Source organism: Pseudophryne corroboree, chromosome 2, assembly GCF_028390025.1.
Source record: "Pseudophryne corroboree isolate aPseCor3 chromosome 2, aPseCor3.hap2, whole genome shotgun sequence".
In the NCBI taxonomy this organism is placed as follows: domain Eukaryota; kingdom Metazoa; phylum Chordata; class Amphibia; order Anura; family Myobatrachidae; genus Pseudophryne; species Pseudophryne corroboree.
In genome coordinates this window covers 944839812-944983990 of record NC_086445.1, presented here as the reverse complement: position 1 = coordinate 944983990, position 144179 = coordinate 944839812, and the positions used below count along the sequence as shown (strand labels likewise).

At 46.7% G+C, this 144179-nt stretch overlaps 1 protein-coding gene and 1 long non-coding RNA gene across 2 annotated transcripts; one reads left to right on the top strand and one right to left on the bottom strand.

Moving 5' to 3' along the window:
• Positions 1 to 35174: 35174 nt before the first annotated feature.
• LOC135026570 (uncharacterized protein C3orf38 homolog) lies at positions 35175 to 140056 on the top strand. The gene is made up of 5 exons (XM_063953635.1): positions 35175 to 35328; positions 36303 to 36475; positions 116643 to 116786; positions 139347 to 139664; positions 140024 to 140056. Exons 1-5 carry the CDS (start codon positions 35205 to 35207, stop codon positions 140054 to 140056), a joined length of 792 nt encoding a protein of 263 aa, XP_063809705.1. The 5' UTR covers positions 35175 to 35204.
• LOC135050121 (uncharacterized) lies at positions 73374 to 112050 on the bottom strand. Its single transcript, XR_010241543.1, has 4 exons — positions 111869 to 112050; positions 83235 to 83378; positions 82138 to 82452; positions 73374 to 74070 (listed from the first exon to the last, which is right to left on the bottom strand). It is a non-coding gene; the product is annotated as an uncharacterized LOC135050121 (long non-coding RNA).
• Positions 140057 to 144179: the final 4123 nt, after the last annotated feature.

Genomic DNA, 144179 nt, shown 5'->3' with positions numbered 1-144179 from the left:
TTTACACATTGCGGCAGCCAGTCCCCCTTTTTACACATTACGGCAGCCAGTCCCCCTTTTTACACATTGCGGCAGCCAGTCCCCCTTTTTACACATTGCGGCAGCCAGTCCCCCTTTTTACACATTGCGGCAGCCAGTCCCCCTTTTTACACATTGCGGCAGCCAATCCCCCTTTTTACACATTGCGGCAGCCAGTCCCCCTTTTTACACATTACGGCAGCCAGTCCCCCTTTTTACACATTGCGGCAGCCAGTCCCCCTTTTTACACATTGCGGCAGCCAGTCCCCCTTTTTACACATTGTGGCAGCCAGGCCCCCTTTTTACACATTGCGGCAGCCAGTCCCCCTTTTTACACATTGCGGCAGCCAGGCCCCCTTTTTACACATTATGGCAGACGGTGTCCCCCTGAGAGAAAGAGAGAGAGAGAGAGAGAGCGAGAGAGAGAGATACATACTTACCATCTCCCCACTGACAGGCTCCTCGTGCAGCTTCCTCGGTGCAGGCAGGTGAGAAGGAGGAGGAGGGAGGGGGACTGGTGCCGCAGCAGCGCTATTTCATTGGTAGTAAGCGACGCTGCAGCATCCCCCTCTCCTTCCGTATTGGCTGCCCGGCGCTGCTGTGGATGCTGGGATGGAGGAACCGCATCCCAGCATCGACAGCAGCGCCGGGCAGCCAATACGGAAGGAGAGGGGGATGCTGCAGCGGCGCTTACTACCAATGAAATAGCGCTGCTGCGGCTCCAGTCCCCCTCCCTCCTTCTCCTTCTCACCTGCCCGGCGCTGTAGCTCTCCTACACAGCGCGGTGGTGGCGCACGGCGCAGACTTCAGAGGCATGTATTGAGTCAATTTGACTCATTACATGCCGCTGGCCGTGCGCCCTCAGGGCAACTGCGCTGTGTGCCAAGCCCACTTGGCACACACGTAGTTACGGCCCTGACCATAACCACCATGATCTTGGTAATACTCTGGGGGCTGTGGCTAACCCAAAGGGTAAGGCCTGGAACTGAAAATGTTGCTGGAGGATGGCAAACCTGAGATAACACTGATGGGACAATGCTATAGGCACATGCAGGTAAGCATCATGTATATCCAGAGATACCATGTAATCCCCTGGTTCCATGGCCAAAACTACGGAGCGTAATGTCTCCATGTGGAACCTTGGGACCCAAATGTATTTGTTTAACATTTTGAGACTGAGAATTGACCGGAATGACCCATTTGGCTTCTGGACCCAAAAAAGATTGGAGTAAAAACCCTAACCCCATTGTGCCGGGGGTACTGAAATAATTACCCTGGACTGAAGCAATTTCTGAACTGCTTCTTGCAGTGCTCTGGCCTTCGCCTCTATATGAGACGGGCTGGTGCAAAAAAACCTTAGAGGAGGATGCTTCTTGAAAGGGAAAACATAACCCAGATATACCACTTCTTGCACCCAAGCATCTGTCGTCGACTGAAGAAACTGAAGAAGTTTGCCCCCTAACTTGGGGTCCCCCAGGTGGAGTCCCGCACCATCAGGCTGATGGTTTCTGTTCTGGTTTAGAAGCTGGCCCTCTAGTGGCCCATTGCTTCTTTGTTTTACCAGACTTATTGTACTGGGTCTGCTTAGATTCATTTTTGCCTTTTGTTTTACTTTGCCACCGAAACAGCCGAAACCCCGAACCCTTAGGCCTAGGGTTATAATTGGCAGGAAACCTGACCATCTTGGATTCGGCTTCTGACTCCAGAATATCTGTCAATTCCTTACCAAAGAGAATGTTCCCAACAAAAGGCAAAGCTTCCAGAACCTTCTTGGATTCTGAATCAGCTTTCCATGTACGCAGCCAAATTGCTCTACGAGCAGCTACCATTAATGCTGATGCTTTGGGAGCAATCGTACCCATATCTATTGCTGCTTCTTCTAAAAATAGTGCAGCCTGTTTCATATGAGCTATATGGGATTCCTGTTCCCTAGTAAGTGCTGAAACCCCGTTTTCCAGTTCATCAGCCCACTCAGCTACCGCCTTTGCCATCCAGGCCGAGGCCATAGCTGGCCATATGACTGCCCTTGACAGAGAATAAATATTTTTCAAAAACCCATCTACTCTTCTGTCTGTAACATCATTTAATGATGTTGATGGTAAAGGCAAAATAGGATTTTGGTACTTACCAGGTAAATCCTTTTCTTTGAATCCATAGGGGGCACTGGAGTACTCTTGGGATATGGACGGGCTTCCGTAGGAAACAGCACTGAATATTTAAATTAGTAACACTCCACCCCTCCATATCCCTGGTCACTACCCAGTGTTTTTTACTGAGCCGAACAGGAATTAAGAGAGGTTAATAATGGAGTATTACATATAACATAACTGACAATAACGAAGTTAACACATAACGTTAGTGACAACTAACAGTTGACACCCTAACCAGCACTTGTAACTTGAACCAGTCGGTGAAAGTGTGTTACCATAAGATCCTCAGAACTAACCACAAGTAGGTAAAACTGCTCTGGGTGGGCGTCCAGTGCCCCCTATGGATTCAAAGAAAAGGATTTACCTGGTAAGTACCAAAATCCTATTTTCTTTTTCATCCACTAGGGGTCACTGGAGTACTCTTGGGACGTACCAAAGCTTCCCCCGTGGGCGGGAGAGCTGTTTGGCACTTGTAACACTAGGCGGCCAAAGCTAGATGCTGATGCCGCAAAAGTATCAAACTTGTAAAAGCGCACAAACGTGTGCACTGAAGACCATGTAGCCGCCCGGCAAAGCTGTGTCGCAGAAGCCCCACGACCAGCTGCCCATGAAGTTCCCACAGAACGTGTGGAATGAGCGGTTACTGACGTAGGCGGTTGTAACCTAGCATGAAGGTACGCCTGGCGTATGGTCAGTTTTATCCATCTGGATAAAGTTTGTTTAGATGCTGGCCAACCCATCTTGGCAGCATCATAGAGAACAAATAACGTATCCGTCTTACGAACTGAAGACGTTCGGGATACATAAACGCGTAATGCGCGAACCACATCCAGAGTTCCGGAATGTGCTGTCAACACAGGAACTACTATTGGTTGATTGATGTGAAAAGATGACACTACCTTTGGTAAGAAGGTGGGATTCGTCCGAAGTTCCGCTCTGTCATCATGAAACACCAAATACGGTGGCTTGCATGACAAGGCACCCAAATCCGAAACACGCCTTGCCGAAGCTAAGGCTAAGAGAAAAATTGTTTTCCAAGTGAGAAACTTTATATCCACTTGTTGTAAGGGTTCAAAATATGAAGACTGTAAGAACTCCAAAACCAGATTCAAGTCCCATGGCGCTGTAGGTGGAATGAATGGAGGCTGTACCCTGAGTACACCTTGTAGAAAAGTGCGTATAGACGGCAATAGAGCCAATCGTCTTTGAAAGTAAATTGACAAAGCAGATACCTGCACCTTTAGTGTAGATAAACGCAATCCTCCATCTAACCCTGTTTGTAGAAACAACAAAAGGCGGCATAACTTGAAAGCTGATGTCGGAAATTTCCGAGCTTCACACCAACCTATATAGGCACGCCATATTCTGTAATAATGAGCTGCCGTAACCGGCTTCCTAGCTCGTAACATGGTTGGTATAACTGAATCTGGCATGCCCTCTCTTTTTAAGAGGGCGGTCTCAACAGCCACCCCGTCAAACGCAGCCGCGCTAAATCGGGGTAAAGAAACGGACCCTGTTGTAACAGGTCTGGACGTATCGGGAGCGGCCACGGATCGTCTGCGAGTAATCCTCGAAGATCCGAGAACCAAGCTCTCCGAGGCCAATGCGGCGCCACTAGTATGACTGTGAGCGACTCTCTTTTGATCCGTTTTAGCACCAGAGGGAGCAGCGGAAACGGTGGAAACAGATACACAAGACTGTACGGCCACGCGACAGTGAGAGCATCCACCGCGACTGCCTTTGGATCTCTTGTTCTGGACACATACTGGAGCGTTTGATGATTGTGTCGAGATGCCATCAGGTCCACCTGAGGATAACCCCATCGCTGAACCAACATGTGAAACACTTCTGGATTTAATGACCATTCGCCTGGGTGAAAATCCCGACGACTGAGATAATCCGCTTCCCAGTTGTCCACTCCCGGAATGAACACGGCCGACAATATCACCTGGTGGCATTCCGCCCAATTGAGGATTCGAGCTACTTCCCGCATTGCCATGCGGCTTCTCGTTCCTCCTTGTTTGTTGATGTATGCGACCGCCGTCGCATTGTCCGATTGCACTTGGACAGGCTGAGAGCGAATCATGTGCACTGCTTGTCGTAGCGCATTGAAAATTGCGCGGAGTTCTAGAACATTTATCGACAGCAATTTCTCGTGATCCGCCCAGAGACCCTGGAGCTGACAATTTTGAATGACCGCTCCCCAACCTCTGAGACTGGCGTCCGTAGTTAGAATTATCCAATTGCAAACTCCGAACCGTCTTCCTGCGGTTAAATTGTGTTCCTTGAGCCACCATAGCAGAGAAACTCTTGCTATTGGTGACAACCGCACTCTGTGGTGAATCTGCAGATGCGAGCCCGACCACTGGGCAAGCACGTTCAGCTGAAATGGACGAGAGTGAAATCTCCCGAACTGAAGCGCCTCGAAAGCTGCCACCATTGTGCCTAACAGGCGAATGCACAAGTGTACCGACACTGTGCGTGGTTTGAGTACTAATTGTACTAGATGGCGTAGCATTTGTACTTTTTGTTGTGGTAGGTAAATCCTTTGATTGACCGTATCGAGAATCATACCTAGGAACTGAAGGCGTTGAGACGGAATCAGATGTGATTTCTTGAAATTTACAATCCAACCGTGGTGAACCAGTACATTGTAAGTTAGCAGCGCATGTTGGGTAAGTATCTGTTGAGACGGAGCTTTGATGAGCAGATCGTCTAAATACGGAACTATTGTCACTCCCAGGGATCTGAGGTGAGCTATCATCACCGACATTACTTTGGTGAATACCCGAGGCGCTGATGACAGGCCAAACGGCAGAGCCTGAAACTGGTAATGGTTCTGGCGTATTGCAAATCGTAAGAATTTCTGATGAGGCTGCCAAATTGGAATGTGTAAGTACGCATCCTTGAGGTCTAGCGCAATCAGAAATTCCTTGGTCTCTAACCCCGCAATCACCGAACGTAGAGACTCCATTTTGAATCTGTAGTAAGTTACGTACTGATTGAGGCCCTTTAAGTTCAATATTGGTCTGACTGAGCCATCCGGCTTCGGGACCACAAATAGACTTGAATAATAACCCTGACCCTGTTGGTGTACAGGGACTGGAATCAACACTGCCGAATCCAGTAAGGACTGAATGGCAATTTGCAAAACTGTCCTCTTGTCGTCCGACAGAGGCAAGCCTGTCTTGAAAAACCGCAGAGGCGGCAGACAGTCGAACTCTATTTTGTAACCTTTTAACACTAAATTGCGAATCCAGCCCTCCGCGGATGTGCGGAACCACGCCCCCTGGAACGTCTGAAGGCGTGCTCCCACAATTGGAGAACCGAGATGGGCTGGTAACCCGTCATGCCACTGGCTTGTCGGTAACCTTAGCGTCTTGGCGAGTTGTGTTGGTTTGATGGAAACCACGTCCTCGACCACGTCTAGCAGGCGTGGCTGATCCTCTGCCACGTCCTCGAAAGGGCTGAGGTCTAAAGGATCTGAACGAAGGTCCAGCGTACCTTCTTCTTGGCGCAGGTGGAGGCAATGGTAAGAACACAGACTTACCTCCCGTAGCCTCCTTAATCCATGCGTCCAATTCTGGCCCAAACAACTTCTTGCCATCGTAAGGCAACGCCTCTATACTTCGTTTGACCTCTGCCTCCGCCTGATAAGTACGCAGGTAGAGTGCTCTTCGTGCCGTAACTAGCGAAGATGAAATACGAGAAGTGAGCTGACAGACGTCAGTGGACGCTGTACAGAGATACTCTACAGCCTCAATCATTTGATTTACCTGAATTATCTGGTTTTCGTCCTGTAAAACAGATTTGAGTTCTGTAAGCCATATTATGAGCGCCTTAGTTACCCAAATGCCAACCAATCCAGGTCTTAGCATCACACCTGCTGCTACATACATGCTTTTTAGCATAGTTTCTATCTTGCGATCTGAAGGATCTTTAAGCGTAGTAGCTGCTGGCACTGGTATGGTTAATTTCTTGGTAAGCTTTGACACTGAAGAATCAACTATTGGTGGATTCTCCCATGTACACGTTACCGAGTCTGGAAAAGGATAACTAGACTTAAATCTGCGAGGTATAGAAAACCGTTTATCTGGATTCTGTCTTGTTTCTACTAACATCTGATTTAGAGAATCCGACACAGGAAAACTTACTGGCGTCTTCCGTCGTTTAGTAAATACGACCTGATCATTGGTGAGAGGCTGTTCAGCTTCAGGAAACCTTAGCGACTGCCGTACCGCTCTGATGAGATCATCAATGCCGGAACTGTTAACATCCTCGCCATCTGACTCCACTTCGCCCTCCTCCCCCTCATCGTGTTCCGTGAGGTCTGGGATGGAATCGTCAGAATGCAACATAGCAGACACTGGAAAATCATAAGACATATGAAAATTATCCCGTTTGCCCAAAATGGATTTGGACCGTACGCAAGGTTGAGACGCCTCCGGTAGTTCTGGCGGTCTCACCCTAGACTCAGATCTTAACGTTTCTCGTTCCAGACGAGCCGCGGTCATTTCTGTCTGAAATCTCTCCAGTACATTTACTAACATACCCCACGGAGGGTCCGGTGAGGAAATTGGTTGTAAAACAGGAGGAGAAATGGTATTCTGAACGGAATCCACAAAACATACTTTACATGTGGCAGATCCTTTGCAAATATGCTTTTTAGTTTTTGCTGGTGCCTTACTCATTATGGCGACAGACAATACAATACACAAAAAACAGACACTTGCACGACTCAGTAAAATAGCAGTAAGGTGTCTCTGTATATAAATCTGGCCAAGTGCAGTACACGTGGCCAGTACTATGAAATTTGATCCCAAATTCCCACTAACACCCCTGTGCCTCCGGTGGTGTAGAGATGTAAGACAGGAATCTTCTGGAATCACAGAGGAAGACACAGGAAGCATGTTAAAAATGGCTGCCATGTTATACTTATACATATAATCACAGTGCTGTTACATTCACTGATTATACTGTAACATTCCTCTGCTGCTTATTATTATTGTCCCCCATGTAAAGGCTGCCTGCTCTTTTAGCTTATTACCGCAGCAGCGCAGCGTGTGGGCCCCCAGCGGGTATCGTAGAGCGCTATGTGCCTCGTGTTTCCCAGCGGTGGGCTCCTGTATAATAGCGTCAGCTAATCAAGTTAGCGCTGCGGCGGGCGGCGGCCTGTCGATCAGCGGTGCCTGCACGGAGCCTGAGCGGGGAGATCTGCGGTGCCTGCACGGAGGTCTGTGGCCGAACGTGCGGGCGCCTGAGCGGGGAGAGCCGCGGTGCCTGCACGGAGGTCTGTGGCCGAACGTGCGGGCGCCTGAGCCGCCTGAGAGGGGAGAGCTAGCGCGTCATCAAACACTATGTCCCCACACGTCGGGGCGGCAGCGGGAGCTGACCGCCCCGTTTCACATACCTTACTCCTGCAGACGTGCGGAGGCTCCGACGGGGCTTTTCAGTAAGCGCCGGCCAGCCAGTGCAGGAGGATGTGAGGGCTGTGAGGGAGCTCTTTCAGAGAGGCCCGACACGCCCGTGCTGCTATCAGCAGCTGCACTATCCCTGACCCTGCCTTTTGGAAGGGGGAAAGGGATGTGTACAAATAGTAGAAAAAATAAAAATAAAAGTTTCTTCAACAAAACCGTGACTTCAGGTATTAAGCTGCTACCACGTTCAGCACAGAAAAAACACTGGGTAGTGACCAGGGATATGGAGGGGTGGAGTGTTACTAATTTAAATATTCAGTGCTGTTTCCTACGGAAGCCCGTCCATATCCCAAGAGTACTCCAGTGACCCCTAGTGGATGAAAAAGAAAATAGATTTTCGCACTAATTGAATGACGTGCATATCTACTTTAGGAGGCACTTCTCTTTTTAAACAGTCCCCAGTTGGAAAAGGGTAATAGGAATTCTATATTTTTTGTTTGGTGTAGCCCAAGCTTCCTCCATAATTTCCATCAGTTCTTCTGACCCTGGAAACTAAACCCTAACTGTTTTGGGATGTTTAAACACAGGTGAGCTGAAACCTTCTACCTGTTCATATGGTGTAGTAGAGTAAATGGAGCTATCCTCATCTGATGTATCATCCTGTGTAGCCTGTGAATTTGATGATATATTTACCCTTGGTTTATCAGCTTGTGTAGAAGCTGTAGGGACTATACCATAAGATGGGAGCTGCATGTATGGGTTAATAGTGTACCCTATTCCTGAGGTTGAAGCTGTAGGGACTAACCTGTTAGCTATACTGGATAAGGTTTATGCAAACATAGCCCACGGTGGATCAATTTGTCGTTGAAGAGGGATCTGCCTTGCCGTCTGCTGAAATGCAAAACAATTTGCACATAACCCATCATGTGCCAGATGCTGAGCTGATAACCCCACCTTACAGGATAAACATGTTACAAGTGTTGGTGTTATTGTAACCTCGTCACTTTTGCCGCACTTAGACATGATAAATAATCAGCTTTTCAGAGTATACTACATAAACTGTGACTGTAATCACTTTACTGTATTAAAGTGATATCAATCTGACCCCAACCCAAACACCAGCATTGAGGCTCAGAAGAAACACTGACAAACATATATAAAGTCAGCAATCACTCTAGCAGTCAGTCACATGTTACTGACAAAGCCTAATATATATCCTATATAAAACACGCTAAAAGGTTAAGAGACTCAGTACGCTATTAGAGTAAGTGGTACCGTAAGGGTACGTACTCAGCGTAGCGGACGCTTAGCCGTGGACGAGACGCATAAGCGGCACGTTCGCTCACGGCTTAATGCGTAAAGGCAAGCACGCTATAGGCTGCCGACTAACGTAATGACACGCTATCAGTGTAGCGGACGCTCGAGACCACGAGGAGATCACGAGCGGCGCTGACGCTCACAGAGTTAAACCTTTGTAACAATATCCTAAACAATGTACTTATATTGTAAACCTTTGTGCAGTGATAAGGTGTAAATGCAACACAGTGTAACCTTGTTAGTTTAAAAGCTGTATGAGCGATTCTTACGCTCTGAGAACCGTTTAGCAATATAATAAACACTCAAATACCGGTCTAAGGGTCTAACACCTTTTAAGAGAATGAATGAACGTTCAATCGCAAAAGAATACACAATACAAGTTATACACTACCAAACTAACATAAAATACCTAACCGAGTTACTACACGTTAAAATACAACAAAGACACAATTACATTTAAGGGGGAAGGAGAGAGAGAATGGCTTACAACAAAATAGGAGATAAATATGGTTGCAGAGAACTTACGCACAAGGGGAACAATCGCAAGCGCCTTTCTGGATATCCAGCTCCCGATTATCAGTGATGAGAACCGTTGAGAAGAGTAGAGAGCTGGTCCAGATCGGCTTGTCTTTATATACACTTACACACAGTACAGTACAATGGTCCCTACACGTCTCTGCATTATAACAAAGGGTCATAGGTTGGTTCATACAGGTGGGCTGTGACTATTTCAAACTGCTCAGGTGGGAGGGAAACTGAGTTTCCCGCCGCATGGGTAATAAAGTGCAAATATAGTAAATGTCCATAAACTTCTTATGTCCATAACTATACGCACGAGCGAGTAATCCGCATCAAACCAACACCGGAATATTGCTAATTATATTCTCTTCCGATGGATACTAAACACCACTGTGTAACCCCTGTCTGACCCTTCGTATCAAACAAAGAGTAATCTCTCTGTCCCCGAACATGCTATATTAACTAAACTTTCAGATTCTATCAAAGGGACCATAATCTACAAAATACATTATATGACTAAATTATGTTATGATTGAGTCGCCCGCTAGACGCACACAAACTCTACCGTAAATGCGCATACCGCGCGCCCGCGAGTGCACGCGACCGCGAGTATACGCACGCACGGGAGAGCTCATGCTCGTGCAGCGGGCACACGCATGAGGTGCATATATGGCAATGTGCAGCGTGATATTTTTCTGACTTTGACAGTCCACCCTTTGGCAGTCACCAATAACTGCCATTTCCTAAAACAGTTCAAAAAGAGAAAAATATATGTCATGTATAATACATTTCTATGGTTGGGTAGTGGAGAAAAGAAGAAGGTGGGAAAATGGTATGACCTAGTGAGATAGTAGAAGCATGTGTGTAGGAATCCATGTTTGGGGGGTCATTTATCATCGTGCGTACGTGTTTTAAATCAAGCTTCGAGGTATTGCGAAGTATACATTTGAATTCCTTCTTATCCCGTATTAAGGGTCTGTGGATGGGCTGTCAAACTTTACCGAGCTCTTTTCGGCTTTTGGTTGCAACAAAATGGGGGAGCACATTTTAGTTGATGATACATGAATGGGGGGATATGTGAGTGCTGATATCTGTGCCTATATTCCCTATCGACTATGTGTGTTATTACCTGAAGGTTGTAGAAATGAAGATAAAGAGCAATTATGGTAAATGCAGTCGTAAACTATGTGAGTTTAATGTACATTTGCCGATTGAGGTCTTGTCTGTGTCTTGTCTTGTCTCGATGTACATGTTGACTGTAGTCTCCCGATGCTTTTGCTATAAACGGTGTGCAAAAAGCTTTTTCAATGTCCATAGACTTACAAAAAGTGTTGGGCTAGCGTAAGGTTAAAGTTACTAGGGATATGGGGGTCTATGGCATAGTCCATCAGTTGTCTGTGTAAAAGGTTGCCAAATTCTTCTTCCAAGCGGATGTCTTTGTACCTTGGAGGAAAACAAAGGAGAAATGGGTGAAAGAAACGGACCGTGGAATCACATTTTCATCACAACATTGTCTCAATGGTTGGGTCGTAAATCAAATCAGTCGTTGTTATTACAGTATCTTCACTTCTTAAACTCATCACTCGGGCACTACGTTTACACTTTGTTAAAACCTGAACGCATCTAAATATCAGGCCGACCAATATGATGACACCCAGAATACACAAAAGAAATTTCCCTACATCCATGATAATTCCTTGAGCCCATTCTCCTAAACCAGAGAACCAATTTCGCGGGTTCAACCATGACACCCAACCGGTCAGCTCATTACCCACAGCGGCAAGGGTGAGATTGTGTTTCCTTCGGAACTCCCATTTTAATTGCAAAATGTCATCCATCTTTTGGTCTATGACCTCGGCCGGGTCCTCGGTGCTGTTTGTAATATATGTGCAGCACTTTATTCCATACTGAGTCGCTAGGGTAACACAATACCCGCCTGTCACAGCTATGAGATAATTGAGAATCATCCTATGCTGAACCAGTTCTGTTTTATAAGCTTGGAGCTCCCTTCCGGTATACCTGAATGTGTCATCATACATTTCAGTGATATTGTCTAATAAATTTGCAAGCGCAGATATATATTTATAATTTATCACTCCTCTGGCGGTACGAGTGATATCTAACGCGATTAGGAATTGAATCCCGGTGGATTCATGGATCAGGTCAGAGGCCGGATGCTCTGTTCTTTCTATCAGGTGCCGTTTAACGATGTGCTCGTAATGAGTGTGAGTATAAGGAGCTTGGGCACTGCGGTGAATATCCTTCATTTTAGTGTGGGATACGGTCATTACCTCAGGCAGTACTTTTCCAATATAACATAACCCTTCTGAGTTTGGGGCAAGCCACTTATACGCCTTCCTCCCGCATATGAAGTATGCATCATCGGGGAGAACATATGGGACGGAATAGGACATTACCATATTACAAATTTTCCATATGAAATCTCCTAACCCTAATTCTCCCATCTGTTTAGTACACGTATCTGTTTGTACGATATGTGCACAGTATCCTGGTGATACTTCTCCAACTCTCATGATCCTACTTCCTAGGGTATACCTATATCGGAAATATTTTCCACTACCGGCTATGTGGCGTATAAGTTCTGTATCTGTAGGCATTCTATCGGCTCTGTATGAAAAGGTCATGGTTTGGTTGTTCCATGACACTTCCCAATTTCCCGGCTTTCGGGGATTGGAAATGTTAAAACATACTAGGGATCTATCCACATGATATTGGTGGAGCTTCAAACTAGGAGGACTGGAGATATTAAACCTCCTGTCCACCGGCCTCCCACCACTTAGCTCAAGTACCTCCCCTATAGTTAGAGGGAATGGTACTAACCCTGATTTGCTATGGCCTTGAGGTACTTGAGAGCATACCCAACAATCTGTCTGATTTAACACTTTACCCACTAAGGAGTGATAGTCACTCAATGGATGCCGGTCCATGTGGATATTAAAACTGGATTGGCATTTCTTGATACACCCATCCTCAACTACACTGTCACAGAGTCTACAGATACAGTTCTCTTCCGCTAACAATCCTTCACAATTCCTTCTATTGTCAATGCTACCAGATCGTTTTCTGATACTCGCCTTTACTCGGTGATTATGTTGTTCTTGGAAATCTACGCCTCCATTTTTGTCATCAGAACCCATTCCAGAACCTCTCTCGACCTCCATGGTACTCTCGCCGGAACAGACTGCTCTGGTCAACATCATGGTCAACAGGAAAATCCGGATCACAGTCTCTTGGGGCAAGTCCATCTTATAGGAGGAAATGGAGAAGAATGAGAAGGGGGAAAGAAATAATTGAGGGAGATGGGATGGGAAGTGGAGAAAAACAATAAAAGGGAACAGGGAATCGACAACTGCCTCCGATCTTATTATTCTCAATGCTCAGGTGCCGTCTCAGTCCTCCTGAAACAGACACTCCAGTGATACAACTTCCTCTACCGTCTGTTCTTTATCACGGGACCTCTCTGGATCAGCAACCTTCTTACAATGGGACGAATGAACCCAAGTCTCTCTCTCGGCAACCTTCAATGCTGTCGTGCTAATCAATAAGACTTGGTATGGTCCTTCCCATCTGTCAATAAGGCAACCTGAGCGTAGAAAATTCCGTATCATTACATAATCCCCAGGTTCAATGTCATGACAATTACTATCTGGCAGATCAGGAATCACCAACTTCAAATTGTCATTCTGATTCCTTAGCTGTTTACTCATCTTAACCAAATACTTTACAGTCACTTCATTATTACACTTCAAATCATCCTGAGGGTTAATCATAACATGCGGTTGTCGACCAAACAGAATTTCAAAAGGGGACAGATTAAGAGGGGACCTGGGAGTGGTTCTGATGCTGTATAATACAAGGGGCAAAGCTTCTGGCCATGTCAATCCTGTTTCCGCCATAACTTTGCTCAATTTATTTTTAATAGTGCTGTTCACTCTTTCTACTTTCGCACTCGCCTGGGGGCGGTACGGAGTGTGCAGCTTACTATCAATTCCCATCAACTTACACATTCCTTGAAAGACATCACCTGTAAAATGGGTACCCCTATCGCTTTCAATTATCCTAGGGATACCGTATCTACACACAAATTCCTGTACAATTTTCTTAGCAGTAAACATTGCGGTATTTGTGGCCGCAGGAAATGCTTCGACCCAATTTGAAAACACATCTATACAAACTAGTACATACTTCAAATTTCGACAAGGGGGTAATTGTATGAAATCAATTTGTATTACCTGAAAAGGGCCGCCTGTAGGTGGGATATGAGATGGTTCTGTTGGTATTGCCTTTCCGATATTCTTCCTCAAGCAGGTGAGGCATGTCATTGCCCTTTTTCCCGCATGGGAAGAAAATCCTGGGGCGCACCAATATGCTCTTACCAACTTGCACATCCCTTCCTTGCCTAGATGAGTCAGCCCATGTGCTGCTTCCGCTAAACTTGGAAGGTATGCTCTGGGTGCCACTGGTTTACCCTGTCCATCTGTCCAGAGTCCTGAGGACTCCTGGCCATATCCTTTTGCCCTCCAAACTGCCTTTTCCTGTGTGGAACACAAATTTTGCATTTCACACAATTTCTGTGTGTTGACGGTATTAAATACCATCAGTTGTGTGGTGTCTGTCTGTCTGGGGGTACCAGCTGCTAACTTAGCAGCTTCGTCTGCTCGGCTGTTACCAAGTGATACCGGGTCTTGGCTATATGTATGTGCTTTACACTTGATAACAGCCACTCTGTCAGGTTCCTGTATCGCTGTTAGAAGCCTTTTGATGTGAGCTGCATGCGCTACCGGTGTACCAGCTGCCGTCATGAAATTTCTGAGGCGCCATAGGGCTCCAAAATCATGGACTACCCCGAAGGCGTATCTAGAGTCGGTATAGATATTGGCTGTTTTGCCCTTAGCCAATTCACATGCTCTGGTTAGGGCAACCAGTTCAGCAACCTGGGCTGAGTGAGGTGGGCCTAGCGGTTCTGCTTCTATGGTGCCTTGGTCATCTACGACTGCGTATCCAGTACACAAGTCTCCCGAGTCCGTCTGTCTGTGACAACTACCGTCAGTGTAGAAAGTAAGATCTACATCTTCCAGTGGGTTGTCACTGATGTCAGGCCTTGCCGTGAAATTTTGGGTCAAATATTCCATACAATCATGTGAGTCAGTGTCTGTACTAAATCCTCCTTCACCATCACTCTCATCCCCCACCCTTTGTGCCTGTCCAGGCACACCTGGGAGATACGTTGCTGGATTTAGTGCACTGCATCTCTTTATGGTGATGTTTACAGGGGCCATTAGTGCTAATTCCCACCTTGTAAACCGTGCGGATGAGACATGTCTGGTTTGGGCAGAATTTAGTAAGGCTGACACTGCATGAGGTGTATGGACTGTGAGATTGTGTCCTAGCACTACATCTTCGCTTTTCGTTACTAGCAATGCTATCGCAGCGACACTTCGCAAGCATGTGGGGAGGGATCGCGCTACCGTATCTAGCTGAGCGCTGTAGTATGCTACCGGCCTGCTGGCATCACCGTGCTTTTGGGTTAGGACGCCTGCCGCGCAACCAGCACTTTCTGTTCCGTACAGCTCAAAGGGTTTCCCATAGTCTGGCATACCTAATGCTGGTGCCTGCGTTAGGCACTGTTTAAGTCTCTCAAATGTCATCTCGGATTCGTCTGTATGCGAAATCCGATCAGGTTTGTTTGATGAGACCATCTCCTGCAAAGGTAATGCTAGAATGGAAAAACCTGGGATCCAGTTACGGCAATACCCACACATTCCTAAAAATGTTCTGATCTGTTGCTGAGTTTGTGGCAGTGTCATGTCTCGAATTGCTTGAATTCTATCAGCGGTCAGGTGTCTCAGTCCTTGTGTCAGACAGTGTCCCAGATATTTTACTTTAGTCTGGCATAATTGCAACTTGTCTTTGGAAACCTTGTGTCCTGTGTCTGAAAGATGAAACAGGAGCTGTTTCGTATCTTTCAGGGATGCTTCCAGTGAATCTGAACATAGTAGTAAATCATCCACATATTGGATCAATACTGATCCACTCTCTGGTTGGAAAGACTGTAAACAATCATGCAAAGCCTGTGAAAATATACTTGGACTGTCTATGAAACCTTGCGGTAATCGAGTCCATGTGTATTGGACTCCTCTGTATGTGAATGCAAACAAATATTGGCTGTCAGGGTGCAGAGGTATCGAGAAGAAGGCGGAGCAAAGGTCAATAACAGTGAAAAATTTCGCAGTGGGAGGGATTTGCATAAGGATGACAGCTGGATTTGGCACTACGGGGAACTGACTCTCAACTATTTTGTTAATCCCCCTTAGATCCTGCACTAGCCTGTAACCCCTCCCCCCACTCTTTTTCACGGGGAAGATGGGACTATTGGCAGTGCTGGATGTTCTCACCAGAATGCCCTGTTGTAGCAAGCGCTCTATTACGAGGTATACTCCTAACTCCACCTCTGGCTTCAGAGGGTATTGTGGGATTTTTGGAGCTATCCTACCATCTTTTACTTGCACAACTACTGGAGCTACGTTTGCCATTAATCCAGTGTCTTGTCCATCTTTAGTCCAAAGTGACTCTGGTATTTGGGATGTCATTTCTTCTACCTGGGATGGACTCCTATTTATCATAAGGGTATGTGACATTAATTTTGATGGGGAGTCTAGCATATCTTGTACTTCCTGGGCGTGTTTCTCAGGTATGTCTAAGAATACACCTTCAGGAGTACAATAAATGACGCACCCCATTTTACACAATAAATCTCTTCCCAGGAGATTAGTCGGTGCCGATGCAGCCAGCAAAAAGGAATGCTTGGTATGCAAGGGCCCTATTGTAATCTCTGCTGGTTTGCTAACAGGGTAGTGTTGTACTACTCCCGTTACTCCCATGGCTGGAATTGTCTTACCAGTGGTTCTCATGCCCACTGTCGAATTTATCACTGATTTGGCCGCCCCCGTATCTACAAGGAAATTTAATGATTTACCAGCTACATCAATTGTGATCTCGGGTTCACTTCCAAGACTTGCAATCAATTTCACTGGCTGCAGATTACAGGTGTGGCCACACCCCTATTGGGTATGGTGACCTCCCTGAATAGCGCTGGCAGCAATTACTTGTGGTGGGGGTAGATGGGAACTATCAGAGATTTGCCAGTCTCTTCTTGGGGGATACCTTTTTGTTTCCCCTGCATGTGGCTCATAGCTCCGCCCTTTCGGTCCTTGATCCCAATGTCTCGTATCAGGTCGTTGTCTAGGGGATTGATATGAATTTTGTATTTGTCTTGCTTTACAATCACGTGACATGTGTCCCTCTCTGTGACAACTATAACATTTTATACCTCTTGACTTACCCACAGGGGTCACAGTTCTGGGCTGAGGTGGCCGGGTAGTGAGGGCCTGTATGCTTACAGCCATTAACTTATCACTCTGTGACTCCCTGTGTCTGATGATATTCCGATCATGCCCTGCAGCAGCCTCTCCCAATGCATCCACCGACATACCTCTCCAATCAGGCCTAGTGGTTTGTATTCTATTCCTTAAAACCTCCTTTAGACCGTCCATTAATACTGAAACAGCTACTTCCCTGTGGTGTACATTAGTTTTAATGTCATCTATACCAGTGTACCTAGCCATATCCTGCAGAGCCCGGTGAAAATACTCTGGTGTGGATTCACCTTCTTTTTGTTTTATCGTAAAGATTTTATTCCACTTTACAACTGCAGGAAAATATACCCCTAACTGTAAGTTGATTCTCTTTACATTATCCTGATTATACTCGTCTGTTAGTGGTACTTCCTCATCTAACTTGCAATCAGCAATAAACTTTAACGGATCAACACTGGGGGGTAAACATGCCCTCAAAACTGTCCTCCAATCTTTGTTATTTGGCTCTGCAGAATTTCCTAGCTCCCTAATATACTTTTGACATGCAACTAAGTCTTTCCTAGGATCAGGGAATTCAGACATCATTGATCTTAATTCTGCTCGGGAAAAGGGACAGTGCATGGCGATGTTTCTGACAGGAGTTGCTCCTGAAGCTTCAGTTTTCCCATTTGGCACTGCTATTACCCTAACGGGATTAAGTCCAATAACATCATTCTGAGTAGATTCTACAACATGTGGTGAAATGGTTTCAGCATAGTGTATGGTGCCGTACTTACCAGTCAATACGACCTCACCTGTCCCTCCGCTAGGGGCCTTTGCTACTAATCTTACGGGTTGGGTCGTGCCCACTGCTGTTTCTGATATGGTGGCTGCTAGGGAGAGTGCTGATATTGTTGTGGGCTCATCCTCTTGGTCACAATCCTGGGGAAAAATGGAAACAGGGTACAACTTGCACGGATTAGTGTTAGCATTAATTACTTTGGTTACATTATCCTTAACTTCTACACATTTAACATAACCCTGAGTGCCATTCTCTGCAACCAATTTCTCTCCAGGTATGTACGGTGGTGGGGGTGCAGTGGCTATCAGTTTCCTGATAGGGTTAGATCCAGTGGCTTGTGCCAAACCCCTTTGTATTTCACCTTCCTGTTGCCAAAATGTTAAATAATCATAATGTCTAATACGCCTTTTTGAAGATTTAATCAGGCAAACTCTTCTCTTAAATTCTGTAATACTTCTGGGTTAAAACTACCTACCCGGGGAAACTTTTCCCCACCATGCACAGTCATCCTTTCCCATTCATTGCACAACATTTCTGTGTGATGACCATATTTCTCACACATGATATACCTTGCCGACCCGATTGGTCGGTTTACCAAATCAACCTGAACCTGGGTTGATCGCCCCTTACCTGAACAACTGGCCCCCATCTCTGCAGGTGCTGCTTTCACTACCTCTGACTTCAAATCAGGGTCTTCGGCAACCCTTACAAAAACCAAGATGCTCGGGGTAAGGCTGCGGTGTGGGTTTTGCAACGAGGTCCGCCCACTTAACTCCGCCCACGCTGGCCAATACGGCGACCAAAGTTCCCAGAGGTTCCGTACCCAACCTAGGGCACCTAAGTACGTCTACTTGCTCGGGCGTGTGGGAGTGTCTTACCCTCCCCAGCAAGTATCAGTCGCTGGAATGTCCCTGAGTGATCAGGCTACTTCCCTTAAAATAAAAAAAATTACACAAATCACGTTAACAATGTGCAAGTAGCGTTCTTCTGAATTCAAGACACGCTAATGCACACAATCACATGCGGTACAATCGTATCTGCACACAAGCAACTAATCTTATGTGCGGAACGATCAGTGGAATCGAAAATTTCGGCTGCAAATTCCTTCAGCAATGAGCTTCTTTGGCCTATATGGGTCTCGCACCAACCCTCTTCGGTTGTGCTCTCTAATTTTAGTCTGCTGTACCTGAACCTCCTGGTCCTTGACCTCCTGGTCTGTTATGTACAGCAGACTCTACTGCTCATAAATATGTCGAGATTAACAAGGGACGCCTCCCAAGCCACCCCACGCTATCACTCTCGCTGGTGTACCTCTTTCTACTGGCCTATGGTTCCCACTTCCGTAATAAAAGAGAAATCTTATATATACACACTCTTACATTCGAACACTCTTATTTCTGTACAGAATCCTTTCATTCAGTAATAGTCTAACCCAGAAGAATTACAACAGAGAAAGTCTTTTTCTTTTAACTTTAAACTTTTGGATTTGAGATAGATTTGCGTTATTTTCGCGTTACTTCCTTATCGCCTACTAAAAACAATACTATCGTGCGGTTTGTATTATGTGGGCGTATCCGTACGCTCCGTTGCGTAATATACGCTCCGTGCGTCGACCCTTGCGTTGCGTACGCCCTGCCCTTGTAAAGACACGTGTACGCAGACCAATTACGTCCACAGTAACACACTACACGCTTATCAATGTGAATGATCTTTAACTGTAATCCTTCACTGAACACCACTCAAATCTCCCTTGTATTCTAGGCGAGATTGTGTGCGTGCCTTTTACAATTATTCCCTTAAATATTTATCTTCTAACTATTAATAACAACAAATGTCTCAACACGTTATCACTAGTGTGTGGCAATCAGGAGAATGAGGTACGGACAAATAATGCTAAACACGAAATACAGGTGTGTGTGCTTATGCGTACGTTCGCAAAACAGAAACTAAACAGGTTTTAAAAGACAATAATGTACTGTTCCTACCTTCCAGTTCCGGATTCCTTCAGCACTCCTTACTAAGCGAAGCAGACGCTTATCTGGTCAGCACTACGAGGAATATTACCTCCCGCCTTTTGCTGACCGATAATGTCTGCTGAAATTACCTAGTGCAGATATGTGAAGAGCGGGCGAGTCCCCAATTGACAAAGCCTAATATATATCCTATATAAAACACGCTAAAAGGTTAAGAGACTCAGTACGCTATTAGAGTAAGTGGTACCGTAAGGGTACGTACTCAGCGTAGCGGACGCTTAGCCGTGGACGAGACGCACGAGCGGCACGTTCGCTCACGGCTTAATGCGTAAAAGCAAGCACGCTATAGGCTGCCGACTAACGTAATGACACGCTATCAGTGTAGCGGACGCTCGAGACCACGAGGAGATCACGAGCGGTGCTGACGCTCACAGAGTTAAACCTTTGTAACAATATCCTAAACAATGTACTTATATTGTAAACCTTTGTGCAGTGATAAGGTGTAAATGCAACACAGTGTAACCTTGTTAGTTTAAAAGCTGTATGAGCGATTCTTACGCTCTGAGAACCGTTTAGCAATATAATAAACACTCAAATACCGGTCTAAGGGTCTAACACCTTTTAAGAGAATGAATGAACGTTCAATCGCAAAAGAATACACAATACAAGTTATACACTACCAAACTAACATAAAATACCTAACCGAGTTACTACACGTTAAAATACAACAAAGACACAATTACATTTAAGGGGGAAGGAGAGAGAGAATGGCTTACAACAAAATAGGAGATAAATATGGTTGCAGAGAACTTACGCACAAGGGGAACAATCGCAAGCGCCTTTCTGGATATCCAGCTCCCGATTATCAGTGATGAGAACCGTTGAGAAGAGTAGAGAGCTGGTCCAGATCGGCTTGTCTTTATATACACTTACACACAGTACAGTACAATGGTCCCTACATTCTTATTGTTCATTGGACACAGGAATTCGTCTCTGCATTATAACAAAGGGTCATAGGTTGGTTCATACAGGTGGGCTGTGACTATTTCAAACTGCTCAGGTGGGAGGGAAACTGAGTTTCCCGCCGCATGGGTAATAAAGTGCAAATATAGTAAATGTCCATAAACTTCTTATGTCCATAACTATACGCACGAGCGAGTAATCCGCATCAAACCAACACCGGAATATTGCTAATTATATTCTCTTCCGATGGATACTAAACACCACTGTGTAACCCCTGTCTGACCCTTCGTATCAAACAAAGAGGAATCTCTCTGTCCCCGAACATGCTATATTAACTAAACTTTCAGATTCTATCAAAGGGACCATAATCTACAAAATACATTATATGACTAAATTATGTTATGATTGAGTCGCCCGCTAGACGCACACAAACTCTACCGTAAATGCGCATACCGCGCGCCCGCGAGTGCACGCGACCGCAAGTATACGCACGCACGGGAGAGCTCATGCTCGTGCAGCGGGCACACGCATGAGGTGCATATATGGCAATGTGCAGCGTGATATTTTTCTGACTTTGACATTACATATTAGTCATATGAGCATATTATCAACTACAAACACATTTCAAGTATGTAGGAGTTCATGTTACTGCATTCTGTTCTATACAGTTATTTAACGTATTTAGATGCATTGCGAATAAAGCCACAGTAATGTACACTGACTCATATGCAATAGGCACTAAAGTTTACTATTCATACTAACAAAAGTAGATAGAATTTTAGTGCTGTATAATGCTTACTCCGTAGAGTGGGATAAAGGGAGACTCGCCCCACTTCAAGGATCGATCAATACTTTCACGGATGCTGAGTGGATCCAGACGCTACTAGTGTACACTGCCGCTCCGGTTACTTTTTAGTGGACACAGACGCTCAGTGAACGCTAGTGTGTGCAGACGCACCCAATCTCTCAGCGGTAAACTTAGTGTACAGATGCAGCGGCCCATGCTGCGACTGAGTCTCCTTGTGTTAGCGTCTGAGACGGAAGTGAGGCAATCAGTTCATGGCAGGAGACGCACGGTAACTGGTCATGAACTGGGGGGAGGGGTGACCAGGAGGGCATCTGACTCACCACCGCTGACATCAACCCTAGGGATCGCAGCCACATACTAATCCTGGTGCTTATGATCCCTAAGGCCTAGCGCTGGAGCACCCGTGTTGGCGATGCGCCAGCTACTGTTTGCTAGTCTCCCCCCAAACAGTGCGGCTGTGTCCGTATTCCCCTTCTAAGCGGAACCGATGCCTTACCTTCTCCCCGTGCTCCGGCCACAGCCTGGTAACATCTGCTGGACCTGCTAGTATATCCGACACAGACTCCCATTGAGACAGCACTTGTACCGTGGGTAAGCGTTGTTGCGATCCGGCGGAGAGTTGTTGGAGTGACTCTTTCCAATATGCGTGTAAGACGCTGTTAGGAAAGATCACTCAAAAAACATGTAGTAAGACTATAAAAATAAAATAAAAAAGCTTAGGGCTGCCAAACACAGCAGCCCTGTGACCATGGTCTGACTTCCTGCTGCACCAAACAAAAAAACTGATTTGACTGAGCCAGTGGGCGGGGATATATGGATGAGTCCGTTGCATCCTGGGAGGCCTGAAAGCTTGTGATCGATTGGTTCCAATCCGCTGTCGCTCCATCATATCCCATTGTTATCCTGTGGATAACCTGTGGACCCATCCAGAGAAAAGCATAGGTGACTTCAATAACATCATGGATGCCAGGTTGGACAGGTGGCGACAAAGCCAGGATACAGATATTGTAACATCATCTGGTACACCATTTTCCAGATTGATTGAAGAAATGGGTTGGAAGGATATATGGAGGTTGCGCAATCCTACCCATTTAGAATACTCATGCCAGTCTACATCATACCACACAATGTCATGGATAGATTTGGCTTTGGATTCAAACTGCTTGATTCCTTCAGTAGCTGGAATCGATTATTTGCCTAGGGGCATATTGGACCACTCTCCTGTGCTCCTAACTGTAAACTTGGGGAACGATAATGGTGCTACCTTTTGGAAACTGAACCCATACTGGGTATCTCAGATGGGCACAGGTTTGGATCTGGTGTCTGAATGGGAGAGCTTCAGGCCTGATAATATTTCATATATGAACCCGACTATTTGCCATGATGCCTTCAAGGCATGCATGAGAGGTACATTTATTAAGAAGATAGCAGAAATTAAGATGGAAAAAAGGAAAGAAGAAGTTAGCATTGAGAATAAATGTCAATACACGGAAGCCCAATATATAAGGTCTGCACTATCTAGTGATAGGGTAGCTTGGTTGGAGGTGCAGAGAGATTGGTCTGATTGCCTAGATGATAAAGCAAGATGAAGATTACTGTTTACTAGACATGCACAATATTTTCAAGCAGAGATAGGGAGAAGAAATCTGATTTTTCTAGCTAGAGAGGATCATAATAATAATATTATCCAATGTATTAGGAATCTTCATGGGCAGGATTGCTATTCAAGGTCAGAAATTGAAGATGTGTTTGGGAAATATTACTCAACAATATATGCCTCTAAGGCCTCATATAATGAAAGGCAGCTTCAAGATTATCTGGAACATATTGAACTCCCAACTCTGGGCCTAATTCTGAGTTGATCGCAGCAGCAATTTTGTTAGCAGTTGGGCAAAACCATGTGCACTGCAGGAGGGGCAGATATGACATGTGCAGAGACAGTTAGATTTGGGTGGGGTGTATTCAAACTGAAATCTAAATTGCAGTGTAAAAATAAAGCAGCCAGGATTTACCCTGCACAGAAACAAAATAACCCACCCAAATCTAACTCTCTCTGCACATGTTACATCTGCCCCCCCTGCAGTGCACATGGTTTTGCCCAATTGCTAACAAACTTGCTGCTGCGATCAACTCAGAATTACCCCCTCTGTCAGGGGAAGCTCCTTTTACACTGGAGGAGATTGAGGGGGCGATCTCTTCACTTTCAGTGTATAAGGCCCTAGGATTGGATGGAATACCTGTGGAAGTGTGTAAAAAATGTAGAGAATTCTCTCTCCCATATCTGCTGGAGTTGTTTAATTCACTATATGAGTGGGGGTCTATTTCTTCCTCCATGACAGAGGCAATTATTATTGTACTACCTAAAATTGGAAAGGACCCCAATTTCCCCAAGTAATATAGGCCCATTTCACTTTTGACAACGGATGTTAAGATAATCGCTAAGGTATTAGTGATGCGGTTAAATTCAGTAATACAGACAATTGTCCATCCTGATCAAACGGGCTTTATGCCAGGGAAATCTACAATGCAAAACCTGCGTAGATTGTTTTGCCATTTACAGGGATGTGATGTAGAAGTGTCAGGGGCAGTGGTGGTATCACTCGATGCGGCCAAGGCCTTTGACTCAGTAGAGTGGGGATACTTATGGGCAGTATTAGAAAAATTCTCATTTGGGCCCAGGTTTTTAAAATGGGTCCAAATGCTGTACGCCCTACCAACAGCATGGGTTTCCGTTACTGGATATATGTCAAAATCTTTTCCCATGTTTAGGGGCACACGTCAAGGGTGCCCACTGTCACCTGCATTATTTCCATTGGCAATTGAGCCCCTTGCTTGCTCTATAAGAGAAAACGCAGGAATTTGTGGTATCAGACTGGGACAGAGGGAGGGTGTGATAGCACTATGGTGGTCATTCCGAGTTGATCTCAGCCAGCAACTTTTTGCTGCTGCTGCGATCAACTAGTACGCGCCTATGGGGCAGTGTATTTTAGCTTAGCAGGGCTGCGAACGCTTGTGCAGCCCTGCTAAGCTAAAACATTTTCAAGTAAAACAAGACCAGCCCTGGACATACTTACCCTGTGCGACGATCTCAGCGATGCTGGGGCCGGCTTTGATGTCAGACATCCGCCCTCCGTTCTCCTGGAAACGCCTGTGTTTTCTTCTCCACTCGCCAAAAACGGCAGGCAATGGTCCGGTGACGCCCAGGTACGCCTTTTTTCTGTCAATCTTCTTGCAGTCGGCTCTGCGACCGCTTTCTTCGTTGTCCTGGACGTAACCCGGCGACCCCTGTTGCCGGGCAACATCACGCATGCGCAGTGCGGCCGCCGCGCATGCGCATTCCGGACCCGTTGGCACAGCAGCGACAAACCGCTGCGTGCGAACGGGTCGGAATGACCACCTATATGCGGATGACTTGTTGCTATTTTTGAAAGGTTTAGAGAGCTCGTTAGAAAATTTGCTAAAAACGTTAATACATTTGGGGCTTTTTCTGGCCTAGTAATAGATTGTGAAAAGTCATTTATTTTCCCTATCTCAGGCCTTATACCGGAAGAGCGGCAGGATCATTGCCTGCTGCGGTGGACAGTAAGATTTAAATATCTTGGTATATGGATTACACCACAGGCCGTAGAATATGTGCGGCAAAATATTGACCCAGTGACAGCGCATTTTAAAGCAAAGGCTCATGTGTGGGAAAAGCTACCGTTGTCGGTGACGGGGCGCATTAATTTGTTCAAAATGTGTATCCAGCCAAAGTATGTTTATGTACTACAGTACTCTCCAGTGTGTGTCCCAAAAAAGGTGTTTACAATAATTGAGAGCATAGTATCATCATTTATATGGGGGGAAAGATCGGCTATAGTATCTATAAAAACTAGTAATGAGCGGGTTCGGTTCCTCGGAATCCGAACCCGCCCGAACTTCACCTTTTTTTTACACGGGTCCGAGCGACTCGGATCCTCCCGCCTTGCTCGGTTAACCCGAGCGCGCCCGAACGTCATCATCCCGCTGTCGGATTCTCGCGAGACTCGGATTCTATATAAGGAGCCGCGCGTCGCCGCCATTTTCACACGTGCATTGAGATTGATAGGGAGAGGACGTGGCTGGCGTCCTCTCCGTAATAGAAAAGTCTAAGTCTAAGAGTAACATTGTTATAATTGTGGGGAGGATTGGGGACGGGGAGCAGCTGTTAGGGAGTACAGTGCAGGGTTTTGATTATACCACCAGTGATTTTAATCCTTTGTTTCTCTGCCTGAAAAAAACGCTCCACCATATCTGTGGCTGTGCTCACTCAGTGTGCTGCACTGCTGCATGATATATCTGTGCTGAGTGCACTGCTCTGCTCACACTGCCTAATTGTGGGGACTGGGGAGCAGTTATAGCAGGAGTACAGTGAACAGTTTGGCTGACAGTAACCACCAGTCCAGTATACGTTTATCTGCCTGAAAAACACTGTGGTGTTTTTTTTTTCTTTCTTCATGCTAGTTTGTTTAGCAGTCTGCTGACAGTGTCCACCAGGTCCGTTATACAGTATATTATATATATATAAGCAGCAGTACGGTAGGCCACGGCTGTGCCTACCTCTGTGTCGTCAGTGCACTCGTCGTCCATAAGTATAAGTAATACTATACTATCCATCCATCTACATTGTATACCTGTGGTGTTTTTTTTTTCTTTCTTTATACTAGTTTAGCAGTCTGCTGACAGTGTCCACCAGGTCCGTTATACAGTATATTATATATATATAAGCAGCAGTACGGTAGGCCACGGCTGTACCTACCTCTGTGTCGTCAGTGCACTCGTCGTCCATAAGTATAAGTAATACTATACTATCCATCCATCTACATTGTATACCTGTGGTGTTTTTTTTTTCTTTCTTCATACTAGTTTAGCAGTCTGCTGACAGTGTCCACCAGGTCCGTCATACAGTATATTATATATATATAAGCAGCAGTACGGTAGGCCACGGCTGTACCTACCTCTGTGTCATCACTCGTCGTCCATAAGTATAAGTAATACTATACTATCCATCCATCTACATTGTATACCTGTGGTGTTTTTTTTTTCTTTCTTCATACTAGTTTAGCAGTCTGCTGACAGTGTCCACCAGGTCCGTTATACAGTATATTATATATATATAAGCAGCAGTACGGTAGGCCACGGCTGTACCTACCTCTGTGTCATCACTCGTCGTCCATAAGTATAAGTAATAATAGTATACTATCCATCCATCTACATTGTATACCTGTGGTGGCTTTTAGTTGTGAGCAAAATATGGAGAACAAAAATGTGGAGGTTAAAAAAATAGGGAAAGATCAAGATCCACTTCCACCTCGTGCTGAAGCTGCTGCCACTAGTCATGGCCGAGACGATGAAATGCCATCAACGTCGTCTGCCAAGGCCGATGCCCAATGTCATAGTACAGAGCATGTAAAATCCAAAACACAAAAGATCAGTAAAAAAATGACCCAAAAATCAAAATTAAAAGCGTCTGAGGAGAAGCGTAAACTTGCCAATATGCCATTTACGACACGGAGTGGCAAGGAATGGCTGAGGCCCTGGCCTATGTTCATGGCTAGTGGTTCAGCTTCACATGAGGATGGAAGCACTCATCCTCTCGCTAGAAAAAAGAAAAGACTTGCGGCAAAAGCACAGCAAAGAACTGTGCGTTCTTCGAAATCACAAATCCCAAAGGAGAGTCCAATTGTGTCGGTTGCGATGCCTGACCTTCCCAACACTGGACGGGAAGAGCTTGCGCCTTCCACCATTTGCACGCCCCCTGCAAGTGTTGAAAGGAGCACCCGCAGTCCAGTTCCTGATAGTGAAATTGAAGATGTCAGTGTTGAAGTACACCAGGATGAGGATATGGGTGTTGCTGGCGCTGGGGAGGAAATTGACAAGGAGGATTCTGATGGTGAGGTGGTTTGTTTAAGTCAGGCACCCGGGGAGACACTTGTTGTCCGTGGGAGGAATATGGCCATTGACATGCCTGGTGAAAATACCAAAAAAATCAGCTCTTCAGTGTGGAAGTATTTCAACAGAAATGCGGACAACAGGTGTCAAGCCGTGTGTTGCCTTTGTCAAGCTGTAATAAGTAGGGGTAAGGACGTTAACCACCTCGGAACATCCTCCCTTATACGTCACCTGCAGCGCATTCATAATAAGTCAGTGACAAGTTCAAAAACTTTGGGCGACAGCGGAAGCAGTCCACTGACCAGTAAATCCCTTCCTCTTGTAACCAAGCTCGCGCAAACCACACCACCAACTCCCTCAGTGTCAATTTCCTCCTTACCCAGGAAAGCCAATAGTCCTGCAGGGCATGTCACTGGCAAGTCTGACGAGTCCTCTCCTGCCTGGGATTCCTCCGATGCATCCTTGAGTGTTACGCCTACTGCTGCTGGCGCTGCTGTTGTTGCTGCTGGGAGTCGATCGTCATCCCAGAGGGGAAGTCGGAAGACCACTTGTACTACTTCCAGTAAGCAATTGACTGTCCAACAGTCCTTTGCGAGGAAGATGAAATATCACAGCAGTCATACTGTTGCAAAGCGGATAACTGAGGCCTTGACAACTATGTTGGTGTTAGACGTGCGTCCGGTATCCGCCGTTAGTTCACAGGGAACTAGACAATTTCTTGAGGTAGTGTGCCCCCGTTACCAAATACCATCTAGGTTCCACTTCTCTAGGCAGGCGATACCGAGAATGTACACGGACGTCAGAAAAAGACTCACCAGTGTCCTAAAAAATGCAGTTGTACCCAATGTCCACTTAACCACGGACATGTGGACAAGTGGAGCAGGGCAGACTCAGGACTACATGACTGTGACAGCCCACTGGGTAGATGTATTGCCTCCCGCTGCAAGAACAGCAGCGGCGGCACCAGTAGCAGCATCTCGCAAACGCCAACTCATTCCTAGGCAGGCTACGCTTTGTATCACCGCTTTCCAGAATACGCACACAGCTGAAAACCTCTTACGGCAACTGAGGAAGATCATCGCAGAATGGCTTACCCCAATTGGACTCTCCTGGGGATTTGTGGCATCGGACAACGCCAGCAATATTGTGCGTGCATTACATCTGGGCAAATTCCGGCACGTCCCATGTTTTGCACATACCTTGAATTTGGTGGTGCAGAATTATTTAAAAAACGACAGGGGCGTGTAAGAGATGCTGTCGGTGGCCAGACGAATTGCGGGCCACTTTCGGCGTACAGGCACCGCGTACAGAAGACTGGAGCACCACCAAAAAAACCTGAACCTGCCCTGCCATCATCTGAAGCAAGAGGTGGTAACGAGGTGGAATTCAACCCTCTATATGCTTCAGAGGATGGAGGAGCAGCAAAAGGCCATTCAAGCCTATACATCTGGCCACGATATAGGCAAAGTAGGTGGAATGCACCTGTCTCAAGCGCAGTGGAGAATGATTTCAACGTTGTGCAAGGTTCTGCTGCCCTTTGAACTTGCCACACGTGAAGTCAGTTCAGACACTGCCAGCCTGAGTCAGGTCATTCCCCTCATCAGGCTTTTGCAGAAGAAGCTGGAGGCATTGAAGGAGGAGCTAAAACAGAGCGATTCCGCTAGGCATGTGGGACTTGTGGATGGAGCCCTTCATTCGCTTAACCAGGATTCACGTGTGGTCAATCTGTTGAAATCAGAGCACTACATTTTGGCCACCGTGCTCGATCCTAGATTTAAAACCTACGTTGGATCTCTCTTTCCGGCAGACACAAGTCTACAGGGGTTCAAAGAACTGCTGGTGAGAAAATTGTCAAGTCAAGCGGAACGCGACCTGTCAACATCTCCTCCTTCACATTCTCCCGCAACTGGGGGTGCGAGGAAAAGGCTACGAATTCCGAGCCCACCCGCTGGCGGTGATGCAGGGCAGTCTGGAGCGACTGCTGATGCTGACATCTGGTCCGGACTGAAGGACCTGCCAACGATTACTGACATGTCGTCTACTGTCACTGCATATGATTCTCTCACCATTGAAAGAATGGTGGAGGATTATATGAGTGACCGCATCCAAGTAGGCACGTCAGACAGTCCGTACGTATACTGGCAGGGAAAAGATGCAATTTGGAGGCCCTTGCACAAACTGGCTTTATTCTACCTAAGTTGCCCTCCCTCCAGTGTGTACTCCGAAAGAGTGTTTAGTGCCGCCGCTCACCTTGTCAGCAATCGGCGTACGAGGTTACTTCCAGAAAATGTGGAGAAGATGATGTTCATTAAAATGAATTATAATCAATTCCTCCATGGAGACATTCACCAGCAGCAATTGCCTCCAGAAAGTACACAGGGACCTGAGATGGTGGATTCCAGTGGGGACGAATTAATAATCTGTGAGGAGGGGGATGTACACAGTGAAAGGGGTGATGAATCGGACGATGATGATGAGGTGGACATCTTGCCTCTGTAGAGCCAGTTTGTGCAAGGAGAGATTGATTGCTTCTTTTTTGGTGGGGGCCCAAACCAACCAGTCATTTCAGTCACAGTCGTGTGGCAGACCCTGTCGCTGAAATGATGGGTTGGTTAAAGTGTGCATGTCCTGTTTATACAACATAAGGGTGGGTGGGAGGGCCCAAGGACAATTCCATCTTGCACCTCTTTATTCTTTCATTTTTCTTTGCGTCATGTGCTGTTTGGGGAGTATTTTTTGGAAGGGCCATCCTGCGTGACACTGCAGTGCCACTCCTAGATGGGCCAGGTGTTTGTGTCGGCCACTAGGGTCGCTTAGCTTACTCACACAGCTACCTCATTGCGCCTCTTTTTTTTCTTCTTTGCGTCATGTGCTGTTTGGGGAGTATTTTTTGGAAGGGCCATCCTGCGTGACACTGCAGTGCCACTCCTAGATGGGCCAGGTGTTTGTGTCGGCCACTAGGGTCGCTTAGCTTACTCACACAGCTACCTCATTGCGCCTCTTTTTTTTCTTCTTTGCGTCATGTGCTGTTTGGGGAGTATTTTTTGGAAGGGCCATCCTGCGTGACACTGCAGTGCCACTCCTAGATGGGCCAGGTGTTTGTGTCGGCCACTAGGGTCGCTTAGCTTACTCACACAGCTACCTCATTGCGCCTCTTTTTTTTCTTCTTTGCGTCATATGCTGTTTGGGGAGTATTTTTTGGAAGGGCCATCCTGCGTGACACTGCAGTGCCACTCCTAGGGCCAGGTGTTTGTGTCGGCCACTAGGGTCGCTTAGCTTACTAACACAGCTACCTCATTGCACCTCTTTTTTTTCTTCTTTGCGTCATGTGCTGTTTGGGGAGTATTTTTTGGAAGGGCCATCCTGCGTGACACTGCAGTGCCACTCCTAGATGGGCCAGGTGTTTGTGTCGGCCACTAGGGTCGCTTAGCTTACTCACACAGCTACCTCATTGCGCCTCTTTTTTTTCTTCTTTGCGTCATGTGCTGTTTGGGGAGTATTTTTTGGAAGGGCCATCCTGCCTGACACTGCAGTGCCACTCCTAGATGGGCCAGGTGTTTGTGTCGGCCACTAGGGTCGCATAGCTTACTCAAACAGCTACCTCATTGCGCCTCTTTTTTTTCTTCTTTGCGTCATGTGCTGTTTGGGGAGTATTTTTTGGAAGGGCCATCCTGCCTGACACTGCAGTGCCACTCCTAGATGGGCCAGGTGTTTGTGTCGGCCACTATGGTCGCTTAGCTTACTCACACAGCTACCTCATTGCGCCTCTTTTTTTTCTTCTTTGCGTCATGTGCTGTTTGGGGAGTGTTTTTTGGAAGGGCCATCCTGCGTGACACTGCAGTGCCACTCCTAGATGGGCTAGGTGTTTTTGTCGGCCACTAGGGTCGCTTAGCTTACTCACACAGCTACCTCATTGCGCCTCTTTTTTTTCTTCTTTGCGTCATGTGCTGTTTGGGGAGTATTTTTTGGAAGGGCCATCCTGCCTGACACTGCAGTGCCACTCCTAGATGGGCCAGGTGTTTGTGTCGGCCACTAGGGTCGCTTAGCTTACTCACACAGCTACCTCATTGCGCTTCTTTTTTTTCTTCTTTGCGTCATGTGCTGTTTGGGGAGTATTTTTTGGAAGGGCCATCCTGCCTGACACTGCAGTGCCACTCCTAGATGGGCCAGGTGTTTGTGTCGGCCACTAGGGTCGCTTAGCTTAGCCATCCAGCGACCTCGGAGCAAATTTTAGGACTAAAATAATATTGTGAGGTGTGAGGTGTTCAAAATAGACTGAAAATGAGTGTAAATTATGGTTATTGACGTTAATAATACTATGGGATCAAAATGACCCCCAAATTCAATGATTTAAGCTGTTTTTTAGTTTTTTTTAAAAAAACACCCGAATCCAAAACACACCCGAATCCGACAAAAAAAATTCGGTGAGGTTTTGGCAAAACGCGTTCGAACCCAAAACATGGCGGCGGAACCGAACCCAAAACCAAAACACAAAACCCGAAAAATGTCCGGTGCACATCACTAATAAAAACACTGTATAGGGACAAGACTATGGGAGGGCTGGGGTTATCCAACTTGAGGCTGTATTATGTGGCCACGCAGTTGGCTTAAATAGGGGAATGGATTGCTGATTCAACAGGATCAGCACTACATGGCCTACTGGTTGAACAAATGGGGACTGTTTTTGAGCCATTAGGGTTCCTATTGTCAGGGACAATGGATAAGAGTTTACTTCAATTACTTTGTCAAGCACTATTGGTCTGGCAATTTGCGCATAAGTTGTTTGACTGGTAAGATACAGATGCAGAGTCGCAGCTGTGGTTTAATAAGGCCTATCCTTAAATGCTCAAAACATCATACAACAATATATGGTCATTGAGGGGGTTATGCACAGTGGGACAATTGTATGAAGAAGGCATCTTCAAAACGTTTCAACAACTGCAGAATGAATTCAATGCATCATGGAATGCATTCTTTAGGTACTTACAGATGCGTCACGCAGTGCATGCCCAATTTCAAGAAACACCAGTAATAGCGGCCTCTCCAATTAAAATTTTATTGGTCAAATTGAAACTTAAGGGCCGGATGTCTGCTGTGTATGCTGCCCTAAATGACAGATTGTGGCATGGGTTAATGGGACAGCTAAAAATAAAGTGGGAGAAGGATGTAGGCTGGATTACAGATGAACAATAGGATCAGATTTTGGGATCAACTAAAATAGCTACAGCGTCTGTGAGGTACCAACAGGTGCATTTCTATGTGTTACATAGGGTTTATTATACTCCATTGACCATGCAAGGGGCAGGTATACGGAATAACTCCCTGTGCCCTAGATGTCAAGTGGATAATGCAGGATTCTGGCATTTATTATGGGAATGCCCACTGGTATATTCATTTTGGGAGCTAGTTTGGAGGGATATTCAGTACACGGCTCCATCATTGCCAGGGATAAACCCACAAATATGTCTATATAGAATGGGTGTGGTGGAAAAACATTCTTATGGAATCTATAGTTCCATAATGAGCCTCTCCACATTGGCGAAAGTAATTATAGCGCACGGATGGTTCTCATGCAACCCACCAGAAATAGTTAAGTGGAGGGCACTGGTCAATGAAACAATCAGGCATGAGAGGTTTATGTTTGGATCCAGGAATGCTTTGGATACATTTAATGATAAATGGGGTAGATGGAGATACTAAAGGCTTGGAAAACCAGATGAGTAAAATATGGAGAAACAACTGCATGATGCGTTCCCTATGCTAGAAAGGAGCAGGAGGAGAGAGGGGGGGGGTTTCAATTTTATTTTTCTTCTTTTTTTCTTCTCTGTGTTGTTGGGGTAGTGCTAGTGTGTATGTAAAATACACTGAAATGTTTATAAGAAGCATATTGGTAATGATTAAGTAAAGAAAAGCTCAATGGAAAATAGCGGCACAGATCAGAAGAGAATATACAATAATGATCACTCCTTTTTTACAAAGTAAAGATTGTATTTTAATTTATAACAATGAGTAAAAGGGAGTGGGAAAGGTAAGAAGGGAAAAAGAAAGGGAGAAAAAGGTAAGGGGAAAGGTTGGTTAAGATGGGGGGAAGGACTATGCAAAATAAAGGTGAAAATAAGGATATATAAATTAATTATCGGAAAACCGACACGGAATCACAATATATGTAATATTTGGATGGTATAGAACATAGGTTCTCAAACTCTGTCCTCAGGACCCCACACAGTGCATGTTTTGCAGGTAACCCAGCAGGTGCACAGGTGTATTAATTACTCACTGACACATTTTAAAAGGTCCACAGGTGGAGCTAATTATTTCACTTGCGATTTTATGAGGAGACCTGGAAAACATGCACTGTGTGGGGTCTTGAGGACCGAGTTTGAGAACCTGTGGTATAGAATAATAAACAAGTTCACAAGAGAGCGTAAAACTGTCTAGAATAGGCATGTATGCAAAAGAGCAGAAAAACTGGGAATGTCACATTTGTACACTGGTAGGTAGGGGGAAAAGGTAGCAAGTCAATGGTAGATGGCCCTCATTCCGAGTTGTTCGCTCGCAAGGCGAATGTAGCAGAGTTACACACGCTAAGCCGCCGCCTACTGGGAGTGAATCTTAGCTTCTTAAAATTGCGACCGACGTACGCGCAATATTGCGATTACAAACGAGTTAGCAGTTTCTGAGTAGCTTCAGACTTACTCTGCCTGTGCGATCAGTTCAGTGCTTTTCGTTCCTGGCTGACGTCATAAACACACCCAGCGTTCGCCCAGGCACTCCCACCGTTTCTCCGGCCACTCCTGCGTTTTTTCCGGAAACGGTAGCGTTTCCAGCCACACGCCCCTAAAACGCCGTGCATCCGCCCAGTAACACCCATTTCCTGTCAATCACAATGCGAACGTCGGAGCGATGAAAATGCCGTGAGTAAACTTACTTTCTTCATAGTAAAGTTACTTGGCGCAGTCGCAGTGCGAACATTGCGCATGCGCACTAAGAGAATTCACACTGCGATGCGATGAAAAACTCCGAGCGAACAACTCGGAATGAGGGCCGATGTTAGATCAGATGCACTGTTACTCTCTTCTATTAGTACATATGGTAACTGATCTGTGCAAAGCAGCAAGCAACTAATAGTATGTAAAGGAATTGAGCATAAAAGAGGGGAACAATCTGCCAGGATGCTATGAAATGAAGCATATATTCAGTGTATTGTATGAATGAATAAGTGTAATTATAAGGGTATTCTTTTTCTATTTCTGTCTGACATTGTATGTATTGTAAATTGAAAATCAATAAATAAAAATCAATAAAAAAAAATCACGTTGACCCTTTCCTGTGTCAATCTTTTCAGTGTCAACCATTTTACCATGTCGACCTGTTGTGTGTCAACTATTTGGGGTTGACCTAGTGACTGTCAACCTTTTCCAGGTTGACCCTATGATCCATCACAGTATGGTGATCAGTTGTAAGTAGATAGCATCGCATTATGGGGATCAGTGGGAAAGTGCATATCATCACATTATGGGGATCAGTGGGTAAGTGCATAGCATATCAGTATGGGAATCAGTGAGTAAGTGGACAGCATCACAGGATGAGAATCAGTTGGCAAGTGGACAGCATCACATTATGGGTAGACTAGCAATGGGTAAATGGATCGCATCATGGAATGGGGATCAGTGGGAAAGTACAAAGCATCACATTATGGGGATCAGTGGGTAAGTGCATAGCATTACAGTATGGGAATCAGTGAGTACAGTAATGCCTGGCATTACAGTGTGGAAATCAGCAGATGGCAGTACAATGATAGATATTTTGTACAGTAGAATAAAGTAGCATTTGCCTCTTCCTGGTTTGTATGATTATTATCAGTTCTAGTTTCGTTTCTCTCTGCAAATACTAGAGGACCTGTGTCTGCTATCTTCTTATCTCCTGACTGTGTTCTGTTATCTGGGCCATCATGGGTCTCAGTGGCTTGGAGAGAGAGGGCTGCAGCCGAGTGCTGATGTTGCTGAACTCCGAAGATTTATTTTCCTTGGCTGGAACTGTCACAAAGCATACTATGAGTGTGTGCACCAGGGCAGGTGAGACCATGGGTACTTCTACACTCTACAGTAAACAGGATAATGATAACATACACTGAGATACAGATAGATAGATAGATACATTTTTCCAAATAAGCATATTATTAGCCACATATACTGTATCTGTCTTAGGGAAAGTTAAGGAAATACCTTCTCTGCCATAATTGTACTGTGTTGTGCCTCTTCCTACTTAGAGGACAATTCAATTCCGCAGGCTAACTGATCCCATGGGGCTATCCAATTAGCACCAAACTCAACCTGATGGTTTTTTTTTCTGGATCTTATCAGCGATTTTTTTTTTCTGGATCTCATCAGGCACTGGGAAAACAAAATCCCAGATAATTATTCTGTTTTTGGGAAGCCAGCAGCTAAAACACATACGTCCATAAACTCATCCCGGATTCTATGTGTTTTTTTGCCAAAAAAACATAATTTTTTGGGAGCAAAAAAATGGGCTCTAATTGAATTGCCCAAAACAAAAAATTGTGAAAAAAACCCAATTATTTTCCGGTCGAAAAATTATTGAAGCAAATTGAATTCCCCCTTTGTTGTTTTATGGGAGACCCTTTCCTCCAGCATTCCCACTATGCCTGATGTACATTTTTTCACACCTGTCACTGTTTTAAAGTCCACATGGCAAGGATTCCGGGGGTAATGTAATAGAGTGCGTTGTTAGTACAATGGCACGATTCCAGCGTGTTTCTGGTGAGTTTCAGTACGCCATACTGTATGTAATAGAATGTGACTACAGCCAAATTCACAATAATCTTGCTCTAACTGTTCTCGCCACAACACAAAACGTCCTCCAGATGTTTTATAATTTTAAACATAAAAAATGCCGGAAGTAAAAGCGAGTTGTAAACTTGCCAGATACTCACCAGAATTACTGAAAAGGGTGGGCCTGAGGGCAGTGAGATAGGTGTTAATGCAGGGTGACATTAAATTATGTTTTATTGTGTTTATTTGATTTCCAGAAGCCATTAATGTAATTCTTCAGAACAGTCAGAGCGCCACAGAGCTCTTGAATAGGAGAAAAGTTTATCGTGACACCATTTTTCAGTACCTAAGCAGTGAGGGTGTCTTTTTGCAGGCAAAAAGCACAAAGACTGATGTTATGCTGAAAGCCATTGCGCACTGGAAAGAAAAGGTAAGTAGGAACAATCTCATTTGTGTACATGTGTATTTGTAGACTTATAATAACACAGTACAGCTGAGTACACACTAGACGATACGCTCCATGGTGGTAATTCCGAGTTGATCGTAGCCAGCAACTTTTTGCTGCTGGTGCGATCAACTAATCCACGCCTATGGAGGAGTGTATTTTAGCATAGCAGGGCTGCGAACACTTGTGCAGCCCTGCTTAGCTAAAATATGTATGTGTAAAAGAAGAGTAGCCCTATACCTACTTACCCTGTGCGACGATCTCAGCGATGTAGGTCCCGATTTTGACATCAGACATCCGCCCTCTGTTCTCCTGGACACGCCTGCGTTTTCCTTGCCACTCCCTGAAAACGGCTGGCAACGGACAGGTGATGCCCCGGAATGCCTTCCTTCTGTCAATCTTCTTGCGTTCGCCGCTGCGACCGCTTTCTTCATTGCTAGCATCGTTGCCCAGTGATGCCTGTGCGCATTGCGCACGCCGCGCATGCCGGACCCGTTCACACCGCAGTGAAGAACAGCTGCGTATGAACGGGTCGGAATGACCCCCTATAAGCGATATTGGGGGTCATTCCGAGTCGATCGCTCGCTAGCTAATTTTAGCAGCCATGCAAATGCTATGCTGCCGCCCACTGGGGAGTGTATTTTAGCTTAGCAGAAGTGCGAACGCATGTGCAGCCGAGCTCTGCAAAATCAGTTTGTGCAGTTTCAGAGTAGCTCTGAACCTACTCAGCGCTTGCGATCACTTCAGCCTATTATACCCCTTTTACACTCGCAGGAAAGTTCATTCCCGGGAATGTGTCCCGGTATATTTGCCGGGACACATTCCCGGGAATGACCCTTTCACATTAGCGGGCTGACCCGGCATATTGCCGGCTCAGTGACGTCACCGCTGAGCCTCCCAGAGGCGGTGCTTGGAGATAATCTTCTCCAAGCACCGCCTCCTCCTATGAAGAGAACGGGTGCCGGGTCGCCTTGACCCGGTATACCCGTTTACACTGCCAGCTTCCCGGGACGGTCCCGGGTTCAACCCTGGTCGAGACCTGGGATGAAATCCGGGATGCTCGTCCCGGGAAATGGTCCCTGTACGCATTCACACTGAGAAAAATCCCGGGATGATGTGCGTTCACGTGCAATATTCCGGGATTTTTCTGCGAGTGTAAAAGGGGTATTACTGTCAGGATTTGACATCATACACCCGTCTAGCGAACTCCCAGCCAAGCCTGCGTTTTTTCAGACATGCCTGCGTTTTTCCAAACACTCCCTGAAAATGGTCAGTTGACACCCAGTAACGCCCCCTTCCTGTCAATCTTCTTGCGGCCGCCAGTGCGAAGGAAAACTTCGCTAGAACCTGAGCACAAACACAAAGAGCATACGCATGCGCAGAAATGCAGTTTTTTCACCTGCCCGCTGCGCAGCGAAAATTGGCAGTGAGTGATCAACTCGGAATGACCCCCATTGTCAGTGTTTCCCCTTGAACTCCCGGCCAAACAAGGTAGTACGTACACACTGAACGATATTGCTAACTATATTGTTCATTGACGTCATCCTACCTCCGTGCTGTACATGCATCGTCAATGACATAGTCAAAATTGACCTGCATGTACAGACGACAGAGAACCTCGTTATAACGACCTGCGGGAGCGGGCATTATTAACGAGATTGTGCAAACATACTGGGCAATATTACAAAATTATATCACTCAAAAGGGTGAAAATTAATTATATTGTTTCAAATATCGCGTAGTGTACCCATCTTAAATCTGTAGCCGTATATCTGAGTGAGTGTAATGCTTAGGCATTAGGTGGATAAAGACAGTTTATAGATGTAACTACAGTAAGTAGCTAAACTTGTTGCATCTAAAGCAGCATCGAATTATGAGAAATAGTAATGTTGGGCTGCTGGCACGGTGGTGAGGGCGGCACTTCATATTGAGACCATAGAAAGATGGTTAGAAGACAAAATTGAGATTTAATAAGAATAGCACACACTGGAATAAGGAAACATTTGTACATGGGTGTGAAGAGAGGTTATGAGAAAGAACTTATATGTATATTGTAAATGTTAATAAAGTGGTCTAAAAATGCATATAAGAAATAGTTCCATTTTATTACTAAAATGAACAATACAGTAGGTACAAAAAAATCTATAAACAACTCTATAAAAATAATATAGAAAAAAGGTGCAATGTTGTTATCCATTCCTTAATCCATGGAGGTACATTGTATTAAGTTGGAATTTCCTGAATATATACCATTTGGGATAGCAATACATCAATTCTTCCAATGTTTACTGAACTGTGTGGTTTTCTAATTAATGTTTCATGTTTCTTTCATGCTCTTAAATTCTAAATGTTTATACTGTTTATGTTTTACCTGTATATTTGAGTCTGCAAAAGCATTCTAGCACTTATATGGCATAAGTTGTTTTGCAATGAATATAACTATTAAACCTAATTTTATGAAATGTTGTCATCTCATTCATAGAATATTTGCATATATTACATTGTCCTCATTTGTAAGACATTGTGATCTTATGCCTATCTTGTCTTTCCTGTCTCTATCCTCTTTCTAAAACATATTGGGAACAAGGATACATTTAAAGTTTCTAGCCTTCTTAAATTTTACATCATGCTGGGTGTATATCCTTCAGGATAGTAACATTTTTTAGAATGCTGTAATGTTTGTATACCTGTTTAATAAGTAAGTGTTACAAGCCACCTCTGGTGGGTCTGTGTAATTGCAGCCTGACTCCTATGTCTTCTGTGTGCAGTCCAGCTGCTACATAATTAGGCCATTAGCACTAGGGCTTGTGTGTTAGGCTGCTCACCTGCAGTGACTCTCCTCATTAAGGGGGCTTGTCATTTTTGGCTGTCCTGATTGGATATTGCATCTTTTATTAGCCAGCCTGCCTAGGACCTAGCTGCTGGTTATATTCAGTCCTTATCTGATCTACTCAGTCTCTCCTGATAAACCCTGATGAACCCTGAACAGTTTGTTTAATTCTGTCATACTCTGAGCCTGCTGTTTCCCTGCAAGTGCCTGATCCTAGGTGCTCCAGTCTACACTGTCTATGTTAAGAGCTTCTGTTTATGTACCTGATACTGTGCACAATCCAGTTTACTCCAGCCTGTATTTGCTCAACTGGAGCTTCTGTTTGTATCCTGTGTTATTATTACCCATGTCCTGTCAGTCTGGTCCCACAGTATGTCTTTCTGTGTCACTTGTAGCATCTATTTCACCATGTTATACATGTACCATCGGTGTCGCTATTAACGGTCACTTCAGTATTCCAGCCCTGCTTGTTTGTACATCTGTAGCCGGAGCCACTCCGTGGTCTGGTCCTGTATTTCTGTCTGTCTGTGCTGGCGCTGCTCAGCAGTCGGGTCCAGCAAGTCCATTTGTGTGGTCCTGTATTTCTGTCTGCCTGTATTATATTTAGACGCTACCAGGGACTGCACCGGTATCACCTCAGCCATTGCAGTTCAGTACCCAGTGCTTGGTTTAACATCTCCAGTACTGTGGCACTAGTGAGTACCATCTGCTGCAGTGATCCCGTGCCAATTGCACACGGTAGTGTGCTGAAGTTATTGTTTGTCCCGTGTGTCTGGTCCTTCCTTTTGTGTCTCAGTCTGACTCCAGTTCCGTACTTGCCTTGCCCAGCCTTCCCCAGCAGCATTGTCTGTCATAAAAACCTGGGGGCATCTGAGTACTGGGCGGACCTAATCCTCCCAGGAAAGGCAGCTGCTATAGGTGAAGTCTTTGGCTGCAGGAGGCTAAAGGACTGTTGGGTAAGAGCAACAGCGCCAGCTAGTACCACCCTAGTGGCACCCCTAACAGTAAGCAAGGAGAGTAGATTCCTTCTTTGTTATCTTGTTTTTTTATATTTCATTGGATCAACCCTTTTGGCTCCTGTTGATCTTATAATGGTTTCTTTTATTAATTCCACTGTATATCCTCTTTTGGTAAACAATTGCTTATCACACCTGGGACATTTGCTTTTCACATCTGTCTTCTACAGCAGTGTCAAATTGAAATATCGGTTTTCCATCTTTCTAAATGGTAACCTTTAAAACAAACATAACTTTGTATCGACATTTTGAATAAAATTGTATGTACAGTAATAGCACTACTTCCTTTTCATTACATACATTACATACTAATACTACAGTCAGAAACTCAACCCTATCATTTAGGTAAAACTAATAATACTCATAAAATTATCAACTACTTCAATAGGATGATGATGACGACGATGACGACGATGATGATGACGTAACTATACAACCTATATAGTTCATTGTGCTCCTTATATGACTTTAGTTATGTTAATTCCTTGTCACAAAGTCACGGATGGATCCTGGATGCAACCCACACCTTGGAATTGGCAGAGACCCTGAACAGAGGTGCAGAATCTAATATGCCAATGACATTCACTACCTCCGCAAGGAGGTTTGGACTTAGCTGCACCCAAGTCGCAGCCCTCTGTCTGGCTTCCCAGGTACGGAGGCTGGTATGCACTGGAGCAGACATTGGAATATGCTGAATGGCATGCAGATGCGGCAGACTGCAGTGGAGCCAGTCGTCGGGAACATGCAGTGAAGCCAGTGGCAGAACTACCGCCAGTGCAAGCGGTGCCTTGCACTGGGGCCCGCCACTGTCAAAGTGCCCAAAGCCAGTGCGGCATGTAATGAGTCAAACTGACTCATTACATGCCGCTGTGTGCTGTGGGCCACCGCCGCCCACCGAGGATAGAAGCAGCAGGGACTCAGCAGCCACAGGGAGGGGGGGGGGGAGGTGGAAGAGGGAGCCGCAGTAGCGCAGTGTAATTGGTGGAGGCGCTGCTGCAGCTGTCCCTCTCCTTCCACATAGACTGTCCTCTGCCAATGTGAATGCTGGGATGCGCTTTCCTCATCACAGCGGTGGCGGGCAGCCTATGTGAAAGGAGAGGGACAGCTGCAGCAGCACCTCTACCAATTGCATTGCGCTGCTGCGGCTCCTGAGTACCCCTCCCTCATCCTCCTTATCCCCTGCCCAAGATCTGCAGCTGCCTGACAGTGACTGCCTGCATTGAGGAGCCTGACTGCCAGCGGAGACAGTAAGTATAATCTATTCTTTCTTTATGTCTATCTATCTGTCTGTCTGTCTATCTATCTATCTATTCTGTCTGCCTTAATGTGTAAAAAGGGATGCTTTCTGCCGTAATGTGTAAAAAGGGGACGTTGTCTGCTGTAATGTGTAAAAAAGGGGACGCTGTCTGCCGTAATGTGGAAAAAGGGGACGCTGTCTGCCGTTATGTGTAAAAAGGGGACGCTGTCTGCCGTAATCTGTAAAATAGGGGACGCTGTCTGCCGTAATGTGTAAAAAAGGAGGACTGTCTGCTGTAATGTGTAAAAAGGGAACGCTGTCTGCCATAATGTGTAAAAAAGGGGACGCTGTCTGCCGTAATGTGTAAAAAAGGGGACGCTGTCTGCTGTAATGTGTAAAAAAGGGGGACACTGTCTGCCGTAATGTGGAAAAAGGGGGACGCTGTCTGGTGTAATGTGTAAAAAAGGGGACTCTGTCTGCCTTAATGTGTAAAAAGGGGACGCTGTCTGCCGTAATGTGTAAAAGGTGGACTCTGCCGTAATGTGTAAAAAGGGGAATCTCTCTGCCGTAATGTGTAAAAGGGGCTCTACCTGGTGTAGTGGTGCTACTGTGCTGCGTCATTTTAATAATGGAGACTACTGTGTACCGTTATATGACTTGGTATTATTTTGTGGCCACACCCATTCCCCATGAAGCCACACCCCTATATATTTTTTGCGCACCTACGGTGCACACTGCCCCTGTTTTACATAGAGGGGGGCTTCGATGCCATTTCTTGCACACATCACTAAAATGTCTAGCTATGGCACTGTTGCTAGGTACCCGTTTCCCTGGCCCTGAGCAGGTCCCCCCTCACCAGATCCTCTCCAGGGGTGAGGGGGTGAACTTGGACGGGATGAGGGGGGCCCCAAAGCATTTTGTCTCACCTGGGCCCACTGCTCGCTAGTTCCACCACTGAGTGAAGCACAGGGAGATGGGTACCAGGAACAGAACGAGAACAAGGTATTGGAAGACAGGAATCGAAATGGCACAGGGAACAGGAACTAGGAAAACTGTACTTTGCATGGAGACAAAACTAACACAAGGCTGACCCTGGAGTATGGTTTTGGAGCCTATAGACTGCCACAAAAGAACTTCCTTATATAGCTGGAGTTACAAATTTGGATGCCAGTGTAGCATCACCCTTTGGCACATCAGGCCCTTAAATTTAGTACTGAGCAGCGTGCACATCCCTATGGGAGTCACAGCCATATGAGGAAGCAGAATAAGAGGAAGTAGACTAAGAGGACTTCAGCAGCGGGTGCCGAAGTCTCCTAGCTCGCTACCCAGCTGCCGCCCCATGGATCAGTAGTAAGTGACCATTGGGTTTCCGGTACACTGTGAGATTCCTTTTTTTAGATACCTATCAGTAAATTAGCAAATCTTGGGGCAAAGTCTGTCCCCATAGCTGTGCCACAAATATGATGAAAGATGGAATATAAAAATGTAACATAGTTATTTAGTCATATAAATATATACGTTTGGTTAATGTGCATATCAACTATTTATGCACATTGAAGAGATATGTATCCATCTTTAAAATATGTATAGATTTTTTGCATTCAATCACTGTGGTTTATGGGTAAACTGGAAACTGTCCAGGTCTTACTAGATTTTCTCAGATGTTTGAGTCTATTGTCAACACAGGCAGAGCATATGAGAATAACACCAGACCTTATTACAATGTAGAAACCTCAATTTCTGAATAAATGGTTAGTTGTTATGCAGCAGTCAGTGTTCATTTGCAGGTAGGTCACTGTTAAGTGCAACTGACCTGCAAATATATATATAATACCAGTATACACCACTTATACTGTACATGAGTGTAGATATTGTATAGACATAGAATAAATCAAATCCAATAATACATGCCAATGTCAAGGCTTGATCAGCATTAGTGAACCTAAACGGCAAGCTATTTAAACTTGCCTCAACCAGTACAGTGAGCTGACTCAATGCCCACCACCACTATGCCTGAGGAGAGAAGGGCGGCACTGATAGGAGGAGGTCGGTTGAAAAAAAATTACATTAGTGTGAAAATTCATGGAGCCTATCATGAAACACCTGCCATTTTCAACATGTGCCCTTTTGTCATTTGTAATATCTTTTTTTGTCCCAAATGACAAAAATCATGACACTTACAACGTATTGAACTTAAAGGAGCAATTAGAACAAATTAATAAATGTTACATATTTATGCTTACAAAATGAGAACACATTGTTCCTGGATTGCGAGAAAGTCTCTGAATACTATGTACAGTGGTGCTTGAAAGTTTGTGAACCCTTCAGAATTTTCTTTATTTCTGCTGAAATTTGGCCTAAAACTACCTCAGATTTTCAAGTCCTAAAAGTAGATAAATAGAACCAAATCAAACAAATGAGACAAAAAAATTAGACATGCTCATTTTTTTATTTAGGAAAATTATCCAATATCACATATCTGTGAGTGGCAAAAGTATGTGAACCTTTAGGCTTAGCAGATATTTTTAAGGTGAAATCATAGTCAGGTATTTTCAATGTGTTGGATGACAATCAGATGTTAGTGGACAAACTATCTTTTTAAAAGAGCAGGATCTATCACAGGCTGATGTTCACAACACGTTTGTGGAAGTGGATCATGCCACGAACAAAGTATATTTCTGAGGACCTCAGAAGAAGAGTTGTTGATGCTCATCAGGCTGGAAAAGGTTACAAAACCATCTCTAAAGAGTTTGGACACCAACAATCAAACAGATTGTGTACAAATGGAGGAAATTCCAGACCATTATTACCCTTCCCAGGAGTGGTTGACCAACAAAGATCACACCAAGAGCAAAGTGTCTAGTAGTTCACAAGGTCACAAAGGAACCCAAGGTAATCTCTAAGCAACTGAAGGCTTTTCTCACATTAGCTAATGTTAATGTTCATGAGTCCACTATCCGGAGGACACTGAACAAGAATGGTGTGCATGGCAGGATTGCAAGGAAATAGCTGCTGCTCTCCAAAAAGAACATTGCTGTCCATCTGTAGTTTGCTAGAGATCAGCTGGACAAGCCAGAAGGCTATTGGAACAATGTTTTGTGGACAGATGAGTCTAAAATAGAGCTGTTTGGATTAAATGAGAAGCATTATGTTTGGAGAAGAGAGAACACTGCATTCCAGCATAAAAATCTCATACCATCTGTGAAACATGGTTATGGTGATATCATGGTTTGGGACTGTTTTCTGCATCTGACCCAGGGCAACTTGCCGTCATTGATGGGACAATGAATTCTAAATTAAACCAAAATATTCTAAAGGAAAATGTCAGTACATGTGTCCATGAGCTGCATATCAAGAGAGCGTGTGTCATTCGACGCAAAGCACACAAGTAATTTGACCAAAGAATAGTTAAAGAAGAATAAATGTAAAGTTTTGGAATGGCCAGGTTAAAGTCCTGACCTTAATCTAATCAAAATGTTGTGGAAGGACCTGAAGTGAGCAGTTCATGGGAGGACACCCACCAACATAACAGAGTTGAAGCTGTTTTGTACGGAGGAATGGGGTAAAATTCTTCCAAGCTGATGTTCTGGACTAATCAACAATTATGGAACTGTTTACAACTTTACATGTAGTTATTGCTGCACAAGGGGGTCATACCAAATACTGAAAGCAAAGGTTCACATACTTTTGACACACACAGATACTCTATGTGATATTGGATCATTTTCATCAATAAAAAAATTAGCATGTCTAATTGTTTTGTATTATTTGTTTGATTTTGTTCTCTTTATCTACTGTTATGACTTGTGTGAAAGGGTGTAGTATGTGATGCCGTCTGTCGGGGTTCCGATATGAATGGTCGACCATGTTATGGTCGACAGTCATTAGGTCGACCACTATTGGTCGATATTGACATGGTCGACATGGACACATGGTCGACACACGAATATAGTCGACACATGAAAAGGTCGACATGAGTTTTTTACTTTTTTGTGTCGTTTTTTGCGTAAAGTGACAGGGAACCCCAATTAGTGCACCGCGTCCCCTCGCATGACTCGCTTCGCTCGACATGCTTCGGGCAAGGTGCCTCGCTCCGCACAGATTACTGTTCCAATCGTAGTCCACGTGGATCGTAAAGTATGGAAAAGTTCCATTAAAAAAATAAAAAAAATAAAATTCATGTCGACCTTTTCATGTGTCGGCAATTTTCATGTGTCAACCATGTGTCAATGTCGACCATGGCAATGTCGACCAATAGTGGTCGACCTAATGACTGTCGACCATAACACGGTCGACCATCTGAACGGATACCGTCGGTCGGGCCCCCGGAGGCCAGCATACAGGCGCCGGAATCCCTACCGCCGGCATACCGACAGCTGGGCGAGCGCAAATGCACCACGCTATCTATTCTCCCTCCAGGGGGGTCGTGGACCCCCAAGAGGGAGAAAATCTGTCGGTATGCCGGCGGTCGGGATTCCGGCGCCGGTATTGTGGTCATCGGGAGCCCGGCCGCCGGCAACCTGAAGACCACCCGTGTGAAACCCTGAGGTAGTTTTAAGCCAAATTTCAGCAGAAATATAGAAAATTCTGAAGGGTTCACAAACTTTCAAGCACCAATGTATATAAAACAAATAGAATAGCACAAGTAAATGAATATGGATAGAATATCTTCTAATCCATAGTGGTCTGTTTCTGTCATGTAAACTGAAGGGAAGAATTTTCACATTCTGCCAAGACTGTAGTTAAAAGTTGCTGGGCCTCTTTGTGACATTCAGCTGAAGCATATGCACTGTCCTCTATAACACTGTCACACCCTAATTAGATTGTTAGCAATCCGATCCAAGACTGCTGTATATTTGTTTTACTCGTACACAGCATAATGACAGTCATTCATTCCTCTCAGAGCGCTGTTTGTCCTTCCAGTGTTGTTTGTTTCAAGTGATGCAACCTCTCCACATGGAGTTAGTGACAGGAAAAAAGCAGCCGCACAGAATTCAAAGTCATCTTCTGCTTCTAAGGTAAATGTGTAATAATATAGAAAGTACCCCACATCACACAAGTGACTGCTGATAATGGGGAGTATTCAATTAGGGTCGGAAGTTTCGACAGGGCGGAAAGACAGCACTTTCCCGTCGATAATCAGAACTTTTTGACACTTCAATATTCAATTGAAGTGCCGTTTTTCCGCCCTCTCAAATTCCGACATGTTGAAAAACACATGGATCTCTTTTCGTCCATGTGTTTTCGACCCTGCCACGGTCGAAAACGGGTCCGTTTTCGACCATTCATTTTCACCCATAAGAGAGGACAGAAATGAATGGTCAGAAACAAAGGGGAAACGGCCCGCAGTAGAATAGTGCAGTGTTGGATCCTGAGTGTTGGAGAGGATCCGACACTAATTGAATATCCCCCATAGCTGGTGAGAGGAAGGAAGGGCAGCGGTGTGCTCCCTAGAAACCTTCCTGCTGCCCATTAGAAACTTTAGAGGTCTCAAGAAAATGTTGCTATGCAGTCCTTGAAGTTGTTGTCAGGCCCCTAAGATATCATTTTCATCTTATGTGATTGGCCTTTATAACCATTAAAGGATAACTCAGTAATTTCGATAGACCCAATGTAGAGTAGAAAATAATACTATTTATGTAGGGCACCTCTTATATACAGTAAGTACAAAATATTCCCACATATGGGAAAAAAATAACTTTCTCAGGTTCTCCTTGTAACAGATCCTGCAGGGACTCATGTAGGGGTCTATTCATGAAGCAGTGAAAAGAGTGGAGAAGTGAGCAAGTTCAGAAGTTGCCCATGGCAACCAATCAGCATTGAAATAACATTTAGATTTGCATACTTTAAAATTATACAGAGCAGCTGATTGGTTGCCACGAACAACTTCTCCACTAGCTCACTTCTTCACTCTTTTCACTGCTTCATGAATAGAACACTCTTGGGCTCCACTTCAGAATCTTTTGATAACTTGCTGGCACTCTGAAACCTTCTGCGTAGTATAATCATCCTCCTTGAGTCCTGGGAGCTTGGTGCACAAAGCACTTTGTTCATCTTTGTTGCTTATACCGAAAGGTGTAGTTCAGAATTATCTGTTTATTGGCCCTCATTCCGAGTTGTTCGCTCGGAGTTTTTCATCGCATCGCAGTGAGAATTCTCTTAGTGCGCATGCGCAATGTTCGCACTGCGACTGCGCCAAGTAACTTTACTATGAAGAAAGTAAGTTTACTCACGGCATTTTCCTCGCTCCGACGTTCGCATTGTGATTGACAGGAAATGGGTGTTACTGGGCGGATGCACGGCGTTTTAGGGGCGTGTGGCTGGAAACGCTACCGTTTCCGGAAAAAACGCAGGAGTGGCCGGAGAAACGGTGGGAGTGCCTGGGCGAACGCTGGGTGTGTTTATGACGTCAGCCAGGAACGAAAAGCACTGAACTGATCGCACAGGCAGAGTAAGTCTGAAGCTACTCAGAAACTGCTAACTCGTTTGTAATCGCAATATTGCGCGTACGTCGGTCGCAATTTTAAGAAGCTAAGATTCACTCCCAGTAGGCGGCGGCTTAGCGTGTGTAACTCTGCTACATTCGCCTTGCGAGCGAACAACTCGGAATGAGGGCCATTGATTCTATATGTCTGAATGTCTTCTATTATATGTAATTGGCCCACAAGCCCTTTGAAGTGCTTATTTTATGCTTTAATTTATTTTTAGATAAAGTTCTTTAGGACTACAGTGCAGTTTTTGTGTTGTCCTGGAGAGTGGTATAATGGATGGTGTAATAGCTGAGCAAAATTGAGAGCACATTGAGTTATGTGGCATAGCTGTCCATTTTGCAGATGGGTCTCGCTCAAGGGACAGTGGCAGGTGGGAAATTTGACTGAGGCGGTACACCTGTAAAACCGTAACGCATGTGTCCTAAGGCGAGTTCAGGAAGAACAGAAACCTCAACCTCCATTAGAGCAGAAGGTTCGGGGTGAGGGGGGGGAAGGGGTGTTCGGTTTTGGCTGCGGGGGGAGGGTTAGGGTTAGGCTACGCTCCGTGGTGGAATTAGGTTTAGGAAACGGGGAGGCAGGGGTTAGGGTCAGTCACCCCCCCAGCGAGATTTAGGGTTAGCCTGTGGGTGGGTGGGGGGGGGGGGGGGGGAGTGTTAGGGTTAGGCAATGGGGAGGGGATGGTTAGGGCTAGGCTGCGGGGAGGGTGGGTTAGGCTTACGGGGCCGTAAGTATTAGGTTAGGCTGTGGGGAGGGGTAGGTTAGGGTTACAGAGCCGTAAGTATTAGGTTAGGCTGCGGGGAGGGGTGGGTTAGGTTTAGGCAGTGGGGAGGTTGAGTTAGGGTTACCTGCCCCAGTCAAGATTTCAAACATCGGGATGGCACTGTTGGTATTCTGACCACCGGCATTCCGACCGCAGGCACATCGAACCGATTCCCCTTAAATAGATGGAATATAACCCAATCATTATAATCATTTTCAGGAACCAATGAAAGCCAACTGTGCTGCAGGTAATAGCTGCTGGCTAGGTTACATGGACATGTTCCCATCCACTCTGTGGTCTGGCACTTGGCTCTGAGCATTATGATTTGATAACATACAGTATGTTACTGGGATGGAAACTTATCCTATGACTCTACATTTTGATTGGCATCTGGTCTTAAGTAATAAACTATGCATCACTAGTTTTATAGTCAAATACAGGTTGAGTATCCCATATCCATATATTCCGAAATACGGAATATTCCGAAATACGGAATTTTTTGAGTGAGAGTGAGATAGTGAAACTTTGTTTTCTGATGGCTCAATGTACACAAACTTTGTTTAATACACAGAGTTATTAAAAATATTGGATTAAATGACCTTCAGGCTATGTGTATAAGGTGTATATGAAACATAAATGAATTGTGTGAATGTACACACACTTTGTTTAATGCACAAAGTTATTAAAAATAATGGCTAAAATGACCTTCAGGCTGTGTGTATAAGGTGTATAGGAAACATAAATGCATTCTGTGCTTAGACTTAGGTCATCATCGCCATGATATCTCATTATGGTATGCAATTATTCCAAAATACGGAAAAATCCCATATCCAAAATACCTCTGGTCCCAAGCATTTTGGTTAAGGGAGACTCAACCTGTATCATCTTTCCACGGCTGAAATATGTTGTGTTTTAGGGGCTTAAACTGTGCTGCATCGTTTTCACTGACTCACATCACCTGAAACACCTTTGGGAGGACAAGTAGTGCTCTGGGAGGAACACAAATATACATTCTCTGATTGCTACAGTAACAGTGTAATTATGGTGAGACAGTGTTGTGCTTAGTATGAGGATGAACAGAGGGTTACACATATATATATATCCAGATTATATGTCTTGTACATTATGTAGCCCAGATCCTGCTGGTTGTGTGGATTTCTTCCCCTGTAAACTGGCTATCGGTCTGAGCACCACGATTTGCACAGCTTAACCATTCATACAGCACGTGGGACGATAATGAGAAATGATCATGTCTCTCATCGCTCTGACCATGCAACTGGAGCAATCCTTAGCATTGAGAAAGCAACCATACTGTACATTAGCAGATCTAAAGACAAGTTTAAGGGCCTAATTCAGACCTGATTGCAGTGCTGAAAATTTCCAGAGGGCTGCAATCAGATAGTCTCCGCCCAGGGAGAGTGAAAACCCACCCCGTGCAAGTGTGCGAATGCATGTGTACGCCGTGCGAAAACTTCACCAGACAGTGGACATCTGCAAATCTGTTCGCAACTCACTCACCATCAAATTAATTTTCCATACTGTGCAGTCTGTGCGTAGCCCAGGACTTACTCCTACAGTACGAAACAATCAGGCTAATCGGGTCTGGAGCTGACGTCACACACCCTCCCTGAAAAACGCTTGGGAACACCTGCTTTTTTACTGACACTCCCAGCAAATGGCCAGTTACCACCCCCAAACGTCTGCTTCATGTCAATCACCTTGTGTACGCCAAGCGCTCAAATTTTTCTTACCATTCTGACGCTGTGTTGTATCGCACCTGTGCATTGCGGTGCATATGCAGTCATTTATATATATATATATATATTTATATATATATATACAGGTTGAGTATCCCTTATCCAAAATTCAAAATCCCACATTTTTGGGTCGCCTACTGAGATAATTACGTATATATTATATATTATGTGTATATATAGAATTATAATATAACATACATATATATGTGTCATTATCTCAGCAGGGAACAAAAATGTGTGATTTTGAATTTTGGATAAGGGATTCTCAACCTGTATCTATCTATCTATCTATCTATCTATCTATCTATCTATCTATCTATATATATATAAAAACAAGGGGTACCCTTCGGCGCTACGTGGAGCAGAACTGAGCTGCAACTTAGACGGACCCCCTGTTAGGTGGGGCCCTAAGATATCAAACCAAAAAACTAGAGTCTAAGTGCGCTAATGTATAGTACTGTATAACACATATAAACGGATTTAAAAGGTTCAACTTTCAGTTTTTATTACATAAAAGCCACAATAGCATAAAACATCCGTGAGCATATAAACATCTTTTTACAGAATGTATAGACAATATGTAATAACAGTTTCTATCAGATGGGAAATTCACATGAAACTTGAAATTCGTGGTGAATCTTTCTTTGTAGTATAGAATACAGGTGGAATACAGTACTTAGACACAACCTGTATTCTATACTACAAAGGAAGATTCACCACGAATTTCAAGTTTCATGTGAATTTCCCATCTGATAGAAACTGTTATTACATATTGTCTATACATTCTGTAAAAAGATGTTTATATGCTCACGGATGTTTTATGCTATTGTGGCTTTCATGTAATAAAAACTGAAAGTTGAACCCTTTGAATCCGTTTATATGTGCTATACAGTACTATATATATATATATATATATATATATATATATATAATCTATCTATCTATATATATATATATATATATATATATATATATTAGAGATGTGCACTGGACATTTTTCGGGTTTTGTGTTTTGGTTTTGGACTCGGTTCCGCGGCCGTGTTTTGGATTCGGACGCATTTTGGCAAAACCTCCCTTAAAAATTTTTGTCGGATTCGGGTGTGTTTTGGATTTGGGTGTTTTTTTTTTTCAAAAACAGCTTAAATCATAGAATTTGGGGGTAATTTTGATCCCATAGTATTATTAACCTCAATAATCATAATTTCCACTCATTTCCAGTCTATTCTGAACACCTCACACCTCACAATGGGGGTCATTCCGAGTTGTTCGCTCGCTAGCTGCTTTTAGCAGCATTGCACACGCTAAGCCGCCGCCCTCTTGGAGTGTATCTTAGCATAGCAGAATTGTGAACGAAAGATTAGCAGAATTGCGAATAGAAATTTCTTAGCAGTTTCTGAGTAGCTCCAGACTTACTCCTACATTGCGATCAGTTCAGTCAGTTTCGTTCCTGGTTTGACGTCACAAACACACCCAGCGTTCGCCCAGACACTCCCCCGTTTCTTCAGACACTCCCGCGTTTTTCCCAGAAACGCCAGCGTTTTTTCGCACACTCCCAAAAAAAGGCCAGTTTCCGCCCAGAAACACCCACTTCCTGTCAATCACACTACGATCACCAGAACGATGAAAAAGCTTTGTTATGCCGTGAGTAAAATACCTAACTTTTGTGTAAAATAACTAAGCGCATGCGTTCTGCGAACCTTGCGCATGCACAGTAAGCGACTAATCGCAGTATAGCGAAAATCGGCAACGAGCGAACAACTCGGAATGACCCCCAATATTATTTTTAGTCCTAAAATTTGCACCGAGGTCGCTGGATGGCTAAGTTAAGCGACCCAAGTGGCCGGCACAAACCCATGGCCCATCTAGGAGTGGCACTGTAGTGTCAGACAGGATGGCACATAAAAAAAATTGGCCCCAAACATCACATGATGCAAAGATAAATTAAAAAAAAAGAGGTGCAAGATGGAACTGTCCTTGGGCCTTCACACCCACCCTTATGTTGTGTATAAACAGGACACGCACACTTTAACAAACCCATCATTTCAGCGACAGGGTCTGTCACACGACTGTGGCTGAAATGACTGGTTGGTTTGGGCCCCCACCAAAAAAGAAGCAATCAATCTCTCCTTGCACAAACTGGCTCTACAGAGGCAAGATGTCCACCTCCTCCTCATCGTCTGATTCCTCACCCCTTTCACTGTGTACATCCCCCTCCTCACAGAGTATTAATTCGTCCCCACTGGAATCCACCATCACAGGTCCCTGTATACTTTCTGGAGGCAATTGCTGGTAAATGTCTCCACGGAGGAATTCATTATAATTCATTTTGATGAACATCATCTTCTCCAGATTTTCTGGAAGTGACCTCGTATGCCGATCGCTGACAAGGTGACCGGCTGCACTAAACACTCTTTCGGAGTACACACTGGAGGGGGGGGGGGGCAACTTAGGTAAAATAAAGCCAGTTTGTGCAAGGGCCTCCAAATTGCCTCTTTTTCCTGCCAGTTTACGTACGGACTGTCTGACATTCCTACTTGGATGCTGTCACTCATATAATCTTCCAACATTCTTTCAATGGTGACAGAATCATATGCAGTGACAGTAGACGACATGTCAGTAATCGTTGGCAGGTCCTTCAGTCCGGACCATATGTCAGCTATCGCTCCTGACTGCCCTGCATCACCGCCAGTGGGTGGTTTTGGAAATGTTATCCTTTTCCTGGCAGCTCCAGTGGCGGTAGAAAATGAAGGAGGAGCTGTTGGCGGGTCACGTTCCGCTTGACTTGACAAGTATCTCACCAGCAGGTCTTCGAACATCTGCAGACTTGTGTCTGCCGGAAAGAGAGATACAACGTAGGCTTTAAACCTAGGATCGAGCACGGTGGACAAAATGTAGTGCTCTGATTTCAACAGATTGACCACCCGTGAATCCTGGTTAAGCGAATGAAGGGCTCCATCCACAAGTCCCACATGCCTAGCGGAATCGCTCTGTTTTAGCTCCTCCTTCAATCTCTCCAGCTGCTTCTGCAAAAGCCTGATGAGGGGAATGACCTGACTCAGGCTGGCAGTGTCTGAACTGACTTCACGTGTGGCAAGTTCAAAGGGTTGCAGAACCTTGCACAACGTGGAAATCATTCTCCACTGCGCTTGAGTCAGGTGCATTCCCCATCCTTTGCCTATATCATACGAAGATTTATAGGCTTGAATGGCCTTTTGCTGCTCCTCCATCCACTAAAGCATATAGAGGGTTGAATTCCACCTCGTTACCACCTCTTGCTTTAGTTGATGGCGGGGCATGTTCAGGAGTGTTTGCTGGTGCTCCAGTATTCGGCACACGGTGGCTGTATGCCAAAAGTGGCCCGCAATTCTTCGGGCCACCGACAGCATCTCTTGCACGCCACTGTCGTTTTTTAAAAAATTATGCACCACCAAATTCTTTGTATGTGCAAAACATGGGACGTGCTGGAATTTGCCCACATGTAATGCACGCACAATATTGCTGGCGTTGTCCGATGTCACAAATCCCCAGTAGAGTCCAATTGGGGTAAGCCATTCTGCGATGATGTTCCTCAGTTTCCGTAAGAGGTTGTCAGCTGTGTGCCTCTTATGGAAAGCGGTGATACAAAGCGTAGCCTGCCTAGGAACGAATTGGCATTTGCGAGATGCTGCTACTGGTGCCGCTGCTGCTGTTGTTGCTGCGGGAGTCCATACATCTACCCAGTGGGCTGTCACAGTCATATAGTCCTTAGTCTGCCCTGCTCCACTTGTCCACATGTCCATGGATAAGTGGACATTGGGTACAACTGAATTTTTTAGGACACTGGTGACTCTTTTTCTGACGTCTGTGTACATTCTCAGTATTGCCTGCCTAGAGAAATGGAACCTAGATGGTATTTGGTACCGGGGACACACTACCTCAAGAAATTCTGTAAGTCCCTGTAACCTAACGGCGGATACCGGACTCACGTCTAACACCAACACAGTTGTCAAGGCCTGAGTTATCCGCTTTGCAACAGGATGACTGCTGTGATATTTCATCTTTATCAGCGCCAGCAGCAGTAGGCGTTACACTCAAGGATCCATCAGAGGAATCCCAGTTAGGAGAGGACTCATCAGACTTGCCAGTGACATGGCCTGCAGGACTACAGGCATTCCTGTCTAAGGAGGAAACTGACACTGAGGGAGTTGGTGGTGTGGTTTGCAGGAGCTTGGATACAAGAGGAAGAAGGGATTTAGTTGTCATTATCAGTGGACTGCTTCCGCTGTCACCCAAAGTTTTTGAACTTGTCAATGGCTTCTGATGAATGCGCTCCAGGTGACATATAAGGGAGGATGTTCCGAGGTGGTTAACGTCCTTACCCCTACTTATTACAGCTTGACAAAGGCAACACACGGCTTGACACCAGTTGTCCGCATTTCTGTTGAAATAATTCCACACCGAAGAGGTGATATTTTTGGTATTTTGACCAGGCATGTCAATGGCCTTATTCATCCCACGGACAACAGGTGTCTCCCCGGGTGCCTGTCTTCCACAAACCACCTCTCCATCAGAATCCTCCTTGTCAATTTCCTCCTCAGCGCCAGCAACACCCATATCCTCATCCTGGTGTACTTCAACAGTGACGTCTTCAATTTGAATATCAGGAACTGTACTGTGGGTGCTCCTTCCAGCACTTGCAGGGGGCGTGCAAATGGTGGAAGGTGCCACCTCTTCCCGTCCAGTGTTGGAAAGGTCAGGCATCGCAACCGACACAATTGGACTCTCCTTGGGGATTTGCGATTTAGAAGAACGCACAGTTCTTTGCGGTGCTTTTGTCTGCTTAACTCTTTTCATTTTTCTAGCGGGAGGATGAGTGCTTCCATCCTCATGTGAAGCTGAACCACTAGCCATGAACATAGGCCAGGGCCTCAGCCGTTCCTTGCCACTCCGTGTCGTAAATGGCATATTAGCAAGTTTACGCTTCTCCTCAGACGCTTTTAATTTAGATTTTTGGGTCATTTTACTGAACTTTTGTTTTTTGGATTTTACATGCTCTCTGCTATGACATTGGGCATCGGCCTTGGCAGACGACGTTGACCACATCACACATAATACAATAGGCACAATTTATGTGAAGTGAATAACATCATCTATGACTCTGAATCATTAACCAATTACAGTAACAGCTTGTGTTGTGTCAAAACACAAGGTTTACAGTTCCAGCAAATAATATTAAGATTAAGCTGTTTATATGAAGGTCACACCATAATAAGCAGCATACTCATAAGTGTGAAATACTGCTAATTATTACTCAGCAACGTACAAGTAGAGGGTACCTATCAATTTCTAACCCTCACAAAATATTGTACAAGTCAGTTGCTGGACATATTATATTATATTATATTATCATCTAGCAACTCAAATAATTAAAGATATCACATTGCCGGCTTTATAAATTATCGAGTCATTCAAATCTATATACTCACTATTCTAACAGTAACAGTGTAGGTAGCACCTGTGTCTTTAATTCATTGTGTGAAATACTGCTAATTATTATGAAGCAACGTACAATTAGAGGGTAATTACCAATTTCTAACCCTCACAAAACATTGCACTTGTGAATTGCTGGGTATATTACATTATCACCTAGCAACTTAGATAATTAATAGATATCATATTGCTGGCTTTATAAATTATTGAGTCATTTAAGTCTATGCTGATTACAAACAGGCACACACATATATATTTTTGTGCGATTGCATCTATTAATACTCACTGTCTTAACAGTAACAGTGTAGGTAGCACTTGTGTCTTTAATTTATTGGTAACATAAAAGTGGGAATCAAAATATCACTACTTAGAGACATGACCCCATATATAAATATTTTTAATCTTTAACCACTATTTTCATATTTCTTGCACAAATCTTTTCTTTCTAAATTTCTTTACGTCGCTCAAAATATAATATAAGAGTACATATTACTAATTAAAAGCCGTACAGGCTATCAAATTGAGTATTTGTGGTTATATCTGTATTTTTAAATTTAAACCAATAAAGAGTGTTTTAACCATTAATTAATCTGGGGGACGGAGTGCACCCATCTGAATCCAATTTCTTTTTTCTTTATTTTGACATTTCATCGTCTCTGCCATGACTAGTGGCAGCAGCTTCAGCACTAGGTGGAAGTGGATCTTGATCTTTCCCTATTTTACCCTCCACATTTTTGTTCTCCAGTTTTTAATGTGTGCAATTATATGCCAGTAATATATCTGGAATTAGACGGCAGTAATGTCTGGAATTAGATACCACTAGATATATACCAGATACCAGGGGCGTCAGAACGTTTTTAGGTTGGGGGGGGCAAGATATAATCTCATTTTGGCGCCCCTAAATTGCTGAATCGCTAAAGGCCAGATCCACATAAAATACATTGAGAAGGCCAGATCCACACTAAATTCCCACACCCAGAAAAGCATACAATTTTTTGGCTGCCTCATGTACAGATGTAACCACGCTCATCATCACGACATGGATGGCGTGGCTAGTGTTCCCGCATCTATGGCATGCACGCCATAGACTTCAATGGTGCAATCACCAGCTGTGACTAGTGGCAGCACGGCGTACGCTGCAGCTTGCCGCGATGCATATGCCCATGCATATGTATCGTGGCAACATCTGTAATTAGAGACCAGAATGTCTGATTGTATGATGTCACTTCAGCTCTCCCATGTCCCTCTAGTTTCCCACCATGTGCCCCATGTAGCAGGGAGAGTAGATCAAACATTAGCAGTGACCAGTGCAGTGCTGGTGCCGAGGTGACCGATAGTAGTGGCCGTGGGAGTTACAGGGAGGACGAGGGCAGGGATGCTGAGGGGGAGTTACAGGGAGGGTGAGGGCAGGGATGTTGAGGTGGAGTTACAGGGAGGGTGAGGGCAGGGATGCTGAGGGGGACTTACAGGGAGGGTGAGGGCAGGGATGCTGACAGGGAGCTAGATGGAGTGTGAGGAGCACTGAGGGGGGAATTACAGGGAGGGTGAGGGAAGGGGCACTGGGGGGGGGGGGGGGGGGGGGAGTTACAGGTAGGGTGAGGGTGAGGCCAGGAACGCTGACAGGGGAGTTAGAGGGAGAGAAAAATTGGTGGTTGCTCCCAGCGCACTACCCAACAGGAATAAAATATAGTACTCAGTTTTGGTGAATTCAAAGAGGTTTATTACTTGACAAATATTACTTAAAAACAGCTGTGATGATATAGCATGTGCCCGTTCTACTGGAATGGCCATGGGGGGCTATGGAAGTGATATATGAATGGGTGGTTCCTATATAAGTATATAGGGAATAGGAATTATAGTGTACAATCCTAGTACCGGTACACTTGACAAACAAACATATATTGTCAGAGACAAAGACAGAAACACAAACATATACAAACAACCTACGTGAATGGCAGTGTGAAGCGCTATGCTGCGTCTTACTCTCATCTGCTGTAGTAATAGGTAAAGCTTTACTGAACCGCTTAGGTGATGTCCCTAGATTACCCAATGTGTGGGATTAGCCCATGTATAAACTGCGTCCTTAATTAGGCAAAAGTCCCGTGTGGCAATTGGTATGATGTGTGGGTATATTACTCGTATAGCTGCTCCGTATACAGTGAGGTGGGGATGAATTCCTTACCTCCTCCGTGGTGCGTGGTGCGTTCCGAATGCCCGGATGTCCCTTGATGGTGATCGTCCTTCTCTGGGGGAAATGGTGATGTCTGCCGGCAGACTTCCTCACAGCTCGCCGTGAACATCTAGCGGAACGTCTGACCTGATCGCACGCTGCAACTTTTTGCTGCCCGTGCGATCAAGTAGACACCGCCTATGAGGGAGTGGATTTTTGCATACAAGGCTGCGATCGCTTGAGCAGCCCTGCTATGCAAGAAAAGTTTTGTGCAGAACTAAACTAGGGTAAGACTTACTTACCCTGTGCGATCACTTCAGCGTTGCAGGTTCCGGAATTGACGTCAGACATCCGCCTTCCAAACGCCCCAACACACCTGCGTTCAGATCTCCACGTCCCGAAAACGGTGAGTTGATGGATCCGCCTTCCTCCTGTCAATCTTCTTGTGGTCACCGCTGCAACAGCTTTCTTTGTTGGAGGCGTCGCTGCGCAGTTCCGACCCGATCGCACGGCTGCGAAGAAGCTCAGCGTGCGATTGGGACGGAATGACCCCCATCGTCTGTAAGTTCATAGGATATTGCTAATATAAAGAGATCCTTAAATGTCCATAAAATGAGTTTCGCAATTCATAAGGTGAATTCCCGTTTCCACAACAGGAAAAGAAAGACCAGCAGTGCAGATAACTAAAAGGTAATTGGACAAATTTAATGTACATAGCACTCACATTTCATCTATTATACACAAGCATGTAAAAAACACCCGACTGGCGATGGTTCATCTCAGAACCCAACTGGACCTAATGGTAATCGGTAGGAAAAGAAAGTGCCCGGACACTCCAGCAACCCAAACGTGGTATCCAAGCTCAGGGTAGTATAACTCAGTTAGTCAGTGTTAGAAGCCACTCACGAAAAAGTTTTAACCAAGGTTAAAATCAGGCGCAAATTGGGATAATGTGCTAATTTAGCTGCTGCTATAAGAACAGGATTAGTCAGTCCTGTAAATATGGGAACAAAAAAAGAAGTAGAGGATAGCAGCGCTATAATGAAGAATATGATACAAATATGTATGGGAAATTTTCTAACAGAGCTAACGAAGATGAATGGATTGAGGGTAAAAAAGCTACTCACGCTTAATGCGTTTCAAACCTTGCGGTTCTTCCTCAGAAGCGTCCGGTGGCTAGTGACATTGATCGAGGTTTTATACCTTTTCTAATGAGGAGCAGGTGCTCACGCTTAAAACATTATAAAGTGTTAAGCAATGCAGAATGTCCGATCGCCTCTGGTGTCTGAATGCGCTTTGCGTTCCAGCATGCGTTCCACCTATGTGCGTATAACCGGAAGTCAAGTCTTTACATTGGTATGATAAGGAACCTGGAAAGACTTAACTTCCGGTTATGCGCACATAGGTGGAACGCACGCTGGAACACAAAGCACATTCAGACACTGGAGCCAATTACCTTGAGATCAGGGCCGGTTCAAGGGCGCATAGCGCCCCGGGCAGGAAAGGGGTGTGGCCTAATACAGGGGGCGTGGTCAGTTACGCCCCCTGTACATTCTAGCGCCGCTTGATTGCTGAGCGATGCGCTATGACGTCATCGCGCACCGCACAGCAAAAGGTCCTCTCCACGAAGGGAAACTAGACGCTATGCGTCTAGTTCCCTTCGTGGAGAGGACCTTTGCTGTGCGGTGCGCGATGACGTCATCGCGCACCGCTCAGCAAAGTTACTCTCCACGAAGGGAAACTAGACGCATAGCGTCTAGTTCCCTTCACAGGGGACGGAAGCGGGCAGCGGGCATTTGAGGCGGACGGGGGACACAGCGGGCAGCAGTGGCGGATCTTGCCACGGTGCGGCGCCCTCCGGATGGCGCCAGCGCCCTCCAGAAGGCGGCGCCCCGGGCAAAAGTCCTGCTTGCCCGTGGCAAGATCCGCTACTGCTTGAGATATCTGCAATGCTGGTCTTTCTTTCTCTTTTATGAGAATCACTATACGTTGTGGAAATGTGAATTCACCTTATGAATTGCAGAACATAAGAGATTGAAGGATCTCTCTATGGGGGTCATTCCGAGTTGATCGCTCGCTAGCTGTTTTTAGCAGCCGTGCAAATGCATACTCGCTGCCCACGGGGGAGTGTATTTTCGCTATGCAAGTGTGCGATCGCATGTGCAGCCGAGCGCCGCAAAAACATTTTATGCAGTTTCTGAGTAGGTCTGAACTTACTCAGCTGCTGCGATCACTTCAACCTGTCTGGTGCCGGAATTGACGTCAGACACCCGCCCGGCAAACGCCTGTACACGGCTGCTTTTAACAACCACTCCCAGAAAACAGTCATTTGCCACCCACAAACGCCCTCTTCCTGTCAATCTCCTTGCAATCGGCTGTGCGAATGGATTCTTCGTTAAATCCATCGCTCAGCAACGATCCGCTTTGTACCCGTACAAAGCACCTATTCATTGCGGTGCATACGCATGTGCAGTAGTGACCTGAACGCTGCGCTGCGATCAGGTCGGAATGACCCCCTATATTGGCAACATCCTATGAACTTACAGACAATATGAGGAAATTACAACATATTTACAAGGGTGATTACATGTTTTTTCTATGCATTTTAATAAGTGAGAACGTGTGGTAAGAGATGATTGCGCTATTTTCTATTACTCCTTTTTTTCTATTGGTTAATTGTTGTTGGAACCAAGGTGAAGGTTCCGTGGAATAGAAAGATGCTGCATTAGATTTCTGTTACATATGCGCAGTGACCCAGTTTCTTTTGTTCATTAGCAATCCGTAATATGACCCCCCTCCCTCCCCAGCACGCATTAATATGATACTACCCCCCTCCCCAGCACACATTAATATAACACTACCCCCCTCCCCAGCACACATTAATATGACACTACCCCTTCCCCAACACGCATTAATAATAAGAATTTACTTACCGATAATTCTATTTCTCATAGTCCGTAGTGGATGCTGGGAACTCCGTAAGGACCATGGGGAATAGCGGCTCCGCAGGAGACTGGGCACAAAAAGTAAAAGCTTTAGACTAGCTGGTGTGCACTGGCTCCTCCCCCTATGACCCTCCTCCAAGCCTCAGTTAAGATACTGTGCCCGGACGAGCGTACATAATAAGGAAGGATCTTGAATCCCGGGTAAGACTCATACCAGCCACACCAATCACACCGTACAACTCGTGATCTGAACCCAGTTAACAGTATGATAACCGTAGGGGCCTCTGAAAAGATGGCTTCCAACAATAAACAACCCGATTTGTTTGTAACAATAACTATATACAAGTATTGCAGACAATCCGCACTTGGGATGGGCGCCCAGCATCCACTACGGACTATGAGAAATAGAATTATCGGTAAGTAAATTCTTATTTTCTCTGACGTCCTAGTGGATGCTGGGAACTCCGTAAGGACCATGGGGATTATACCAAAGCTCCCAAACGGGCGGGAGAGTGCGGATGACTCTGCAGCACCGAATGAGAGAACTCCAGGTCCTCCTCAGCCAGGGTATCAAATTTGTAGAATTTAGCAAACGTGTTTGCCCCTGACCAAGTAGCTGCTCGGCAAAGTTGTAAAGCCGAGACCCCTCGGGCAGCCGCCCAAGATGAGCCCACCCTCCTTGTGGAATGGGCTTTTACAGATTTTGGCTGTGGCAGGCCTGCCACAGAATGTGCAAGTTGAATTGTACTACAAATCCAACGAGCAATCGTCTGCTTAGAAACAGGAGCACCCAGCTTGTTGGGTGCATACAGTATAAACAGCGAGTCAGATTTTCTGACTCCAGCCGTCCTGGAAACATATATTTTTAGGGCCCTGACTACGTCCAGCAACTTGGAGTCCTCCAAGTCCCTAGTAGCCACAGGTACCACAATAGGTTGATTCATGTGAAACGCTGAAACCACCTTAGGGAGAAATTGAGGACGAGTCCTCAATTCCGCCCTATCCGAATTAAATATCAGGTAAGGGCTTTTATAGGATAAAGCCGCCAATTCTGATACGCGCCTGGCTGAAGCCAGGGCCAACAACATTACCACTTTCCATGTGAGATATTTCAAATCCACTGTGGCAAGTGGTTCAAACCAATGTGATTTTAGGAACCCTAAAACTACATTGAGATCCCAAGGTGCCACTGGAGGCACAAAAGGAGGCTGTATATGCAGTACCCCTTTGACAAACGTCTGAACTTCAGGCACTGAAGCCAGTTCTTTCTGGAAGAAGATCGAGAGGGCCGAAATTTGAACCTTAATGGATCCTAATTTTAGGCCCATAGACAATCCTGCTTGCAGGAAATGTAGGAAACGACCCAGTTGAAATTCCTCCGTAGGGGCCTTCTTGGCCTCACACCACGCAACATATTTTCGCCAAATGCGATGATAATGTTTTGCAGTTACATCCTTCCTGGCCTTGATCAGGGTAGGGATGACTTCATCTGGAATGCCTTTTTCCTTCAGGATCCGGCGTTCAACCGCCATGTCGTCAAACGCAGCCGCGGTAAGTCTTGGAACAGACAAGGTCCCTGCTGGAGCAGGTCCTTCCTTAGAGGTAGAGGCCACGGGTCCTCCGTGAGCATCTCTTGCAGCTCCGGGTACCAAGTTCTTCTTGGCCAATCCGGAGCCACGAGTATCGTTCTTACTCCTCTCCTTCTTATGATTCTCAGTACTTTTGGTATGAGAGGAAGAGGAGGGAACACATATACCGACTGGAACACCCACGGAGTTACCAGAGCGTCCACCGCTATTGCCTGAGGGTCCCTTGACCTGGCGCAATATCTGTCCAGTTTCTTGTTGAGACGGGACGCCATCATGTCCACCTTTGGTTTTTCCCAACGGTTTACAATCACTTGGAAGACTTCTGGATGAAGTCCCCACTCCCCCGGGTGGAGGTCGTGTCTGCTGAGGAAGTCTGCTTCCCAGTTGTCCACTCCCGGAATGAACACTGCTGACAGTGCTATCACATGATTTTCCGCCCAGCGGAGAATCCTTGCAGCTTCTGCCATTGCCCTCCTGCTTCTTGTGCCGCCCTGTCTGTTTACGTGGGCGACCGCCGTGATGTTGTCCGACTGGATCAATACCGATTGACCCTGAAGCAGAGGCCTTGCTTGACTTAGGGCATTGTAAATGGCCCTTAGCTCTAGGATATTTATGTGAAGAGACGTTTCCATGCTTGACCACAAGCCCTGGAAATTTCTTCCCTGTGTGACTGCTCCCCAGCCTCTCAGGCTGGCATCCGTGGTTACCAGCATCCAATCCTGAATGCCGAATCTGCGGCCCTCTAGAAGATGAGCCTTCTGTAACCACCACAGGAGAGATACCCTTGTCCTTGGAGATAGGGTTATCCGCTGATGCATCTGAAGATGCGATCCGGACCATTTGTCCAGCAGATCCCACTGAAAGGTTCTTGCATGGAATCTTCCGAATGGAATCGCTTCGTAAGAAGCCACCATTTTTCCCAGGACTCTCGTGCACTGATGCACTGACACTTGTCCTAGTTTTAGGAGGTTCCTGACTAGCTCGGATAACTCCCTGGCCTTCTCCTCCGGGAGAAACACCTTTTTCTGGACTGTGTCCAGAATCATCCCTAGGAACAGTAGACGTGTTGTTGGAATCAGCTGTGATTTTGGGATATTTAGAATCCACCCGTGCTGACGTAGCACTACCTGAGATAGTGCTACTCCGACCTCTAACTGTTCCCTGGACCTTGCCCTTATCAGGAGATCGTCCAAGTAAGGGATAATTAATACGCCTTTTCTTCGAAGAAGAATCATCATTTCGGCCATTACCTTGGTAAAGACCCGTGGTGCCGTGGACAATCCAAACGGCAGCGTATGAAACTGATAATGACAGTTTTGTATCACAATCCTGAGGTACCCTTGGTGAGAAGGGTAGATTGGGACATGGAGATAAGCATCCTTGATGTCTAGAGATACCATATAGTCCCCTTCTTCCAGGTTCGCTATCACTGCTCTGAGTGACTCCATCTTGAATTTGAACCTTTTTATGTAAGTGTTCAAAGATTTTAGATTTAAAATTGGTCTCACCGAGCCGTCCGGCTTCGGTACCACAAACAGCGTGGAATAATACCCCTTTCCCTGTTGTAGGAGGGGTACCTTGATTATCACGTGCTGGGAATACAGCTTGTGAATAGCTTCCAATACTGCCTCCCTGTCGGAGGGAGACGTTGGTAGAGCAGACTTCAGAAACCGGCGAGGGGGAGACGTCTCGAATTCCAATTTGTACCCCTGTGATACTACCTGCAGGATCCAGGGGTCCACTTGCGAGTGAGCCCACTGCGCGCTGAAATTCTTGAGACGGCCCCCCACCGTGCCCGAGTCTGCTTGCAGAGCCCCAGCGTCATGCTGAGGACTTGGCAGAAGCGGGAGAGGGCTTCTGCTCTTGGGAAGAGGCTGCATGGTGCAGTCTTTTTCCCCTTCCTCTGCCCCGGGGCAGGAACGAGCGGCCTTTTTCCCTCTTGCCCTTATAGGGACGAAAGGACTGGGTTTGAAAAGACGGTGTCTTTTTCTGCTGAGAGGTGACCTGGGGTAAAAAGGTGGATTTTCCAGCCGTTGCCGTGGCCACCAGGTCCGATAGACCGACCCCAAATAACTCCTCCCCTTTATACGGCAATACTTCCATATGTCGTTTGGAATCCGCATCACCTGACCACTGTCGCGTCCATAACGTTCTTCTGGCAGAAATGGACATCGCACTTACTCTAGATGCCAGGGTGCAAATATCCCTCTGTGCATCTCGCATATATAGTAATGCATCCTTTAAATGCTCTATAGTTAATAATATACTGTCCCTATCCAGGGTATCAATATTTTCAGTCAGGGAATCCGACCAAGCCACTCCAGCGCTGCACATCCAGGCTGAGGCGATCGCTGGTCGCAGTATAACACCGGTATGTGTGTATATACCTTTTAAGATATTTTCCAGCCTTCTATCAGCTGGTTCCTTGAGAGCGGCCGTATCAGGAGACGGTAACGCCACTTGTTTTGATAAGCGTGTGAGCGCCTTATCTACCCTAGGGGGTGTTTCCCAACGTGCCCTAACCTCTGGCGGGAAAGGGTATAGTGCCAATAATTTATTAGAAATCAGCAGTTTTTTATCGGGGGAAACCCACGCTTTATCACACACCTCATTTAATTCATCTGACTCAGGAAAAACCACTGGTAGTTTTTTCACACCCCACATAATACCCTTTTTTGTGGTACTTGTAGTGTCAGAAATGTTCAATGCCTCCTTCATTGCCGTGATCATGTAATGTGGACATTACGTTTGTCTCGTCACCGTCGACACTGGATTCAGTATCCGTGTCAGGGTCTGTGTCGACCATCTGAGGTAACGGGCGTTTTAGCGCCCCTGACGGTGTCTGAGACGCCTGAACAGGCACTAATTGATTTGTCGGCTGTCTCATGTCGTCAACAGTTTTTTGCAAAGTGCTGACATTGTCACGTAATTCTTTAATTACCACCATCCAGTCAGGTGTCGACTCCCTAGGGGGTGACATCACTAACACAGGCAATTGCTCTGCTTCCACATCATTTTCCTCCTCATACATGTCGACACAATCGTACCGACACCCAGCACACACACAGGGAATGCTCTGATAGAGGACAGGACCCAACTAGCCCTTTGGGGAGACAGAGGGAGAGTTTGCCAGCACACACCAGAGCGCTATATATATACAGGGATAACCTTATATAAGTGTTACTCCCTGTTATAGCTGCTGTATTTATATATTAGCTGCCAATAGTGCCCCCCTCTCTGTTTTACCCTGTTTCTGTAGTGCAGGACTGCAGGGGAGAGTCAGGGAGCCGTCCTTCCAGCGGAGCTGTGAAAGAAAATGGCGCTTGTGTGCTGAGGAGAAAGGCTCCGCCCCCTTCACGGCGGCCTTTTCTCCCGCTTTTTTCAGGAAACTGGCAGGGGATAAATGCATCCATATAGCCCAGGAGCTATATGTGATGCATTTTTTTTAGCCATATAAGGTTTTTATATCGTTTTTATTGCGTCTCAGGGCGCTCCCCCCCAGCGCCCTGCACCCTCAGTGACCGGAGTGTGAAGTGTGCTGAGAGCAATGGCGCACAGCTGCAGTGCTGTGCGCTACCTTATTTGAAGACAGGAACGTCTTCTGCCGCCGCTTTCTCCGGACCTCTTCGCTCTTCTGGCTCTGTAAGGGGGCCGGCGGCGCGGCTCCGGGACCCATCCAGGCTGAACCTGTGATCGTCCCTCTGGAGCTAATGTCCAGTAGCCAAGAAGCCCAATCCACTCTGCAGTCAGGTGAGTTCGCTTCTTCTCCCCTTAGTCCCACGATGCAGTGAGCCTGTTGCCAGCAGGACTCACTGAAAATAAAAAACCTATTTAAACTTTTACTTCTAAGCAGCTCAAGAGAGCCACCTAGCTTGCACCCTTCTCGTTCGGGCACAAAAATCTAACTGAGGCTTGGAGGAGGGTCATAGGGGGAGGAGCCAGTGCACACCAGCTAGTCTAAAGCTTTTACTTTTTGTGCCCAGTCTCCTGCGGAGCCGCTATTCCCCATGGTCCTTACGGAGTTCCCAGCATCCACTAGGACGTCAGAGAAATGACACTACCCCCTCCCAAACACAAATTTATATGACACTACCCCCCCTCCCTTGCACACATTAATATGACACTACCCCCCTCCCTAGCATGCATTAATATCACACTACCCCGCTTCCCAGCACACATTATTATGACACCCCCTCCCCAGCACACATTATTATGACACCCCCTCCCCAGCACACATTATTATGATACCCCCCCTTCCCAGCACACATCAATATGACACCTCCTTTCCCAGCATGCATTAATATGACACTACCCCCCCAGCACGCATTATTAAAACACCCCCCCACTCCCCAGCACACATTATTATGACACCCCCCCCCTCCCCAGCACACATTATTATGACACCCCCTTTCCCCAGCACACATTATTATGACACCCCCCTCCCCAGCACACATTATTATGACACCCCCTTTCCCCAGCACACATTATTATGACACCCCCTTTCCCCAGCACACATTATTATGACACCCCCTTTCCCCAGCACACATTATTATGACACCCCCCTCCCCAGCACACATTATTATGACACCACCTTTCCCCAGCACACATTATTATGACCCCCCTTTCCCCAGCACACATTATTATGACCCCCCTCCCCAGCACACATTATTATGACACCCCCTTTCCCCAGCACACATTATTATGACACCCCCCTCCCCAGCACACATTATTATGACACCCCCCTTCCCAGCACACATTATTATGACACCCCCTTTCCCCAGCACACATTATTATGACACCCCCCTCCCCAGCACACATTATTATGACACCCCCTTTCCCCAGCACACATTATTATGACACCCCCTTTCCCCAGCACACATTATTATGACCCCCCTCCCCAGCACACATTATTATGACACCCCCTTTCCCCAGCACACATTATTATGACACCCCCCTCCCCAGCACACATTATTATGACACCCCCTTTCCCCAGCACACATTATTATGACACCCCCTTTCCCCAGCACACATTATTATGACACCCCCTTTCCCCAGCACACATTATTATGACACCCCCCTCCCCAGCACACATTATTATGACACCACCTTTCCCCAGCACACATTATTATGACCCCCCCTTTCCCCAGCACACATTATTATGACCCCCCTCCCCAGCACACATTATTATGACACCCCCTTTCCCCAGCACACATTATTATGACACCCCCCTCCCCAGCACACATTATTATGACACCCCCCTCCCCAGCACACATTATTATGACACCCCCTTTCCCCAGCACACATTATTATGACACCCCCCTCCCCAGCACACATTATTATGACACCCCCCTCCCCAGCACACATTATTATGACCCCCCTCCCCAGCACACATTATTATGACCCCCCTCCCCTCAGCACACAATATGACACCCCTCCCCCAGCACACATTATAACACCCCTTCCCCCAGCACACATTATTATGACACCCCCCTCCCCCCAACACACATTAATGTGATAGTTTCTCTCCTCCCCCCTCTCCCCTTAATTATATGAGGCAGCACTACAGTACCTGAGCCTCTGCAGAGTCTTCCTCCCTCTGTGTGGCTGGCTGCTCCTCTTCCTGTCGCTGCTGGCTCCTCCAGTCAGTGCACAGTCAGGTGTACATCACATGACTTCCTGTCTGTGCATTGCTGTCCCATACGTGAAGGAGGGGTGAGTGATGCTGAAGATGCTGTGTCTTCAGTGGGGAGGGAGGACTGGAGGGACGACACTGCTGCCTGTTTTGACTAGTGCAGCGGGGAGGAGCGTGGGGGGAGACCATAGTGTGAAGAGCTTCTGCTCATGCTGCCTGTCAGTGTGACAGGCGGAGCTCCGGCAGCAACACTGCACAGTGCATATCAGCAAGGTAGCAGAGCAGGGAGAGCGCCTCCCTGCTTTGCAGACCTTGCGGGGCGGGTAGCGCTGGGACTGATTAGACGTTCACTGCACGGAGCGGAGGATGTAATGTGCGGTCTTTCACCTGACCGCACATCGCTCCTCCTGTAAATGATCGGCGCCTCTCTATGTTTGGGGGGGCGAGCTGCCCCCTTGCCCCCCCCCAGTTCCGACGCCTCTGCCAGATACCACTGTGACTGGAATGATGATGACCTATGCACAGTGACAGAACACTACCACAGCACCCTACAGCAGCAAGATGCAGCACAAGACACTGGACTTTTAGTCACCACAATGCAGCACTGATAATAATGAGCACAGATATTGAGCACTGTTCAGGATAATAGAACTGACACTGGGCAGAGAGAACAGCACTTGACTACTGTACTGTACTACCATATACTGGTCACCACAATGCAACAATGATAATAATGAGCACAGATACACTGCACTGTCCAGGATAATAGAACTGACACTGGGCAGCGAGAACAGCACTTCACTACTGTACTGTACTACCATATACTGGTCAGTGGTCACCACAATGCAACAATGATAATAATGAGCACAGATACACTATACACTGTTCAGGATAATAGAACTGACACTGGGCAGCGAGAACAGCACTGGAGGGGGGGGGTTCGGATCTCGACAAACCGAACCCGCTCATCTCTAATATATATATATATATATATATATATATATATACACACACATACACACATATAGGAACATAGAGACCAGAGGGCGCTGTGACTTTTATTACGATTGTCCCTGAAAAAGTCCATACAAATATTGAATCAAAGTCTGAAGCTGAAATGTAATTCCACAAGGACTTGATTAGAACCCCATCAGGCACTTTTGTTCAATGGAGCTTGAACCACGAATACTGTACTCAGCCAAGTATTGACCTGGAAGATAACCTTTCACCACAGTAGACACCCAAAACACAGCACCAGAGGCCTTTCATTAATAGAATGTCTGAAATGTATTCATGACATTCAACATAAAGTATAAAAATGTGATCTTACATCGTAAAAAAGGTGTTTCCGTAAACCCAAAGCTACACAGGAACAAATGTAATTGGTCACCACCAACCACACTGGGGTGTGAGCTTAGTGGTGGAGGTGCCAGTGCCAACAATATAGGTCCAATCACCCAGTAAACTTATACGTATTCAGTTGGGAGAGACCAACAGAAGAAATAGAATGCTTTTTTCCAAAAAAGCAATCTATTTATTCTGTTGGTCTCTCCCAACTGAATACGTATAAATTTGTTCAGCTTTTTTTGATTGCAGGAGCACCTCCAGCTTTGTGAATCATTTGAAATCCAAATTTTGGTAAAAATTTATAGCTGGTTTGTTAATGCTATGTGACTAATATCATTTTTTGTCTGGTGCGGGATACAAAAATATTATCCAATCACCCAGTACCCTATGCATTACGTCCTTTGTACAGGTCTTCTTCGGTAAAATCAAAATATACATTTAAAAAGAAGGGTGTGTAATAGTAGACTCCACTGGCCAAAAACGTCATTAGGCAAATTTCTGGGGCATTGAACAAGAATTGCAACTATTAAAAGGTAACTATAGGATGATCCCTGGTGGAAACACTGGTCAAACACGTCCCTTAGAGGATCAGTGGGTACATAAGATCTTTCTGAGGACATATATCAGCTCCTTCATTGGCTGAAGTTGGGATCAACACATTGTTTTGGTTCCCGCTAACAGGGGCTCTATTGTGAGGTGCTGCTCCTGAATCAGGTGAAAAAGTTTTTATATATATATATATACACAGTACATACATACGTACGTACGTACATACATACATACACATTTAGCCATGTTTATCTTTGCTGCAATGTGGCATGCTGCGTGCCACGCCCCGCTGTGACTATTGGCAGATGATAGTCGCTCCAGTAATTCTGTTAAGAATTAATGGAGCGATCGCCAGCTGAAAATAGTCACAGCCTACATGCCATGCAGAATGTGGCAATGTAGCATGCTGCATCGCAGCAACATGAATATGGCTACATCTGTATGGCTACATCTTACAGAAACCCCGCCTGCTGAGTGCAGCCTCAGGAGGTGTAACTGCTACTCTGTTGGACTAGCCATTGCCCCTTCTGGCATCTGCCAAATGGTCAGTTCGGCCCTGTCTCTGATGGACCTGGTGCTGAGGGGTCGCCACCTGCTGCCTGACCTGCATGTGCTGAATCCACGGGATGTGGTGAAGAGTATACACAGCTATAGAGGGAACTCAGGACCTGTGGCTCATCCTCCTATCCCCAGGACTACTGCAACGACTAGAGAACCAACAAGTTTGGGTCAGGGAGCAGAAACGCTGCTGATGCTCCACTCAGCCCCCATGTATAACTCAGAGCAGCAAATACAGGTCAGACAGGACACAATGGAGGTTAGTGGTAGACAATGGAGAAGTGCCCCTTAAGGGTGGAAGCCCGGTGGCAGCCGACTCCATTGTCTCCGGCAAATCTCCCTCTGATTCTATGGGGGAAATGTATCAAACCTTCTAAAGAAGACAGGTGGAGAGTTTCCCATAATAACCAGTCAGCTTACAAAGCAAGGCCTTTATATTTTCTCTGATTCAATTAAATCAGGCATGATACCTAAGGACTGGCATATAGCAGAGGTAATCCCAGTATTTAAAAAGGGAATCAAAACTCATCCTGGCGACTATAGACTGGTTAGCTTGACATTTACAGTGGGGAAAATACTGGAAGGAATACTAAGGGATTGCATACAGAAGTACTTGGATTCCACCAATATTATTAATAGAAATCAGCATGGTTTTGTAAGGGTCAAGTCATGCCAAACAAACTTAATTAGCTTCTATGAGAAAGCGAGCGACAATCTTGACCAGGGAAATGCAGTGGATGTGGTCTATTTAGATTTTGCTAAAGCCTTTGATACAGTGCCTCACATGAGGCCAATTTTCAAATTAAGAGAACTTGGCCTAGGAAACACTATTTGTACTTTGATAAGTAATTGGCTGGATAACAGGAAACAGAGAGTTGTGGTTAATGGAATGTACTCAAGCTGGGCCACTGTATTCAGTGGAATACCTCAAGGGTCAGTGCTTGGGCCATTACCGTTCAATTTATTTATTAATGACCTAGGATCAGATCTTGAAAGCACAGTGTCAATTTTTGCAGACAATACCAAGCTATGTAGGGTAATCAACTCAGATAAGGATTCAGAGTCCCTACAAAATGATTGTAAGTTTGGGCAGCCAAATGGAGAATGAGGTTTAATATAGATAAATATAAAGTCATGCACTTTGGGTCTAAAAATAATCATGCAACCTACAAATTAAATGGGGAGAAGTTAGGGGAGACAGTTTTAGAAAAAGATTTGGGGGTGCTCATTGATAATAGACTTAGTAGCAGTACACAATGTCAAACTGCAGTAACAAAAAGCAAATAAAACATTAGCATGCATAAAACGGGGAATTGAGACAAGGGATGAAAACGTAATCCTGCAGTTATATAAATCACTGGTACGGCATTGAATACTGTGTACAATTCTGGGCACCACATTATAAAAAGGATATCTTAAGGTTTGTACACACGGTGAGATTCTGTCTATGTTCGTTTTTGACTATACGATTTCCCCTGAACTCCCTGGAGGCCAGCTCCACCGATTTTGACTATATTTTCATGAGATTTTGACAATGTGTGCTTGCGATTTTGGCTTATGTGCGATTTTGGCTTTTGTGAGATATTGACTATCTCATTATAATGGTGGGATGACATTACAGGGTTGGGGGGAGTGTCTCTTTCATATAAATACTGTCATCCATTTTATAACAGTGCATTTCTGCTCTGTGGCTGTGCACTGTATGGGAGTATGTTTTTTTTTTTTTTTACAGGTACCCCATGGATTCTACATGGACAAGAAGACCGAGGGGCTGTACGGGACACTAGGTAAGTATGTGTGAGTATGTAAGTAAGTGTGTGTTAATAAACTTTTACTTTCACAGTGTGTGTGATTTGTATTTTTGCAGGTATTTCTTTTGTTATGAACTACAGGTACCATCGGGGCCCTTTAATTTTCCGCATGCTGGTTCTCCAAGTACCAGCATGTGGGGGAGGCTTGCTGGGACTTGTAGCTGCACAACAAAAGACAATATTAATTTTTTACACATTTTTGGTTATCTGCCCTGCACCCTTCACCCAGGGGGGCTGGGGACAGCCTCAGGCTTCATCCCAGGCCCTTGGGTGCCTGAGGGGGGGCCTTTATTTAAGGGGACCCCACTCCCCCAGGGAATCCTGGCCAGGGGTGACTAGTTGAGGTGTGTGATGCTGCGGCCGCAGAGACCTGTTTAAAAGTGTCCTCTGGCTGCGGCATCACCTCCCTGGCTAGTGGAGTCCGGTGCTGGTTTAAAAAATACGGGGGACCCCTACTTCTTTTGTCCCCCGTATTTTTGGAACCAGGACCAGTCCAAGAGCCCAGTGCTAGTTCCTTAAATACGGGGGAACTCCAGTCACCCGTATTTTTGCAACCAGGCCCGGCTCAAAGAGCCTGGGACTGGTTAGGCTTTTGAGGGGGACCTGCACATCATTTTTTTTTTTACTTTTAACACTTTCTTAACATTTTCGCACAGAAGCATGCACTGATCTCATTGATCTGTGCATGATTCTGACTTTTAGTAATAAGACATGACCAAAAAATGTTTTTATTACTAAAATTTGCAAGTTTCCTTTACTAAAAATCCCCAATAATCGCATGCAAAATCCGTTTTATCCTTAAAAATTGCTCCCTATTACATTTGCAATTTTTTATCAAGTTACAAACATGTGGTTTGCTGCATTTTTTAAAGACACTTAAAAAATCGTACCCTATTACATCTAGGCGGTGGATTGGCAAATTGCGATTTACGCCAGCGCCAGATTTTTCAACCAGTTGAAAAATAGGCACTGAATCAGAATCAGCTTTATTGGCCAGGTGTACTCACGTACACTAGGAATTGTTTGTGGTACAATGCATCGCCAAGCAGCAACATGAAGGGGGAATACATAGCATAAGAAGGGGGAAAAACATAGCATACATTACAAACATTACACATATGAGTTCCTACTGCACATTGCAACTGTACAATAGACTCAACATATTATACATATTATACATGTAAGACTAAAAACGAAGGCTGCTTGGCAGAGCAGCACCGAGGCAGCCATCCGTAGCGCCATGGCTCGTTGGTAAAACTGCTGGGAGCAAGACGGGGCAGAAATGGCCTTCCTCGCCATCCACCAGGGTCTTTCAGGGCGTGGCTGTGGAGTTGCCTTCACCACCGGTACCATCACTGGCTCAACCACTTCTGCCCCTTGGCCTGTAGAAGGCTCCTCCTCCAGCTCCGGGGTAAGGTCCTGCAATATAAGTAGAGATGTGCACTTGAAATTTTTCGGGTTTTGTGTTTTGGTTTTGGGTTCGGTTCCGCGGCCGTGTTTTGGGTTCGACCGCGTTTTGGCAAAACCTCACAGAATTTTTTTTGTCGGATTCGGGTGTGTTTTGGATTCGGGTGTTTTTTTCAAAAAACACTAAAAAACAGCTTAAATCATAGAATTTGGGGGTCATTTTGATCCCAAAGTATTATTAACCTCAAAAACCATAATTTCCACTCATTTTCAGTCTATTCTGAATACCTCACACCTCACAATATTATTTTTAGTCCTAAAATTTGCACCGAGGTCGCTGGATGACTAAGCTAAGCGACCCTAGTGGCCGACACAAACACCTGGCCCATCTAGGAGTGGCACTGCAGTGTCACGCAGGATGTCCCTTCCAAAAAACCCTCCCCAAACAGCACATGACGCAAAGAAAAAAAGAGGCGCAATGAGGTAGCTGTGTGAGTAAGATAAGCGACCCTAGTGGCCGACACAAACACCGGGCCCATCTAGGAGTGGCACTGAAGTGTCACGCAGGATGTCCCTTCCAAAAAACCCTCCCCAAACAGCACATGACGCAAAGAAAAAAAGAGGCGCAATGAGGAAGCTGTGTGAGTAAGATAAGCGACCCTAGTGGCCGACACAAACACCGGGCCCATCTAGGAGTGGCACTGCAGTGTCACGCAGGATGTCCCTTCCAAAAAACCCTCCCCAAACAGCACATGACGCAAAGAAAAAAAGAGGCGCAATGAGGTAGCTGTGTGAGTAAGATAAGCGACCCTAGTGGCCGACACAAACACCTGGCCCATCTAGGAGTGGCACTGCAGTGTCACGCAGGATGTCCCTTCCAAAAAACCCTCCCCAAACAGCACATGACGCAAAGAAAAAAAGAGGCGCAATGAGGTAGCTGTGTGAGTAAGATAAGCGACCCTAGTGGCCGACACAAACACCGGGCCCATCTAGGAGTGGCACTGCAGTGTCACCCAGGATGTCCCTTCCAAAAAACCCTCCCCAAACAGCACATGACGCAAAGAAAAAAAGAGGCGCAATGAGGTAGCTGTGTGAGTAAGATAAGCGACCCTAGTGGCCGACACAAACACCGGGCCCATCTAGGAGTGGCACTGCAGTGTCACGCAGGATGTCCCTTCCAAAAAACCCTCCCCAAACAGCACATGACGCAAAGAAAAAAAGAGGCGCAATGAGGTAGCTGTGTGAGTAAGATAAGCGACCCTAGTGGCCGACACAAACACCGGGCCCATCTAGGAGTGGCACTGCAGTGTCACGCAGGATGTCCCTTCCAAAAAACCCTCCCCAAACAGCACATGACGCAAAGAAAAAAAGAGGCGCAATGAGGTAGCTGTGTGAGTAAGATAAGCGACCCTAGTGGCCGACACAAACACCGGGCCCATCTAGGAGTGTCACTGCAGTGTCACGCTGGATGGCCCTTCCAAAAAACACTCCCCAAACAGCACATGACGCAAATAAAAATGAAAGAAAAAAGAGGTGCAAGATGGAATTGTCCTTGGGCCCTCCCACCCACCCTTATGTTGTATAAACAGGACATGCACACTTTAACCAACCCATCATTTCAGTGACAGGGTCTGCCACACGACTGTGACTGAAATGATGGGTTGGTTTGGACCCCCACCTAAAAAGAAGCAATTAATCTCTCCTTGCACAAACTGGCTCTACAGAGGCAAGATGTCCACCTCATCATCATCCTCCGATATATCACCGTGTACATCCCCCTCCTCACAGATTATCAATTCGTCCCCACTGGAATCCACCATCTCAGCTCCCTGTGTACTTTGTGGAGGCAATTGCTGCTGGTCAATGTCTCCACGGAGGAATTGATTATCATTCATTTTAATGAACATCATCTTCTCCACATTTTCTGGATGTAACCTCGTACGCCGATTGCTGACAAGGTGAGCGGCTGCACTAAACACTCTTTCGGAGTACACACTGGAGGGAGGGAAACTTAGGTAGAATAAAGCCAGTTTGTGCAAGGGCCTCCAAATTGCCTCTTTTTCCTGCCAGTATACGTACGGACTGTCTGACGTGCCTACTTGGCCCCAAACATCACATGATGCAAAGATAAATAAAAAAAAAGAGGTGCAAGATGGAATTGTCCTTGGGCCTTCACACCCACCCTTATGTTGTGTATAAACAGGACACGCACACTTTAACAAACCCATCATTTCAGCGACAGGGTCTGTCACACGACTGTGGCTGAAATGACTGGTTGGTTTGGGCCCCCACCAAAAAAGAAGCAATCAATCTCTCCTCAAACTGGCTCTACAGAGGCAAGATGTCCACCTCCTCCTCATCGTCTGATTCCTCACCCCTTTCACTGTGTACATCCCCCTCCTCACAGAGTATTAATTCGTCCCCACTGGAATCCACCATCACAGGTCCCTGTATACTTTCTGGAGGCAATTGCTGGTAAATGTCTCCACGGAGGAATTCATTATAATTCATTTTGATGAACATCATCTTCTCCAGATTTTCTGGAAGTGACCTCGTACGCCGATCGCTGACAAGGTGACCGGCTGCACTAAACACTCTTTCGGAGTACACACTTGTGGGAGGGCAACTTAGGTAGAATAAAGCCAGTTTGTGCAAGGGCCTCCAAATTGCCTCTTTTTCCTGCCAGTATAAGTACGGACTGTCTGACGTGCCTACTTGGATGCGATCACTCATATAATCCTCCACCATTCTTTCAATGGTGAGAGAATCATATGCAGTGACAGTAGACGACATGTCCGTAATCGTTGTCAGGTCCTTCAGTCCGGACCAGATGTCAGCATCAGCAGTCGCTCCAGACTGCCCTGCATCACCGCCAGCGGGTGGGCTCGGAATTCTGAGCCTTTTCCTCGCACCCTTAGTTGCGGGAGAATGTGAAGGAGGAGATGTTGACAGGTCGCGTTCCGCTTGACTTGACAATTTTCTCACCAGCAGGTCTTTGAACCCCAGCAGACTTGTGTCTGCCGGAAAGAGAGATCCAAGGTAGGCTTTAAATCTAGGATCGAGCATGGTGGCCAAAATGTAGTGCTCTGATTTCAACAGATTGACCACCCGTGAATCCTTGTTAAGCGAATTAAGGGCTCCATCCACAAGTCCCACATGCCTAGCAGAATCGCTCTGTGTTAGCTCCTCCTTCAATGTCTCCAGCTTCTTCTGCAAAAGCCTGATGAGGGGAATGACCTGACTCAGGCTGGCAGTGTCTGAACTGACTTCACGTGTGGCAAGTTCAAAGGGCATCAGAACCTTGCACAATGTTGAAATCATTCTCCACTGCGCTTGAGACAGGTGCATTCGACCTCCTATATCGTGCTGAATTGTATAGGCTTGAATGGCCTTTTGCTGCTCCTCCAACCTCTGAAGCATATAGAGGGTTGAATTCCACCTCGTTACCACTTCTTGCTTCAGATGATGGCAGGGCAGGTTCAGTTGTTTTTGGTGGTGCTCCAGTCTTCTGTACGTGGTGCCTGTACGCCGAAAGTGTCCCGCAATTCTTCTGGCCACCGACAGCATCTCTTGCACACCCCTGTCATTTTTTAAAAAATTCTGCACCACCAAATTCAAGGTATGTGCAAAACATGGGACGTGCTGGAATTTGCCCATATTTAATGCACACACAATATTGCTGGCGTTGTCCGATGCCACAAATCCACAGGAGAGTCCAATTGGGGTAAGCCATTCCGCGATGATCTTCCTCAGTTGCCGTAAGAGGTTTTCAGCTGTGCGTATTCTGGAAAGCGGTGATACAAAGCGTAGCCTGCCTAGGAAAGAGTTGGCGTTTGCGAGATGCTGCTACTGGTGCCGCCGCTGCTGTTCTTGCGGCGGGAGTCCATACATCTACCCAGTGGGCTGTCACAGTCATATAGTCCTGACCCTGCCCTGCTCCACTTGTCCACATGTCCGTGGTTAAGTGGATATTGGGTACAACTGCATTTTTTAGGACACTGGTGAGTCTTTTTCTGACGTCCGTGTACATTCTCGGTATCGCCTGCCTAGAGAAGTGGAACCTAGATGGTATTTGGTAACGGGGGCACACTGCCTCAATAAATTGTCTAGTTCCCTGTGAACTAACGGCGGATACCGGACGCACGTCTAACACCAACATAGTTGTCAAGGCCTCAGTTATCCGCTTTGCAGCAGGATGACTGCTGTGATATTTCATCTTCCTCGCAAAGGACTGTTGGACAGTCAATTGCTTACTGGAAGTAGTACAAGTGGGCTTACGACTTCCCCTCTGGGATGACGATCGACTCCCAGCAGCAACAACAGCAGCGCCAGCAGCAGTAGGCATTACACTCAAGGATGCATCGGAGGAATCCCAGGCAGGAGAGGACTCGTCAGAATTGCCAGTGACATGGCCTGCAGGACTATTGGCATTCCTGGGTAAGGAGGAAATTGACACTGAGGGAGTTGGTGGGGTGGTTTGCGTGAGCTTGGTTACAAGAGGAAGGGATTTACTGGTCAGTGGACTGCTTCCGCTGTCACCCAAAGTTTTTGAACTTGTCACTGACTTATTATGAATGCGCTGCAGGTGACGTATAAGGGAGGATGTTCCGAGGTGGTTAACGTCCTTACCCCTACTTATTACAGCTTGACAAAGGCAACACACGGCTTGACAAATGTTGTCCGCATTTCTGTTGAAATACTTCCACACCGAAGAGCTGATTTTTTTGGTATTTTCACCAGGCATGTCAACGGCCCTATTCCTCCCACGGACAACAGGTGTCTTCCCGGGTGCCTGACTTAAACAAACCACCTCACCATCAGAATCCACCTGGTCAATTTCCTCCCCAGCGCCAGCAACACCCATATCCTCCTCATCCTGGTGTACTTCAACACTGACATCTTCAATCTGACTATCAGGAACTGGACTGCGGGTGCTCCTTCCAGCACTTGCAGGGGGCGTGCAAATGGTGGAAGGCGCATGCTCTTCACGTCCAGTGTTGGGAAGGTCAGGCATCGCAACCGACACAATTGGACTCTCCTTGTGGATTTGGGTTTTCGAAGAACGCACAGTTCTTTGCGGTGCTTTTGCCAGCTTGAGTCTTTTCATTTTTCTAGCGAGAGGCTGAGTGCTTCCATCCTCATGTGAAGCTGAACCACTAGCCATGAACATAGGCCAGGGCCTCAGCCGTTCCTTGCCACTCCGTGTGGTAAATGGCATATTGGCAAGTTTACGCTTCTCCTCCGACAATTTTATTTTAGGTTTTGGAGTCCTTTTTTTACTGATATTTGGTGTTTTGGATTTTACATGCTCTGTACTATGACATTGGGCATCGGCCTTGGCAGACGACGTTGCTGGCATTTCATCGTCTCGGCCATGACTAGTGGCAGCAGCTTCAGCACGAGGTGGAAGTGGATCTTGATCTTTCCCTAATTTTGGAACCTCAACATTTTTGTTCTCCATATTTTAATAGGCACAACTAAAAGGCACCTCAGGTAAACAATGGAGATGGATGGATACTAGTATACTTATGGATGGACTGCCGAGTGCCGACACAGAGGTAGCTACAGCCGTGGACTACCGTACTGTGTCTGCTGCTAATATAGACTGGATGATAATGAGATGAAATCAATATATATGTATATATAATATCACTAGTACTGCAGCCGGACAGGTATATATATTTATTATGTAATGACTGATGACGGACCTGCTGGACACTGTCAGCTCAGCAGCACCGCAGACTGCTACAGTAAGCTACTATAGTAGTATGTATAAAGAAGAAAGAAAAAAACAACAACCACGTGTAGGTGGTATACAATTATGGATGGACTGCCGAGTGCCGACACAGAGGTAGCTACAGCCGTGGACTAACGTACTGTGTCTGCTGATAATATAGACTGGATGATAATGAGATGAAATCAATATATATGTATATATAATATCACTAGTACTGCAGCCGGACAGGTATATATATTATATATTTATTATGTAATGACTGATGACGGACCTGCTGGACACTGTCAGCTCAGCAGCACCGCAGACTGCTACAGTAAGCTACTATAGTAGTATGTATAAAGAAGAAAGAAAAAAAAAAACAACCACGGGTAGGTGGTATACAATTATGGATGGACTGCCGAGTGCCGACACAGAGGTAGCTACAGCCGTGGACTAACGTACTGTGTCTGCTGATAATATAGACTGGATGATAATGAGATGAAATCAATATATATGTATATATAATATCACTAGTACTGCAGCCGGACAGGTATATATATTATATATTTATTATGTAATGACTGATGACGGACCTGCTGGACACTGTCAGCTCAGCAGCACCGCAGACTGCTACAGTAAGCTACTATAGTAGTATGTATAAAGAAGAAAGAAAAAAAAAACAACCACGGGTAGGTGGTATACAATTATGGATGGACTGCCGAGTGCCGACACAGAGGTAGCTACAGCCGTGGACTAACGTACTGTGTCTGCTGATAATATAGACTGGATGATAATGAGATGAAATCAATATATATGTATATATAATATCACTAGTACTGCAGCCGGACAGGTATATATATTTATTATGTAATGACTGATGACGGACCTGCTGGACACTGTCAGCTCAGCAGCACCGCAGACTGCTACAGTAAGCTACTATAGTAGTATGTATAAAGAAGAAAGAAAAAGAAAACAACCACGGGTAGGTGGTATACAATTATGGATGGACTGCCGAGTGCCGACACAGAGGTAGCTACAGCCGTGGACTAACGTACTGTGTCTGCTGATAATATAGATTGGATGATAATGAGATGAAATCAATATATATGTATATATAATATCACTAGTACTGCAGCCGGACAGGTATATATATTATATATTTATTATGTAATGACTGATGACGGACCTGCTGGACACTGTCAGCTCAGCAGCACCGCAGACTGCTACAGTAAGCTACTATAGTAGTATGTATAAAGAAGAAAGAAAAAAAAAACAACCACGGGTAGGTGGTATACAATTATGGATGGACTGCCGAGTGCCGACACAGAGGTAGCTACAGCCGTGGACTAACGTACTGTGTCTGCTGATAATATAGACTGGATGATAATGAGATGAAATCAATATATATGTATATATAATATCACTAGTACTGCAGCCGGACAGGTATATATATTATATATTTATTATGTAATGACTGATGACGGACCTGCTGGACACTGTCAGCTCAGCAGCACCGCAGACTGCTACAGTAAGCTACTATAGTAGTATGTATAAAGAAAAAAAAAAAAAAAAAACACGGGTAGGTGCTAGGTGGTATACAATATTATATATATATTATATACAATTATATATATATATAATATATATTAAACTCATAAACTGGTGGTGATTATTAAACTGGTGGTCAGGTCACTGGTCACACTATCAGCAACTTGCAAGTAGTACTCCTGAGTCCTAAGCAGACAATCCCAATATATATTATACTGGTGGTCAGTGTGGTCACAAACAATGGCAGTGTGGCTGGCACTCTAGCAGCAAAAGTGTGCACTGTACGTTATATGTACTCCTGAGTCCTGAGTCCTGCTCTCAGACTCTAACTGCTCCCCACTGTCAGTGTCTCCCCCACAAGTCAGATAATACAGTCACACTATCTCTCTCTATCACTTCAGCAAGTACTAGTAGTAGTAGTACTCCTCCTAATGCTCCCCAAATTACTACTGTGTCTCTCTCTGTCTCACTCTCTTCTCGAATCTCTATAAACGTAGAGGACGCCAGCCACGTCCTCTCCCTATGAATCTCAATGCATGTGTGAAAAATGGCGGCGACGCGCGGCTCCTTATATAGAATCCGAGTCTCGCGAGAATCCGACAGCGTGATGATGACGTTCGGGCGCGCTCGGGTTAACCGAGCAAGGCGGGAAGATCCGAGTCGCTCGGACTCGTGTAAAAAAACATGAAGTTCGGGCGGGTTCGGATTCCGAGGAACCGAACCCGCTCATCTCTAAATATAAGAAAAACAAAAATTAGCTCCATGTTAAAATTTGTGGGTGGAATACTGTACAATACAAATGTGTGTGTACTTACCAGATCCAGACTCTCCTGGGCCTCCTCTTCCACAACAACTGGAGACTCTGGATTCAGACTTTCCCATGGCGTTACCCACGGGTCTTGCTCCAAAATGAACTTTAATTGGTCATAGTAGCACAGAGTTGGCTTATAGATCTCATCTGTCCCGACTCCAGATCGCTATGATTCCTGCACCTTCTTGTGTTCCTTTACAAAGACTGTTTGGGAATTTGCTATTTTCTTCTTCACCCAAGGCACATCGGCAATAGAGTTTCTACCTCTACTGTACTGGATGAGCAGCTGATATGCCCAATTCCTCTTTGTTCTGTTAACCTACAAAATACAACTGTCACATACAAAGCGCCTAAAAATACTTTTAAATAATAATGAACAACATTATCACCTGAAAATACTATGCAGCAACCCAAATAATACTATTAAATATAAAAAACAATCACATTAAAACACTACGCAGCACCCCAAAAATGCATCCCTTAATGTGCCCGTCCCCTCCCCGTCCCCACAAACATTGGTGATGTACAGCGGCCATGTGGGCACATGCAGCACTCCTCTGCCCCCCAAAAAACATTAGTGCATGACTCATTACGTCACACCCCCCAAAAAAATAAACAAAAAACAATAAAAAACATCATTAGTGCATGACACATTACGCTGCACCGCACCATAGGGCATTCCCTCACAGAATGCCCCCCCCCCCCCCCCCCCGTCCCCATGTGCCTCCCAAACATTGGTGGTGTACTGTGTCCCCTCTCTATGCAGCCCACCATGTGCCTCCCAGTGGTGCAAGTAGAAAAAATGTCTTCGTGGTACTGTGTGTGCGCACCAAAGGTGCGCAGGCAAAAAAATAGGTGTGGCCAAATGCCATATTGGGTGCAGCCAATTAAAATAGAATACACATATGGGGGGGCTAGATATAGATATGACCCCAATAATGGCAGATACACACATTCTCCCAATCTCCCACACTGCCAGATATACAAATGCCCCACAGTCCCAGGAACATGTTGTGGCCCCCCCCCCCCTCCATCGTCGTTTATGAGATTTAAAAAATATTTTTTGCAGGCAGATGCTGCTGTCATTACGGAGTACTTTACCATCGCAGTCAGGATCACCTCTTTGTGGCATAACTTGTTTATATATTGAAACTGGAATGGATCATAATACAAACTGATAGTCAAAACAGTATATCTGCGCATGAGCTGCCATCATGCATGCTCCATCTCTCTCCTTCATGGAACCTTCAGAATACAGGAACAAACAAAGTGTAAGACATACATCATAGACTGTAAAACACATAACATATATACGAAAGCTCCACCTGCTGTCCCTCCTGTGTAACACATCAAGTCTGAATCTATTGAATGCTGTTTCTCAACAGATGCATGGCCCGCACCAGCATGAGGCTCCATCCCCCGTGCATCCAGTGTTGAAGTGTAGCCAACCTCCGACTCCAGCTTTCTGCTCTGGGCTGGAGCCGGGCTAACTATGCATTGCAGTGGCTGGATGTACCGGGGGGAGGGGAGAGGTCAGGCTGCAAATATGTCACAGATGGCCATCCACAGCCACATGATGTGCATTGCTGGCTGCGGACGGGAGGCACTTGTACCCGGCGGCTTTGTGTTGCGGCCGACCAGCTCCGCCTCCCTTTTCTCCCCTCTTCCTCAGCAGTGTCACGTCAGGCCAGGCTGCCGGGGGAGCTAATGCTGGCACAGGAGATTTTATTAGAAGGTAATGTTATTTTCTCTATCGTCCTAGTGGATGCTGGGGTTCCTGAAAGGACCATGGGGAATAGCGGCTCCGCAGGAGACAGGGCACAAAAGTAAAGCTTTCCGATCAGGTGGTGTGCACTGGCTCCTCCCCCTATGACCCTCCTCCAAGCCAGTTAGATTTTTGTGCCCGGCCGAGAAGGGTGCAATCTAGGTGGCTCTCCTAAAGAGCTGCTTAGAGAAAGTTTAGCTTAGGTTTTTTATTTTACAGTGAGTCCTGCTGGCAACAGGATCACTGCAACGAGGGACTTAGGGGAGAAGAAGTGAACTCACCTGCGTGCAGGATGGATTGGCTTCTTGGCTACTGGACATCAGCTCCAGAGGGACGATCACAGGTACAGCCTGGATGGTCACCGGAGCCTCGCCGCCGGCCCCCTTGCAGATGCTGAAACATGAAGAGGTCCAGAATCGGCGGCAGAAGACTCCTCAGTCTTCTAAAGGTAGCGCACAGCACTGCAGCTGTGCACCATTTTCCTCTCAGCACACTTCACACGGCAGTCACTGAGGGTGCAGGGCGCTGGGAGGGGAGCGCCCTGGGAGGCAAATGAAAACCTATTTGGCTAAAAAATACCTCACATATAGCCTCCGGGGGCTATATGGAGATATTTAACCCCTGCCAGAATACACTAATAAGCGGGAGACGAGCCCGCCGGAAAAGGGGCGGGGCCTATCTCCTCAGCACACAGCGCCATTTTCCTTACACAGCTCCGCTGGTCAGGACGGCTCCCAGGTCTCTCCCCTGCACTGCACTACAGAAACAGGGTAAAACAAGAGAGGGGGGGCAAAATAGTGGCAAAAATTATATTATAAAAGCAGCTATACAGGGAGCACTTATTATAAGGCTATCCCTGTCATATATAGCGCTTTTGGTGTGTGCTGGCAAACTCTCCCTCTGTCTCCCCAAAGGGCTAGTGGGGTCCTGTCTTCGTTAAGAGCATTCCCTGTGTGTCTGCTGTGTGTCGGTACGTGTGTGTCGACATGTATGAGGACGATATTGGTGTGGAGGCGGAGCAATTGCCAAATATGGGGATGTCACCTCCTAGGGGGTCGACACCAGAATGGATGCCTTTATTTATGGAATTACGGGATAGTGTCAACACGCTAAAGCAGTCGTTTGACGACATGAGACGGCCGGACAATCAGTTAGTGCCTGTCCAGGCGCCTCAAACACCGTCAGGGGCTGTAAAACGCCCTTTGCCTCAGTCGGTCGACACAGACCCAGACACAGGCACTGATTCCAGTGGCGACGGTGACGAATCAACCGTATTTTCCAGTAGGGCCACACGTTATATGATTTTGGCAATGAAGGAGGCGTTACATTTAGCTGATACTACAGGTACCACTAAACAGGGTATTATGTGGGGTGTGAAAAAACTACCTATAGTTTTTCCTGAATCAGAAGAACTAAATGATGTATGTGATGAAGCGTGGGTTGCCCCCGATAAAAAGATGCTAATTTCAAAGAAGTTATTAGCTTTATACCCTTTCCCGTCAGAGGTTAGGGCGCGCTGGGAAACACCTCCTAGGGTGGATAAGGCGCTCACACGCTTATCTAAACAAGTGGCGTTACCCTCTCCTGAGACGGCCGCACTTAAAGATCCAGCAGATAGGAGGATGGAAAATATCCAAAAAAGTATATACACACATACAGGTGTTATACTACGACCAGCTATAGCGACAGCCTGGATGTGCAGTGCTGGAGTAGCTTGGTCAGAGTCCCTGATTGAAAATATTGATACCCTGGATAGGGACAATGTTTTACTGTCTTTAGAGCAAATAAAGGACGCATTTCTTTATATGCGTGATGCACAGAGGGATATCTGCACACTGGCATCACGGGTAAGTGCTATGTCCATTTCGGCCAGAAGAAGTTTATGGACGCGACAGTGGTCAGGCGATGCGGACTCAAAACGGCATATGGAAGTTTTGCCGTATAAAGGGGAGGAGTTATTTGGAGTCGGTCTATCAGATTTGGTGGCCACGGCTACAGCCGGGAAATCCACCTTTTTACCTCAAGCTACTCCCCAACAGAAAAAGACACCGACTTTTCAACCGCAGCCCTTTCGTTCCTTTAAAAACAAGAGAGCAAAGGGATATTCATATCTGCCACGAGGCAGAGGAAGGGGGAAGAGACACCAACAGGCAGCTCCTTCCCAGGAACAGAAGCCCTCCCCCGCTTCTACAAAAGCCTCAGCATGACGCTGGGGCTTCTCAAGCGGACTCGGGGGCGGTGGGCGGTCGTCTCAAGAATTTCAGCGCGCAGTGGGCTCACTCGCAGGTAGATCCCTGGATCCTGCAGATAATATCTCAGGGGTACAGGTTGGAACTAGAGACAGATCCGCCTCGCCGTTTCCTGAAGTCTGCTTTACCAACGTCCCCCTCCGAAAGGGAGACGGTTTTGGAAGCCATTCACAAGCTGTACTCTCAGCAGGTGATAGTCAAGGTACCTCTTCTACAACAGGGAAAGGGGTATTATTCCACTCTATTTGTGGTACCGAAGCCGGACGGCTCGGTAAGACCTATTCTAAATCTGAAGTCCTTGAACCTGTACATAAAGAAGTTCAAGTTCAAAATGGAGTCACTCAGAGCAGTGATAGCGAACCTGGAAGAAGGGGACTTTATGGTGTCCTTGGACATCAAGGATGCGTACCTCCACGTTCCAATTTACCCCTCACACCAGGGGTACCTCAGGTTCGTTGTACAAAACTGTCACTATCAGTTTCAGACGCTGCCGTTCGGATTGTCCACGGCACCTCGGGTCTTTACAAAGGTAATGGCCGAGATGATGATTCTTCTTCGAAGAAAAGGCGTATTAATTATCCCATACTTGGACGATCTCCTAATAAGGGCAAGGTCCAGAGAACAGCTAGAGAGGGGATTAGCACTGTCTCAAGAAGTGCTAAAACAGCACGGCTGGATTCTGAATATTCCAAAATCCCAGTTAATGCCGACAACTCGTCTGCTGTTCCTAGGGATGATTCTGGACACGGTTCAGAAAAAGGTTTTTCTCCCGGAGGAAAAAGCCAAGGAGTTATCCGAGCTTGTCAGGAACCTCCTAAAACCAGGAAAGGTGTCTGTACATCAATGCACAAGAGTCCTGGGAAAAATGGTGGCTTCTTACGAAGCAATTCCATTCGGCAGATTCCATGCACGAATTTTCCAGAGGGATCTGTTGGACAAATGGTCAGGGTCGCATCTTCAGATGCACCAGCGGATAACCCTGTCTCCAAGGACAAGGGTATCTCTTCTGTGGTGGTTGCAGAGTGCTCATCTATTGGAGGGCCGCAGATTCGGCATACAGGATTGGATCCTGGTGACCACGGACGCCAGCCTGAGAGGCTGGGGAGCAGTCACACAAGGAAGAAACTTCCAGGGAGTGTGGACGAGCCTGGAAACGTCTCTTCACATAAACATTCTGGAACTAAGAGCAATCTACAATGCTCTAAGCCAGGCAGAACCTCTGCTTCAAGGAAACCCGGTGTTGATCCAGTCGGACAACATCACGGCAGTCGCCCATGTAAACAGACAGGGCGGCACAAGAAGCAGGAGTGCAATGGCAGAAGCTGCAAGGATTCTTCGCTGGGCAGAGAATCATGTGATAGCACTGTCAGCAGTGTTCATCCCGGGAGTGGACAACTGGGAAGCAGACTTCCTCAGCAGACACGACCTTCACCCGGGAGAGTGGGGACTTCATCCGGAAGTCTTCCACATGCTGGTAACCCGTTGGGAAAGACCAATGGTGGACATGATGGCGTCTCGCCTCAACAAAAAACTGGACAGGTATTGCGCCAGGTCAAGAGATCCGCAGGCAATAGCTGTGGACGCGCTGGTAACGCCTTGGGTGTACCAGTCGGTGTATGTGTTTCCTCCTCTGCCTCTCATACCAAAAGTATTGAGAATTATACGGCAAAGAGGCGTAAGAACGATACTAGTGGTTCCGGATTGGCCAAGAAGGACTTGGTACCCGGAACTTCAAGAGATGATCACGGAAGATCCGTGGCCTCTACCTCTAAGGAGGGACTTGCTTCAGCAGGGTCCCTGTCTGTTTCAAGACTTACCGCGGCTGCGTTTGACGGCATGGCGGTTGAACGCCGGATCCTAAAGGAAAAAGGCATGCCGGAAGAAGTCATTCCTACTTTGATTAAAGCAAGGAAGGAAGTAACCGTGCAACACTATCACCGCATTTGGCGAAGATATGTTGCGTGGTGCGAGGATCGGAGTGCTCCGACGGAGGAATTTCAACTGGGTCGATTCCTACATTTCCTGCAATCAGGATTGTCTATGGGTCTCAAATTGGGATCTATTAAGGTTCAAATTTCGGCCCTGTCGATTTTCTTTCAAAAAGAATTGGCTTCAGTTCCTGAAGTCCAGACTTTTGTTAAGGGAGTGCTGCATATACAGCCTCCTGTGGTGCCTCCAGTGGCACCGTGGGATCTCAATGTGGTTTTGGAATTTCTAAAATCTCATTGGTTTGAACCACTAAAAAAGGTGGAATTAAAATATCTCACATGGAAAGTGACCATGTTACTAGCCCTGGCTTCGGCCAGGAGAGTGTCAGAACTGGCAGCTTTATCTTACAAAAGCCCATATCTGATTTTCCATTCGGACAGGGCAGAACTGCGGACTCGTCCGCATTTTCTCCCTAAGGTGGTGTCAGCATTTCATCTGAACCAGCCTATTGTAGTGCCTGCGGCTACAAGTGACTTGGAGGACTCCAAGTTACTGGACGTTGTCAGAGCATTAAAAATATATATTGCAAGGACAGCTGGAGTCAGAAAATCTGACTCGTTGTTTATATTGTATGCACCCAACAAGATGGGTGCTCCTGCGTCTAAGCAGACGATTGCTCGTTGGATCTGTAGCACAATCCAACTTGCACATTCTGTGGCAGGCCTGCCACAGCCTAAATCTGTAAAGGCCCACTCCACAAGGAAGGTGGGCTCATCTTGGGCGGCTGCCCGACAACTTTGCCGAGCAGCTACGTGGTCAGGGGAGAACACGTTTGTAAAATTTTACAAATTTGATACTCTGGCTAAGGAGGACCAGGAGTTCTCTCATTCGGTGCTGCAGAGTCATCCGCACTCTCCCGCCCGTTTGGGAGCTTTGGTATAATCCCCATGGTCCTTTCAGGAACCCCAGCATCCACTAGGACGATAGAGAAAATAAGAATTTACTTACCGATAATTCTATTTCTCGGAGTCCGTAGTGGATGCTGGGCGCCCATCCCAAGTGCGGATTATCTGCAATAATTGTACATAGTTATTGTTAACTAATTCGGGTTATTGTTTAGGAAGCCATCTTTCAGAGGCTCCTCTGTTATCATACTGTTAACTGGGTTTGATCACAAGTTGTACGGTGTGATTGGTGTGGCTGGTATGAGTCTTACCCGGGATTCAAAATTCCTCCCTTATTGTGTACGCTCGTCCGGGCACAGTACCTAACTGGCTTGGAGGAGGGTCATAGGGGGAGGAGCCAGTGCACACCACCTGATCGGAAAGCTTTACTTTTGTGCCCTGTCTCCTGCGGAGCCGCTATTCCCCATGGTCCTTTCAGGAACCCCAGCATCCACTACGGACTCCGAGAAATAGAATTATCGGTAAGTAAATTCTTATTGTTTCCTGTGAGGAAAACACTGTGTGAAGTATACAGTGAAGTACTACAGTGATGTGGTGGAGAATATTGAAGGGGGGTTAGCAATTGGAGGTGACTATTAGGGGGTGGGGGTTGCTATAAGAGGACAACATGGGGGGAGGGGCTGTGCCTAGACATGCCTGCAGACTCTCTCACTCTATCATCTACCAGATCTATCAACGCACCCTCTCCCTGTACTCGACCTGACCTGTCCCAGCACCCTCACCCTATCCCCTACCAGACCTGTCACCTACCAGACCTGTCCCCGCACCCTCTCCCTGTCCCTGATCAGACCTGTCACCTACCAGATCTGTCCCTGCATCCTCACCCTGTCCTCGACCAGACCTGTCCCAGCACCCTCACCCTGTCCCTGACCAGACCTATCACCTACCAGACCTGTCCCTGCACCCTCTCCCTGTCCCTGACCAGACCTGTCACCTACCAGATCTGTCCCCGCACCCTCTCCCTGTCCTCGACCTGACCTGTCCCAGCACCTTCACCCTGTCCCCTACCAAACTTATCACCTACTATACCTGTCCCCGCACCCTCTCTCTGTCACTGACCAGACCTGTCCTCTCACCCTGTCCCCTATCAGACCTATCCCCTACCAAACCTGTCCCAGCACGCTAACCCTGTCCCTTACCAGACCTGTCCTCTCACCTTGCCCCCTCACCTTGTCCCCTACCAGACCTATCCCCTACCAGATCTGTCCCCGCACCCTCTCCCTATCCCCTACCAGACCTATCCCCTACAAGACTTGTCCCCACCTCACCCTATCCCCTACCAGACCTAACCTCTCAGCCTATTCCCTACCAGACCTGTCCCCACACCCTCACCCTATCCCCTACCAGACCTGTCCTCTCACCCTGTCCTCTCATCCTGTCCCCAACCAGACCTATCCCCTACCAGACCTGTCCCCGCGCCCTCACCCTGTCCCCTACCAGACCTGTCCTCTCACCTTGTCCCCTCATCCTGTCCCCTACCAGACCTGTCCCTGCACCCTCACCCTGTCCCCTACCAGACCTGTCCTCTCACCCTGTCCCCTACCAGACCTGTCCCCGCACTCTCACCCTGTCCCCTACCAGACCAGTCCTCTCACCTTGTCCCCTCACCCTATCCCCTACCAGACCTGTCCTCTCACCCTGTCCCCTACCAGACCTATCCCCTACCAGACCTGTCCCCGCACCCTCACCCTATACCCTACCAGACCTGTTATCTCACCCTGTCCCCTACCAGACCTATCCCCTACCAGACCTGTCCCCGCACCCTCACTCTATCCCCTACCAGACCTGTCCTCTCACCCTGTCCTCTCATCCTGTCCCCAACCAGACCTATCCCCTACCAGACCTGTCCCCGCACCCTCACCCTGTCCCCTACCAGACCTGTCCTCTCACCTTGTCCCCTCATCCTGTCCCCTACCAGACCTGTGCCTGCACCCTCACCCTGTCCCCTACCAGACCTGTCCTCTCACCCTGTCCCCTCACCCTGTCCCCTACCAGACCTGTACCCGCACTCTCACCCTGTCCCCTACCAGACCTGTCCTCTCACCTTGTCCCCTCACCCTATCCCCTACCAGACCTGTCCTCTCACCCTGTCCCCTACCAGACCTATCCCCTACCAGACCTGTCCCCGCACCCTCACCCTATCCCCTACCAGACCTGTCCTCTCACCCTGTCCCCTACCAGACCTATCCCCACCCAGACCTGTCCCCGCACCCTCACTCTATCCCCTACCAGACCTGTCCTCTCTCCCTATCCCCTACCAGATCTATCCCCTACAAGACTTGTCCCCACACCCTCACCCTATCCCCTACCAGACCTAACCTCTCAGCCTATTCCCTACCAGACCTATCTCCTACCAGACCTGTCCCCACACCCTCACCCTATCCCCTACCAGACCTGTCCTCTCACCCTGTCCTCTCATCCTGTCCCCAACCAGACCTATCCCCTACCAGACCTGTCCCCGCACCCTTACCCTGTCCCCTACCAGACCTGTCCTCTCACCCTGTCCCCTCACCCTGTCCCCTACCATACCTGTCCCCGCACCCTCACCCTGTCCCCTACCAGACCTGTCTTCTCACCTTGTCCCCTCACCCTGTCCCCTACCAGACCTGTCCCCGCACCCTCAACCTGTCCCCTACCAGACCTGTCCTCTCACCCTGTCCCCTCACCCTGTCCCCTACCAGACCTGTCCCTGCACCCTGTCCCCTACCAGACCTGTCCTCTCACCCTGTCCCCTACCAGACCTGTCCCCGCACTCTCACCCTGTCCCCTACCAGACCTGTCCTCTCACCTTGTCCCATCACCCTATCTCCTACCAGACCTGTCCTCTCACCCTGTCCCCTACCAGACCTGTCCCCGCACCCTCACCCTATCCCCTACCAGACCTGTCCTCTCACCCTATCCCCTACCAGACCTATCCCCTCCCAGACCTGTACCCGCACCCTCACCCTATCCCCTACCAGACCTGTCCTCTTACCCTGTCCTCTACCAGACCTATCTCCTACCAGACCTGTTCCCGCACCCTCACCCTATCCCCTACCAGACCTGTCCTCTCACCCTGTCCCCTCACCTTGTCCCCTTCCAGACCTATCCCCTACCAGACCTGTCCCCTACCAGACCTGTCCCCGCACCCTCACCCTGTTCCCTACCAGACCGGTCCCTGCACCCTCACTCTGTCGCCTAACAGACCTGTCCCAGCACCCTCACCCTGTCCCCTACCAAACTTATCACCTACCAGAGCTGTCTCCGAACCCTCTCCCTGTCCCCTTCCAGACCTGTCCTCTCACCCTGTCCCCTCACCCTGTCCCCTACCAGACCTGTCCCCGCACCCTCACCCTGTCCCCTACCAGACCTGTCCTCTCACCCTGTCCCCTCACCCTGTCCCCTACCAGACCTGTCCCCGCACCCTCACCCTGTCCCCTACCAGACCTGTCTTCTCACCTTGTCCCCTCACCCTGTCCCCTACCAGACCTGTCCCCGCACCCTCAACCTGTCCCCTACCAGACCTGTCCTCTCACCCTGTCCCCTCACCCTGTCCCCTACCAGACCTGTCCCTGCACCCTGTCCCCTACCAGACCTGTCCTCTCACCCTGTCCCCTCACCCTGTCCCCTACCAGACCTGTCCCCGCACTCTCACCCTGTCCCCTACCAGACCTGTCCTCTCACCTTGTCCCCTCACCCTATCTCCTACCAGACCTGTCCTCTCACCCTGTCCCCTACCAGACCTGTCCCCGCACCCTCACCCTATCCCCTACCAGACCTGTCCTCTCACCCTATCCCCTACCAGACCTATCCCCTCCCAGACCTGTACCCGCACCCTCACCCTATCCCCTACCAGACCTGTCCTCTTACCCTGTCCTCTACCAGACCTATCTCCTACCAGACCTGTTCCCGCACCCTCACCCTATCCCCTACCAGACCTGTCCTCTCACCCTGTCCCCTCACCTTGTCCCCTTCCAGACCTATCCCCTACCAGACCTGTCCCCTACCAGACCTGTCCCCGCACCCTCACCCTGTTCCCTACCAGACCGGTCCCTGCACCCTCACTCTGTCGCCTAACAGACCTGTCCCAGCACCCTCACCCTGTCCCCTACCAAACTTATCACCTACCAGAGCTGTCTCCGAACCCTCTCCCTGTCCCCTTCCAGACCTGTCCTCTCACCCTGTCCCTTCACCCTGTCCCCTACCAGACCTGTCCCCTACCAGACCTGTCCTCTCACCTTGTCCCCTCACCCTGTCCCCTACCAGACCTGTAGCCGCACCCTCACCCTGTCCCCTACCAGACCTGTCCTCTCACCCTGTCCCCTCACCCTGTCCCCTACCAGACCTGTGCCTGCACCCTCACCCTGTCCCCTACCAGACCTGTCCTCTCACCCTGTCCCCTCACCCTGTCCCCTACCAGACCTGTCCCCGCACTCTCACCCTGTCCCCTACCAGACCTGTCCTCTCACCTTGTCCCCTCACCCTATCTCCTACCAGACCTGTCCTCTCACCCTGTCCCATACCAGACCTGTCCCCGCACCCTCACCCTATCCCCTAACAGACCTGTCCTCTCACCCTATCCCCTACCAGACCTATCCCCTCCCAGACCTGTCCCCGCACCCTCACCCTATCCCCTACCAGACCTGTCCTCTCACCCTGTCCTCTACCAGACCTATCTCCTACCAGACCTGTTCCTGCACCCTCACCCTATCCCTACCAGACCTGTCCTCTCACCCTGTCCCCTCACCTTGTCCCCTTCCAGTCCTATCCCCTACCAGACCTGTCCCCTACCAGACCTGTCCCCGCACCCTCACCCTGTTCCCTACCAGACCGGTCCCTGCACCCTCACTCTGTCCCCTAACAGACCTGTCCCAGCACCCTCACCCTGTCCCCTACCAAACTTATCACCTACCAGAGCTGTCTCCGAACCCTCTTCCTGTCCATGACCAGACCTGTCATCTCAAGGTAACATTATGAAATTACCATAGACCATCACCAGTCTACGTCCACAGTGGGGCCCACACACCATTGGACGTGCCCCCACAAAAAAATGACTTCCCCCCACAACATTGGCAACACCCCCTGCAGCTGCACACAGGCCAGTGGTAGTCAACCCTGGTCCTTGAGACCTACCAACAGTTCACATTTTCCAACTCACCTAGCAGGTGCACAGGTGCAGTCATTACTCACTGACACATTTTAAAAGATCCACAGATTTAGCTAAGTACTTAATTTGTGATTCTGTGAGGAGACCTGGACAAACATTAACTGTTGGTAGCTCTCGAGGACCAGGGTTGGCTACCCCTGCATTAGGCCCTTCATGAATTTCAGCTCCAGGCCAATGTGTACTTTAATCTGGCACTGCAGATACACATGTCCCTACAGTGCCAGATACATATATGCCCCAAAGTGCCTGGTACACATGCCCTCACAGTGCCAGATATGCCCCCAGTGCCAGATACATATATGCCCCAAGATATGCCCCCAGTGCCAGATACATAAATGTCCCAAGTGCCAGATTCATAAATGCCCACAGTGCCAGATACACATGTCCCCACAGTGCCAGATATGCCCCCCAGTGCCAGATTCACATATGCCCCCACAGTGCCAGATACATATATGCCCCACAGTGCTAGATACATATATGCCCCAAAGTGCCAGATACATATATTCCCCAAAGTGCCAGGTACATATATGCCCCACAGTGCCAGGTACATATATGCCCACAGTGCCAGATACATATATGCCCCACAGTGCCAGATACACATGCCCCCACAGTGCCAGATATGCCCTCATTGCCAGATACATAAATGCCCCCAGTGCCAGATACACATGTCCCCACAGTGCCAGATATGCCCCCAGTGCCAGATATGCCCCCAGTGCCAGATACAGATATGCCCCCAGTGCCAGATACACATGTCCCCACAGTGCCAGTGTGCTGCTCACTGCGCTGCTACTGTGAGGGGAGGAGAGCGCAGTTTGCACCTCTCCTGCCCCTCGGTCTCCTGCGGCGGTGTGGGTGTCTATCTTCAATAAGGCGCCGGTCCGTGAGCCAATCACAGCTCACGGTTCGGCAGCCAATCAGCAACCTTAGCTGCCGGTCCGCAAGCTCTGATTGGCTCACGGGCCAGTTCTGAATTGAAGATAGATACTGAGGGGCAGGAGAGGTGCACGCTTCACTCTCCTCCCCTCACAGCAGCAGCGCCGCACGGTGAGCAGCACTTGGAGGGGGAAGGTGTGTGTCGGGCAGCGGTGGCTGTGAGCATGCGGAGGATGGAAGAGCCGCAGGTTGGCCACCGCTGCACTAGATAGTACACCAACCTAGCAAGGATTGACATGCCTGCACAGTCTATGTAGGCTTGCGATACCGACCCCACGGGACCGCACATCGGGATCGAATTGGGATCGCAAGCGGCATAACACCTTGCTTTTTGAATTAACTTTTCTTGCAATTTTGACTATATAGTCAAAATAAAAAATAAAATCTCACCGTGTGTACCTTTAGAGCTTGAAATAGTGCATAGACGAGATACAAAATTGATCAAGGGGTTAGAGGTGCTGGATTATGAGGAAAGGCTTACTAGGTTAGATATGTTTAGACTAGAAAAGAGGCATCTAAGAGGGGACATTATATATATTTATACATTTATAAAAGGACAGTACATGGAGCTAGCAGGAGATCTGTTTATTGAGCCTAATTCAGGGCCAGATTTATTAAGCTCGGTGAAGTGATAAAGTGGAAGGTGATAAAGGACCAGCCAATCAGATCCTAACTTCCATGTAACAGGCTGGGTTTAAAAAATGACAGTTAGGAGCTGACTGGCTGGTGCGTTATCACCTTCCAATTTATCACTTCACCGAGCTTAATAAATCTGCCCCTCAGACCTGATGGTAGATGTGCTAAATTTAGCACATCTACGATTAGCTACCCTGACATGTGGGGGGACGCCCAGCACAGGGCTAGTCCGACCCGCATGTCTGGCTCTGCCCCGCCGCACAGGTACCAAAGCATCGCTCGGCGGCAATGCTTTTGTACCTGAATAGTAGCTCCCTACCAGCGCAGCTCTCGGTCAATACTTTTAAAAACGGCTTAGATAAACTTCTAACTGAAAAAAATATCCAAGCATTTAACTTCTAAATGTATGTATCTACAGGGCCGGCGCTACCATTAGGCAGCTGCCTATGGGCGCTGGCCACTGGAGGGCGGCATGCTCCACTTAAATGTATTTTACTAAAAAAATAATATTTTGCTAAGTAAGCCCAGGGGCGGCCGCGGCGAGGGTCTAGCCTGCCACAGCCGTCAGTCACCTCACTAACGCCAGTAGGTTTGATTTCCCTGCTCCATGTCTCTAACAGAAATAGACGGAGCTGCGCGTATGAGAGAGCAGGTCAGGAGACGGGCGCCGCCCACACTGACACGTCCTAGGCGCCGTCAGCACTAACATGCCGTGCGCTTGTGAATAACACCCTGTGCGGCGCCCGTCTCTTGACCTGCTCTCTCATACGCGCAGCTCCGTCTATTTCTGTTAGAGACATGGAGCAGGGAAATCAAACCTACTGGCGTTAGTGAGGTGAGTGACGGCTGTGGCAGGCTAGACCCTCGCCGCGGCCGCCCCTGGTCTGGGTTTACCGTTTACCTAGGAAAATATCATTTTTAGAGAGGAGGAGCAGGGGCAGGGCTGTCGGCATTATGCTGAGGAGACAGCACTTCAAGTTCTCCCCTCTGGCTGCCATCGACGATCCCTCCCCCTAACATTAACGTCATTACTGCTGCCGGAAGCCCCAAGATAAGCATAGAATGGGCAGAGGGGAGACGCTGCGGATGGTGATGTCTACTGCGTCTGAAAGGCAAGAGAAGCCTCCCTGCTACCCCGCGTCTCCCTATCCCCTCCCTCCCTGCCGCCCCGCGTCTCCCTATCCCCTCCCTCCCTGCCGCCCCGCGTCTCCCTATCCCCTCCCTCCCACCCCGCGTCTCCCTATCCCCTCCCTCCCTGCTGCCCCATGTCTCCCTATCCACTCTCTGACACCCAGCGTCTCCCTATCCCCTCCCTGCAGCTCCACGTCTCCCAATCCCCTCCCTGCAGCTCCGCGTCTCCCTAACCCCTCCCTGGCGCCCCGCATCTCCCTATCCCCTCCCTGCAGCTTCGCATCTCCCTATCCCCACCCTGCAGCTCCGCGTCTCCCTATCCCCTCCCGCCCCACGTCTCCCTATCCACTCTCTGCCGCCCCACGTCTCCCTATCCACTCTCTGCCGCCCCGCGTCTCCCTATCCACTCTCTGCCGCCCCGCGTCTCCCTATCCCCTCCCTGCCGCTCCATGTCTCCCTATCCCCTCCCTCCCTGCCGCCCCACGTCTCCCTATCCCCTCCCTGGCGCCCCGCGTCACCCTATCCCCTCCCTGCAGCTTCGCATCTCCCTATCCCCACCCTGCAGCTCCGCGTCTCCCTATCCCCTCCCGCCCCACGTCTCCCTATCCACTCTCTGCCGCCCCACGTCTCCCTATCCCCTCCCTGTCGCCCCGCGTCTCCCTATCCACTCTCAGCCGCCCCGCGTCTCCCTATCATCCTGCGTCTCCCTATCCCCTCGATGCTGCCCTTTCAAGATTCTACTACGGGGGCCCACAAAGCAGGGACGTGTAGTCAGGGGAGGCAGTGCCTCCCCTGCCATTAATGATTAAAATAATATAAAGAAGATACTTATGACACATATTCTGTGTCATAAGTAATCTATTTATATTATGATAAGCATTTTAAATCTTTAAATCACTTTGGGAGGCACAGATAGCAGTGCCTCCCATTAACAATTGGAATGGGAGAGAAAGGGGAGCGGGGCCAAGCACAGGGTTGTAAAAGCCCATTAAAAAACTGCGGGGGAAGCGGCACATATGCCAGTGCCTCGTTGACAGGGAAAACCTGCCCCTCCCAGCGAGGCAGATGTGATTGGACAGCGGATCCAGTACTGGATCCGCTGGTCCAATCACCCATAGGCATTGAGGTCAAGCTGCGGCGGGACCCGACGCTACAGTGGAGCTGCCTGCCACTTCAGGAGCGCGGCGGGGGGCAGCGGCGGCGGGACCCGATGTTGGAGTTGCCTACAGCAGCGGCAGCTCCAGAGACAATGGGCAGCGCTGTTACCTCTATTTTCGTGCCCTCAGCATCTCCGGCAGCATCTGCTTCCTCCGGGACTGAGGAACCAGGACCACTAAGGTGAGGGGGGGGGGGAGTTGTGCTTGGTGGTGTCTGGGCAGCTTACCCCCAGATCACTTGGACTGCAGCTCACCCCCAGTGATCTGGGGGTGAGCTGCAGTCCAAGTGATCTGGGGGTGAGCTGCAGTCCAAGTGATCTGGGGGTAAGCTGCAGTCCAAGTGATCTGGGCAAGATCACTTGGACTCCAGCTCACCCCCAGATCACTTGGACGCAGGGACAGGGAAAAATAAATAAAATAAATGTAAAAAAATGATATATTTATATCACAGCTGCCCGCCGCCCACCGCTGACCAGTGCTCACTGCTGCACGCTGTACCGCCATTGAAAGTTGACCACCGCAGACCACAACTGGCGGTGGTCAGAGGGACATCAACGCCGCAGCGACGAAGGACAGCTTAGTACCGCCGCATCCCCCGCAGACCATGGGCTCATACGCCACCGACAACCACAGTCCCTTCCGCACCTCCGCTGCACATATCAGGTAATGTTCCCCTATGTCCCTGCTGTCACGCTCTCAGTCCCTGCTGTCACTCAGTCCCTGCTGTCACTCTCTCAGTCCCTGCTGTCAATCTCTCAGTTCCTGCTGTCACTCTCTCTCCCTGTCCATGAATTGTGGGTCATACCGTTTGCTATAATGTGAATTTCGGCTCATACCATGTGCTACAATGTGAATTTCGGCTCATACCATGTGGTAAAATCAGAATTTTGGGTCATACCATGTGCTGTAATGTGAATTTCGGGTCATACCATGTGCTATAATGTGAATTTCGGCTCATACAGTGTGGTAAAATCTGAATTTTGGGTCATAGCGTGTTCTGTAATGTGAATTTCGGCTCATACCGTGTGCTGTAATGTGAATTTCGGCTCATACGGTGTGCTGTAATGTGAATTTCAGTTCATACTGTGTGGTAAAATATGAATTTCGGGTCATACGGTGTGCTGTAATGTGAATTTTGGCTCATACGGTGTGCTGTAATGTGAATTTCGGCTCATACGGTGTGCTGTAATGTGAATTTCGGTTCATACTGTGTGGTAAAATATGAATTTCGGCTCATACTGTGTGCTGTAGTGTGAATTTTGGCTCATACCGTGTGCTGTAATGTGACTTTTGGCTCATACCATGTGCTGTAGTGTGAATTTCGGCTCATTTCGTGTGCTGTAATGTGAATTTCGGGTCATACTGTGTGGTATCAGGTGAAAGGGGCGCCAGTACTAGATAGTATAAGGGGTCCCACTACACTGAAGGACACGCCCCATTTGAGTAGCCACACCCCCTCTTCCGGAGGCGCGCGCATAATTGCAACCTTCACTTTTCCATACCCCCACTTCAAAATGTCCACATCGACCACTGTAAATGTATGTGTGTGTGTGTGTGTGTGTGTGTGTGTGTGTGTGTGTGTGTGTATGTATATATATATATATATATATATATGTAGAATAACGAGGCGGCACTCAAAGACTTGCAAAAAAATCAAACGTGTATTTTGTGCTGTCAACGTTTCGGGGACCACCTCCCCTTCGTCAGGATAACTACAACAGTGCATAAATCAAACTTATATAGCAATGAACTTACCCCCCCTGGATAATTCCCCACGCTCGTTCTCCCCTGGCCACGCCACTCGGGCTTCCGTTCGGCGTCACCGCTCGCATCAGCGGCACCGGAAGTGACGTCGCGGCTCCCTCCTGTGTGGCCATGGAGACGCTGTAAACAAAACAAAAGATGTAGAAACACTCGTGTCTATTTGGAAGACTGCTACATCAAATAAGTTGCAGATAAAAAAGTACATAATCGTGCTACCAGAAACCAACAACATGGTTGTCAATACATAAGAACAACATGTTTTTCTAGAGTTACATTATACAATTATACACAATGCTACCAATAATCATGACAATACGTTATTCAGTGTAGCATATTAAAACAAAATAGGCATAATCAAATGCATATAAAATGTGTGCAAGTACCCTATCAAATGACCAGACAGACTGCACCTCATCACGAACAATCCAGGTGAGATGTCTATGGTCCATATAAACCTGAAAAACATTACACCACCTGGACTGCCTCTGTTTTTATACCCCTTTCGCAGCAACTCTACAACCATATCTGGAAATTGCCACAAGAGTGGTAAAACAGACCCTCTATGACACAAAACATTCTCCCTATTTATAAAAAATTGATAAGGCCTAGGCTATCATTCAGCCCACCCGGTTTAAGAGTATTGAGTCTATGTATCCACATAGACTCAAGTTGAAGGAGTTTTTTGCCTCTATTGCCCCCACGAGGAGACTCAGGGACATGATCTATAATATGGTGTTTAAATGTAGCCATACTGTGCCTATGTTCTACAAAATGTTTAGCTACAGGCTGTTCTCCATTACCAGATGCCAGTGCGTTCCTTATAGCGAGTCGGTGTTGGGCCATCCTCACCTTGAATTGACATTCGGTCTTTCCAATGTAATAGCGCCCGCATGGGCATATGATGGCATACACCACGAATTTAGAAGTGCAGGTGAGGGGCCATCTGATGTTAAATTTTTCCCCAGAAAATGGGTGCGAGATGCTATCGCCAGGAGACATGTGAGTGCACGTAGTGCACCCAGTGCACTTAAAGCAGCCATTTCTCCGAGTCATGAAATGCCTGGGAGGGGGTGTCTTAAACCTAGCCATGTCGGTCTTCACTACCATGTCTCTGATGTTACGGCCTCTGGTGTAACTGGGCATTACCCTCATGTCCCGGAATATTTTTAAATCGGGGTCTGTGGACACTATTGGCCAAAGATGTCGCAACCTTTTAGCATTTTGTTCGCTGTTCACATTGAATTCCTTGACCCACGGGATGACTCTAGACATGTCCCGTGTCTGGGTGGCCTTTAGTAACTCCTCCCTACTTTTGGCTGCCGCCTTTTGTCTGGCCGCGCGGAGGAGGTCTCGAGGATAACCTCTTTTAACAAACCTCTGCTCCATTTCTTCCAGCTGTGCGTCTCTCACTGTGCTGTCACTGTTTACCCTACACACCCGCAGGAATTGGGAAAATGGCAGCCCCTGAACCGTGGATCTGGGGTGGAAACTGTCAAACCTCAGGATTGTGTTACGATCCGATGGTTTTTTTATAAAGACTCGTCTCCACCATCCCTGCTCTGAGGTTCAATTGTATGTCTAAATAGCAGATCTCAGTGCTACTGAAATTCATGGTTAATTTCACGGGACTGTCTGTGGCATTATGCGTCGTCACAAGATCAAGCAGATCTTGCACATCTCCTCTCCAAAATAATAGCAGGTCGTCTATATACCTATAGTAGATGAACAATCTCTGGGCTATTCGAGGATCAGTGAAAAATAACGCCCGCTCCACCTCCCACATATATGCATTAGCGAACGAGAGTGCCACGGCCGACCCCATGGCACACCCCGTTCGTTGTCTATAAAAGACACCATCAAACATAAAAAAATTGTGTGATAAGGTGAACCGTAGTAATGCAATAAAAAAATCTACATCTGGGCCTATATATGCACTATTGCCCACGATCAACTGCCTCACGGCCTGTAAACCCTGCTCGTGCGGAATGCACGTGTACAGGCTTGTGACGTCTATGGTGGCCAGAGTGACATCCTCTGGTACTTGATTAATCTGTAACAACCTCTGTAATAACATGCTTGAATCTTTAAGATGGGTGAACGTGCCCTGTATACAGGGCTGTAGATAAGCATCCAGGTATATCGCCAAAATGGCCCGTCATCCCTTTGTTCTATACCATCCCCAAGGTGCATAAGGACGCACAGAGACCCCCGGGGAGACCTATCATCTCGGCCCGGGGTTCTCTGTGTGAGCCTTTGGCGATATACCTGGATGCTTATCTACAGCCCTGTATACAGGGCACGTTCACCCATCTTAAAGATTCAAGCATGTTATTACAGAGGTTGTTACAGATTAATCAAGTACCAGAGGTTGGCACTCTGGCCACCATAGACGTCACAAGCCTGTACACGTGCATTCCGCACGAGCAGGGTTTACAGGCCGTGAGGCAGTTGATCGTGGGCAATAGTGCATATATAGGCCCAGATGTAGATTTTTTTATTGCATTACTACGGTTCACCTTATCACACAATTTTTTTATGTTTGATGGTGTCTTTTATAGACAACGAACGGGGTGTGCCATGGGGTCGGCCGTGGCACCCTCGTTCGCTAATGCATATATGTGGGAGGTGGAGCGGGCGTTATTTTTCACTGATCCTCGAATAGCCCAGAGATTGTTCATCTACTATAGGTATATAGACGAGCTGCTATTATTTTGGAGAGGAGATGTGCAAGATCTGCTTGATCTTGTGACGACGCATAATGCCACAGACAGTCCCGTGAAATTAACCATGAATTTCAGTAGCACTGAGATCTGCTATTTAGACATACAATTGAACCTCAGAGCAGGGATGGTGGAGACGAGTCTTTATAAAAAACCATCGGATCGTAACACAATCCTGAGGTTTGACAGTTTCCACCCCAGATCCACGGTTCAGGGGCTGCCATTTTCCCAATTCCTGCGGGTGTGTAGGGTAAACAGTGACAGCACAGTGAGAGACGCACAGCTGGAAGAAATGGAGCAGAGGTTTGTTAAAAGAGGTTATCCTCGAGACCTCCTCCGCACGGCCAGACAAAAGGCGGCAGCCAAAAGTAGGGAGGAGTTACTAAAGGCCACCCAGACACGGGACATGTCTAGAGTCATCCCGTGGGTCAAGGAATTCAATGTGAACAGCGAACAAAAGGCTAAAAGGTTGTGACATCTTTGGCCAATAGTGTCCACAGACCCCGATTTAAAAATATTCCGGGACATGAGGATAATGCCCAGTTACACCAGAGGCCGTAACATCAGAGACATGGTAGTGAAGACCGACATGGCTAGGTTTAAGACACCCCCTCCCAGGCATTTCATGACTCGGAGAAATGGCTGCTTTAAGTGCACTGGGTGCACTACGTGCACTCACATGTCTCCTGGTGATAGCATCTCGCACCCATTTTCTGGGAAAAAATTTAACATCAGATGGCCCCTCACCTGCACTTCTAAATTTGTGGTGTATGCCATCATATGCCCATGCGGACGCTATTACATTGGAAAGACCGAATGTCAATTCAAGGTGAGGATGGCCCAACACCGACTCGCTATAAGGAACGCACTGGCATCTGGTAATGGAGAACAGCCTGTAGCTAAACATTTTGTAGAACATAGGCACAGTATGGCTACATTTAAACACCGTATTATAGATCATGTCCCTGAGTCTCCTCGTGGGGGCAATAGAGGCAAAAAACTCCTTCAACTTGAGTCTATGTGGATACATAGACTCAATACTCTTAAACCGGGTGGGCTGAATGATAGCCTAGGCCTTATCAATTTTTTATAAATAGGGAGAATGTTTTGTGTCATAGAGGGTCTGTTTTACCACTCTTGTGGCAATTTCCAGATATGGTTGTAGAGTTGCTGCGAAAGGGGTATAAAAACAGAGGCAGTCCAGGTGGTGTAATGTTTTTCAGGTTTATATGGACCATAGACATCTCACCTGGATTGTTCGTGATGAGGTGCAGTCTGTCTGGTCATTTGATAGGGTACTTGCACACATTTTATATGCATTAGATTATGCCTATTTTGTTTTAATATGCTACACTGAATAACGTATTGTCATGATTAATGGTAGCATTGTGTATAATTGTATAATGTAACTCTAGAAAAACATGTTGTTCTTATGTATTGACAACCATGTTGTTGGTTTCTGGTAGCACGATTATGTACTTTTTTATCTGCAACTTATTTGATGTAGCAGTCTTCCAAATAGACACGAGTGTTTCTACATCTTTTGTTTTGTTTACAGCGTCTCCATGGCCACACAGGAGGGAGCCGCGACGTCACTTCCGGTGCCGCTGATGCGAGCGGTGACGCCGAACGGAAGCCCGAGTGGCGTGGCCAGGGGAGAACGAGCGTGGGGAATTATCCAGGGGGGGTAAGTTCATTGCTATATAAGTTTGATTTATGCACTGTTGTAGTTATCCTGACGAAGGGGAGGTGGTCCCCGAAACGTTGACAGCACAAAATACACGTTTGATTTTTTTGCAAGTCTTTGAGTGCCGCCTCGTTATTCTACATTGTACATTGGGGTGACCCCCCGGAGGAAGGCACCGCAGCAAGTTGGTCCGAAGGGACGTCTGGAGTGCCGGAGCTAAGTGTTGGATATATATATATATATATATATATATATAAAATCTCAGTGCCTCCCCAGCCAATGACCTCACCGTACGTCACTGCCACAAAGTTCTAGTTACAACCCTGGTGCCTATCTATAATACTGTATAAAACAACAGACTGTGGTATTATACTATATATGGATGTGGGGCTGGATGCTTTTCAACTTGTGTGTATTTAATATAATATTTGTCAGGTTTTCTTTTGCTGTTATTTGGCTGCTTCAGGAGGATCAACATACTGTTAACACAGCCTCTAGATAACGTGATCACTCCACTGTCCAAGCAACAGGGGAAGGGGAGGGCCGGGAGGGGGGGGGGGGGGGTGTAGGCAGAAATTTTGCCTAGGGTGCCGAGAAACCTTGCACCGGCCCTGTGTATCTAAAATGTGCTTTTAAGAAAATTATGTAATCTTGTTGTCAACTAGACAAAAAAAGCCTGGCTCAATTGAGTCATTATGATTTAACCTATAGATATATATAATGTATTCTTGAAAAATTTTTATTTAGGAGAAGTAAGCATTCTAGTTGTCAACTAGGCGATAAACGGACTACAGTTGAGTCATTATGGATTAAGCTATGGTGATATAGGAAACAATATAGGGTCAATATATAAAGCTTGAACTCGATGGACAACTTGTCTTTTTTCAACCTCATTTACTATGTTATAGCTATCATTTTGTTGAGGGTACAGAATAAATGACAGCTAGACTCTGCTTTTGGCAGGGAGAGTAGAGGGTGACAGGCAGAGGCAGAGGGTGACTGGGGAGGCAGAGCATGATAGGGGAGGCGGTGAGTGATGCGGGATTCAGGATGGCAGGGAGAGGCTGGGGAGGCAGTAGGTGGTGGGGGAGGCAGGCAGTGGCAGAGATAGGCATTGGGTATATGGGGAGGCTGACAGGGAAATGCAGTGGGGGTAAAGGGAGAAACTGTGAGTGACAGACAGGGTGACAGGGTGGGGCAGTGGGTGACAAGAAGAGACAGTGGTTAACAGTTAAAGGCAGAGGGTGGCAGGGAGATGAAGGGGTGGACAGGAAGAATCAGTGGGTGCCAGAGAAAGGCTGGGGGAGGCAGTGGGTGGCAGGTGGTGGTAGGGAGAGTGTATAGAAAATAACTTGCCAGAAGTGGTGGTTAAACACAGGTTCTGTGGGGTAGGACGTTGCAGCTGCTTATAAAGGGAAAATGTGCAAAGATCCCAAGAAATCGATGATGAAAAAAAAGGGTGTGCATGTGTCCATTTGTATAGTTCAATATGGTCTATTAAGTCTCAAATGTTCATGCATTAACCCCTTCGGTGGTATGCACAGAAATCTTCCGGGGTAATCAGAGCTGGCCCCCCGGACGATTTCCGTGCATACTACTAGTACTAGCTGATTCCCCAGGAACAGCCGTGCAGAGTGTACGGAGCCCGTGAATCAGCATAAGTTATTATGGAGTTAAGCCCACCCCTGGACTCCTATTGGCCGGGGGTAGGGGGGGGAAGGGCTTAACTGTATAACAGCTTATGCTGATTCCCAGGTGCCGTGCACGGTACATGGCTGTCTCCGGAGAATCAGCCAGTAATTAGCAATAATGCTGGCGATGCCTGTGGGTGTTCCTCTGCAGGCAATCGCCCCTCTTCACCTTCCCACTGGCACTCTAACCCCCTGCATCCCTGTATTGAAAAATGTTAGGATATGGTGCGCTCTGTACTTGTCTCCTTCTGTGTATCAGTCTATGGGAACATCCCCTAGTGTTAGAGCTCTAGTGCCAGGAGTCACTCAGAGGCGGAGTTATATCATGTAAGTTCCTATTCCTCCATCTCAGAGAGTGTGAAGAGCAGGGCCGGCTCCAGGCCTACTAGCACCCTGAGCGAAAACATGTAAAAGTGCCCCCCCCCCCCCCCCCCTATGCGCGTGCCAAAGGCGCGCGCGCTCCAGGGAAAGTGGGCATGCCCTCATAACTTCATATTATTAGACTATAAATAAATATGTTTTCACACCCCCTCTACGCACACAATTAGCAGCCTTACACATAACAGCCACAGCAGTGTTCCTTACACACAATGTCTCCAGTATAGTGTCAGATACACATAATGTCTCCAGTATAGTGCATGGACAGTGCGCGCCGAAGGCGCGAAGCAAAAATTTAGGGGCGTTGCTTCGTGGGGAAGGTGCGTGGCCACATAATAGTGGCAATTCGCATTACACCACACAGCAGTGCAGTTAATACACACTGCACCAGGTAGAACCTCCTAGACACTTTGCGCCAGGCAGAGCACGTTAGACACTTTGCGCCAGGCAGAGCACGTTAGACACTTTGCGCCAGGCAGAGCACGTTAGACACTTTGCGCCAGGCAGAGCACGTTAGACACTTTGCGCCAGGCAGAGCACGTTAGACACTTTGCGCCAGGCAGAGCACGTTAGACAATTTGCGCCAGGCAGAGCACGTTAGACACTTTGCGCCAAGCAGAGCACGTTAGACACTTTGCGCCAGGCAGAGCACGTTAGACACTTTGCGCCAGGCAGAGCACGTTAGACACTTTGCGCCAGGCAGAGCACGTTAGACACTTTGCGCCAGTCAGAGCACGTTAGACACTTTGCGCCAGGCAGAGCACGTTAGACACTTTGCGCCAGGCAGAGCACGTTAGACACATTGCCTAGCCACAGACGCCTAGCGGGAACACTACATGATATGCTCCCCAGCCGTGCCAGCTACACATGACATGCCCCCCAGCAGTGCCAGCAACACATGACATGCCCCCCAGCAATGCCAGATACATAAATGGCCACACAGTGCCAGATATGTCCCTACATAAATGCCCCTACAGTGCCAGATACAGAAATGCCCCCACAGTGCCAGATACAGAAAAGCCCCCACAGTGCTAGATAAATGCCCCCACAGTGCTAGATAAATGCCCCCACAGTGCCAGATAAATGCCCCCACAGTGCCAGATAAATGACCCCACAGTGCCAGATATGACCCCACAGTGCCAGATATGCCCCCAGTGCCAGATAAATGCCCCCACAGTGCCAGATAAATGCCCCCACAGTGCCAGATAAATGCCCCCAGTGCCAGATAAATGTCCCCACAGTGCCAGATAAATGCCCCCACAATGCCAGATAAATGCCCCCACAGTGCCAGATATGCCCCCACAGTGCCACATATGCCCCCACAGTGCCAGATAAATGCCCACAGTGCCAGATAAATGTCCCCACAGTGCCAGATAAATGCCCCCACAGTGCCAGATATGCCCCAACAGTGCCAGATAAATGTCCAGTGCCAGATAAATGACCCCACAGTGCCAGATAAATGACCCCACAGTGCCAGATAAATGACCCCACAGTGCCAGATATGACCCCACAGTGCCGGATATGACCCCACAGTGCTACATTAATGCCCCCACAGTGCCAGATATGACCACAGTGCCAGATAAATGTCCCCACAGTGCCAGATAAATGCCCCCACAGTGCCAGATAAATGCCCCCACAGTGCCAGATAAATGCCCCCACAGTGCCAGATATGCCCCCAGTGCCAGATAAATGTCCCCACAGTGCCAGATAAATGCCCCCACAGTGCCAGAAAAATGCCCCCACAGTGCCAGAAAAATGCCTCCAGTGCCAGATAAATGCCCCCACAGTGCCAGATAAATGCCCCCAGTGCCAGATAAATGCCCACAGTGCCAGATAAATGTCCCCACAGTGCAAGAAAATGCCCCCACAGTGCCAGATAAATGCCCCCACAGTGCCAGATATGCCCCCACAGTGCCAGATATGCCTCCACAGTGCCAGATAAATGTCCCCACAGTGCCAGATAAATGTCCCCACAGTGCCAGATATGCCCCCACAGTGCCAGATAAATGCCCAGTGCCAGATAAATGTCCCCACAGTGCCAGATAAATGACCCCACAGTGCCAGATAAATGACTTCACAGTGCCAGATATGACCCCACAGTGCTACAGAAATGCCCCCACAGTGCCAGATATGACCACAGTGCCAGATAAATGTCCCCACAGTGCCAGATAAATGCCCCCACAGTGCCAGATAAATGCCCCCACGGTGCCAGAATAATGCCCCCACAGTGCCAGATAAATGTCCCCACAGTGCCAGATAAATGCCCCCACAGTGCCAGATAAATGCCCCCAGTGCCAGATAAATGTCCCCACAGTGCCAGATTAATGATTCATCCCCCCCCCATACCTGCGGCGTTGGAGGGGGAGGAGTACTGCTGTCCGGGTGCGGGCGGGCGGGTGCGGTGCAGGTCCGGGTGCGGGCGGGCGGGTGCAGTACAGGTCCGGGTGCGGGCGGGCGGCCAGGAGGCCTCCAAGTCCAAGGCGCTTGAGTGCGCTGTGCGCGCTGCCCGGCGCCGGCGTCTGACGTTAGACACCGGCACCGCTCAGCGCGTATAGCGCACACAAGTCAAGGACAATGCTGCAGTGCTCAGGGCCGGCTCCATGTTCGAATATGGCGGCACCAGCGTGCGGCGCCCATTTAGGGTGGCACCCTGCGCGGCCGCTCTATTCGAACATGCCTAGAGCCGGCCCTGGTGAAGAGTGTGACAGAGACTGAGAGACAGAGTCCTGTGTACAAGTGTGCAGAGCTGAGACTGGGAGCAGATCTCAGCTACAGAGACTCACAATGTCCCTGTGCATGCATCATCTTCTCTAAAGTTGGAGTCAGAGTGCACGGTTGTGCAGTCCTCCATGCTTCACCACCACAGACATCTCCTGATAAGTACCACTACCTAATGCTGTTACCTTGTGTGATATATGGGCTCCTGATTACCGTTATCAGTGTTACATATGAGTCAGCTGTGTACACTAAATAAACCTGTATTACTGTTTAAGTCTTTAAGTGTGTGGACTGACATCACTGCCCCAGATAGCCCAGTACACTCTGCCAACAAAAAACACACCATTGGTGTGTATTTTTTTTGTATAAAAAAAAATCCACTGTATAAGGGTTTTTGCAATTAGCACTCCCTAAATTTAAAAACACACCATGTGTATTTTTTAATAAAACCCACCATTGAAGGGGTTAAACATATGTTACACACAAAAACAATAGTAAAATACATTCAATAACAAAATAAGTAGATAATAAAAATCCTTGAACATTCAAGAACCCTATATATGTACGTCTGTGAATCAGTAATGGTAATGAGGAAATATCTCTAGTCTCTCGTATTGAAAATACCTAGCTTAAGAAAGTTAGTCAAAATCACAAATAGGTGCAGTGATAGAAGAAAAATACTGTAGACCTGTGTATATTGTAAAGGTTCTCTCCAGGCAATTTGTCCACTATGTGAGAATGCAAACAGCCCTCTTAGTAATAGTGCTGTACAGTACTTTAAAATTCAATGCTCTGCAGGGATTTGTCGGACTGTATGTGTAGGGTAATATCCAGCAGATTACTGCCTCAGAAGCAGGGCCGAATTTAGGGGTCAGGCTGCCCCTAGGCACATTATTGGCTGCCACCCCCCCCCCCCATCCTTTTCATCACATCATTGCCCCCTTCATTTCGGGTGCCAGTCCGGATGCCTCGAGACCACTAAAGCAGCCCCAACCTCACCCTACTACCAACTCCTGGACCACAATTTATATATTTATATACATATATATACATATATATATATATATATATATAAGGCTGTAATGACAAAAAAAAAAAAGAATCATCTGGTCCTTATCAGCCAGGTGAGCCTCCCCCAAGCAAGTGCCGCCCCTAGGCACGTTCCTCACGTGCCTAGTGGGAAATCCGCTACTGCTCAGGAGCCCGTATCCAATATGATGTGTTTCTACACAGTGGTAGTAATTGTGGGACTGTACAGGCACACTTGATTGTATCACAATGCAAGGGTCTGTAGACCGGGTTATTAACACACGTGGCGGTAGTCCTCCATTGTGGCCACACTGCCAGACCAGGATCTGCCTCGAGATGTTGTTTGAGAAGTGCGCTGCTTCAGGCAATAGGTGCCGTGTCACGATCTCCAGCTGTCTGCCATCATTGTGCTAAACATCAAGAGCTATTACACATACTGCAGACACATTGGGCAGGATGTATTAAAATACATCGCCGCCCCTCGCCGCCTACCGCAGCGATGCTAATCGCATACAGTTTGTACTACCATATGCGATTAACATCTCAATGTGGTGACGAAGGCCCCCCGCGATACTTGTGAGAAGGTGTGGGGGGGGGGGGGGGGGGGTCTCCGTCATCTCCCTGGGCTCTCCCTCTCCTCCCTGGCAGGGAAGCAGGCAGCAGGCTGTCCCAGGCACCTCCTCCTCCTCCCTGCAGCCGGAAGGACCTCCAGCTGTGTTGCTAGGGAAGGAGGAGTTTGGCTTCCAGGACCAGAGCTGCCTGGACGGAGATATGCCGGGGGCAGGGGGGTCGGTGTCAGCGGTGCAGGGCAGCAGAGGCGGTGGGATGCTGGCGGCCGGTGATAAGAAGCCCATAGGCTTCTGTAGGTATTGCCATCAAAAGATGGCGATACCCTCAGTGGCGAAAACGCGGCGGCTGGGGGTTAATACATATGAAAATGCGGTAAAACCCCCAAAAGCAGGGATTTTACCGCATTTTCCCTTTTGTACATCCAGCCCAGTATATTGCAGCTAATAAATGGAAAATGGAACCCTTTGTCTGAACTGTAGTCATCTACTTATATTTTATCTACCTATGGCTGGGACTTTTATTGAATATACAGTATGCTTATAAGATCATATGCTTTTATAGATACTCTTTTAATAATAAATTGATGTTCTGTTACTTTTGTATTATCAAGCTGCACTGTGTTTTTGTATACTATACATTTATATCACTGCACCACAGCGCTGTTACATTCTCCTTTTGTATCTCCGAATGATGTGAGTCTGATTATGGAGCCTTGTAGTTAGTAGTCACCCGAAGGGGCTGCAGCGGGATGATTTAAAAAAAGTTAAACTCTGCAGGGGTCTTTGTGCAAGGTCAGAAATACCCACGGTTAGGATCCTTCAGTAGAGCCGGGTGCCTATGTGTGGCCTGCAGTATATGCTAATAACAGGTCCAGCCATGTAATGGACTGGGAGACGGCGAGTGGGGCTGCTGCTATACATTTTTGCTCTGTTAAATTGCTTAGTTTACTATTATTATTGTTATGAGCAGTGCATAGGCACTAAGGTGCCTAGTGTGTGCACCTGCAATTTTACTTCCACTTGTACTTTCGTCAGGAGCTGGGAGAGGCAGAGGGTGATGGGAGAAACAGTGAGTGACAGGGAGGGGCAGTAGGTGGCAGAGGGTGACAGGGGGAGGCAAAGAGTAACAAGGAGATGCATGTGGTGACAGCAGGAGGTAGAGAAGGGACAGAGAAGGCAATGAGTGACAGCCATAGGCAGAGCGTGACTGGGGGACAAGCACACAGTTTGGCATGGTGCAGCCGCAATATCTGTTGAAAGGAACTGACCTGGTCTGCAAATAGTGGTTCTTCAGGTCGGCATTTGTTCAGCATTTCCAGGGTGAGAATCCTGTGCATATGAGCAGGGGCGTATCTATGCTTTGGCCAGGATGGCACTCGCCAGGGGCGCCAGCAGAGGAGGGGCGCCACCCAGCGGTGCCACCCGCGGCCGCACAAAGCGAAAAAACGAAACAAACTAAAACTCCCAGAAGCCACCTAGCCTGGTACAGCTGCATGCCTATTGGCTGTATGCCCAGAGTAGGCGTGTACTGTACTTGTCAGCAGCCGCGGGATGTTCAAGGAAGTAAGCTGTGGACACAGTGAGTGAGTGACCCGCTGAGACTTGTGAGTACAGCGGTGGTGGTAAAAACATAATGTGGCAGTGGCAGTGTTAATCGTCTGGCAGCTGTTACCCCTCCGTCCCTCCTCTCACAGCCTGCATGTCAGCACAGGAACGAGTGATAGATGGTGAGAGGGAGCAGCAGCGAGTGTGCAGTGAAGTCTGTGCTGCTTTATTACTTGTCAGGAGGCGAGCACACAGTCTGTGCTGCCTGGTAGGGAAGGGGTTACAGAAAAACTGTTATTGTTCTGGCCGGAGGCATGATCTGGTCACGGGTGGCTGGTGCGGTGTGCTCTGTCAGGACAGGATGTTGCTGGTGATAGTAAATGCAAGTGAGGGTTGGAGGGAATTGAGGAGGGGGGATAATGATGGGTGGAGTGGGAGTTCCAAGCCTGAGACACCTGGTTTACACAGTGTACTATACACTGACCATTGCACAGCCCAGGCAAGTCCCTTTCTGTATTACCTGCTTCTAAGTAATCATATATTCTTATTCTTTATAAGCCATGTCTTAAGATGGGTACACAGTGATAGATATATCTGCAGATCAATTGATCGGCAGATATATCTATGGACGGATCGGGCAGTGTGCTGTGCATACACACTACCCGATCCGCCGGGGACTGACGTCATGAACTGGGCGGGCGTGTACACACTCCCACCCAGTTCAGCTGTCAATCACCGCTGGCCACTGCAGCATCGTACACAGCGATGCGCCAATATATCAGCAGATATATTGGCCGTAGGCTGTGCTGCATGGCCGACGCAATATGTCTGTGAACGACGGAGTTCACAGACTTATAGGCCGTACACATTGGCCGACAGACCCGCGATATATCGGCCATACAATAGAATGCCCGATATATCAGCCAGTGTGTACCCACCTTTACTATGTCCCTGCTTTCAGAGTGCAATACAGTATCAAATGCCGGTTCATTAGGCAGAGTATGCGGCTGCAAAGAGCACCAGGTCTGATAAGGTGAAGGGTAGAGAGTGCAAGCATAGGGGAGAGAGTGCAGGCATAGGGGAGGAACTGTAGGCACAGGGGAGTGTAGGTACAGGCACAGGGGAGGGAGTGAAGGCACAGGGGAGAGAATGTAGTTGTTGGGGAGCGAATGTAGGTGCAGGCACAAGGGATGGAGTGTAGGCGTAGGGTGAGAGTGCAGGCGTAAGAGATATACTGTAGGTGCAGTGAGAGAGTGTAGATGCAAGGGAGAGAGTGCAGGTGCATGGTGTGGGTGCAGGTGCTGGGGAGAGAGTGTAGGTGCAGAGGGAGAATGAGTGCAGACGCAGGGAAGAGAGTGAGTCGGTGCTGGGCGGGTTCTGTAGGGAGAGACGGCAGGATACCCCTGCAGGCAGAGTCCGGGAGGATCGGTGACCTACTGGCTAGAAGAGTCCCTGCCTAACATCCATGTTCGCAATAAGCACCGCAGTCAGCACTGTAATGCACGGATGACCGCACACATCTATAACCTTGCCCACAAGTATGTACCTATGACAGAGAGAGTCGGAGTGGACGGAGCTAGGGAGGAGGGTCACATGGCCGGAAAGAACATAGGAGCTCTGCTGGGCACTGTGCTTCTGCTCCCAGTCTGAGGTGAGTGCCTGCTGTGTACTTTCTGTGCCATGTGCCTGCTGCTGGTGATTAGGCAGCTGTTGGCTGAGCGGAGGGGGTTGCCTGCTGCCCAGTGCCATAAAAAGTAAACTATAAACGTCCCGTCTCACTGCCCACTGTTGCCGCCTCCCTCCGTGTTCATTGGTACGATACTATTCTGTGGTCACACCCCTTCCATATGAAGCCATGCCCTAATATATTTCACTAAGGGGCGCCAAAATATATATTCACTTACCAAAGTTTTTTTGCTCGTGCCAGCCCTGGGTATATCAGCTGCTCAGCTCCTGTCCTAATCAGTTGACATTATGGCTGCGAGTTGTTGCTCTTTACCTGTTGCTTTTAATAATACCAAGTTCTAGGATTATCAACCCATTCATTACCGACTTCTTGCTCATTCCGTAACTGGAGGCTACATAGCCCCTGCAGTGACTATGTGTGTGCCACAAACCGCTATAATGGCTGTAGATACCTTCTGACTATTCACCTTCCAAAATACATCATTTCTTCACACTTAGATGAATGTAATGCAGTGTAATGTGAGTAAGGAGCACTACTGTGTGGTGTAATTTGAATTTGGGGTACTATTGAGTGGCCACGCGCTTTTTTCAGCCTTCGCCATTACAAATATGGGGGGGCGCCAGTCCCTTACTTTGCCAGGGGCGCTCGGACCCCTAGATACACCTCTGCATATGAGCTCCGCTTCTACTCCTCGGCTGGCATTAAGATTGTGACACTGCAGGTTCCAGTCCATCAAGGCAATGGGCTGACCATAATACCTACCCTGGGCTGTCCAATGCTCCTTAAAATTGGTTGCTATGGGCAACTTCTCCACTTATCCTGTTTAGAAGGTTTGATGCATCTTTCCTGTGAATGTTATCACAGACACAAATGCAAATGGAGATTAAATTTATGATCTTATTTTATTAATCTTACCTTAGATGAAATATTTTTTTTTTTTCTATTTGCCTACTGCTTTGTTACATTTACCTGTTACCCTTTTTTTTAAGGGCACCCACAGGGCTTGGTCTGTCATGCACAAACGTTTGGGTTCTAACCCCCTCATTACTAAATTTTTACCTTTATGGGGAAACCCAGACTTTACCTCCTCACTAACAATTTCCCACTATAACACCTGGAAACAGAGTGAGATAGCTGCTATATGAAACGTCACCTGGGGGACAATTATGCTCCTCTCAGCAATTGAAGGACATTTATATAGTTCCGAATTCTCAATTCTTCTTATATTGGCAAGTCTGTCATTATATTAATAGCAAAGTGACCTCTGGATTATCTGATTCTTTACTGGATACTTCTACCCCCTCACACTTAACTATTTTCCAATTGCAAATATAAACTATGTTATTTATACACAGATTTGTTACCCATTGCCCCAGTAGATGCATGGACAAAAGTTTGGGCCTCTTGGGAACAGGACTTTCCAAATTTTACGTTCACCGCTCAAATTTGATAACAACTCCACATGTTTTGAAAGGGGCGGGTTCGGCCCAATTATAGGAACGTCATATTAAATTCCTTAACAGGGCTTATATTCTACAGGCCCAGAGGAGTCAAATGGTCCGGAGTGAGTTTGCGGCCTGTCTGAAATACTTATTGTCATCAGCAAATTTTATACATAATATTTGGCACTGTGTCAAGGTCAAAAGATTTTGATATAAAGTTCATAACTTTATACAACAACTCATGGGCCATCATTTACCTATTTTTTGGGAACCATTTTTATTGGCAGAATTGACAATTTTGGCCCTTGTGACTCTTCCTAAAAGTGTTCTGCATTTCTTGGCGGTGTTGGTCACCTTGGCCAGGAAGCTTATTCTGCTTAGATGGATTTCTAAGAATCCACCTTCAATTGAATTATTGAAGCTGGAGCTGCTTAATGTACTTTATTTTGACTGACGGACAGCTCAGTATGATATTGAAAAAGGAGTTATCATATTCCACGCTAAATGGTAATTAAATCTTGAATATTTACCTGTGGACACTTCTATTATGAAAGTATCTGAAAATACCACTTGATCTTTACTATGGAATATTACCTAGTCTTACCCACAATTTATTGGTGCAATGCTGGCATGAATGGTATTTTTGGGACACTTCCCCCTCCTTCCGCTTCTAAAACAGACTAGCGGTGGTGTTGCTCATAGAAACAAATCATTTTCTATAATTTTCTTGAATACAATAGAGAACTTATAGCTACAATCTCAGTGGTTGCTATGGGAAACACCTCCACTTTTCATTTTAGAAGCTTTAGTCTACCCCACAGCCTCAGTATGTCACCCCGCACAAGTGAGCCACGCTCAGAGCAGTAGCATAGTGACTTTTTACTTAAATTTGCATTCGCAAAACACCACTAAATCTCAATGCCCCATGCAGAGCAAGCCAACAGGTCATGTGCAACTCTGCTAACATTCGGCATCTTTTTTTTTTTTTGCAGTAAATGTGTCTTAGTGGCAACATTGATGCACAAGGAGGCTGTGCTGATTAATTTGATATGCAACATTGTATATTTTGTGAACTTGTATTGGAAAAAAGCTGCGGCTGCTACATCATAGCACTTCATATGCAGATTCAGAGACTCAGTCGCACACAGATATACAAGTGTCACAAATCATTAATCAGAACAGTCTGCTGGTGCATCCTAGATGCATTTTTGGCAAAAAATATGCCCGATGCTAGCAGAGTTTCATGGGTGCTGGCCCACAGAGAGAGGCAGCTTTAAATTAAGTAGCAATTTTGCTAAGATCCTGATGCGCCTGTGAAATCAGAACCTGTTTCATAACCCTCTGTATATTTGTTTGTCTCCTCAACAGCATCATGCCAGCTATACAGTTCCATCCTTACAGAGCACTGTTTGTCCTCCTAGAGGGATTTCAGGTGATGAAAGCTCTACACATGGAGCCAGAAAAAAAGAAAACCCGTCAGGACAGATACCTAAACCATCTTCTACTTCTAAGGTAAAAGTATTTTCTCTAATATAGCAGGAATAACTTTCAATCTCATGTACGGAAAATACAAATGTGCTAAAGCAAGCACAAAAAGCAAAATATATGTAATAACAATGGGGGTCATTCCGAGTTGTTCGCTCGGTAAATTTCATCGCATCGCGGCGATTTTCCGCTTAGTGCGCATGCGCAATGTTCGCACTGCGACTGCGCCAAGTAAATTTGCTATGAAGTTAGGAATTTTACTCACGGCTTTTTCTTCGTTCAGGCGATCGTAATGTGATTGACAGGAAGTGGGTGTTTCTGGGCGGAAACAGGCCGTTTTATGGGCGTGTGGTAAAAAACGCTACCGTTTCTGGGAAAAACGCGGGAGTGGCTGGAGAAACGGAGGAGTGTCTGGGCGAACGCTGGGTGTGTTTGTGACGTCAAACCAGGAACGACAAGCACTGAACTGATCGCAGATGCCGAGTAAGTCTGGAGCTACTCAGAAACTGCACAGAGATGTCTTTTCGCAATATTGCGAATCTTTCGTTCGCAATTTTACTATGCTAAGATTCACTCCCAGTAGGCGTAGGCTTAGCGTGTGCAAAGCTGCTAAAAACGGCTTGCGAGCGAACAACTTGGAATGACCCCCTATGAACAGATCACCTATTGAAAAGAAAATTCCAATTAGAAGCAGTTAGGTAGTTCTGATGACCATTTTCATTATCAGCAAAAATTTGCAGCTCTCACTGGCAAATCATATGGTTTTGACATGTGCACATGCATCTCTCTGAACATCTGTGTCTTTCTGCAATTATGCACACATTTCCATACTGTACTGGGTCTATATTAGTTCGACCCCTTCTCTTCCCTATCCTGCACCTCAAGTCAAAATAATAAAGTTACCAACGGGTCCACAGGCACTTGGAGAAATAATACGAAAACCAATCCTCAGTGGATGCAATTTCTCTGTGGTCCTTTATCTTCTTCAAACAGTATCAATCCACTAGCATGTACCCAGAAAAATGTAACGCATATAATAGTGTAATACAGTTATGCCCAGATTTAAATCAAGACTATGTGTAATATTGGGAGCACTTGTACCAGAAACAATGGTCTACCAAATTAAGTAGACAGAATCACATGTAAAGGAGAGGGCTTTGCCTCATTTGGTACTGGTCTCAATCCTCTCTCCTTCCACCTCTGACATCTGTGTTCTTCAGACTCCCCAAATGCATATAGATGGATGGAAAAGAGACTCCCAATAGTGTAATACAGTATTAATTGACATAAAAAAACTAATAAAAGCTTATTACAAATAAGGGTCAGATTGGACTCTCACCATTCGAATAGATCTGCAAACAAAGGTAGACAAATCAGGCAGGAATAAAGTGACCACCAGGATTCCCTGGAAAACACACATCTGCCAGCCAGGTCCAGTTCAATCGTTCCCCAAAGACCGTATCCTCCTTTCCAATGTGTTTCAATACCCTTCTGGTATCTTCCTCAAGGCATATGGAGGATATGTCACAGGACAGGTATTTCTACCCCCAAACATGCACAATTAATTACATCATATTAAAACTTATTTCCAGACATGGAGTTCCTAACTTCTAAAGTATCCCATAAGGTCTTTAGCCAGAGTTGAGTCCTTTTGATCCATTTGTATTGTTCAGGGTATACCCACAAATGTTTTAAATATACCAATCACTAGGAAAAACCAATTCTTGCGCTTTGTGGCTGAACCGGAAGTCACAGACTGTAATCTGCATGCCACGTGCGTTCCACTGTTGGGTCATTTCCGGTGATGCGCTTCCAGGTTGGCAGTTCCTATAAAAACAAAGGCGGGCATGATAGCTTTTATTGTACTCCACAGGAAGTCCTTCAGTATCATGGCCACCATTTTGGATATGATCTCAATGTTCAAAATGAGGAACGGTCATTTTCTTGAAGCTCAAAATGAGAGATAAATAAATACATAAAATGAGTTGGGATAGAGATCATTACAAGTCCATATACCGGGTTTCATAAAACATTACATTTTAAAAACAATAAAATAACACACCCAGAATAAAAATCCTATAAATTGCTCACATGAACCACTTGAGTTCAAAATCTTTATTTAGTCCAGAGGGTGTGAGTGTTTTAAAATTATATATCATGCTCTTCTCACACTTAGCCAATTTCTTTGAGATATCATATCCACTCACATCCTTAATGACTTTCTTGAGACCAAAACATTTTTTTACGTGTTTTACATTACACATATGAGTTTCTTTAAAATGCATAGATAGTGCATGGGACTTGAGACCTTTGCAGATGTTACGTAGTGTTCCCCAATTCTCACTTTAAGGGGTCTACTGGTTCAGTCAATATCAAATGTATTACATGAACATTCTATACCATAGATGACATTAGATGAATTGCAAGTAATAAAATCTTTACACTTGTTTGATCATTGATAATGACCTCTGTTTTTTTTAATACCAGATGTATTGGGAATAATTTTACAACCCACACAAGAACAACAAAGAAAAAAAAGCCTTCTGATAAGACCACAGCCTCTTTTGGGTTTGTGGGACACAGGCTCTTCACTAATTTAGATTTTAAATTTGGGGTTCTGCGGAAAGTAGAAGTTGGATTATCTGGAAGATCTCCCCCTATCACTGGATCTTTTTTTTAGTAGATTCCAGTGTTTCAAGTATATTTTTAACTTGCTGATGTTGAGAGGTGTAATTTGTAATAAAACTTTCAAATTTCCTGTTCATCATTTCGACATGTTTTAATTAAAACAACCTTTCATCTCATTTGCCTGAGATAAGAAAACATCCTTATCTGTGCAATTTTTCCTCAATAATTTAAATTGACCCATAGGTACAGAATCTAGCTAATTACTATGATGGCAACTGTCCCTATTGATATAGATCATCGAGTCAGGTGGTTTAATATAATTTTTCATCTTAATCTGACCGTCTTCAATGTAAATGCTTAAATCAAGACAGTTTACACTCTGCTGGGTTATATAAAATGTTTAAAATGAGATTTTTATCATTCTGATTTATAAGGGTGCAAATCTGTTCCAAACCACTCATATCACCTTTCCAAATAAATAAAGTGTCATCTATGTACCTCTGCCAGGACACTAGGTTTGCCCCAAAAAGGATTATGGGACCATATGCTTTTTGTTTCCTATAAACCCATAAAAATATTTGTATCACATGAAGTGAACCTAGTGCTCATGGTGGTACCCCTCTTTAGAATAAAATATTCTGCCCTAAAAAACAAATAATAATTATTAAAACGGATAAAACTTGTACTTTCAATTAAAATTTCATGAAAACCCTTGCTCACGGATGAGTTAATTAATGCTTTTTTGGATGCATCAATTCCTTGGTTATGAACTATTATAGTATTAGGAAAACTAATATCTGCAGTAATGAAGTAAAAGTACTCTTGCCACCCTATTTTTTTTAAAAGATGTGAAGCATTATTAGTGTCTCAGATGGGAGGCATTAGTGGCTGAAGATAAAAATCGATAAACTGAGACAAATTAGCAGTCATTGAATAGACCCTGGAAACAACTGGTTTCAATGGGTTCTTATGGACCTTTGGGATAATATAGATAGTGGGGATCACCGGATTTTCAATCAAAAGAAATTAACACTCATTATCTGTGAGTATGCCCTTATATTTCTCAATTAAACTTTTTAACTGTAAAACATCATTTTAATCGTATCCCCTTGCATTTTTGTATATGTTTCTTTATCTTTCAATTGTCTATATACTTCAGTTTAGTAGTCAGCTTTGTCAAAAAGAACTACACCCCTCCCTTATTTTCTGGTTTTATAATCAATTCCTTATTAGACATAAAACTTTTTAAGGCTTTTCTTTCCTTGAACGTCAGATTATTTTTTTATTTAACCAGCTTTCAATTTCTCCAAATCCTCCAGCACAAAAGTTCCAAAAGATTATATAAAACCCCTCCAGGTATGCCGGATAAGAAGTGGTGTTTGGGACAGTTGCCATCATAGTAATTGGCTAGATTCTGTACCTATGAGTCAATTTAAACGAATGAGGTTTTAGAGTCACTAGAGAGGGTTACAGAATCTAATAGACTGGATCTGTTGGAGGTTAAGGGTCATAGAAAGAAAACTACTTCTAATTATACATTTAAATGGTCTTTTATTGCAAATTACACCTTTCAACATCAGCAAGTTAAAAATATACTTATTAGACACTGGAATGTACTACAAAAAGATCCAGTGATAGGGGGAGATCTTCCGGACAATCCAACCTGCATTTTCCAAAGATCCCCGAATTTAAATTTGAAATCCAAACAAGTGAAGAGCTTTTTTTTAATTACAATTCATCTAATGTCGTCTATGGTTTAGAATGTTCATGTAACAAATGCAATATTGGCCAGTAAACCCCCTAAAATGAGAGTTGGGTAACACTTCCGTAACATCCACGAATTTCTTGAGTCCCATGCACTATCTATGCATTTTAAAGAAACGCATATGTGTGATGTAAAACACATAAAAAATGTTTTGAGCTGAAGAAAGTCATTAAGGATGTGAGGGCACGTGATATCTCAAAGATATTGTCAAAGAGCGAGATGAGCATGATAAATAATTTTCAAACACTCACTCCCTCTGGCCTAAATATAGATTTCGAACTCAAGTGGTTCATGTGAGAAATTTTTAGGAATTTTATTCTGGGTGTGATATCTTATTGTTTGTAATAATGTAATGTTTTATGAAACCTGGTATATGGACTTGTATTGCTCTATTTCCCCACTCATTTTATGTTTTTATTTATTTCCCCATTTTGAGCTTCAAGAAAATGTCCACTCCTCTGTTTTGAGTATTGAGATCACATCCAAAATTGCAGCCGCAATATTGAAGGAATTCCTGAGGAGTACAATAAAAGAACCACCATGCCCGCCTTTGTTTTTATAGGCACCGCCAACCCAGAAGTGCATCACCGGAAGTGATGCAACAGTGGAACACACGTGTCATGCAGATTGCAGGCCGCGATTTCCAGTTCCGACAGGAAGTGCGTCAAAAAAAAGCATCATTTTTGTTTTTTCCTAGTGATTGGAATATTTCAAATATTTGTGGGAATACCCTGAACAACATAAATGTATCAAAGGACTTAAGACTTTATGGGATATTTTAGAAGTTAGGAACTCCATTCTGAAATAGGTTTTACTGTGATGTCATTAATTGTCCATGTTTGGGGGTATAAATACCTGTCCTGTGGCATATTCTCCATATGCCTTGAGGAAGATACCAGAAGGGTATTGAATCGCATTGGAAAGGAGGATATGGTATTTGGAGTATGATTAGACCGGACCTGGCTGGCGGATGTGTGTTTTTTAGGGACGCCTGGGCGTCACATTAATCCTGCCTGATTTGTCTACTTTTGTTTGTAGATCTATTCGAATGGGGAGAGTCCAATCTGACCCTTATTTCTATTTAAGCTTTTATTTGTTTTTATGTGACTAAATACTGTATTACACTATTGGGAATCTCTTTTCCGTCCATCTATATGCATTTGGGAAGTCTGAAGAACACTCATACCAGAAGTGGAAGGATAGAGGATTGAGATCAGTAATGAATAAGGCATAGCCCTCTCCTTTACATGTGATTCTGTCTACTTAATTTGATAAACCATTGTTTCTGGTACGAGTTCTCCCAATATTACACATAGTTTTGATTTGATTTAGGTCTGAACATAACTGTATTACAATATTATATGCTTTATATTTCTCTGGGTACTTGCAGGTGGATTGATACTGTTTGAAGAAGATAAAGCAACAGAAAGAAATTGCATCCATTGAGGATTGGTGTTCGTATTATTTCTCCACGCACCTGGGACCCGTTGGTGACTTTATTGTTGCGTATTGTTATGGTGTGGGGTGACACCATTTATCACTGGGAACATATTGGCTGCTGTATAAATGCTTCATGGTGCATCAGGTGCAGAGCTAGGCGGGAAACCATCTGTTTCTCCCTCATCAATGGCAAAGGTTTTTAACATTGGGCATAGTCTATCGATGGTTTCAAAACATCAATGGTTGATAGCCATCCCTTGCTCACTCACATAGGGAAAGAGCTGCACGTTCATGTGGAGCTCAGCTTAAGGCAAAGCAGAAGCTTTTTACTTGCCACACCTGTTGAGAGCTGGGTAGAGAAGGTTCTGGGTCCTTTTTCCCAAGCTTTAAAATGCTGAAGAGAGAAGAGTTTCATAACCATAACATAGGAACTTGATATGAACCTGGTTAGCAGTGACGAGTGGTCAGGATAGATTGAGGAGGCAGAGTCTCACTTGTTATACTCCAGTATACTCCAGAGTTTTGACAATACACATGATTAGAATAATACAAAGAAGACGTTTATAACTAAAGCTGGGTACGCACTGGCCGATATATCGGCTGTTCTTTTGAACGGCCGATATATTGCAGGTCCGTCGGCCAGTGTGTACGATCGATAGGCCTGCGAATTCCGTCGTTCACAGTCCCATTGCGTTGGCCCTGCTGCACAGCCGACGGCCAATATATCGTTAGATATATTGGCATGTCGGTGTGTGTGTATGGACGGTCAGCCATCCGCCCGTATGCAAGCTGCTGCAGCCGGCGGTGACTGACAAATGACCTGGCCATGCGGGTGTAAATGCTCGCACAGTTCATGATGTCATTTCCTGATGGACCGGGCAGTGTATATGCACTGCACACTACACGATCCGGCTTTAGATATATCTGCAGATCAATTTATCTGCAGATATATCCTTAGGTGTGTACCCAGCATTAGAAATATAATCCTTCTCTTACCCTAATCATTTTTATAGTCAATACTCATCGAATTTGCAGCGCTCCGCTGGAATACTGGGACTACCAGCTTTGAGCTCAGCCTCCCCTCTGTGATAGGGTAACAAAGTATCTACTTAATATACGTATAAATAAATATATATTATATATACATACTACATACCAACTGTCCCGAATACAGCGGGACAGTCCTGCTAATTGGACACTGTCCCACTGTCCCTCCCTTGGGTCACAGTGTCCCATAGGCGGGGGGCATATTGGGAGAGCCAGTAATCACCGCTGCTCTGCTCTACAAAGCAGCCGGTGATCACTGAATAGATGCCGTGCGCATGCGCATGGCATCTATGAGTGCAGGGAGTGGAGCCAGTGGCTGCTCTGCTGCTCAGGGAGTGCTGTGCTCCCTCCCCCCCCCAAAAAAAATAACAAAAATGGGTCTTGCGCCGTTGTGCACCCTCCCCCCCAAAATAACAAAAAAGGGGCTCGCGCCACTAGGCCCCACCCTCCACATGGGCCCCACCCACTCCTCTCTAGGTCACGCCCCTTTTTTTTGGCTGTGGCATGTCCTGGGTATATATATTAGTGATGTGCACTGGAAATTTTTCTGGTTTTGTGTTTTGGTTTTGGATTTTGGATTCGGACGCGTTTTGGCAAAACCTCCCTTAACTTTTTTTGTCGGATTCAGGTGTGTTTTGGATTCAGGTGTTTTTTTCCTAAAAACCCTCAAAAACAGCTTAAATCATAGAATTTGGGGGTAATTTTGATCCTATAGTATTATTAACCTCAATAACCATGATTTCCACTCATTTCCCATCTATTCTGAACACCTCACACCTCACAATATTATTTTTAGTCCTAAAATTTGCACCAAAGTCGCTGGATGACTAAGCTAAGCGACCCAAGTGGCCGCAACAAACACCTGGCCCATCTAGGAGTGGCACTGCAGTGTCAGACAGGATGGCACTTAAAAAAATAGTCCCCAAACAGCACATGATGCAAAGAAAATAGAAAAAGAGTTGCACTGTGGTCACTGGATGGCTAAGCTAAGCGACACAAACACCTCAATATCACAGGAATTATTTGTTCTAATCAATGGTATTATTGATCCAAATCACTGGAAGAAAATGACAAAATCACTGGAATTATTTGGCAAGATCACTGGAATTAATAATTATAAATCACTGATATTAATTGGTAAAATCTTGCTATCGCCTGCCTAGTAAAGTGGAATCTAGATGGGATTTTGTACTGGGGACACAATAACTTCATCAATTTTCTAAATCCCAATGCTCTAATGGCAGAAAACAGGCGCACGTCTAACAGCGCACTGATTATACTGAGAACTGATTATACTGATCACTGATGATACTAGGGAGAACTGACACTGAGCAGCGAGAACAGCACTGGACTATTGTACTGTACCACAATGCAGCAAAGATATTGAGCACTGATTCGGAGAATAGAACTGAGTCTGACACGGAGCTGCAAGATACAGCAATGGACACCTGTACTGTACTACTATATACTGGTGGTCACCACAATGCTGCACTGTACTACTATACACTGGTCACAACAATGCAGCACAGATATTGAGCACTGATCCGTAGAATCAAAGCATGCAAATAACATGTAATTCCAAAGTCAACGTTTCGGGGCACAGAACCCTGTATTGTTGTTTGGTCCTGACAACGGGGCTCAGTGCCCCAAAACGTTGACTTTAGAATTACATGTTATTTGCACGCTTTGTTGTCTCTGAGTGCCGTTCTTCAATGGACGTGTGTGTGTGTGTGTGTGTGTGTATGTGTGTATATATATATATATATATACATATATATACATACAGTGCCTTGCTAATGTATTCACCTCCCTTTGCATTTTTCATGTTTTGTTGCCTCACAACCTGGAATTAAAATGGATTGTTCGAAGGTTTGCATCATTTCATTCACAGAACATGCCTACAACTTTGAAGATTTTTTTTTATTTTTATTGTAAAGCAAGCAACAATTAGGACAAAATAACAGAATATGTCAGCGGGCATAACTATTCACCCCCCTAAAGTCAGTACTTTGTAGAGCCACGCTTTGGATTAGTCTCTATGTGCTTGCCACATCTTGCCACTGGGATTTTTGGCCATTCCTCAAGGCAAAACTGCTCCAGCTCCTTCATGTTGGATGGTTTCGCTTGTGAACAGCAATCTTCAAGTATGACCACAGATTCTCAATTGCATTGAGATCTGGGCTTTGACTAGGCCTTTCCAACACATTTAAATGTTTCCCCCTTAAACCACTCGAGTGTTGCTTTAGCAGTATGCTTTGGGTTATTGTCCTGCTGGAAGGTGAACCTCTGTCCCAGTCTCAAATCACAGGAAGACTTAAGCAGGTTTTGCTCAAGAATATCCCTGTATTTAGCACCATCCATCTTTTCCTCGACTCAAAACAGTTTTCCAGTCCCTGCTGCTGAAAAACATTCCCACAGCAATAATAATAATAATAACAACAAGTCCCTTACAGTGATGCTGTGTTGTTCTGCATCAGACCAGTGGTAGTGTCCTGTGCACAGTGCCGTTTCTAGGGGCGGGCGAGCCGTGCAACTGCACGGGGCGCCCGCCGCGGCACTTAGTTACTCCTTCTTGCCTCTCCCGAGCGCTCCTGCTCGGGGGGCGGAGTTTCGCGGAATGACGCGTTGCGTCGTGACGTCACGACGCAAACGCGTCATTCCGCGAAACTCCGCCCCCCGAGCAGGAGCGCTCGGGAGAGGCGAGAAGGAGAAGCAAGAAGGAGGAGGCGGCCGGCGCGGGACGTGAGGCGGCGGGACCGAAGAGCGGGAAGACGTAAGTATTCTCTCTCTCTCCCCCTTCCTTCTCCTCAGCTTGAAACCTGCCTGCCGCTGCCGCACTGTGTAAAATGGGGGCACCTGCCTATGGGGATACCTGCCTGCCACACTGTGTAATATGGGGGCACCTGCCTATGGGGATACCTGCCTGCCACACTGTGTAATATGGGGGCACCTGCCTATGGGGATACCTGCCTGCCACACTGTGTAATATGGGGGCACTTGCCTATGGGGATACCTGCCTGCCACACTGTGTAATATGGGGGCACCTGCCTGCGTACTGTGTAATATGGGGGAACCTGCCTGCGTACTGTGTAATATGGGGGCACCTGCCTGCGTACTGTGTAATATGGGGGCATCTGCCTGCGTACTGCGTAATATGGGGGCATCTGCCTGCGTACTGTGTAATATGGGGGCACCTACCTGCGTACTGTGTAATATGGGGGCATCTGCCTGCGTACTGTGTAATATGGGGGCATCTGCCTGCGTACTGTGTAATATGGGGGCATCTGCCTGCGTACTGTGTAATATGGGGGCATCTGCCTGCGTACTGTGTAATATGGGGGCATCTGCCTGCGTACTGTGTAATATGGGGGCACCTACCTGCGTACTGTGTAATATGGGGGCATCTGCCTGCGTACTGTGTAATATGGGGGCATCTGCCTGCGTACTGTGTAATATGGGGGCACCTACCTGCGTACTGTGTAATATGGGGGCATCTGCCTGCGTACTGTGTAATATGGGGGCATCTGCCTGCGTACTGTGTAATATGGGGGCATCTGCCTGCGTACTGTGTAATATGGGGGCATCTGCCTGCGTACTGTGTAATATGGGGGCATCTGCCTGCGTACTGTGTAATATGGGGGCATCTGCCTGCGTACTGTGTAATATGGGGGCATCTGCCTGCGTACTGTGTAATATGGGGGCACCTGCCTGCGTACTGTGTAAAATGGGGATATCTGCCTGCCGTGCTGTGTAAAATGGGGATATCTGCCTGCCGTGCTGTGTAAAATGGGGATATCTGCCTGCCGTGCTGTGTAAAATGGGGATATCTGCCTGCCGCGCTGTGTAAAATGGGGATACCTGCCTGCTGCACTTTGTAAAATGGGGATACCTGCCTGCGTACTGTGTAAAATGGGGGCACCTGCCTGCGTACTGTGTAAAATGGGGACACCTGCCTGCCGCGCTGTGTAAAATGGGGACACCTGCCTGCCGCGCTGTGTAAAATGGGGACACCTGCCTGCCGCGCTGTGTAATATGGGGACACTTGCCTGCTGTAATGTGTAAAAAGGGGACATTTTTATTTTTTCCGTACTGTGGTGGGTGTGATGATATCAGATGAGGCCATGCCCATTTTAATCAGGCCACACACCCTTGTCGGGAGCGCGCGCGCCTACTTTTTCTTTTTATGGCTATATGGGGGGGGCACACTTTTTTTTTTTTTTAGAGCAATGGGGGGGGGGGGGGGGGCGCATTTTGAAATCTCGCACTGGGAGCCAAATTGTCTAGAAACGGCCCTGCCTGTGCATCACCCATCAGTCATTCCTGTGCCGCATATTGTGTTATATAACTCCAGAAAAATAATGGAGAACAAACATTTGGAGGACAAAATAGGGAAAGATCAAGAACCACTTCCTCGTAGTGCTGAAGCTGCTGCCACTAGCCATGACATAGATGAAATGCCATCGTCATCTGCCAGGGCCAATGCCCAATGTGATAGTAGAGGGCATATAAAATCTAAAAAGCCAAAGTTCAGTAAAAAGACCCAAAAAAAGAAATTTAAATCACCTGAGGAGAAACGTAAACTTGCCAATATGCCATTTACGACACGAGTGGCAAGGAACGGCTGAGGCCCTGGCCTATGTTCATGACTAGTGGTTCAGCTTCACATGACGATGGAAGCCCACATTCTCCTGCTAGAAAAATTAAAAGCGTTAAGCTGGAAAAATCACAGAAACGAACTGTGCATTCTAAGATGGTATGACAGATCCCCAAGGAGAGTCCAAGTGTCGGCAGTTGCAATGCCTGACCTTACCAACACTGGACGGGAAGAGGTGGCTCCTTTCACGATTTGCACGCCCCCTGCAAGTGCTGGAAGGACCACCCACAGTCCAGGTCCTGATATTGAAACTGAAGTTGTCACTGTTGAAGTACACCAGGATGAGGATATGGGTCTTGCTGGCGCTGAGAAGGAAGTTGACGATGAGGATTCTGATGGTAATGTGGCTTGTTTAAGTCAGACACCGGGGGAGACACCTGTTGTCCATGTGATAAAGAAGCCCATTGTGATGCCTGGGCAAACTACCAAAAAAACCACCTCTTCGGTGTGGAATTATTTCTCCACAAATCCGGACAACAGGTGTCAAGCCATCTGTTGCCTCTGTCAATTTGTAATAAGTAGGGGTAAGGATGTTAACCACCTAGGAACATCCTCCCTTATACGTCACCTGCTGCACATTCATCATAAGTCAGTATCAAGTTGTGAAACTTTGGGTAAGAGCGTAAGCAGTCCACTGACACCTAAATCCCTTCTTCCTCTTGTACCCAAGCTCCTGCAAGCCACACCACCAACTCCCTCAATGTCAACTACCTCCTCAGCCATAACCGTCAATAGTCCTGAAGGCCATGTCACTGTCAAGACTGAGGAGTCCCCTCCTAACCGGGATTCCTCCGAGTGGTACGCCTAGTGCTGCTGTTGCTGCCGCCGCTGCTGTTGAAGTCGGAAGACCACTTGTACTACTTCAACTAAGCAATTGACTGTCCAACAGTCCTTTGTGAGGAAGATGAAATATGACAGCAGTCATCCTGTTGCAAAGCAGATAACTGAGGCCTTGACACTTATGTTGGTGTTAGACGTGCGTCTGGTATCTGCCATTAGTGCAGTGGGATTTAGACAAGTGAGGGAAGTATTGTGTCCCCAGTACCAAATCCCATCAAGGTTCCACTTCACTAGGCAGGCGATACCGAGAATGTACAAAGACTTCAGAAAAAGAGTCACCAGTGTCCTACAAAATGCAGTTGTATCCAGTGTCCACTTAACCACAGACATGTGGACAAGTGGAACAGGGCATACTAAGGACTATATGACTGTGACAGCCCCCTGGGTAGATGTATGGCCTCCCGGAGCAACAACAGCAGCGGCAATAGTAGCAGCATCTCGCAAACTCCAACTTGTTCCTAGGCAGGGTACGCTTTGTATCACAGCTTTCCGTAAGAGGCACACAGCTGACAACCTCTTACGGAAACTGAGGGACATCATCGCAGAATGGCTTAACCCAATTAGACTCCCCTGGTGATTTGTGATATCGGACAACGCCACCAATATTGTGCATGCATTACATCTGGGCAAAATCCAGCACGTCCCATGTTTTGCACATACAATTAATTTGGTGGTGCAGATTTTATTGAAAAATTACAGGGGTGTGCAGGAGATGCTGTCGGTGGCCTGAAAAATTGCGGGCCACTTTCGGCATTCAGCCACCGCGTGCCGAAGACTAGAGTGCCATCAATCACGCCTGAACCTGCCCTGCCATCACCTGAAGCAAGAGGTGGTAATGAGGTGGAATTCAACACTCTATACGCTTCAGAGGATGGAGGAGCAGCGAAAGGCCGTTCAAGCCTATACATCCACCTACGATATACTGTAGGCAAAGAAGGGGTAATGCACCTGACTCAAACGCAGTGGAGAATGATTTCTGTCTTGTGCAAAGGTTCTCGAACCCTTCGTACTTGCCATACGTGAAGTCAGTTTACACACTGCCAGCTTGATTCAGGTCTTTACCCTCATCAGGCTTTTGCAGAAGCAGCTGGAGAAATTGAAGGAGGAGCTAAGATGGAGCGATTCCGCAAAGTATGTGGGACTTGTGGATGGAGCCCTTAATTCGCTTTGCCAGGATTCAAGGGTGGTCAATCTGTTGAAATCAGAGCACTACATTTTGGCCACTGTGCTCGATCCTAGGTTTAAAGCCTACGTTGTATCTCTCTTTTCGGCAGACACAAGTGTGCAGAGGTGCAAAGACCTGCTGGTGAGTAAATTGTCAACTCAAGCGGAACGTGACCCGTCAACAGCTCCTCCTTTAATTTCTCCCACCACTGGGACCGCAAGGGCAGTCAGGAGCGAAAGCTGACATCTTCTCTAGACTGAAGGACCTGCCAATGATTACTGACATGTCTACTGCCACTGCATATGATTCTGTCGCCATTGAAAGAATGGTGGAGGATTATATGAGTGACAGCATCCAAGTAGGCATGTCAGACAGTCCGTATGTATGCTGTCAGGAAAAAGAGGCAATTTGGATGCCCTTGCACAAACTGGCTTTATTTTATCTAAGTTGCCCCCTCTCCAGTGTGTACTCCGAAAGAGTGTTTAGTGCAGCCAGTAACTTTGTCAGTGATCGGCGTAGGAGGTTACTTCCACTAAATGTGGAGAAGATGATGTTCATCAAAATGAATTATAAAGTCCTTCGGGAAGACCTTTACCAGCAATTGCCTCCAGAAAGTACACAGGGACCTGTGATGGTGGATTCCAGTGGGGACGAATTAATATTCTGTGAGGAGGAGGATGTACACAGTGAAAGGGGTGAGGAATCGGAGGATGAGGTTGACATTTTGCCTCTGTAGAGCCAGTTTGTGCAAGGAGAGATTGATTGCTTCTTATTTTGATGGGGGCCCAAACAAACAAGTCATTTCAGCCACAGTCGTGTGGCAGACTGTCGCTGAAATGATTGGTTTGTTAAAGTGTGCATGTTCTATATAACATAAGGGTGAATGGGAGTGCCCAAGGACAATTCCATCATGCACCTTTTTTTCTTCTTATGTTTGGGGACTATTATTTTAAAGTGCCATCCTGTCTGACACTTCCGTATATGACCAGTGGTACTGCCATTTAATCCCTGAGATTTGGACGTATAATTCCTGTGATTTTGCAGTATAATTCCAGTGATTTTGCAGTATAATTCCAGTGATTTGGACATATACTTCCAGTTGGAATTGTTTGTGTCGCTTGGCTTAGTCATACAGCTACCTCAATCCACCTCTTCGACATCTTTGCATGAGGTGCTGTTTGGGACCTAGTTTTTGAAAAGTGCCATCCTGTGTGACACTGCCGTATGAGTCCAGGGGTACTGCTGTATTAGTCCTGGGGTACTGCCATATAAGTCCACCAATTGCAGAATTTAAAAAAAATGACAGGCGCATGCTGGAGATGCTGTCAGTGGACCGAACAATTGCTGCCCACTCTCAACATTCAGACACTGCGTGACACTACTATATGGGCCAGGTGGTTGTGTCGCTTAGCTTAGTCATACAGCAACCTCGGTGCCCCTTTTTTCTTCTTTGCATTATGTGCTGTTTGGGGCCTTTTTTTATATCTGCCCTCCTGTCTGCCACTGCAGTGGCACTCCTAGATGGGCCAATTGTTTGTATCGCTTGGCTTAGTCATACAGCTGCCTCATTGCACCTCTTCTACATCTTTGCATGAGGTGCTGTTTGGGGCCTTTTTTTGGTTATCTGCCCTCTTGTCTGACACTGCAGTGGCACTCCTAGATGGGCCAATTGTTTGTGTCGCTTGGCTTAGTCATACAGCTACTTCATTACACCTCTTCTACATCTTTGCATGAGGTGCTGTTTGGGGCCAAGTTTTTTAAAAGTGCCCTCCTGTCTACACTGCAGTATCACTCCTAGATGGGCCAGGTGTTTGTGCGGCACACTTGTGTCACTTGGCTTAGTCATACAGCAGCCTTGTGCACCTCTTTTTCTTCTTTGCATCATGTGCTGTTTGGGGCCTTTTTTAAAATATCTGCCCTCCTGTCTGACACTGCAGTGCCACTCCAAGATGGGCCAGGTGTTTGTGCCACACACTTGTGTCTTTTAGCTTAGTCATACAGCCACCTCGGTGCAACCTTTTTGCCTAAAAACAATATTGTGAGGTGTTCAGAATAGACTGGAAATGGGTGGAAATTAATGTTATTGAGGTTAATAATACCGTAGGATCAAAATTACCCCCAAATTCTGTGATTTTAGCAGTTTTTATATTTTTTTTTCAAAAATCATCCAAAACCAAAACATGAAAGGATGGTTTTGGCAAAACCGAGCCAAAACCAAATCATGAAAGTGGAATTAGAACCAAAACCAAAACACGAAAAGTGCCAGCCGCACATAGCATACGATGTCTCCCCCGCCACAGATCTCACTGCACGTCAGTGCTCGTTACTATTGGGTTTTTAAGGGGATAGTCACTAACTTGCTAACATATAGGGACCTTGCAGGGTTTCTTGGTGCCCCAGGCAAAGCTTCAGTCTACCACCGCCATGGTTGGACTGGCCCACAGGGGTACAGGGGAAACCACCGGTGGGCCCCACTGCCTGAGGGCCCACTCCTTCCTCTAGGGATCAGGTTCCAGACTGTGCACTTGTATTATACATGGTAGATATGTTGCATTACACTGCAAAAGACTATTGTGCATTTCAGTCCTCTGTGGAGGCTTGCCACACCCCTTTTGTAGACTGGCCACACCCCTAAGTGTGGGCCCCTACCCCTGCATTCCCCCGGTGGGCCCTTCACACCCCATTCCGACACTGACCACCGCCCTCACCCGACCCACCTTACACACTTGACTTGTGTAAAATACAAGTAATAACTTTAACGTTCTGGTGGCTGGTGAGGCTGCATTCAGAGAAATGAAAGTATGTTTGCCTAGAGAGTTCTGAAACTTGTTAAATATACAGTAATGACCACGGTGGATTAGTGGAATTAATATATTAGTAACGCTTACAAAGAAGATGCTGCTGAGAGATATTGCTACATATTAAAAAGATTATAATAGAACAAAACAAAAGCAGCATTATCTTTAAGTAATCGCTCAAAACTGCAATTAAAACATAAAAAGCTAATTTAAAACATGTTTAACATCAATATTACATATAGGGGCAGATGTGTCAAACTTTAGAGAGAGATAAAGTACCAACCAATTAACTACTGTCATTTTTTAAACACAGCCTGTGAAATGGCTGTTAGAAGATGATTAATTGGTACTTATCTTTTTCCAAGGTTTGATACATTTACGCCATAATGCCATACTGTATATACAGGGGCATATGCAGGATCCGTCTGCCTGCCCCCCCCCCTCTCTTGCACCCATTATAAATACGCCAGAGAGTATATAGATTGAAATTTAAAATCACATGTAAGATTCAAGCTAATAAAGCTTTGCTATGCAAGGCAAATCACACAAAGGGGGGTATCCTGTTAGCTGCAGTAAATTAGTGCTGCTCATGGATCCACCGGGGGCTATCCAATTAGCCCTGATCACCAGCAATTATCTGGGATTATGAGGCGCACAAAGCAGAATCCCCGATAACCAGCCCTATCAGCCCCTCTTTTCCACGATAACACATGGGTCCAGGAACTTATTCCGGATCCTATCTGTTATCGCCCGAAAATGGGTAATTTACACATGGTAAAAATGGTCTAGAATTGGAAAGCCCAATACCATCAGGCTAAAATCGCGGTATTAGCCTTGTTTTTGCCGTGCAGTAAATTACCGCCGGCAATAGAGAACTACCCAAAGTATAACTGGAATGAAGAAGCAATGAAGCAGTTCCTATTTATTAAACATCCATATACAAATAAATATGTTACTGTTTCTTTAGATGGATTTACAGTCCTGGAGAGAAGATTTTCTGTGAATATGCAGATGAAAATTATAACAAAAGAGAAAGTAGTATGTACTGTAAACAGTTTTATGGGATTTTGTGAGCAGGGGTGTATCTAGTGGACTGAGTGCCCCTGGCAAAGTAAGTAACTGCCACCTCCCCACACAGCTCCCCACACCCAGAGGGGGAGGGGGGGGGGTTAAAGATAGGCTGAGGTCAGGGACACTGAGGGAGAATCACAAGGACAGTGCGGGTAGGGACAATGAGGTGGAGGGCTTACAGGGAGGCTGAGGTCAGGGACACTCAGGGGCAATTACAGGGAGGGTGTGGGCAGGGATGCTGAGGGGGAATTACAGGAGCGTGCAGGCAGGGACACTGAGGTGGAATTACAGGAGGGTGTGGGCAGGGACATTGAGGGGGCAGTCACAGGGAGGCTGAGGTCAGGGACACTAAGGGGGATTTACAGGGAGGGTTTGGGTAGGGAAAATGAGAGGGAGGGGCTACAGGGAGGCTGAGGTCAAGGACACTGCGGGGCTCTTACAGGGAGGGTGCAGGAAGGGACACTGAGAGGGAATTACAGGAGTGTGAGGGCAGGGTGACTGAGGGGGCAGTTACAGGGATGGTGTGGGCAGGGACACTGAGGGAGGATTACAAGGAGGGCGTGGACAGGGACACCGAGGGGATATATGCACACATACATACAGTTAAAAATCCCTCTCTAGGTATGATTGCACTACATGTCCCAGCAAATCCAGTTGACAAGGTGTGCTGGGACTTGTAGTCTCAACACAGCTAGACAGGCACTCACTGGTCTAGCAGGGACGTGCAGTCAGGGGAGGCATACTGATTAAAATAACACAAAGAAGATATTTATAACACAGATTTTGTGTCATTTATATCTTCTTTGTTTTATTCTAATAACTTCCCCTCTGCTGTTGCAGGAATAGCTGTGTGGGAGGCAGCGGAAGTGGTGCCTCCCGCTGACCATAGTGAACAAGCTGAGGCGGGGGGGCAGTCAGGGGGCGGACGGGGGGCGGGTCCAAGCAATGGGCTGCAAAAGCCCAGTGAAAAATGATATATAAGAGGCGCTACTGTAAGTGCCTTAGTGACAGGGGCGTGCATCCAGCCTACATGAGGGCACGCCCCTGTCAATAAGGCAGTTGGATTGGACAGCCGGACACTTAGAAAGGAAGGTTAGACACACCTTTCTTCAATACGAGTGGACAGAGGAGTTGTCTGTATTGACACAGCGCAGCTGTTATTTTATATGGCCGGGAGAGCCGCTGCTCCAGGCACCGGGATCCTGCTGGTGACGCCTACGTTGGGACCCTGCTTGTTGATGTGAGGGGTGCAGGACCAGCGCAGGCACTGACTACAATGGGGGAGATAAGCTAACTAGCCCTACCCCCTGGCCTTTCAGTTCAGTACCCACTCTAATCCCCACCCCAGCACTGGAACTTGCCCTATCCCTCTACTTCCCAGGCCTCAAGGACATACACTAACTACTCTACCCTCCACAATTATTAGGTGTTTTGTCTTTATTTTAATAATTTCTTTACAGGCGGACTACGGGTGCCAGCGGGCCCTTTGTGTCCAGGCATGCTGGCACTTGTGGTTCACCAAGTGCCAGCATGCTGTGGCAGGCTTGCTGGGACATGTAGGCCGCCTGTAAAGAACAATATTAACATACAATGAACCCTGCACCCACCGACACCAGGGGTGCGGGGCATAGCACTGGGCTATTAGCCGAGTGCTGGTTGTTGCTCGAAAGCGGGGACCCCATTTAATTTTTTAGTTTGTCCCCACTTTCCGAGGAATGCCAGCCCTGGGCTGACTGGTTTACTAAAGCCTGTTTGTGCACTGCCCATTGCCAGCTTGTTTTGTGGGGGTCCAAACAAACCAATAATTTCAGCCACAAGTTACAGTCCCTGTCGCTGAAATGATTGGTTTGTTAAACTTTGCATGTCCTGTTTAATATACAACATAAGGGTGGGTGGGAAGGCCCAAGGACAATTCCATCTTACACCTCATTTCTTTGCATTTTGCTCTTTGCAGCATTTTTTTGGCATAGTTTATAAAACTGATATCCTGTCTGCCACTGCAGTGCTACTCCTAGATGTGCCACGTGTTTGTGCCGCCCACTGCTGTCACTTAGCTTAGTCATCCAGCTACCACCTCGGTGCAACCTTTTGGCCTAAACTGGATGAAAACAATATTGTGAGCTGTGAGGTGTTCAAAATAGACTGGAAATGAGTGGAAATGAATGTTATTGAGGTTAATAATACTGCAGGAACAAAAACACCCCCAAATTCTGTTATTTTAGTTGTTTTTATGATTTACATTTTTTTAAATAGGGTTCCAAAACCAAAATGTGCAAGGGCAGTTCATTTTACCAACAGCCGGAATCCCGACACCTGCCCGGTATTCCCACTCACCAGGCCCGATGAGTGGCAAGCACAGCAAACAGACGAGGGGACTCACTGCCTCGCTGCCGGGATTCCAGCAGATGGGGTGCCGTTGTTGGTATAGTGACAGCCAGCATCCCATCTGCCAGGATAACATATATATACCCAGTACCCAGGAAATCAAAATCATGGTGTTGCATTTGTTTTTATATAGAAGGATTTTATTGTGAATATCTAACATTCCATGTGGAATGCCGTGATACACCCATGTATGGCTGAATTCAAGATGAATTATAGGTGGGGCAGATGGGGCGGTTGTCCAGTGGCCCCATCACATTGGGGTGGGGGCCCCCACACTGCCAAGTGTAGTCAGCAGGGCAGTAGGCAGTTAAAGGTTAATGGCTCAGAAAGGGGCATCAGGTGTCCATCACTACAAGTTGTGCTCTGTCAGGAAGATTGCCAGACTCATCTGCCATCTCCACTCTGGGCAGCATGGCTAGGCCCACCCAAACTGAGGAATGCAGAGGCCTCACCATCAGCGCAGAGGGACGTGTTGGCACTGCGGCTGCACATGTGCTCGAGGCAGACAAGCTCCAGAGAAGGTGAGATAGTGTGGTCCGGCACCACAAGCACTGCACTCTCCGTGCCTACACCCCATCTTGAACCACTGGAAAATAGGGCTGCGTTGGAAAATAGGTGGGGGTGGGTTGCCTCAATTTTTATTGGTGGGGCTCCCCACAATTTTGTTGCCATGGGGCCCCTATAAGCCATTGTTCATATACCTCATCGCGCTATTTCTATATGAAGCATCAGTGCAGCGTGACTTTCAAATGCGTCAGACTGGAGAGCAGAGCATATTGCTCCCGCAGTATAAAATAAAGGGCATGCAGTTGCCGGGAGTAACAGATACCAGCAAATACACTAAACAGTGAAGAGAATGGACAGTTGCGGGTGGTCTTCAGTATGCCGAATGTCGGGATCCCGGCGCACAGTATACCGGCGCTGGAATCCCGATACCCGGCATACCGACATATATTCTCCCTCGTGGGGGTCCGCGACCCCCCTGGAGGGAGAATAAAATAGCGTGTCGCGCGCCACCGTGCCCACAGCGTGGTGAGTGCAGCGAGCCCGCAAGGGGCTCATTTGCGCTCGCCACACTGTCGGTATGCCAGCGGTCGGGCTCCCGGCGCTGGTATGCTGGTTGCCGGCAGCCCGGCCGCCGGCATACCATACTGCACCCGACAGTTGCTACATGTCTGATACTGGTCTTTTTGTATAACCAGCAAGTGTGGCAGTATCTGGACATGCTGCTATCTGTTTCCAACGAGCAAGCTAAAATAAAGGGTGAGGCTTGTAAAGGATGGCATACCCTGTGAGGTCACATCCCTTGTACGGGACGGGTGCCCCTTTAACGGGTGCGAGCGCAAGCACGCACCCACCCATCCTGCCACCCCATCTCACTAAACACAGTCATAAGTTTTATAAAAAAAAGCTACTAGCATTACTAATGTGGGGAATATGTGTCAGGTGCATTATTGTGTGGAATTATGTGTATTATGGGCATTACTAATGTGGGCATATGTGTAAGGTGCATTACATTGTGGAATTATATGTATTATGGGCATTACTAATGTGGGCATATATGTAAGGTGCATTACTGTGTGGAATAATGTGTATTATGGGCATTACTAATGTGGGCATATGTGTAAGGTGCATTACATTGTGGAATTATATGTATTATGGGCATTACTAATATGGGCATATATGTAAGGTGCATTACTGTGTGGAATAATGTGTATTATGGGTATTAATGTGTGGCATTATGCAGGATTGAACTGGCCCACAGGGTAACCATCCGGTAGGCCCCACTACCTGAGTGTTGCTGGGTCAGAGACAGAACTAGAGGCGGTGCTAGGGGGCACTAGACAAAATTTTGCCTAGGGCATCAAATTGGCTAGGGCCGACTCTGCCTCCTACTTGTATTCTATGCTCCTGATATCAGCGTGTGCCAGTTCTCCTGTTATCAGTCTGAGTCCAGTACCTATGCCTTTTGCCTGTATTCAGTGCTCCTGTTATCATCCTGCGCCAGCGCTCCTGTTATCAGCCTGAGTCAAGTGTCTCTGTCACGTGCCTATATTCAGCGCTTCTGTTATCAGCCTGTACCAGCGCCCCTGTTATCAGCCTGAGTCTGGTACCTCTGCCTCCTGCCTGTATTCAGGGCTCATGTTATCAGCCTCAGTCAGCACTCCTGTTACCAGCCTCTGCCAGCGCTCCTCTCATCAGCCTGTGCCAGCGCTCCTGTTATCAGCCTGTGCCAGCGCTCCTGTTATCAGCCTGTGCCAGCGCTCCTGTTATCAGCCTGTGCCAGCGCTCCTGTTATCATCCTGTACCAGCGCCCCTGTTATCAGCCTGAGTCGGGGTACCTCTGCCTCCTGCCTGTATTCAGTGCTCCTGTTATCAGTCTGTGACCAGTGCTTCTGTTATTAGCCTAAACAGTACCTCTGCTTCCTGCCTGTCTTCAGCGCTCCTGTTATCAGCCTGTGCCAGCAGTTCTTTTATCAGCCTGAGTCTGGTAAATCTGTCACCTGTCTTTATGCAGCGCTCCTGTTATCAGCCTGTGCTAACTGGGAGAACTTTCCTACAAGTTCTCCCAGTTGTCTGTCAATTACCCACACATGGATGACAGCAGGGTGGGGACAGTTACATCACAGATATTGGGGTCTCAGGTGAGTCTACAAAGGACTGGGCAGTGAGTATTTCTCTTATTGAAGAATAGTAATTGTGCTCTAGTGATTCAGTCTTATAGCTCAGAAATACTCCTGTTTTATATATACATTAAACTTTTGTTTTATATATATATTACATGTGTTTACAGATGGCGGAGGAAATGAAACCATCTATTTTGCCACTTGACTGTAAGATGTTTGAGAAAGACTTCTGTAAATTGTTCGACCCTATCCTGACCTCCCAGAACCCATCACTCAGACAAGAAAAAGGGAACTGGGGACCTCAGCACTTCTCCGGGAATGCTTTTCTTCATCCACAGCACAGACCCACGGAACCCAAAAAAGAATACCATTGTGCTCAAAGTGCCAGTTCACGTTTACCTACTCCCACTCAAAATGAGAGACTTTCTTTTCATCCTAATAATGATAAGGTAAAAAGTGTGAATTCCCCAAAGGGATTTGTGGAAGTGACTGCAGCAGGCTTAGGGGGTCATTCCGACCCGATTGCACGCTGCAGTTTTTCGCAGCGGTGCGATCGTGTCAGAACTGCACATGCGCCGGCGCATGCCAGATGGCTGGCGTCCGTCGTTGCCTAGCGATCGCCTCTGACTGATTAACAGGTAGAGGCGGTTGCTGGGTGGGAGAGAGCGGCATGGTGGCATTTAGCTGCTGTTTTCTGTGCGTGGTCCGGCCAACCCAGCCGCTGCGTGACCGGACACACGCAGCCGCTGCAACCCTGGCAGCGTCAAGTAACTCCTGGCCAGCCGCAGCAGCTGCGCTGGCTGGGAGTTACTCTACAAGTACAAAATCGCTTTTGTACTTGTAGGTGGGGCCGGGCCAGACATGCGGGGCAGACTAGTCCTGTATTGGGCGTCCACCCACATGTCTGTGTCAGTGATCGTATCTGTGCTAAACTTAGCATAGCTACGATCAGGTCGGAATGACCCCCCTAGTCCTTAGGGATAAAGCATACCTGGGTACATTAGATCAAAGTTTTAAGGCCCATACACACTTGACGATAAAATGAGCGACGTCGTTCATTTCAGCCCTCATCAACGACGTCGCTCATTATATCGTCAAGTGTGTATGCATCCGACGACCACCGATGCGCGGCCCCGCGGGACGTTAACGACCCTCGCTTATCTGTGGAGCATGTATGCTCAATTTCCACTTTGGTCGTTACCGACCAGAGACGTCGTTGAATGTGTATGGTGTGAACGACGAACGACCAAGCCACTGTTCACCAGCCCTGTTCCCAGCTCATTATTTGAATAAACTGTTCAGCTTGGATGCTTCAACGATGAATGGTCTTTGGTCTTTGGTCGTTGGTAGTAGTGATGAGCGGGTTCGGATCCTCGGGATCCGAACCCGCCTGAACTTCACATTTTTTTACACGGGTCCGAGCGACTCGGATCCTCCCGCCTTGCTCGGTTAACCCGAGCGCGCCCGAACGTCATCATCCCGCTGTCGGATTCTCGCGAGATTCGGATTCTATATAAGGAGCCGCGCGTCGCCGCCATTTTCACACGTGCATTGAGATTGATAGGGAGAGGACGTGGCTGGCGTCCTCTCCGTTATATTAGAAAAGAAAAGAGTAAACTGAGTGACTTAGTTATAATTGTGGGGAGGATTGGGGACGGGGAGCAGCTGTTAGGGAGTACAGTGCAGGGTTTACCACCAGTGAGTTTAATCCTTTGTTTCTCTGCCTGAAAAAAACGCTCCACCATATCTGTGCTCAGTGTGCTGCACTGCTGCATGATATATCTGTGCTGAGTGCGCTGCTCTGCTCACACTGCCTAATTGTGGGGACTGGGGAGCAGTTATAGCAGGAGTACAGTGCACAGTTTTGCTGACAGTGACCACCAGTCCAGTATACGTTTGTCTGCCTGAAAAACACTCCTGTGTTGTTTTTTTTTTTCTTCATACTAGTTTAGCAGTCTGCTGACAGTGTCCACCAGGTCCGTTATATACAGTATATTATATATATATAAGCAGTACGGTAGGCCACGGCTGTACCTACCTCTGTGTCGTCAATGCACTCGTCGTCCATAAGTAATATAATACTATACTATCCATCCATCTACATTGTATACCTACCTGTGGTGTTTTTTTCTCTCTTCATACTAGTTTAGCAGTCTGCTGACAGTGTCCACCAGGTCCGTTATACATTATATTATATATATATAAGCAGTACGGTAGGCCACGGCTGTACCTACCTCTGTGTCGTCAGTGCACTCGTCGTCCATAAGTAATATAATACTATACTATCCATCCATCTACATTGTATACCTACCTGTGGTGGTTTTTTTTTCTTCATACTAGTTTAGCAGTCTGCTGACAGTGTCCACCAGGTCCGTTATATACAGTATATTATATATATAAGCAGTACGGTAGGCCACGGCTGTACCTACCTCTGTGTCGTCAGTGCACTCGTCGTCCATAAGTAATATAATACTATACTATCCATCCATCTACATTGTATACCTGTGGTGGCTTTTAGTTGTGCGCATTAAAATATGGAGAACAAAAATGTTGAGGTTAAAAAAATAGGGAAAGATCAAGATCCACTTCCACCTCGTGCTGAAGCTGCTGCCACTAGTCATGGCCGAGACGATGAAATGCCATCAACGTCGTCTGCCAAGGCCGATGCCCAATATCATAGTACAGAGCATGTAAAATCCAAAACACAAAAGATCAGTAAAAAAATGACCCAAAAATCAAAATTAAAAGCGTCTGAGGAGAAGCGTAAACTTGCCAATATGCCATTTACGACACGGAGTAGCAAGGAACGGCTGAGGCCCTGGCCTATGTTCATGGCTAGTGGTTCAGCTTCACATGAGGATGGAAGCACTAATCCTCTCGCTAGAAAAAAGAAAAGACTTAAGCTGGCAAAAGCACAGCAAAGAACTGTGCGTTCTTCGAAATCCCAAATCCCAAAGGAGAGTCCAATTGTGTCGGTTGCGATGCCTGACCTTCCCAACACTGGACGGGAAGAGCTTGCGCCTTCCACCATTTGTACGCCCCCTGCAAGTGTTGAAAGGAGCACCCGCAGTCCAGTTCCTGATAGTGAAATTGAAGATGTCAGTGTTGAAGTACACCAGGATGAGGATATGGGTGTTGCTGGCGCTGGGGAGGAAATTGACAAGGAGGATTCTGATGGTGAGGTGGTTTGTTTAAGTCAGGCACCCGGGGAGACACCTGTTGTCCGTGGGAGGAATATGGCCATTGACATGCCTGGTGAAAATACCAAAAAAATCAGCTCTTCAGTGTGGAAGTATTTCAACAAAAATGCGGACAACTGGTGTCAAGCCGTGTGTTGCCTTTGTCAAGCTGTAATAAGTAGGGGTAAGGACGTTAACCACCTCGGAACATCCTCCCTTATACGTCACCTGCAGCGCATTCATAATAAGTCAGTGACAAGTTCAAAAACTTTGGGCGACAGCGGAAGCAGTCCACTGACCAGTAAATACCTTCCTCTTGTAACCAAGCTTGCGCAAACCACACCACCAACTCCCTCAGTGTCAATTTCCTCCTTACCCAGGAAAGCCAATAGTCCTGCAGGCCATGTTACTGGCAAGTCTGACGAGTCCTCTCCTGCCTGGGATTCCTCCGATGCATCCTTGAGTGTAACGCCTACTGCTGCTGGCGCTGCTGTTGTTGCTGCTGGGAGTCGATCGTCATCCCAGAGGGGAAGTCGGAAGACCACTTGTACTACTTCCAGTAAGCAATTGACTGTCCAATAGTCCTTTGCGAGGAAGATGAAATATCACAGCAGTCATCCTGTTGCAAAGCGGATAACTGAGGCTTTGACAACTATGTTGGTGTTAGACGTGCGTCCAGTATCCGCCATTAGTTTACAGGGAACTAGACAATTTCTTGAGGTAGTGTGCCCCCGTTACCAATTACCATCTAGGTTCCACTTCTCTAGGCAGGAGATACCAAGAATGTACACGGACGTCAGAAAAAGACTCACCAGTGTCCTAAAAAATGCAGTTGTACCCAATGTCCACTTAACCACGGACATGTGGACAAGTGGAGCAGGGTAGATGTATTGCCTCCCGCTGCAAGAACAGCAGCGGCGGCACCAGTAGCAGCATCTCGCAAACGCCAACTCTTTCCTAGGCAGGCTACGCTTTGTATCACCGCTTTCCAGAATACGCACACAGCTGACAACCTCTTACGGCAACTGAGGAAGATCATCGCAGAATGGCTTACCCCAATTGGACTCTCCTGGGGATTTGTGACATCGGACAACGCCAGCAATATTGTGCGTGCATTACATCTGGGCAAATTCCAGCACGTCCCATGTTTTGCACATACCTTGAATTTGGTGGTGCAGAATTATTTAAAAAACGACAGGGGCATGCAAGAGATGCTGTCGGTGGCCAGAAGAATTGCGGGCCACTTTCGGCGTACAGGCACCGCGTACAGAAGACTGGAGCACCACCAAAAAAACCTGAACCTGCCCTGCCATCATCTGAAGCAAGAGGTGGTAACGAGGTGGAATTCAACCCTCTATATGCTTCAGAGGATGGAGGAGCAGCAAAAGGCCATTCAAGCCTATACATCTGCCCACGATATAGGCAAAGGAGGTGGAATGCACCTGTCTCAAGCGCAGTGGAGAATGATTTCAACGTTGTGCAAGGTTCTGCAACCCTTTGAACTTGCCACACGTGAAGTCAGTTCAGACACTGCCAGCCTGAGTCAGGTCATTCCCCTCATCAGGCTTTTGCAGAAGAAGCTGGAGGCATTGAAGGAGGAGCTAAAACAGAGCGATTCCACTAGGCATGTGGGACTTGTGGATGGAGCCCTTCATTCGCTTAACCAGGATTCACATGTGGTCAATCTGTTGAAATCAGAGCACTACATTTTGGCCACCGTGCTCGATCCTAGATTTAAAACCTACGTTGGATCTCTCTTTCCGGCAGACACAAGTCTGCAGGGGTTCAAAGAACTGCTGGTGAGAAAATTGTCAAGTCAAG

Excerpts from the sequence above, each read along its gene's own strand:
- LOC135026570 (XM_063953635.1), top strand. The coding sequence starts at position 35,205 with ATGGGTCTCAGTGGCTTGGAGAGAGAGGGCTGCAGCCGAGTGCTGATG. Across the intron at positions 35,329-36,302 it reads GAGTGTGTGCACCAGGGCAG|AAGCCATTAATGTAATTCTT; the intron begins GTGAGACCATGG and ends TTTGATTTCCAG. Across the intron at positions 36,476-116,642 it reads TTGCGCACTGGAAAGAAAAG|CATCATGCCAGCTATACAGT; the intron begins GTAAGTAGGAAC and ends TCTCCTCAACAG.